Below are 144,179 nucleotides of genomic sequence, written 5' to 3'. Positions count from 1 at the left end.
TAGTTGGTTGCTGAGGAGTTCAATCTGCGCGTTTAAGGTTGGAGGATGGTTTGGACATGAGTTAGACCTGTTGGACCGCATGAATAGGCAACGGCTTGGCCTCGAATCTCGTTTATAGTACAAGTCGATGCCCTGCCATCGGCTCTCTGTACCGCGACTTCGTTCGACGATCGGCAAAGTTGACAAGAAAGCAGAATTAGTTGGGGAATATTTTCTTCATTAATAGTGGGATTTCTTACAAAGAAAGAGCCGAATGCTCAGGGAAGAAAGAACAAAAGCCGACTACTAGTACTAGTCCCTAATCTAAGGGCTGTTGCTGCCCTCGTCGTCGTCATCGCTGCCGCCGGCGCAGCTGCTGATAGGCTCCTCATCATTGCTCCCATAGCCTTCTACGGGATCCTCGTCTTCCTCATCGTCGTCATCGCTGTCATCGTCCCACCAGGCGCGGAGGCGCTTCGCCGGTGGGTAACCTTCGAGGGAGTCGTCGTCGTCCTCCTCCGCCTCTTCCTCGGAGGAGGTGAAATCGTCCCAGGAGAAGCGGTCGTCCTCGCTCTCCGCCTCCTCCTCCCCGTCAACGAGGAATTGAAGGTCGCCCTCTCCGTCGGTCAAGGATTTGTCATCCTCGGACCAGATAGAGGAATCGTGTTCCTCCTTGTCCCACGTCGTTGGGGCGAGGATGTCGTGCGCCGCCAACGAGCCCCACTCTGGCGTCGGCTCACAGAAGGGGGATGATACATAGGAGAGGTTCGAGGAGGCAGGAGAGGAGGAGGAGGAAGACGACATTGCTGCAGGGGAAGAGGGTTTTTTAGGTGCCGATAGCCGGAACAGAGCAAGGGGATGAAGTGGCGAACCATTCGGCGCAGTTAAATAAAGGAGATATAGTGGAGACTCAATGCCACAGCAGTTTCCGAGGAGGTGGTGCCCAAAGAAAAAAAAACTGCCAAGTCACGCGGAGAAGTTGAGAAGGCAAGGCATCATGATGAAGGATACTGCGACGGTTCTGCCACGACATGACCCGACGAAGAAAAGGCAGAGTGATTTTGGAATTGTCAATTCCAAAACCAGGGGGGCATGTGTTATCACCAGAATTTGACCGAGTCAGAGGTGGGCCGCGATCAAGATGGGCTTGAAGAATATACATGGAAGAATATACGTGAATCGGCCTTATATGCAAAGTTTGGGCTAGTTTGCCCGTGTATCTGTAATATAGTAGGATACGTATCGATTAGTTAGAGTTTGGCTCGTGCCCAGTTGGGATTATTCCCACGTTAGAAAGTCTACGGACTATAAATATGTATATAGGGTTTATGAAATAAACAACAATCACGTTCACCACAAACCAATCTAGGCGCATCGCCAACTCCCTTGTCTCGAGGGTTTCTTCCGGGTAAGCATCATGCTGCCTAGATCGCATCTTGCGATCTAGGCAGTACAAGTTTATTCGATGTTCATGCGTTGCTCGTACTGAAGCCTTTTTGATGGCGAGCAACGTAGTTATCTTAGATGTGTTAGGGTTAGCATTGTTCTTCGTATCATATGCTGTAGTTGTGCAACCCTGAGATGTCTAGCCGCCCTTACACCTATCTTAGGTGTAAGGGCGACACCCCGCTTGATCATTATTTAGTAGATCCGATCCGTTATGGTTGCTCCTTGTTCTTCAAGGATTAGTTTAATATCTGCATAGTTAGGTCTTACAAACGGGTTGAAGGATCCAGTGGCGTGTAGGGTGTAGTTTGCTAGCCCTAGACAGGATGTTCCGAGGATCAACCTCGTGTTGATTTGTAGGCCTTGTCTAGGGTCGGTTTACGATCACCGTGCGTGGCCGCCAGGCTCAATCACGAGTAGGATGTTCCGATTATGTGGTGAAAACCCTAAATCGTAGTAGATCGTTTTAGCTTTATTTCGATCAAGCAGGACCACCATATATTCGTACACCTCGTGCGAATCATGGGTGGATCGGCTCTTTGAGCCGATTCACAGGACAACCTGAGAGCCGATCGAGGCTCGTATTTAATGTTTACGTGTATGCCATGCATGAAACTAAGCGAGGCACATCACCTTCCTGACCAGGTATAGGTCAGGTGGCACGCCCATGCACCAGCATCGGACGTGCGTGCCGAGTCTTTGCGGGCCGTCGCTCGGAGGGACCAGGGCCAGCCGCAGTCCTGGGAGCCTCCCAGCTCTACTGTGTTGCCCGTCGCTGCTCGCCGGTGGGTTTCTGACCGCAACAACGCCACACAGCATCCACTTGACATCCTCTACCTTAGGATTGGTGACTTGGAGAGCTAAGTACTGCGACCGGGTATTCCGCAAAACGGACTCGCGGCTCGGCAAGGAAAAATGCTGAGTCAATAACCTCCTTTGGGGTCACCATGCGACTGGCCCATCGGGCCACGAAAGCGGCAAGCCACCTAACATCACATGTTCAATCGCCCTTCTCCTCTACCTTTGAAGTAGCGACTCGCACCCAACGACTACGTACTGCGATTGGGGACTTCGCGAAACGAAACCTCAGCTCGAATAGGAAAACAGTCACAACGAGAGGCTTCATCAAGGTCACCCAGCGACCGGCCCCTCGGGTCCCGGCGAGTAGGCACGCTAACAAACAACGACTAACACACGTCCAAAAACACCACAGTCACCTTCGACGATGAGAACCAGTCGACTGGGGCTTGTCCAAAATTCACAAGGTATAAAACTTCCATATTGATCATATTATTATCATTACTCAAAAGTTCCGTGAGTCGCCCCCATAGAGTCGCGGGCAAACATTGTTTTATTACAGGGAAAATGGGGGCATTCCCCCCTCACGAATGCAAGCTACCCTACTCGGAAGCACCAGACTTGGGATTTATCACTGGCTCCACACCGCTGTCACCGTAGGTAAACTTCGGCACATACTTCACAATGGGGTATGTCGTCAGCGTCTTATTGGCGGTAGCATGGAATAGCAGCTCACCAGGGAAATCCTGCGGCTTCTCCTCGGCCTGCTCCTTCTCGACGTCCTCCGGAGCAGTTTGGCTGGTGATGTGTGAGTCCAGGTCTGCCGTGGCCAGCACGCGGTCGGCATACGGCCGGACCAACTCCATCAGGCGCATTACCTATGCCACATCAAATTGGCTAGTCTCGGAGGGGAATCCCGCCGTTACCTCCTCCACGTCGAAGCCGTCGGAGTAGTGGGCGATAACCATGCTCAAGGCGATGGTAATACCCACCCGGCATGATGAGTGTCGCAGCCAATCCACCAAAGCGGGGATGTCGGCGACAACCTTGAACACCGATGCAGCGTCTTGCGGGATCCACTCCCATGGACTCAGGTACCGCAGCGCCGCCAGGATGTCTGGCGCGCACTGGATGATGCGCGTCGTGGCAGTCTCCAGACACTCACGTGGAGTCGCACGTCCCTACAAACAAAGAAGCAATGACCAAGTTAGCATTTGCAACACAACATCCCCGAACTCGCCATGCTCGGGGATTTCTCAAGCGCACTCGCCACCCGGGGGGTTCACCCAGTTTAAAATCATCAACAACGACAAAAAACAAGTGAAAAGGGGGAGGCACGAGCACTCACCAAGAAGCTTTCGCGACATCACCCGGACGAACGCCTCGAAGGTGCTCTTTTCCTTCTGCAGCACCACAATGGTCGAGGAGGAAGCTTCCTTCTCCGCGGCAAGCTCCTTGGCGTGCTTCTTCTTCCATGCGGCAAGCAGTTTCTGAGCCGCCGTGGTTGTCGTGCGCGCTGCGTCCCTCTCCTGCAGCACCACGGAGAGCTTTCTCTTATGATCAGCGATGACATCTTCAAGCTCCTTGCCCTTGTCGTTAAGGACTTGCGTAAGGTCAGCCACCTCCGACCTGGAGCGCTTCGCGGCGGTTTCAGCTGTAGTCGCCCGCCACATGGCCTCCCTGATGACCCACAAGTATAGGGGGTGTATCGTAGTATTTTCGATAAGTAAGAATGTCGATCCCAACGAGGAGCAGAAGGTGTTGACAAGCAGTTTCGATGAAGGATTCACTGTAAATGCTCACAGACAAGTATTCAGGGGGTTTTGATGTAACAGTTGAATAAAGTACGAGTAAGTAAAGTGCGAGAGTAACAATTGCAGCGAGTGGCCCAATCCTTTTTAGCACAAAGGACAAGCCGGTTTGTTTACTTATAATGACCAAACGTTCTCGAGGACACACGGGATTTTAGTCTAGTGCTTTCGCTACATACGGCTAATTAATCTTCATTGTTATGATAAGTGTTGTGTGGGTGAACCTATGCTAATGTACCGCCCTTCCTAGGACTAATACATACTTGTGATTATACCCCTTGCAAGCATCCGCAACTACAAGAAAGTAATTAAGAATAAATCTAACCACAGCCTTAAACTCTGAGATCCTGCGATCCCTCCTGCATCGATATACCAATGGGGGTTTAGGTTTCTGTCACTCCGACAACCCCGCAATTAGCAAACGAATACAAGATGCATTCCCCTAGGCCCATAAATGGTGAAGTGTCATGTAGTCGACGTTCACATGACACCACTAGAAGAATAACACCACAACTTAAGTATCATACCATTGAATATTACTCAACCATAGTTCACTACTAACATTTAGACTTCACCCATGTCCTCAAGAACTAAACGAACTACTCACGAGACATCATATGGAACATGATCAGAGGTGATATGATGATGAATAACAATCTGAACATAAACTTGGTTCAATGGTTTCACTCAATAGCATCAACAACAAGTATGAATAGATACCGGGAGAGTTTCCCCTATCAAACAATCAAGATCAAACCCAAATTGCTACGGCGGTGATGAGGTGCTGCGGAGGAGATGGCGGTGATGATGGTGGAGATGATGATGATGGTGATGGAGATGATGTCCAGCTCGATGACGGTGAGGATGGCGTCGATTTCCCCCTCCCGGAGGGAATTTCCCCGGCGGATTCCTGCCCGCCGGAGAGCTCTTTTCTCTCTGGTGTTCTCCGCCCCGCAGAGGCGGCTGTAACTCTTCGTGAGGAACCCTCTGTGGCTTAGGTCTTCGGGACGAAGGGTTTCACGAAGAAAAGGAGGCGAAAGGGGTCGTGGGCCCCCCAAACCACATGGCGGCGCGGCCAGGGCATGGGCCGCGCCGCCTTAGGGTGTGGGCCCACCCTGGGTCCTCCTGGCCCCTCCTTCTGGCTTCCTTCGTCATCTTGAAAAATAGGATTTTTGGTATAATTTCCTTCCACAGTTGATCTTCCGAAATATTGCGTTCTGACGGTGCTTTTTCCAGCAGAATCCTGGCTCCGGTGCTTGATCCTCCAATAATGATGAAACATGCAAAATAGATGAAATAACATAAGTATTGTGTCCCAATATGAAATATATCAATGAATAACAGCAAATTATGATATAAAATAGTGATGCAAATTGGACGTATCAACTCCCCCCAAGCTTAGACTTCGCTTGTCCCCAAGCGAAACTGAACTCAGTAAACATGACCACATGTTTATGGAGTGAAGGGTCGATAAATAAAATACGGACAAGAAGCATCATATTCATTCACACAAGACATTATAGTAAACAACTTCTTCATATAACTCAACTTGAAACAAGTATAAAGTAATCACAAATAAAGGTGCATAAGAAATCATAATTGGTGATGGCAAACTTCGTTCTTGGTCAGAGAACAATTGACAGATTATATTTATCTCATTGAGCAGCGCTCTCATGTTAAAGTTTATAAGGCACAACTTGCATACTCAATCATAATGGTCTCTTCATAATCATTGATAACGTGCAAAGCTATATTCATTCAGATAAAACTTGTACTAAACAAGGAAGAATAAAAACATGATGAAGTGAATCACAATATAATGGTTTGATCACAACAACTCAAATGCTTGCTCAAGATGGAGGGAAATAGGTTTACTGACTCAACATAAAGTAAAAGACAGGCCCGTCGCAGAGGGAAGCAGGGATTAAATCATGTGCTAGAGCTTTTTTTAGTTTTTAAATCATATAGAGATAATAAAAGTAACATTTTGAGAGGTGTTTGTTGTTGTCAACGACTGGTAGCGGGTACTCTAACCCCCTTGCCAAACAAACCTTCAAAGAGCGGCTCCCATATTATTTTCATTTTGTGTGGCACTCCTTCCAACCTTTCTTTCACAAACCATGGCTAACCGAATCCTCGGGTGCCTGCCAACAATCTCATACCATGAAGGAGTGCCTTTTTATTTTAGCTTTGTTATGATGATGACACTCCCCCCAACCTTTGCTTACACAAGCCATGGCTAACCGAATCCTTCGGGTGCCGTCCATCAATCACATACCATGGAGGAGTGTCTATTTAGTTTAATTAATTTGGGACTGGGAATCCCATTGCCAGCTCTTTTTGCAAAATTATTGGATAAGCGGATGAAGCCACTAGTCCATTGGTGAAAGTTGCCCAACAAGATTGAAAGATAAAACACCACATACTTCCTCATGAGCTATAAAACATTGACACAAATAAGAGATACTAAGTTTTGAATTGTTTAAAGGTAGCACATGAAGTATTTACTTGGAATGGCAGAAAATACCATGTAGTAGGTAGGTATGGTGGACACAAATGACATAGGTTTGGGTTAAGGTTTGGATGCACGAGAAGTATTCCCTCTCAGTACAGGTTTTTGGCTAGCAAGGTTAATTAGCAAGCATGAGAGTCGAGGGAAACAAACAAATATACATGTGATAGAAACAATCATGCATCTTCCTTGTAAGCACAAACAATTTTAACTTCAGAATAATAAGCTATGAGCTAACAAGAAAGAAAGACAATGAAGCAACTACATGTATTTCTCTTTTCTATTTAAACCTCAAAGTGTTGTTGCTATTGACCAATGCTAAGTTTGCCAAAACCAAATAGATTTATTCAATGCTCCCAAAGTGATACCAATACTATCAACAAGGTAAATCATATGATAGAGATTGCAAACTAAAATAAGATGTGCAATATGTAAATGATAAGACTTCTCATTAATATTCCATAACGATAACTCACACCAAGGGATACATAGATAACCAACTAAAGGAGAGATACTTCCACACTGCAACCCATCTTATATGATAACTTCCCTACTCATGATATGACACTACTTGACAATAAAAGTAAAAGGTAGTGATAATGTGATACCGCGGCACTCCCCCAAGCTTGGAACAAACCAAGGGGATGCCAATACCGATGATGAATTACTCCTGCGGTGGTGGTGGTGATGAATTCCTGACAAGCTTCTCAATAAGCTCCTGAAGCTCGTCGATCCTGTATATGAGATTGCGAATCATCTCTGAATTGTGCTCGACGCGGTTAAGGAGTCTGTCTGACGGCGAGTCCCAGCTCTTGGAGTTATTTCCCCACTCTTCAGCCTCAGGCTCCTTCTCTCCTGCAGTGTTAGAGCGATCTATATCCCACTGGCTAGGCAATGCTGCCTTGGGAGTCCCTTCAATTTGATTATTGAAAATTAGATTGTGGAAGGGGTGATGAGTGCCTGATAAGGATGACTTCGGAGCTAGGTAATGACGTGGAACCGCTCCTCCAGTGCGAATTTTTGCGCTCCTGTTTGCACTAAAAGGGTTGTCCACCACCTTGATGCTTGCGATAGTAGCACGCGGGTGTGCGCGCGAATCTTCCTCCACCTCTTCTTCATCCTCTTCCTTGACGTACTTGTCTTCTTCTTTCCACCCAAGATCTCGATCATCTTCATCCGGAAATTCCTTGCCCTTGTTCTTGGAGACCATGGCGCTTCTAAACTGAAAATAGATCCTGGCAGAAACAGCTCGAAACAAAACACGTCGAGAACTCGATATACGGACCTCCAGGGGTCCGGGGGATTATATAGCAAAAATTTTCGCGACAAACGGAAAGTACCAGATCGAACCAGAGTCGGAAAGGGGCGACGGGGCGGCCAAACCATAGGGCGGCGCGGGCCCAGGCTTGGCCGCGCCGGCCTATGGTGGCGCCCCCTCGTGCGTCCTTTCCACTCCGTTTCGAACTCGTAATTTTTCATATTTTCTAAAAACAGCAAAAATATTGTTCGGAAAGTAAATTGCGTACTTTTCGTTACCAGTACTGTTACCTATTCAAAGTCGAGTTCTGGCGGACTGTCAATTTGCCTTTTGATGAAAGTCTCCGGTGTTTCCACTTGAATAATATCAACATCAACATTATAGGAATCACCTGAGATATAATGCTTGAGTCTTTGTCCATTCACCACTTGCGTGGCATTGCCTTGGAGAGAGCTAATTTTGATTGCTCTTGAACGATACACCTCCTCGACAACATATGGTCCTTCCCATTTCGAGAGTAATTTCCCTGCAAAGAATCTGAGACGAGACTGATACAATATGACTTTATCCCCAATATTAAATTCTCTTTTGATAATCTTTCTATCATGCCATTTTTTAACTTTCTCTTTAAAAAGTTTAGCATTTTCATAAGCTTCACTTCTCCATTCATCTAGAGAACTCAATTGCAACAACCTCTTATCACCGGCAAGTTTAGGATCTTTATTTAACTCTCTAACTGCCCAATAAGCTTTGTGCTCTAGTTCTAAAGGTAAATGACAAGCTTTTCCATAAACCATTTTATAAGGTGACATTCCCATGGGATTTTTATAAGCAGTTCTATAAGCCCATAGTGCATCCTTCAATTTACTAGCCCAATTCTTTCTAGTTTTATTAACGGTCTTTCCTAAAATAGATTTAATCTCTCTATTTGATAATTCTACTTGACCACTAGTTTGAGGATGATAAGCGGAAGCAATTCTATGATTAATACCATACCTAGCAAGAGTTTTTCTAAAACCTCCATGAATAAAATGAGAACCTCCATCAGTCATAATATATCTAGGCACTCCAAATCTAGGAAAAATAATATCTAAAAGCATTCTTAAAGAGGTCTCACCATCAGCACTTTTTGTAGGTATGGCTTCCACCCATTTAGTAACATAATCAACAGCAACAAGTATATGAGTGTTACCTTCTGAAGACGGAAAAGGTCCCATGAAGTCAAATCCCCAACAATCAAATGGTTCAATAACAAGAGTATAATTCATAGGCATTTCATTACGTCTGGAGATATTACCAACCCTTTGGCATTCATCACAAGATAAAATAAACTTTCTCGCATCCTTGAAGAGAGTTGGCCAATAAAAAACCTGATTGTAGAACCTTTTGCGCGGTTCTTTCTCCGGCGTGATGTCCTCCATAAGCACTACCATGACATTTACTCAATATCTCTTGTTGTTCATATTCGGGAACACATCTTCGCATAATACCATCCACTCCTTCTTTATATAAGTGTGGGTCATCCCAGAAATAATGCCTCAAGTCATAAAAGAATTTCCTCCTTTGCTGAGCTGAAAAGGTTGGAGGCAAGTCCTTGGAAACAATAAAGTTAGCATAATCAACATACCAAGGACTGTCTCGCGAGCTCACCTTTATTACAACCAATTGTTCATTTGGACAACTATCATTAACAGGAACAGGATCATAAGCAATATTTTCCAATCTAGACAAATTATCAGCAACAGGATTATCAGCACCTTTCCTATCTACAATATGTAAATCAAATTCTTGCAAAAGAAGTACCCATCTAATAAGTCTCGGCTTAGCATCTTTCTTTGTCATAAGGTATCTAATTGCAGCATGATCAGTATGAATAGTAACTTTTGAATCAACAATATAAGATCTGAATTTATCACAAGCAAAGACTACAGCTAATAGTTCTTTTTCAGTTGTAGCATAATTTCTTTGAGCAGCATCAAGAGTTTTACTAGCATAATGAATAACATTCAGTTTTTTATCTACTCGCTGTCCAAGAACAGCGCCTACAGCAAAATCACTAGCATCACACATAATTTCAAATGGTAAATTCCAATCAGGAGGTTCAACTATAGGAGCAGTTGTTAAGGCTTTCTTAAGAGTTTCAAAAGCTTCCTTACAATCATCATCAAAAACAAAAGGTACATCTTTTTGAAGAAGATTAGTAAGAGGCTTTGAAATCTTGGAGAAATCTTTAATAAATCTCCTATAAAACCCAGCATGACCAAGAACACTACGAATACCTTTAACATCCCTCGGATAGGGCATCTTCTCAATTGCTTCAACTTTAGCTCTATCAACTTCAATACCTCTCTCAAAATTTTTATGTCCCAATACAATTCCTTCATTAACCATAAAGTGGCATTTCTCCCAATTAAGAACGAGGTTAGTTTCTTCACATCTCTGCAAAACTTTATCAAGGTTTCGCAAGCAACTATCAAAAGAATTCCCATAGACGGAAAAATCATCCATGAATACCTCTACAATACTTTCACAAAAACCATGAAAAATAGCAGACATGCATCTTTGAAAAGTAGCAGGAGCATTACATAAACCAAAAGGCATACGCCTATAAGCATAAGTTCCATAGGGACAAGTAAAAGTGGTTTTCTCTTGATCTTTAGCTTTAACAGCAATTTGTGAAAACCCAGAATAACCATCAAGAAAGCAAAAATGAGTATTTTTAGACAATCTTTCTAACATTTGATCAATAAATGGTAAAGGGTAATGATCTTTCTTAGTAACTTTATTAAATTTTTGAAAATCAATGCACATTCTATACCCTACAACTACTCTTTGAGGGATGAGCTCATCATTATCATTAGGCACAACAGTCATTCCTCCTTTCTTGGGAACGCAATGCACAGGACTAACCCATCTACTATCAGCAATAGGATATATAATACCAGCTTCAAGAAGTCTTAATACCTCATTCCTTACCACTTCCTTCATCTTCGGAATTAGACGACGCTGAGGTTCAACAACAGGCTTTGCATTATCCTCCATATTAATAGCATGTTGGCAAATAGACGGAGAAATCCCTTTCAAATCATCAAGAGTGTAGCCAATAGCGCCTCGGTGTTTCTTCAATATTCCCAATAACCTTTCTTCTTCAAACTCTGAAAGCTTAGAACTAATAATAACAGGATATATTTTCTTATCATCAATATGAGCATATTTAAGATTATCAGGTAAAGGCTTTAAATCAAAAACAGGATCTTCCTTTGGTGGCGGCGTTGTACCCAAATCTTCCACCGGTAAATCATGCTTGAGAATAGGTTGGCGAAGGAAAATTTCCTCAAGCTCATCTCTTTCCTTCCTAAAAACTTCACTCTCGCTATCCTCCAAATGTTGCTGCAAAAGATTGTTAGGAACAAGAACAATAGATGCACACTGCTCCATTTTAAAATCATCACTAGGCAAATCAGCTTTATAAGGAGTTTTAGTAAATTTAGAGAAGTTAAACTCATAAGATTCACCAGCAAATTTAGTCAAAATTTTCTCTTTCTTGCAATCTATAATAGCTCCACAAGTATTTAGAAAAGGTCTACCAAAAATAATAGGACAATAATCACTAGCAGCAGAACCAAGTACCAAAAAGTCAGCAGGATATTTAATCTTACCGCATAAAACTTCCACATCTCGAACAATACCAATTGGAGAAATAGTTTCTCTATTAGCCAGCTGAATAACCACATCAATATCTTCAAGTTCACAAGAATCAATTTCGTGCATAATCTCCGTGTAAAGCTCATAAGGAATAGCACTAACACTTGCACCAATATCACATAATCCATAATAGCAATGATCACCAATTTTAACAGATAACATAGGAACACTAGCTTGTTTGGGTTTATTAGGATGCGAAACAATATTAGAAGCATCTTCACGGAAAATAATATGACCATCCTCCACATTTTCAGTCACAAGATCTTTAACTATTGCAACAGCAGGTTCAACTTTTATTTGTTCTTCAGGTTCTATAGGTTTCTTTTCACTTTTATGAACTGCACTATTTATAACAGAGTACTCCTTCATTTTAGCAGGGAAAGGAGTTTTTTCAATATAAGCTTCAGGAATAACATGATCAGCAGTTTCAACTACAACGCATTTATTAATAGATGAATCAATTTTATCTTTATACGGTTCATGATACTTATCAAAATTCTTCTTAGGCAATTCATAATGAGAGGCAAAAGCTTTATAAAGATTTGCAGCAACTTGAGAATCGAGACCATATGTAGCACTCATATTACGAAATAAATCAGTATCCATAAAAGCTTCAATGCATTTATAATCATAAATTATACCTGATTCTCTATCCTTGTCGTTCTCCCAACCTTCAGTATTTTCTTGGATCCGATCAAGAAGGTCTCTTTTAAACTTTTCTTTGTTGCGTGTAAATGATCCAGAACAAGAAGTATCCAGCAAGGTCTTGTCTTGAAAAGAAAGTCTTGCATAGAAATTATCAATAATAACATTACCAGGAAGCTCATGAATGGGGCATTTGAGCATTAAAGACTTCAATCTCCCCCAAGCTTGGGCAATACTCTCTCCATCATGAGGCCAAAAATTATATATGCGATTCCGATCTTTGTGAATTTCATTTGGAGGATAGAACTTAGAATAAAACCGGGGCACAATATCATTCCATTCAAGAGAATCCCCATTATCCAGTAATTTATACCAATGCGCCGCCTTACCAGACAGCGATAAAGAGAATAGTTTCTTCCTCACTTCATCCATAGCAATACCTACACACTTGAATAAACCGCATAATTCATGCAAGAACAATAAATGATCTCCAGGGTGGACAGTTCCATCCCCTTCATAGCGGTTATCCATAACACGTTCAATAATTTTCATAGGTATTTTATATGGTATCACTTCCTCACCTGGCGCCTCATCCACTACCGTTGCAGTAGTAGTAGATTTCCCAAATAAAAATTGAATAGAAGATCTCTCCATAATGACTTATAGCAGCAGGCAGAAATAAAATCAGCGCAACAGTAAAAGTTTTCCTTACCAATTCCACTTACCAATAGCGCTTCACTCCCCGGCAACGGCGCCAGAAAATAGTCTTGATGACCCACAAGTATAGGGGGTGTATCTTAGTATTTTCGATAAGTAAGAATGTCGATCCCAACGAGGAGCAGAAGGTGTTGACAAGCAGTTTCGATGAAGGATTCACTGTAAATGCTCACAGACAAGTATTCAGGGGGTTTTGATGTAACAGTTGAATAAAGTACGAGTAAGTAAAGTGCGAGAGTAACAATTGCAGCGAGTGGCCCAATCCTTTTTAGCACAAAGGACAAGCCGGTTTGTTTACTTATAATGACCAAACGTTCTCGAGGACACACGGGATTTTAGTCTAGTGCTTTCGCTACATACGGCTAATTAATCTTCATTGTTATGATAAGTATTGTGTGGGTGAACCTATGCTAATGTACCGCCCTTCCTAGGACTAATACATACTTGTGATTATACCCCTTGCAAGCATCCGCAACTACAAGAAAGTAATTAAGAATAAATCTAACCACAGCCTTAAACTCTGAGATCCTGCGATCCCTCCTGCATCGATATACCAACGGGGGTTTAGGTTTCTGTCACTCCGGCAACCCCGCAATTAGCAAACGAATACAAGATGCATTCCCCTAGGCCCATAAATGGTGAAGTGTCATGTAGTCGACGTTCACATGACACCACTAGAAGAATAACACCACAACTTAAGTATCATACCATTGAATATTACTCAACCATAGTTCACTACTAACATTTAGACTTCACCCATGTCCTCAAGAACTAAACGAACTACTCACGAGACATCATATGGAACATGATCAGAGGTGATATGATGATGAATAACAATCTGAACATAAACTTGGTTCAATGGTTTCACTCAATAGCATCAACAACAAGTATGAATAGATACCGGGAGAGTTTCCCCTATCAAACAATCAAGATCAAACCCAAATTGCTACGGCGGTGATGAGGTGCTGCGGAGGAGATGGCGGTGATGATGGTGGAGATGATGATGATGGTGATGGAGATGATGTCCAGCTCGATGACGGTGACGATGGCGTCGATTTCCCCCTCCCGGAGGGAATTTCCCCGGCGGATTCCTGCCCGCCGGAGAGCTCTTTTCTCTCTGGTGTTCTCCGCCCCGCAGAGGCGGCTGTAACTCTTCGTGAGGAACCCTCTGTGGCTTAGGTCTTCGGGACGAAGGGTTTCGCGAAGAAAAGGAGGCGAAAGGGGTCATGGGCCCCCCAAACCACATGGCGGCGCGGCCAGGGCATGGGCCGCGCCGCCCTAGGGTGTGGGCCCACCCTGGGTCCTCCTGGCCCCTCCTTCTGGCTTCCTTCGTCATCTTGAAAAATAGGATTTTTGGTATAATTTCCTTCCACAGTTGATCTTCCGAAATATTGCGTTCTGACGGTGCTTTTTCCAGCAGAATCCTGGCTCCGGTGCTTGATCCTCCAATAATGATGAAACATGCAAAATAGATGAAATAACATAAGTATTGTGTCCCAATATGAAATATATCAATGAATAACAGCAAATTATGATATAAAATAGTGATGCAAATTGGACGTATCACTCCCTCAGCAGCAATTCCTTCCCGTACCCAAATCGAGCATTGGCGAGCGCCTTTTCACGCGCCTCTGCTACAAAAACATCACATTAAGGAACACCCCACCCGACACGAGCAAACAAGGAAAGGAAAAGGACGGACAACTTACTACCAGTGGCGATGAGAGCGCGCTTCTTCCTCGCTGCGTCCTCCACCAGCACGGTCAGATGAATTACTGAGAGACTCGACTCGCTCCTTCAGCCCAAGTCGACCCTCGGGGACTGGGGGGAGCCGTACCACACAAACAAATTACTCACCACATGAAGATCACCGAGAGCCTTGTGCATCTCGGCAAATGACAATGAAACCAGAGGCAGCTGGTGATCGGTGCGCAGCTCTTCTCCCTCTTCCGGGCAGGGAACGTGCATCGCCGCCTCCGTCGACACCGTCTCCACCTCTGGTGTGAGAGGGTCCTCCGATCGAGCGACGTTTGGGTTCACGTCGTGCAACATCATCTCCACGTCACCGATGCCCCCCACCAAGGTGTCGTATACCTCCCTCGGGAGAGAGTCGTGTCCTGGCTGTGGCTGCATGAAGGGATGCTATGGCGGCTGCTGGTGTTGCTAATATTGGTGGGCCTGACCGTAGTCATCCCAGCCCTGGTGTTCCCACTGCTGGTCATCGTCCTCAACTTGATTATTTTTCTGCTCCCAAGCAGCGTCTCCTCCGGGGGCTAGCGCTTTTCCAGCTGCCACCCTCAAAATGTGGTACTCCTCTGGTGAGATCACCCAAGTGTTCTTTCCTGGAAGACCAAAAGCACCAGGAAATGGCAACAACTCTCGGAATACTTCACCGTTAGCATCAAAATAAAACTGATAGGCACGATGTAGATTGTTCTGCCTATACACACCCAAGAAGTTGGTAGTACTAGCCATATGGTTATCATCCAAATACTTACTTCCCATAATGACATTGCCTGGGGGCATCTCAATACCATGGACGTAAGCAATTTGTGTGACTAACCCACCACAACGGATATCACCTGAATTTCCTGACCTCTGTCTGCGGAAGTGCTGAATGAGAAGGGCACCAAGGTTCACCTTGTGCACCATGTTGGGTAGAGTGCACTGCAGATGATACACATCTCGGGGCTAGCCATGGCCCCGGTGTCTACCTTGCCAAAGATGGAATTCGCTAAGAAGGTGGCGAAGTAGCGGATGGCAGGGTTTTGGATGGCGGCGGTCTTCTTCCGCAGATAGTTTGACTTCCTGTGTACAAAAATACATTGACAGGCTTGTTTCACCTCCTGGACAACCTCCTCAGTAATATCGAGTCCTCCTTCAGTGGAGAACCCGAAGCAACCACAAAGTTCATCAAAATTAAGAACATGTGGTGCATCGTTCAACCGAAAGCTTAAAGTGGTATCTCGCACTAGGATGGTGAGGTCGTCATGCAAGTTTGCGAGAAACTCGAGTGTGGCACGCTTATAGATGTCATAGTTGAGTGATGCGAAGACCTCCAGACCAACATTGCTCACCAAAGAGGTAAAGTCGATGTCGAGGCGTTGATACGTTACAAACGTATCTATAATTTTTGATGCTCCATGCTTATTTTACACCAATTGCTATATGTTTTGTTTACACTTCGTGGCTTTTTTATGCATTTTCTAGAACTAACCTATTAACAAGATGCTACAATCCCAGTACCTGTTTTCTGCTGTTTTTGTATTACACAAAAGTTGTTCTGGAAATATTCTTGGAATTGGACGAAACAAAAGCCGAAGTTCCTATTTTTCTATCATGAAGATAGGGGCCAAAGGGGAGACGGAGAAGAGCCGGGAGGCGGCCACACCACCCCTAGGCGCGGGCCCCCTGGCTGCACCTAGGTATGGTGTGGGCTCTCCGGGTGTCCACCGACCTCACCCTTTCTCCTATAAATTGACATCCTCGGGAAAACTGTAGATACCGGAGCCTCCATCCACGAAAAGTTCCACGGCCGCCGCCTTCGTCGACCCTAGTTCCGGAGGGTTCTGAAGATCTTCCCGGCACCCTGTCGGAGAGGGAGATCATCACCGGAGGCCTTTTCATCACCATGCCCACCTCCGAAGTGATGCGTGAGTAGTTCATCTTTGGACTACTGGTCCATAGCAGTAGCTAGATGGTTGTCTTCTCCTCTTTATGCTTCATGTTTAGATCTTGTGAGCTGCCTACCATGATCAAGATCATCTTTATGTAATGCTACATGTTGTGTTTGCTGGGATCCAATGAATATTGAGTACTATGATTGAGTTGATTATGATCGGTTTTATATTTTATTTGTGATCTTGCATGCTTTCCGTTGCTAGTAGATGCTCTGGCCAAGTATGTGCTTGTGACTCCAAGAGGGAGTATTTATGCTTGATAGTGGGTTCATGCCTTTAGTAATCTGGGAGAGTGACAATAACTTCTAAGGTTGTAGATGTGTTGTTGCTACTAGGGAGAAAACAACAATGCTTTATCTAAGAATAATTCTATTGCTTACTTTATAGACTTTACTTAATGCAATAATCTATTGCTTGCAACTTAATACCCAAAGTTGTTCGGATGATATCTTGAGGGTGGATTATTAGTCATAGATGCAGTTGGATTATGGTCTTCATCAGCCCATAACATGGCTAGCTCCTCCTTCAATAGATAAAGGTACATATTGATATCGTTCCCTGGTTGTGTCGGTCCTTGAATTAGCATACTCTTGTGTATGTACTTTCTCTTGATGCACAACCACGGGGGAAAGTTGTACATCCATACAAACACGGACCAGGTGGTATGTGTGCTACTCTGATTTCCAAACGGATTCAATCCATCGGTTCTCACTCCCAGGATGATGTTTTTTTGGTTCTTTCCCAAATTATGTATATTCGATGTCTAATGCTTTCCACTGGCATGCATCTGCAGGGTGGGTGAGCACAATTTGTTTCCGACCTTTCACATCTTTAGTAGGTGCCTTCTTACTTTCTGTGTGCCAGCGCATGAACTTTGCTTCCTTACCATCCACAAAATACCACTGCAGACGTGGAGCGAGCGGAAAGTACCACACCACTTCTCGCGGACCTTTTGTATTTTCTTTTATCGATCGGCATTTCACTCTGGACATACTGTTTCGTCTGCATGCTTGTTTCGATAAATAACAAAATCATTGTTGCATGCGTGGTATCTAACATAGGGTAAATCCAAAGGGCAAATGATTTGTTTTGCTTCGTATACACTTGACGGAATCTTGTTCCCTTTGGGAAGAAGGTCCTGCAAGAATTTCAAATGTATGTTGAGTCGCTGCATAAGAATTTGGATTTCTGCTGCATAATATGGAGTGTTACTTTCAAACGTGAGTCCTCGGGCTCGCAACCTGCATACATTGGAGTAGTCGAGTCTTTTTCCAGTTGTGTAAGCTTTAGTTTCTCTCTAGCAGTAGCTCTAGTGGTCCTCGTCTCCTTCTGAAACAGTTCTTGAATATGAGAGTCCCGCATGGCAGAACAAAGTGTTGTTTGAGTGTCAGTGTCGTCTTCTCCATTTGATATACTAAACTCTTCTTCTCCATGTTCAGGCGGCTCTTGATCTTCATTATGTTTAGAAGCTTCTTTGCTCCATCGTCCATCTTTTCGCTACTCGTGATTGTAATTGTCTTGCCCATCGACCAGGTTCTCATGATCGACGTCCTCATCATCATCTTGATGTATCCACTCAGTGTATCCATACATGAAATCACTCATGAGTAGATGCATCTTCAAATGTACATCGAAGGTGTTGAGAAAGCATAGTTATTTGCATTTTCAACACATACATCTTATCTCTGGTTCTTTATTTTGAATCATGTTTTCCGTCGTGGATTTTAACCATCTGGTCATCATCCTTTCGCTCACTTGGATCATGATTTCCCTGCATGATGTAAGCAAGAGAGAACCGTCAGATTCACACAAAATTTCGGCATGACCGTTGCTAAAAATAGAACATATACGGAGTGCTAGAAAATTTGCCAAAACATAAATGAATCTACATTACGGGAAAACAATGGCAACTCATATGCATGCACAAATCACAATCTTCGATCAAAGCAAGCCTCGTACACATGCATTTAGTTTAATCACCTATTAAACAAATGATGGAGATCAAAGATAACCGGGACGACGCGTAGACCGGGAGAACTTGTGTTGAAGAGTGTGCCAATATAGACTTAACAAGTGCAGGAAAACCAAATCTTTTCGCTGGATCTAGGGGTAGGAGAGAGGACTGGATAGATTCATAAGGGAAAATATATTGTATTAGCTAAAATAAAATATCTATATGAAGAAAATAGGGAAAGGTGGAGGAAGGAGAGAGAAATTCGTGGGCAATGGGGAATGGGGAACAGACGAATGGCGGAAAGGAAAATCAATGATACTAGTAGCGTGTGGTGGCATGCCATGCGACCAAATTATGTGTACTTGCCGCGCGTGCCAAAGCCACATGTGACAAATAAGACGACACACGACTGGTACGATGATACATGTCGCGTGCCAACTTGGGCGTGCGCTGCGAGTAAGATTTGGACTTGGGTGCAGCCGGGGCCCAAATAGTAGTCGTGTGCCTTCCGTGTCAGCCCGCTTCCAGTAAGGGCTTATCACTCGTGTGCGCCCGTTCCACCCGCTTCTAAAAAGAGCAGTCACGTGCGCTAGTCTGCGCCCGCTTCCATTAGTCGTGCCCCTATAGCCATTTCCCTACTAGTGATAGTTCCGATGATTAAAATATTTGGTCACTACACTCGGGGACGTAGCCAGTTAGCCTGATGTGATGCCACAAATATTAACCTCTTGTGCATCCTACTTGGTCTCCCTAATGCCGTCCATGAATGTTAGTATGTGTTTCGACCAATAAAGTATGAGGCATGTTATTTAGTTCATACTACTTGGCTCGTATTTGAGTTCGCCATTAATTATTCGTTTACTTTGGTCTTTCTTCGAGATAGTGCTGGTGACTAAAATGTTTGGACACTGCACTTGGAGGTGGAGAAAGTGAGACTGGTGTGATGGCATAAATATCAATCTCTTATGCATCTTACTTGGCCTTGCTTACTCCATCTTTAAATGCTAATATGTTTTTCGACCAAGAAAAGTATGAGGCATGTTATTTGGTTGGTACTACTTGTCTCATATTTGAGTTGGCCCTTCTTTGTTTACTTTGGTCTTTCTTCGACATAGTGCCGATGATTAAAATGTTTGGTCACTACACACGGGAGCGGCGCCAGTGAGCCTGGTGTGATGCCATAAATATCAATCTCTTGTGCATCCTTGTTGGTCTCACTGACGTCATCCCTGAATGTTAATATGTGTTTTGATCAACATAGTATGAGACATGTTATTTAGTTCATACTACTTGACTCGTATTTGAGTTCTCCCTTAATTCTTTGTTTACTTTGGTATTTTTTCGAGATAGTGCCGATGATTAAAATATTTGTTCACTACACTTGGAGGTGGAGCAAGTGAGCCTGCTGTAATGGCACAAATATCAATATCTTGTGCATCCTACTTCGCCTCGCTTACTCCATCTCTTAATGCAAATATGTGCGTCGACCAAGAAAAGTATGAGGCATGTTATTTAGTTGGTACTACGTGGATCGTATTTGAGTTGCCCTTATTCGTTTACTTTGGTATTCCTTTGAGATAGTGCCGATGATTAAAATGTTTGGTCACTACACTCCATTCCTGAATGTTAATATATGTTTCAACCAACAAAGTATGAGTCATGTGATACGTCTCAAACGTATCTATAATTTTTTATGCCCCATGCTTGTTTTACACCAATTCCACTATGTTTTACTTACACTTCGTTGCACTTTTATACATTTTCCGGCACTAACCTATTGACAAGATGCCACAGTGCTATTTCCTTGTTTTCTGGTGTTTTTGGTTTTAGAAAAGTTGTACATGAAATATTCTCGGAGTTGGACGAAACAAAAGCCGAAGTCAATATTTTATCGTAACTAAGCCAGAGTCCGTAATAGAGTCGAAGAGGCGCAGCAGGTCGGCCAGACCGACCCTAGGCGCGACCCAAGCCCTGGTCGCGACTAGGAAAGGTGTGGGGCCCCTGGTCTCCACCGACCTCACCCTTCCGCCTATTTATTCACGATCTTGGGAAAACCCTGGATACCCGAGACTCCATCCACGAAAAGTTCCGTCGCGGCTGCCATTGCAGAACCCAGCTCGGGAGGGTTCTCAAGCACTTCTCGGCACCCTGCCGGAGGGGGAGATCATCACCGGAGACATCTACATCGCCATGCCCGCCTCCGAAGTGATGCGTGAGTAATTCATCCTAGGTTTATGGATCCATAGCAGTAGCTAGATGGTTGTCTTCTCCAATTTGTGCCTCATGTATAGATCTTGTGAGCTGCCTATCATGATCATGATTGTTTTTATGTAATGCTACATGTTGTGTTTGCTGGAATCCGATGAATATTGAATATTATGGTTGAGATCGATTATATTCATGTCATATGTTATTTGTGATCTTGCATGCTCTCCGTTGCTAGTAGATGCTTTGGCCAAGTATATGATTGTTACTCCAAGAGGGAGTATTTATGCTCGATAGTGGGTTCATGCATCTAGTTTTCTGGAAGAGTGACAATAACTTCTAAGATTGTAGATGTGTTGTTTCTACTAGGGAGAAAACAACAATGTTTTATCCAAGGGTAATTATAGTCTATGTATTATGTTGTAATGCCGAAACGAATCTCATAGTAATTATCTTGTCATGTATGGTCTCTATTCTGTCAATTGGCCAGCTATAATTTGTTCATCCAACATGCTATTTATCTTCATGGAGAGACACCTCTAGTGAACTGTGGACCCTGGTCCTTTCTTTTACACTGATACAATCACCATGTTCTATTTACTTACTGCAAGCACTGTTCTCATACTATTCCACTACAAACATCTCTTTCCTCACCATCCGATTAACTCTTTGTTCTCAGCAAAACTAGTGAGATTGACAACCTCACTTTGAGTTGGGACAAAGTATTGTGATTGTGTTGTGTGCAGATTCCACATTGTTGCTGATGTCGGTAGTGCGCTTTGCTAATAGTCAGCTAGAAACACATTCAGAAGTCACTCATTTCTCCTACTGGCCGATTAAACCTTGATTTCTTACTGAGGGAAAACTTGCTGTTTTGCTCATCATACCTTCCTCTTGGCATTTCCCAACTGCTTGTATCGAGCGCCATCAGCATGTTATTTAGGTGATACTACGTGGCTTCTATTTGAGTTATGCTTCTTCATATTTGAGTTGGTGGCCACATTTCTTGTGAATTTGGCTTGGTCTTCTACTTCTCACTTCAATTAATTGCATTGGCTGATGATTACACTTGACACCATATAATGAAAAAGGGTGTGCAAAAGACCATTTCATATGTCCATGCATGCAGTTCTGCGCATTTGATTTGGCCTTGTGCTTCACCTTTTGTTTTGTGTGTGTCTATATATGAGGCCGCGTTTGTATTTTGCACTTGCAAATGATTAGAATCTTTGGTCACTACTACACATGGTCCGGGGATGGTGCTAGTGTGAACCTGGTGTGATACACACAAATACAAATCTCTTGTGCAACCTAATAGGCTCACTAGTACTATCTCCAGTATGTGTCTAATAAAAGTATGAGGCATGTTATTTAGTTGATCTTACTTGTCTCGCATAAATTTGAGTTGGCACTTCGATTTGTCATGGAAATAATCATGCATGCATGCATTATTATTCTTTGCTTTGTGTATCATATTTATATGTTGCATATGTATCATCTATGAATTTGCTACTAACATTTTATTTCTCTTGTGCATAGAGATGTTGTCGTATGTTCTGTACAAGGGTAAAGTTCCCAGAGTCTACGACGACTGGGAGTAGTGTCGGAGACGGGTTCACCGTTTTAGCGGTAATAGATTTCTGTCCCGCTAGATTTCTTCGCGCGAGGTTCCACTATCGCGTTGTATTTAACAAGGTAGTCCACATGCGTTGATGGCACCACCTAGGCACATTATTCCAAGAAGAAAAATAAACTGTGTACCAAACGAAAAATAAACAGCGAAGCTCTAGCACACGGCAAAGACATTCTTTATGGTGTTCCGACATTCGGCAACGAATGAACACACGGCTAAACCCAGAAAATGCCCTGATAAAGATATACACATGGTAAAGGGGATTTTAGCCGAGTGCCAAATTTGGGTATTGGCGAAGGTTCCACGTGCCTATCCATGTGTTCTACCATATACACTATGCAAAGAAATGTTCTCTGAGCCAAAAGAACCGCCGAAAAAAGGGGGAGTTTTCCTGCCATATCTTTTTCATGTGTCCATGCTAGACACTCGGCAAAGACATTCTTTGCCTAGAGTTAGATGACACTCGGTAAAAGCACTGTTTGCCTAGTGTAAAATCTTGATACTAGACAAAGACTTGATGTTTGGTCCGATTGTGAAATACAAGACATCGGTTTGGAAACACGTTAAAACGTAGAGAGCACATATAAAATTACATTTTACGGGCATATAAGGATTTTCACAAAAAATCTGAAACAAACGAAAGTTGACCCTTAATTTAAAGGGAACGGACCTTTTTTTCGAGAGCACGCGCAAAGCGTGCCTTATCTTTATAGAAGAGAGCAACAACATTTACAAGACTCGGTGACCCGATGCGAACATCAGACCCGAGAACCCACTCACGCCCTAACTCCGCCTATGCCTACTCTCTCGCGACATCTAACCTCCTAGCTCTCTTCGCTCTCTCCCACAGATGGAACTCGTCTCCGATCTCCTGTAGCATTTGATCAACATCCTTCTGCCTCCTTTTGTCCCCGAAAGCCCTCGCGTTCCGCTGCTTCCAAAGCGTCCAAGCCGTGCAAATCACCATGGAGTCAAAGCGTTTCCTATCGATCCTCCTTACTCTCTTGCGGGCCTCCGTCGACCATCTTTGCAGGTTGCCTGTGGATCCCGGGTCCGTCAGCTGTAGGCTTGCACTGTGTAATACTCTGCACCACACCTGTCTCGCATAAGGGCAAAGGGTTAGAATATGATCCACATTGTCCTCCTCCTGCAGGCATGTGTAACAAGCATCTGGGTGCTCCTGGAGCCCATGTCCCGCCCTCTTGTCCAAGGTCCACAACCGATATCTCAGGGCCAGCCATGCAAACATCTTGCATTTCATGGGGGAGAAGGATCCCCACACTGGCTTACTCATGCTCCAACTCATGCTTCCTTGGCATAGCATACCATAGGTGCCTTTCGCCGTATACCTTCCGGCTTCCACCCCTTTCCAGGAGATGTGGTCCGGGCTCCCTTCCTTCCTCTGCACAGACTCCACTGCCTACCAAAGAGTCAGACATTCCCTCCAGATCTCCTCCGTCATCTCTCCTGACATATCGTCTATCCAACCATCGTCCGGAAGTGCCTCTCCCACAAGCCGCACATTCTTCCTCCTAGTTGGGACCCTCGCCACGACTTCTGGTGCCAACTCCTCCGCGGTAAACCCATTGATCCATCTATCCTTCCAGAAGTTTGTTGAGAGCCCATCTCCCACATGGAAGTGTGCGAGGCTCTGGAACACCTCCTCCGCCTCTAGGACCTTCAGCCCTGGCAGGCCCTGCCACGGTCTTGTCCTGTCCGTGCGTCGGAGCCAGAACCACCTCACTCGGAGCGCCAAGCCCTGCAACCTCAGATCCTTCACTCCTAGGCCGCCAAACTTCTTTGGCTTGCAAATGGTTTGCCACGCCACTAGGCACTGCCCTCCTTGGACCTCATCCTTGCCCGCCCAAAAAAACGCTCTCATCCATTTGTTAATTTCCTCCAACAACCAAACCGGGGCCTCTGCGACCACCATTTGGTGCACGGCCCTAGCCGCCACCATCGAGTTTACTAGCACCAGCCTCCCCTCTCTCCGAATGAGCCCTCTCTGCCACGAAGGCACGCAATTGGTAACTTGGTCCAGCATTGGCTGCCACTCCGCTTTAGTCAGGGGTCTGAGAGCTAACTGGAGCCCCAAATATCTGATCGGGAACCGCGCCAACTCACATCCTAGAACACGGGTGGTTCTCTCCTCATCTTCCTGCAATCCACGAATCAGGGTAGCTGACGTCTTTCTGTATTTGACCTGTAGGCCCGAGGCCTCGCCGAACAGACCTAGGATCTGTCTCACGGCCCATAGCTTCCTGCTCTCCGGTTTTAGAAATATGACCACGTCATCCGCATATATCGAAAGCCTCTGTAAGGGTGAGATAGCCGCCAGGTTCCCAAAGAGCCCGTACTTAGTCGCCTTCGTGATCATGGCAGACAAGGACTCCATCGCTGCTACAAATAGCATGGGTGTAGTTGGGTCACTCTGCCTCAAACCTCGTCCATGGTAGACTCTGTCTCCTGGCACTCCGTTCACCATGACCCTCGTGTTCGCCGTGTATAACAGGAGGGCGATCCATCTGAGAAACCTCTCGCCAAACCCCATTTTCCTCAGCACCTCAAACAAGAAACTCCAAGAGATAGAGTCGAACGCTCTCGCGAGGTCTAGCTTCAGAAGTACGCCAGTCTGTTTCCTCATGTTTATCTTTCTGGCCACTTGTCTGACTAGAACAAAATTGTCATGTAAACTCCGATGCTTGATGAATGCCGATTGATTCATGCTCACAATCTCCTCAAGCCTCGATCTGAGACGATTGGCAAGGAGTTTAGAGAACAGTTTCGCAAAGCTATGCACTAGAATGATGAGCCTGAAGTCCTTTGTCTCTATAGCCTCAGGTCTCTTGGGGATGAGCGTGATCAGAGCTCTATTTAACCTGGCAAAGCCTCTACCATCTCCCACTCCCAGTTTCATAATTCCTGCCAGAATATCATGTTTAATGGTCGGCCAGGCTCTCTGGTAGAACGCGCCGGTGAAGCCATCCGGCCCAGGTGCTCGGTCATTCGGCATCTCTCGGATAGTGTTCCAAACTTCCTCCTCCGTAAACATGTTGTCTAATTCAGCAAGGTCCGCTACCGGATTGTCAAGCGCATCGAGGTCGATGGTGTGAGCTCTGGTTTGAATGCTCCCCATGAGCCTCTCAAACTCCTCCGTGAATATCTCATTCTTTCTCTCCTGGGTGGTCGCAGTTTCATCTCCCACTCTCACAGCTGCGATGAAGTTTTTCGTTCTCCTCCCATTTGCCACGGCATGGAAAAGTTTAGTATTAGCGTCCCCCTCTTTGAGCCATCTTATTCTCGAACTCTGTCTCGCAATGGTACGCTCTAGGGAAGCCAGACACAACACCACGTGGTTTAGCGTTTTCCTCAACCATGCCTCCTCATGTGAAAGCGCTCTAGACTCTTGCGCAACATCAAATCTAAGGATCAATGTATTCGCCATCGCGATTTTGAGTTTGACGTTCCCCACTTTTTTCTCTCCCCACGCTTGGAAGAATTCCGCCGCATTGCGGAAAATGGCGTCAAGGCGTCTAAAGGGGTCTATAATGCTGGGGTCGTAAACCCAAGCCTCTCTCAGGGCGTCCTCAAAACCCTCCAGGTTTAGCCAAAAGGCCTCGAATTTGAACCTCCTCTTTGGCTTGAAAGCCGCGCTAAGGGAGAGGTGGATTGGAGCATGATCCGAAACCGAGGAGGAAAGGGCCTGCAGGAATGAATCCGGGTGCATGAGATCCCAGTCCACCACAACAAAGGCCCTGTCAATACGGGTAAGCGTGGGTACTTCCCTCTCACTACTCCAAGTAAACCTCCTACCATGAAGGTAGAGATCCTTGATCTCATGCTCCTGGACAAAATGTCTAAAAGTCTTCATCATGGTTCTGTCTAGGCGATCATTGTTTTTCTCATCCGCATAGAGAATCATGTTGAAGTCACCAAGAAGCAGCCATGGCCAGGTCAAAGGCTTCTCCTCTCCGTAAGCTCATGTAAGAAGCTCAACTTATCCTCATGGGTTTACAGCCCATACACAGTGGTTAACCACCACCTACTACTATCTCTGGGGATTACTTCCCCGGTTACCGCATAGGCGTCAAAGCTAAAATGTGCCAAGTCTACAACGGATTTGTTCCAAGCTAACAAAATCCCTCCTCTAGTCTCCACCGCAGGCAAGTAAACATACCCATCAAAAGATGGTCCCAGACATTGTATTACCAAGAAGTTATCAATTACGTCCAACCTCGTCTCCTGGAGGCACACAACGCTAACTTTAAGACTAGCAATGAACTCTCGCACCGCATCTCTCTTGGCTGGATCGTTCAAACCTCTGACGTACCAGCTAAGAATCTCGAAAGAGCCATCCATGGATCTAGGCTAAAACTCTCTCCAAGCTCCTGCGCCCTACTGCGCCGGCACTGCCACCCTGCAGTGCACCTCTCTCTCAAAGCTCGTGGGGAGCTCCTTGCCAAAGATGGCAGCCATCACTCTCAGGTGTGCGTCCTTGATCGGGGAGTTGAAAAACTCCTTGAAACGCCTAAGATCCTCCTCACCTACGGAGAGGTTCTCCGGACAAAGGCCCAACGCCTTGAGCAACGAGCTCTCCTCCGCGGAAGCCATCTTGCCTTGCGTGCCGGCTAGTGCTGCCGTCGATCTTCTCGTCACCCTTTTTGGAGTGAAAGGTTCCGCGTCCGCCCTGAGCCCCGTGGCCTTCTCATACTCATGTAGAAGCGGGGGAGCTAAGGTTTTGAGAAGGGAGGTGCAAAAGTTCTTGACACGAGCAAGCTCTAGTCTCTCCTTCTCCCTCTCAGCCGCCAGCCTGTCCCGATCCTCCTCATGCTGGCCCTCCATCGAACACTGCTCCTGCTCAAGTTGTTGGGCCAGCCCTCTAGGCACCATCTGCATCTGACTGTTTGGGCCCATATAGGATCTCTGGGCCTCACTATCAGCCAAGGGGCTGATCGATCCAGGCGACTCCAAGTGAACACCTCGTGACGAGCCCTGTTCCGACACACCGACTTTCAGCGTGAGACAGAGACCCCTCCTCTCCCACGCAAATTCCATCCAAACCAACACGCGTCTCTCCGTCCTCAGAAACCGCGTCGGTACCGTCCAAATCGGTGGAAAGGGGATGCTCTGAGGGCACCACTGACGAGCCAGCAGGGGACGCCTCCGATTGGTTCTGCGCCTCTGCCTGGCCCCCCATCTCCGCTGTATCAGGGACGGCATGCTCGGGATCAGCGCACGGCAGAGTATCCGGCGCATCCTCCCACTGCACCTAGTCGGCCGCGTGTCCCGTCTCCACGAGAGGCTCACGAACTGCCACGCGTTTCGCTCCCAACGGCTCCAACCCCACGACTAGACCAACCCACTTCTCTTTTCCTTCTCTCTGACCAAAAGTGGTCGCCTCTGCTGCTGCTGGCTCCGCAGCTTTGCCTGCCAAGGGCTGCCGCTGTTTTGGCTCGACGCCGCGCGTTTGAATAGTCAAGGGCGCCGGGCTGTTCACACCTGGCAGGACCTAATTCTAGCAAATATCGGCAGGAGATCCCTGAAAAATACCGAAAGTTCCCAAAAAATCAGCCCACGCAGCAGATATGTAAAGCGTAATGTGTAGGTGGTCTTCTATTTCTGTGATCCATAGTGCGAGTTCTTTGCCGACCAGCCACGGCAAAGTCTTTACCTAGTGTTTTGAAGCCGTTGAGTACTTTTAGTACACAACTAAGATCGTGTTTCTTGCAGTGACTGGATCCTTCACTAGTAGAAAAAACCCCCTTTAGTACCGATTTCAGAGGGTCTTTAGTACCGATTTTAGAACCGGTACTAAAGATCCGGTACTAAAGCCTCTCCCCTTTCGTACCGGTTCCTTACGAACCGGTACTAAAGGTGCCTCCACGTGGGCACGGAGGAGCCCGCGGGGCTGGAGACCTTTGGTACCGGTTCGTAACACGAACTCATACTAAAAGGTGCCGGTGCTATTTTTTATATCAAATTATTTTATCTATTTTTTCGCTCCCTCTTTTTATCTATTTTTTTGAAATATTTTCCACTCCCTCTTTTTATCTATTTTTTCAGAATTTCTAAAATTTTAGTCATTTGACAAGTTTAGTCTCTAACTACACTTATCTTTAGTAAAATTACTTACTCGTGGTTAAACTTCTCGCTCGGTCACCCATCCTGCCACTACTCCAACACTAGCACGCTTAGCTTCCGAGTTCCTTCCCATCTCATTTCCAAGTGCTTCGCACACATGTTACTGATAGTAGTATCGTATCAATCTTGTTAACATGTTGGCCACGATATCACACTTCTTTATTGTTTGAATTCCACATGATTATTTTAATAAACAAAAGTAAAGATGTTAAAATAATATTGAATAAATAAATAAACAATAAATTTTTAATTATTTTTATTTTTTAAATATATGTTAAATTTTAATTTATTTTTGCAAAATTTAAAACCTAAAAAATTGTAAATCTAAAAATTTAATAACCTTTATGGTTAAGTAATAGTAATCTTTATGCAGAAAAAAATTATTAATGTAAATTTTAAAAAATAAAAAAGAATTTCTAGCGAAAACTAAAATACTCCTGTTTCATATTTTCATTTGAAATATTGAGAATCTAAAAATTGGCTAACCAGGTAAACCCGGGTAGAATCGGATATAACTTTTTCCCATGAGCATTTTGATATATTATACGCTTTTTTCTATGTCGTAGGCAAAAGTTAATGCCATTTTACATTTTTCTAAACGTTTTACGCAAAAAAATCAAAATTAAAATTTGTTTATTTTTCCCTAATAGTAGGTTGCGTAACATACAGGAATCTCAAAAGATTTTATTTTTTGAATTTTTAATTATTTCCTTCTGTATTTTACAGAGCAAAAAAAGGCGATCCACGAGGGGGGTGGAGATGCGTGGGGAGCAGGAAAACCTTTAGTACCGGTTCGTGACGGCTGACGCCAACCCTTTAGCACCGGTTCGTGACACGAACCGGTACTAAAGGTCCCGCACGAACCGGTACTAAAAGTTGCTGGCGGCCTGAGCAGTGTAACCGGTACTAATGCACCTTTAGTACCGGTTCATAAAGAAACCGGTACTAAAGGCCTGGAAGGAAGCCCCTTTTTCTACTAGTGACTTTTAAACACAGACAATTTAGTGACAATGCCTATGATGCTATTATTTTTCTGAATTGTAACAGTTATCGATGATCTGATACAGCAAGCGTTATACAAACCCTTTAGTTAGGACCAATTAAGAGTACATAGTTTGACAATACCCTGTGTCCAAATTTGATGTAAATACTAGCAACTGTTAACACACATCGGCTGGTTCTATATCTATTTTACAGTACACCCACGGTTCTTACATCTTTTTTTAACTGTGCTACTTACGCCATTCATTTCCAAAGAACTTTATCAGAATAGATTTTATTACTTATCTACTCTGTGAAACAATTCATTTAATTTGCAGCATAAATCGAGTACATACTAAGACTGGCCAACCACCACTATGTTTTTTTTTTTAGAACTACTGGTTCTATTTCATTCAAACATCAACATCCAATTTTACAAGGTTCATTACAAAGCCTGGTAGAATACCATGCCAGGTTGCACTAAGTTTATTTCCACAGCCTTCCTTTGCTAAGCGATGCACTACTTGATTACATTATCGGTGCATGTGGATGACCAAAGAGTCTTCAAACTCTTCCAGCAACGCCTTGATTTCTACAACTAAAGGTCCAGCAACCACCACTATCTTATTATCTCTTACAAGTTACAATCCATTTCATGCTATAACGTACAACATAGACAATATAATTGAATATCATAGTTTCAGAATGAAGTAACTCATACTCCGTATATTAAAAGCCACCAATTATGCAACAAACGGAGTTTAATCCTCGAAATGTGTAACTCTGTCTTTAGCAACGTCTACGGCAGGTGTAGAAGAAGGTAGGATAAATACACTGTGGTGGGCAATACGGCGGGCAGTACGGTGGGTAGTACGGAGGAGGCGGTGGTGGAGGTGGAGGAGGCGGTGGTGGAGGTGGTGGTGGCGGTGGTGGAGGCGGTGGTGGAGGAGGTGGTGGTGGTGGCGGCGGCGGGGGGCAGCACCAGCAACAACAACAACAAAAGCAGCAGCAACAACCGACGACACCTCCGCCACCACCACCTCCAGCCCCGCCGCCACCACCTCCACCCCCACCGCCACCTCCACCCCCGCCACCACTTCCACCTCCTCCAGTGGCTGTAGCTGTAGCAGTTGCCGTAGCTGTAGCAGTGGCTGTCCCTGTAGCATTTCCAGAGTTGGATGAGGCCGAAGCTGATGCAGATGCAGAGGCGGAGGCAGTGACCGACGTGGTTGATGGCTTACTTTCACCACCACCTCCACCACCACCACCACCTCCACCACCACCACCACCTCCTCCTCCTCCTCCGCCGCCGCCTCCTCCTCCTCCACACCGACAACAGCAGCATCTACTGCCAGCGCCACACTGACAAATACAAGTGCAACACCCACGTTTCCCTTTGTTCTTCTCACGGTCAGTCAGCGGTGTGTATCGCTTGAGCTGTTCCGAAGTGAGCTGTGAGCACAGTGGATGCACGATGATGCTGCAACCTGGATGCGGGCAATAGTAGTGCATCCCCTTGGTAGGGTAGCGGCAGACGACGCAAACCGGCTTTGGACAACCAGTGGCTGGTTCCCGGATGCGCTTCAGTAGGTGATCACCACGGTGCACGGCGCTGGGTCGCAGCTCGTTCAGCGCCGCGCAGGCGATGTGTACTTTGAAGGCGCATGTCTTGCAATGGAATCTCAGCTCGCCAGGCAACCCGGCGACCTTGCAGGCGTCGCAGGTGAAGCCGGTGGCGACCTTATCGGCGAACAAAAAACCATGTGTAGCAGGATGGACGTGAGGAAGTTTCCATTTGGTGCCGTTGTAACCCTCGTACGCCATTGCGTGCTTGTTTGGTGCTTCTGCCTAAAGGATGCACGATGGCATTCCTATTTATATCTATATAGAGAGAGAGCACGGTTGAACCCAGGAGTAAGGAGCTCTCTCGGAGTAGTAGGTACGTAAATGATGGTGTCCGAGATACACCAGTCGATATGCGGAAATATAATACTCCATCCGTCTGAAACTTGTGGATTAATCAAAACTTAGATGTATCTAAATAGTATTTAGCATGTAGTTACATCTAAAATTAATCAAATCTTCCATAAATTTTATGAAACAAAAGGACGTACTGGTACCACCTCTATCCGCAGTAAGATATCTATAAACTTTGTCTAAATTTACATGTATTTACACACTAAAACTGATCTAGATACATACATATTTTGATAAAGTTGAGACATCTTTTTATGGACGGTGGAAGTAGTAGATACATACGCGCTTTCTAAACCGGTGGTTAAAAAATCTGAGAGGTACGACTGCTGAGAGAAATGGAAAGGTTGTTAGCTATTGTATATGACCCAGACCTTAAATCAGATTATATGCTTCTAATTGGGGCCGAACGAGAGGACACAAGGGGTGCCAATGAAGCGTATCTCCAAGCTCAAATGTGATGAGGCAAGTAAATGGCATTAGCACGCTATGCTGAAAAAATTCAATAGAATGGAAATTTAAACATTAATTTTTTTTTATTGAATCTTCAATAAGAAAGATTTTTTTTTTTGAGAACCCGCAGGAGATCTGCGTGTCATTGTATTAAGCATAAGAAGCGGACCAAGATGTCCCATACAAAGGAAAGAAAGCCACCACCCAAACCGGCCTACGAAAGCAGGCCAAACTAGTGTACATCTCTAATCAGCCTACCTCTACACTCACACCAGACCCTAGCCTCAAAGTAACATCCACTGGAGTGGTCTTCCCATCAAAAACCCTGGCATTTCGTTCAAGCCAAAGCATGCGCAAGGTAAGCATGATGAGCGAGTTGGCCTTCTTCCTCCCTGCCTGCGGGAACCGAAGGGCCGCCCGGAGCCACCAATCATTGATGCCCTCGACCCCCATAGGAACGATGTCTGGGAGACCAAGCCGAGCCACCAAGCCGGACCACACCCCATGGGCGTAGACGCAGTGAAGCGATAGGTGGTCGAGGGTTTCATCGACGACATTGCAAAGGGGGCATAGCGTGTGAGTGGGCAACCCGCGGCGCCGCCTTCGGTCCGCCGTCCAACAGCGACGCCTAAGGGCCAGCCACGCATGGAACTTGTATTGCAGTGGCGCGAAGGAGTTCCAAACTAACGTCGCCCCTGGCAGCCCGCACGTACCATGCCAGAGTACACGGTAAGCGGACTTAGAGGAGAACTGCCCGTCGCCGCGCCACTTCCAGCTGAACCGGTCCTCCTTAGCCCCACTCCGCGGCACCTGCGCGATAGCCGCCCAGAGTCGCAGGTATTGAATCACTGCCGCCACAGAAAGCTCACCGGTGATATCCGCAGTCCACGCGTTCCCCGCCAGGCCTTCCTGAACTGACCGACGCCGGCGAACGGACACCCTGACGAGACTGAGGAGATCCGGGGCGATGGTCGCGGCAGTGAGGCCACCGATCCAGGCATCCTCCCAGAACAGAATGGAGGCACCGCTCCCAACTTCGATCCTTACCGAAGCATCGAACAAAGCACGCGCCTCGCCGCTGACCCGGACGTCTAGGCCAAGCCACGGTTTGGTGCCATCAGAGCGTTGCAACCAAAGCCACCGTGTGCGGAGAGCAACATTCAGCCAACGAAGATTATGGAGGCCCAAACCGCCGAGGCTCTTAGGTTGACACACCAGGTGCCAAGCCACCGTGCAGCTACCTCCCCTAGCATCTTCCCTGCCGGCCCAGAAGAAGCCACGTCGAAGCTTGTCCACCGCCTTGATGAACCAAGGATCCATGTCCAAGGCGAGAAGGTGATAGACAACCGAGGCCGTCATGATGGCCTGGATGTACACCAACCGCCCCTCTCTCGTCATGAGTCTAGCCTTCCAGAACGGAAGCTTGGCCGCCAGCTTATCCAGTAGGGTCTGCAGCTCCGCTTTCCTCGGCTTCCTAATGGACAGCGGCAGTCCCAGGTAGGAACATGGAAGGAGCCCGAGAGGGCACGGTAGCGACGGCGCCACAACTGCCAGCAAGTCCTCAGAGCACTGTATCGGAGCCGCCGTGCTCTTGGCTGGGTTCGCCTTGAGCCCCGACGCCGCTCCAAAGCATCCAAGGACGGCCCAAACCACCTGAAGATCCGGAACCGTCGCCTTGGCAAAGATGACCACATCATCAGCGTAGAGGGAGACCCTGCTGCTCAAGCCAAGGGGAGTGAGGTCCGAAAGCACACCAGCGCGCTCGGCGGCACGGAGCATGGCCGAGAGGACGTCCATGACAATGACAAACAACAGAGGAGAGATGGGATCCCCTTGGCGGAGTCCACGGCCATGGCGAAAGGCTCCGCCAGCGCAACCGTTGATGAGGACACAGGTGCTTGCCGAGCGAAGAAGCAACGAGATCCACCGTATCCACCTAGGGCCAAAGCCACGATGCCTGAGGACCTCGAGGAGGAAGGGCCAAGAGATGCTATCGAACGCCTTAATCCACTTTAAGCAGGAAGGAGGGGATCCTCTTCGAATGCAGCAGCTTAGCCGAATTCCTGACCAGGAGGAAGTTGTCCTGAATGCAGCGACCGCGAATGAAGGCCGTCTGGTTCGAATCCACCAACTGAGGCATCCGAGGAGCAAGCCGACGTGCGAGAACCTTGGTGAGAAGGCGAGCGAAACTGTGCACAAGGCTAATCGGCCTGTAGTCCTGCATGTCCACCGCTCCTTCCTTCTTGGGAAGCAAGGTGATGAGGGCCTCATTCAGACCCTCGAAGCCTTGGTCCCTGCCAAACCAGACCTCCCGCAGAGCATCCATGACATCCACTTTGATGATGGGCCAGCAATGCCGATAGAACTCCCAGGAAAAACCATCCGGCCCCGGAGATTTGTTGGTGGGCATCGCGCCAATAGCCACCCAAACCTCAGCCTCAGAGAACTGGACCTCCAACGCTGACAAGTCCAAACGCTGGAGGCCAAGGGCATGGAGCGATAGACCAAAGTCCCGCGGCTGCGCCGTCCCGAGCAGCCCCATGTAATAGCCGGTGGCCAGATCCACCTTTGCCGACAAGTCCGTCACAAGCAGCCCTTCAGAACGCAGAGCAGCGATATTGTTGTGGCTCCTCCTTGCCGACGCCATAATGCGGAAAAACTTGGATGACGCATCACCCTCAGCGATACCTGCCACCCGGGCCCGTTGCCTACAAATAGTGCGCTCCATCGACGCGAGGCCCAAGACCTTGAGCTTCAGCAGCCGCCGGAGCCCACATTCACCCGCAAACAAAGGACGCCCCTCCTGTGCCACATCGAGGCGCGAAATGACCTCATTGGCGACAAGGATGAGGTCACGGATGGAGCCAACCTTGCGTTGACTCCAACTCTGCAGACCACGGCTAGTCCTCCGCAGCTTGAACTCCAGCCTACGCAGCGGGTCTGCCGGCACGGGGTCGCCGCCAGCAGTGTCCTCCCAAAGACCTTTCACCACATCCGCAAAGCCATCAAGTGTGAGCCAGAACCGCTCAAAGCGAAAACGCCGGCCAACGAACGACTGCACCACCGTGGTCATGAGGATAGGGCAATGATCTGAGAGGGACGAGGACACAGCCGAGAGCGACGCCTCGGGGTACAACTCGCTCCACTCCACAAAGGCAAACCACCGATCCAGCTTGACCAATGTGGGAGAGAGGCGTTCATTACTCCACGTGAACCTACGCCCAAGCAAAGGCACCTCCCGGAGCTCAAGATCATTGACGCAGCGGCGGAACATACCCATGGAGCGCCTATCGACCACGGGCGTGTTCTTGTCGCAAGCCGCCAATATCAAGTTGAAATCGCCCGCAATGGCCCAAGGTCCCGCTAGAGCGAGACGCAACTGCCGGAGCTCCTCCAGGAACAACGGCTTGAGATCCACCGCATTAGGCCCATAGACAGAGGTAAGCCACCAAGCGGAGCCACCGGGGCAGCAGAGCTGGACCGACACCGAGAACCTGTCGACGCGGCTATTGAGCACGCAAACAGATTGGGACGCCCAAGCAATCAGAACCCCTCCAGCAGAACCAACGGCAGGCAAGTAAGCGAACCCGTCGAAGCGGGAACCGAAACACTCGACTATATCAAAGGCGGTTACAGCATTTAGCTTGGTCTCAGAGATACAGACAACACTAGCCCTAGCTTCCGCCACCGCAACCTTGACGACTCCACGTCGCGCCGGGTTATTAAGACCCCGGGCATTCCACACAACTATATTAGAGCTTTGTTCTCCTTCCATTAGCAAGTTCTACCAAGGCAGCCAGGATAGGTGAGGCGATGCATTAAGCATCCCCGGCCACCTCCACCGTGACATCCGCCGCATCATTTGCCGTGTCAGGGGCGTTGAGCCCGAACAGCGCAGCAATAGCGCGAACCTGCTCCGGGCCCAGCGGCGAAGCAAAGATGGCAGCGTACTCCTGCAGCTGCCGCTGCGAGAGCCGCTCCTCCGCGGCGCTCAACCCAAGCTTCTTCATGAGGATTAGCTGAGCCCTCTTGATGGCAGGGGATGACACCCCGTTGCTACACTTGGCTGCCAAACGGCGGCTACGGCGCGCTGACGCGGAAGGGACGTGGAACAAGCGCCGTCGGACGACCTTAGGATCGGGTAGGCGCAGCAACGGGTCCTCGAGCCTTTGACGGAACTGCCGCAGCAACGCCGAGACGGTTATGGCCTCATCAGCCCCACTTTCTACAACAGGAACTAACGGCTCGATCTGAGCCGCTGCATGGGCAGCCAGCGGTGCAGCCTCTCCTGTTTGTGCATGCGTCGAAGGGGCCACTCCCTCCGTGTCAGCCGCGACCACAGGCGAGCAGCGCCGGCCCGGCCTAGGTGTGGCTGACAAGCCTCCTTCAGACACAAGCACGGACGAGGCCTGGCCCGCAGGCACGTGGCCTAGCCAGGGCGCCTCGGAATCGCAGCAAGGCAGGCCCGGAGACGCGGACGAAGGGTGAACAGGAGTTCTTTGCCCCGACAAGAAAGCCTCTGCCGCCGCCAGCGCTGCAGCGTCAGCATGCAGGCATGGGGAGCCAACTGGGGTTGCGCGACAGGAGGAAGCCTGGCGCGTGCGTTGACATGAGCAGCTCCCGTCCAAGGCGCTCCCATCCACCGACGAACAGGTCCGTGGGCTAGGCGCCAAAGCCATAGCAGGCAGCCCCGGGTCCTCGCGCGACGACCAGGACCCACGCCCGCATGCGGACGCGCACGCCACGAGGTCTGCGGCCGCGCCCATGCTGCCCAGGTCAGGAGGGCTGGCGTCAGCCCTAGGCACGGGCAAACTCGCCGCCGGGCTGTGGCCGGCGAGCCAACGGCCAGAAACATCGGCGGCTGGCGGCGGCACGTCTCCAGATGGCGCGGAGGGCCCAGGCATGGCGGCCAGGTCAGCAACGCCGTCATCCGCAGCAAGACGCGCCCGCCGCCTCCTGTGGGCACGGCGCCTTCTACGGCGCGCCGCACGGCCGGCCGGCGGTGCAGCATCGTCAACACCACGATCGCCAGGCTCCGAGCCAGAACCTCCCGGAGCAGCGCCTCCACCAGACTCGCCTGAGGACGGCACGTCGCCAATGAGCCACCACACCACCCAGAACCGAATCTTGTACCAAAGCATCTTGGGCGACGACGACCGCGGCCTGGACGAAGACACCTGGAGCGGCCGGCCAGCACCGGGCTCCGGGACCGCGAGCCAACGTACCGCGGGGATGGCGGCGACGTCGTGCGTCCAAACGGAGGCGCGGAAGCAAGACATATCCCGACGACTGGCCGTCTCCGGATCAACCTCATCGATCGTCCCGCAGCCATCCAACAGCGCCGTCACGGTCCTCTCCTCCCAAGCATGGACGGGAACGCCGTATATCTCCACATCAGCCAGGAATGGCGCCTCCCGGAGAACCGCACCGGCCTGCCTAGACCACGGCTCGAAATGCAGCGAAAACTGCGGGCATCCGACGGACTCAGCATGGATGAGCCAGTCCCGGACTTCCAACGACTCGCACAAGAGGAGGAAATCCGCAGCCTCAAATGCATGAATGGAGAACGCATTTGGCGGCAGGTTGAGCTGCGCACGGATCTCAGCCGCAGCCACGTCCGAAGAGACCTCCACCCTCGGGCCAACCACAGTGACCATCACCGCGCGGCCCAAGTCCGCCTCCAACTACACCATCCCGTGGGACGGTCGGAGGTAGCAGAGGTCGAGCCGCTCGGACGCGGGGCTTGCCGGCGCTGGCGGCGTCACGGATGGTGACTCCGGCGCGAACGGAGCCGAGAAGCCCACCGCAGAAGACGAGCCACCGCCAGCCGCAGCCAAGCCACTGCTAGAAGACACGACGTCTCGCCATGTTCGCACCCCCTCCGAAGCTTGCGCCGCGCCAGCCTGGCCATGCGGCTGAGCAGCATGGGCGCGCGGCTGGGCAGCACCACGTCACGGCTGCTCCTCCTGAGGGCGTGGCGGCGCCCGCGGCTGGACGGCCTGGGCGCGGGGATGAGCCGCACCGGTCGCATGACGAAGGGGCGGCGCCGGCCTGGGAGGGGACACCTCCGGCGAGCTCCGCGGCCTCTTGCAGTCGCGCGAGGTATGCTCCGTGCCGCCGCACCGGGCGCAGACCGTATCATTGGTGCACATCGCGGAGATGTGGCCGGGCCGGCCGCAATTGTAGCAGCAACCGTGCGGTGCCGCCGGGATCCTGCTGACGTTGCCGCCGGGCGGCCGATGCCGCCGGGTGAGGGCGATGCGCCTCGCGGTCGCGCTCCGCACCACGGCGAGCAACCCTTGTCCGCCGAGACTCGTAGACCTGCCACGGACGACCGCCGTCGCGCCCAGGCGCTGCCCCGCCCTGCTCACGACGGGGACGGCTCGGCCCGGCGCCCGCGTCCCACCCCCTCGACCCCAGCTGGTGACCCGCCGGCACGACGACCAGCGAGCGCAGGGGAGGTGGTGGAGCACGGGACGACACGGAGCCCGCGCTGAGGTCGGAGTCGGACAAAGCCACGCGGCTACCCATGGCGGCCAGAGGGGAAGGAGGAAGAGGCAGAAGCCGCCGCCGCCGCGCAGCGGGCGACGGACGCGCGGAGGGGCGCTCGGCGCTCCTCGCTCTCGCTCACTCGCTCTCGCTCACTCGCTGTTACCTTAATAAGAAAGATCTGACTTTAAAAGAAGAAGAGTATGAAATTACCTCAAAAAATAGAGCAAAACAAAAACGTCAGGATTAGATGAGTTTCTGGCGGAGTTTTATCGAAGAAATTTGGATATCATTAATTTAGGGCAAACTAACAATGTTTGTTCAGTTGTAAATAGGAGAATTACCTTTGTTCAAACTAAATTTTGGTGTGATATCCTTCAATCAAAAAAGGATGACGTAGTCCAAACCAAGTAGTATAGCCAGTTTGTCTTCTGAACATGATTATTTTTTTCAAACGGATTTTTGGATCGCATAACTGGGGAATGCAGATAAGTCCATTCACATGCGGTCTTCATGCTGCGACAACATATCTTGGAAAGGGCTGTCATAGTACATGAAATAATTCAGGAATTTTAGAGGAAGAAAATAGATGGTTAAGGTTCAAGATTGATTTTTTTTCCAGGCTACTGGATGGCGACATATTAATAGAATAGTAAATGGATAGGCTTTCTATGTGTTATATTTTTCTATGGTTGATTCATGTGTCGACCTTAGCTTTTCCCTGATTGTAATAATGGATTCTATGTAAACTGATTCTTCATTTAAATAAAACTAGCCATGTGCATCTGTTGATGCAAAGGCTAGGGCGATGCTCTCTCATATCTAAAAGAAAAAGGTTCAAGATTGATTCTCCTCTAGGTGCACTTCAATAATTTATCAGAATAGGAGTGATTGCAGTTATATGGTTGCTATGGCTAGGTAGAAATGACAAGATTTTTAACGATAAAAGTTCTTCTCTTATGAATGTTATATTTCGATGTACAGCTACACTCCGTTCATGGTCATCGCTTCGGCGTTTGGCAGACCGCGCAACCTATTTATAGAGGTGTCTACACGGTTGGACCAGGAAATTTATTTGCCAACATGGGTGGCTGCATAGTCGTCGGATCGAGGCTCCAATGATCTAGTGAGTTTTTCCTTTTAGCTTCTTTGACCTCTTGTTACGTAACTTGTACTTTGTTCAGATTTTAGTCTGGAATGTTGTGTGCATCGATAGTTATGTAGAGGCTCGGGTGTAATTATCGCGTGGTAAATGTGATAAGCTACTCTCATACAAATAAAAAAAGGCTCGGATGTAATTCTTAAACTTCTTAAATAATAAAGCGCCCTTTACCAAAAAATGTGCACTTCAATTGTCGGGCTCTTTGCCGTGAGATCTGGTCATTGCAAACAACAAATCCAAATACCCCAAACAACACCAAATTTTGTTAATTTTTGCAAGGACGGCCAAACATGTAATTTCCACCACAGTTTTGCTTTCAATTAGAACATATTCTCATGTTCCCCGTAAAAAAAAGTCAGGATTTTTTTTTTTGCTATTTGTTGCAAAAAAAAAATTGGAGCAGGAACATATATGCCTTGGTTAAAATGTGCAATTCCGCGTCCGCTACACTTCTTTTATTCAGTTTTGTCACTCCGTTTGTAGTATTTGGAAGGCTATCACTCTTTGGCTTCACATCCAAGAGGTTCAGCCTGCTCTTCTGGTCCGTCCCATACTCCCATACGTAGTGTTAAGGACTGCTGGTTTTCTGAATTCTTGCACCGTGGTCCGTGGCCTTCCCATGAAAGCCATGGCCTTAATTAGCAACCATTACATGGAAAGTTTGGAATTAGCGCAACTCTGCATATCTCGAACCTACAGGCAGCGTTCATTGGTGACATTAAACAGTAGTCTACCTGCGTTTTATGTTTGTTTCTTTGCATAGCCTCTTGATGCTTTGGAAAGAGATTGTGGAGATGGTCCATGTGGTGTTTTAAATCTTTCTCTTCTTACATGCTGAAAAAATGGCAACTTAATTGACTCGTTCCAAAGAATAATGATCGATTACATATATATACTTGAAACCATGCCCGCATTTTATTTCTTACAATCCATATGACCAATCAACATAAAAAGAGTTATTTAAAGGACACAATTCTAGGATGAAGTAATCAATACAAAGCTATCTCAACAAACATGGTTTCGTCTTCAATGAACTGCCTCTTACCTTAACACCGCCTACGACAGGAGTAAAAGCAGATAGGAATAACACAACGTGGTGGGCAATACGGACGAATAGGATAGACCCATGGCGGTGGACATGGTGGTGGTGGTGGACATGGTGGTGGTGGTGGGCAGACCGGAGGTGGGCAGACCGGAGGTGGAGGCGGGCAACAACAGCAGCAACAACAACAATAACAGCAGCAACAGCAACCGCTACCTCCTCCTCCACCACCACCACCACCTCCTCCTCCTCCTCCACCACCACCCCCACCACCACCACCGCCGCTAGAAGAACCGCCTCCACCACCTGCCGTAGCAGTAGCCGTAGCGGTGGCTGTAGCCGTAGCAGTGGCAGTCGCGGTAGCATTTTGAGCGTTTGACGAGGCTGACGCTGAGGCAGATGCGGAAGCTGATGCAGCCGTAGTCGATGGGGTGGTTGTCTTACCACCCCCTCCTCCTCCTCCCCCGCCACCTCCCCCTCCACCCCGGACACCTCCTCCTCCTCCTCCTCCTCCACACCGACAACAACAGCACCCACCGCCTGCAGCAATGCATCGACAAACACAAGAACAACGCCCACCTTTCCCCTTGTTGTTCTCGCGGTCGGTCAACGGTGTGTATCGCGAGATCTCCTCCCAACTGAGCTTTGAGCACAGTGGATGCACGACGATGTTGCAGCCTGGGCGTGAGCAACAGTACCGCATCCCCTTAGTAGGGTATTTACAGACGACGCAAACTGGCTTTGGGCAACCAGGCGCCGGTTCCAGGATGCGCTTCAGCGGGTGATCACCCCTGTGCACGGCGCTTGGCTGTTCCTCCTGCAGCGTCGCGCAGTCGATGTGCATCTGGACGCCACACGTCCTGCATCGGAACCTCAGATCGTCGGGCAGCCCGGCGACCTTGCACAGGTCGCAGGTGAAGCCGGTAGCGACCTTCTCCCAGTACAAAAGGCCGTGCGAAGCAGGATGGGCGTGGTAAAGCTCCCAACCTTTCCCTATGTAGCCGCTGTACGCCGTTGAGGAGTACGCCATTGCGGAGGTGTGTGTGTGTGTGCGCCTTCTGCCTAATGGATGTATAGGGGTATTTATAAATACAGAGGCACAGCACGAGTGTCTTACATGACCTCAGGAGAGAGGAGCTCTCTTAGACGCTACGCCAATATGGTCACCGTGTAACTCTTTTTTATTTTAACAAGATGGTCACCGTGTCTCGGCTTCCACTTATTGAGTAAGAAGGCACATGTGTGACGTGTGTAACCCCAAAATACAATATTCTCCCCTCAAAAAAAATTACAATATTCTGAATAAAGACTATACGAACCTACTAACAAAAATGATAATTTTGGTTGGATATAGAGACAAATTTGATAATAAATGTAATTTAACTACTCCTTCCGATCCATATTAGTTGCCACTAATATAGATGTATCTAGACACATTTTACTTCTAGATACATCCATACTAGTGGCAAGGAGTAGTATTTTCAAAATATATATATTACTCCCTCCGTCCGTAAAAGTTCGATAGATTTGATATAATACATGAAACTTTCATAGTTTTTTTTACCAAGAGTTAATGAAAGTTGATGAAGCTTGGTGATTTTTTTCTTTCAAACAATTAGTTTTCACTCTTTTTAAAACTTGGTTCCTCATAGTCATAAAAAAATGGCCATTATTGTATTTTTCAATTTGCAGACACAATGTTTTAAATCTAATTTTATCGAGTTTTATTGTGTATAATTATGTTTGCATGTGTTACGGAATTCAAATTTAAAATTTTGTCGAAATAAAATAACTTCTAAGCTTTTCTAAAAGATCTTGTTGAAAGAAATTCAAATATTTAAACGAATTTTCATTGTGATAAATATTTCAATAACTATGGCTCTTGTAATCCCGAGCTAGAAATTAAATTTTTATAATAATTGATGGGAGGGAGTACTAGTTTGGGCCATGGTGCATCCATGCATTCCCTATCTTAGAGCAAATCTCAAAATCTCACTCTCTCCTCCAGCTATGAGATAGAAACAACATAACTTTTTTTTTCTAAGCCATTATTTGAGTAAGGGCATTCGAGCAGCCCGATGCAAACCTGTCCGTTTATGCGTGTTTGAAAAATAGGTGTGCATCCCTTCAGCGGACCGACACAAAATGACCGGCATGTCTGCAGGGATGCATTTGCGGTGCAAATTTGTGTTGCGAATGCGTCTATGCGGTATCCATGCCCACCGGTTAGTGACTAAAATTATGAAAATTATATTTTATAAATATTTTTTGGCCAAAATCATCTTAGAGAGATGGTTAGATGAGTTTACCTAATATATGGCGGCCGCACCTGCTGGCCACCGGCATGCCCAGAAGGCCCGGCACCGTCGGAGCTCCTCCCACGGTGAGTCACCACACGGGCGGCGAAGGAAGGATGCCTCCTCCCGCCAGCGGCGTGCCTACCTAGGCCAGAGCCTAGTCCCAGTGGGCTCTAGCCACTGTGGCCGCTACTAAATCCGCCTCCACCGCAGCCGCAGCCTCCGCCGCCTTGATGGCCTCCTTGTCGGCCTTGTAGCAGGCCACGTACCTCGCCACCATGGACTCCGCCAGAAACACGTCCGAGGCAACCTCCTCCAGCTCATGGCTGTCGAGGTCCACCCGCATCTCACCATCAACACCTCCTCGTTTTCCACGCGGTGGACGCCTACTGGGGCGGAAATCTCGTACGCCCGCCTAATGGCGAGTGGTTGGGAGCGCTCCTGCTCCTCCACCGCAAGGGACTGGCGACAATCATCTTCCTACCGGACGGTCTCAAAAGATGTCAGCAATGCCCGTTGCTCGTTGAAAGCCTCCTGGTCACCAAGGTCGTCAAGGTCAGCATCGTCACCAAGGTAGACGATGCCCTCGGGCTCGGGGCACAGGGCGCGAAGGGCTTCCCGCGACTCTCGAAGGATCCCCTCGCCTCGGCGATCTCGGCATTGGCCACCTGGATTTTGGCCATGGTAGACGACGGGGGTGGGCGATGGTGCGACTTGAGGGACACCCGCTCGCCCTCCATGGCGACTGCCATGCGCGCCGACGCCTACGTCGCCTCTCCCATGCCCTCCCGGTAGGGGCTGTAGAGCGAGTACTTGCGAAGGTAGGTGGCATGTAGAAAAACAATTTGAAACTACCGGATGTCTTAAAGTTCTGGTGAAATTGTGTCATAAAAGAAGTCTATGCCTAGCCTGGAATTCAAAGTAGCTTTCTGTCAACGTTAACTTCTAGACTACCCAATATGACTTATGGTCATTTTTTGCATCTGTCTCATCAGATCCATATGACAAGGTTTGTTGGTGCATACGCCGATATTATCTTAGTAATTAGTTGGTGCACCACTAGGAGGATTATTTACACGGATTTAGAATGATTTTTTACCACTAATGAAGCACGTGTGAGAGTTAACTCTAGGCACTTGTTCACATGCTCACATGTTTCCGTTTACCCTTAGTTAGTAGTCATATTATTTCAAAGGAGGAGCAGGTGGTACGCGCCTCGACCGGGTCAGCAAAAGCCAATACTCAATGTTCTCCTTTTCCTGAGCGAGTGTCTAATGGTGACTTACATTTGTAACTAGATTATCCAAATTACATCACACTTGTCAGCTAATAATAAAGAAAATAGTTGGTGCAAACAATAATAATCTAGCAGTTGGAAGAAGAATAAAAAGTAGATTAACATTACTTTGGATATCCACCCTCCTACTTTAGTAAAGTAATTAGTGTGTATAATAATACTAGATGTGTGTAGTCAACTAATTAATGCTGTGTGTGAACTGGAAGAACCATATTGTATTGACCATATTATCTCATTATCTCAAATAAACCTGTTTTTTTACAGAAAATACAAAGTGAGCATACATTTTAATAGTTATGATAGGATAGAGGACAAAGTTAATATACGTGTCATACACTCATACACTAACAATTATTTATTCATAAAAGTTCTAGGAGAGCCAGATATTTTGTCTTGGTGCGTGAAACCATCATATGGATGGATGATTCACATGAAAAAACTATGACTCAACACAAATAATAACACTATCTAGTGCTATCAAATGCAGGAAATAATATGATTGTATCAACTATAGATGACTCACATGATTGCATAACCTAGATGTGTCACATGATTACATCATATAGACGGGTGTATATATATTTTAGGTTAATAATCGGACCATACATGGGCTAAACCACAAATGAAGCGGTTATTGCACATGATACGACTCCGGATGAAAATTGTCTAGTTATGTTTCACCGTTAAAAAGACTACCTAGTGTGCATGTATTATGGAGCGGTTGGGAGCGCGCCAGCTCCTCCGCCGCAAGGGACTAGCGAAGATCGGCGTCCTACGGGACGGTCTCAAAAGATGTCAGCAGCGCTCGTTGCTCGTCCGTCGCCCCGAAGGACTTCTCGTCATCGAGGTCGTCAAGGTCAGTGTCGTCGCCAAGGTTGACGACGCCCTCAGGCTCGAGGCACAGGTCACGGAGGGCTTCCCGTGACTCTGGGGGCATCCCCTCGCCTCGGCGAGCTCCGCATTGGCCGCCTGGATTTTGGTGGTGGTCGACGATGGAGGTTGGCGATGGAGTGACTCGAGGGACACCCGCTCGCACTCCATGGCAACTGCCATGCGCGCCAATGCCTATGTAGCTTCTCCCATGCCCTCTCTATAGGGGGTGTAGAGTGAATACTCACGAAGGTAGGCGGCCCTCTGCTCCCCATCGAACTGACACAGCGCGTCGAGATGCGCTGCGTACGGATCTTCCAGGTAGCAGGCGCGAGCCATGCATGGCGGTGATGCGCCTCCAGGTGCGTTCGTGGTCGTCCATGGCTTGTAGATAGCAATTGCCATAGCGACCGAGCGGCGGCTATTATAAAGGCACCATAGGGCGGGAAGCAGCCACCACGTGCAGGGAAACGGTGCTGCAGCGCGCCAAACGCTCGGACTCGCGGGAATTGGTAACCCTAATTGCGGGTGGCAGAACTCGGTTCGTAACGTTCGTTAATCGTCATTAAAAGAGCTTCATAGCAAAAACAAAGTTCCAAGGAATCTTATCTTCTTCTTTTATCTCCGTATATTCTTCTGACTTGCCGAACCTCTGACGTGCTGAAAGTAATCACGAATCACAGGAGAGAGAAGGGATAATGCAGTTTGACCATGTGCTTAGATCGCTACTAGGATAGTAGGCTGGTAGGATACTAATGTACCTACGTGTAAACATTTCTTCTTGTACTCTTGTTCGGTCAAACGATCACCGGCTATGAATGATATTGGGATGTGCGCCCTCCATCTCCCTGACCTTGGCCTCCAGCATCTCGACGGTGTGGCTGCAGTTCACAAGGTGCGCGTCGGTGTTGGCTACCTCCGACCTCAGGCTTTCCGCGAAGGCCTTCTTGCCCTGCAGCTGCTGCTCCAGCTCCACGATCCTCGTGTGGGCACGCTCCACCGCCGCCTCATTCTTGTCCCTGCAAGCCACGGACGTCGCCATCTCCTCCTCCGCTATCTCTTCCGTGACTGCCTCGACCATGACGCGCAGCTCCTCCTTCTCCGCCTCGAGCACTTGGACCCTTTGTTCCAGCCGAGTGATTCCACTGGCGTGCACCAGAGCCTGATCGAGATCAATCAACGAGATTAACTGGAGTCTGTAATCCAGAACTTAATTAATCCAAGTACACGGGTACCTACCAGGTGGATGTATGTGATGATGGTGCGGCTCATGTCCTCGACGGAAACACCGTGCAAGGAAGAGGTGATCCCGGAGTCCTCCACTTTTTTGGCCATGGCCAGCCCAAGGGACTTCTCCATCTTGGGCCAACCAGGATGCTGAGAGATGTCAACGAGGCTAGTTCTAGCTCTCTTCTGGCCGCCGTTTGACGTGAGAAGCATGGCCGCCCCGAGAAGCAGCACTGTGGCGGCGAAGATAAGGCCGGAGTAGTACGGGTTATTGCTAACCCAGATAATTTCCACCTTGCCTAATTTGCCCTCTTCTTCCTTTTCTTTGTTAGCTTGGTTTGTGAAATCCTCTCGCTCAGTCACCAGGACCGGGATCTCCAACGTCTCTGGGACGTTGTCTGGCTTTTTATCGTCTGGGATGGTCTCTTCAACAACCCCTCCTTCATCCTCCTGGGGAAGCTCCAGCATGGGTATCGGCTTGGCATTGGCTTCCATGGCCAAATTCACCAGCCTGCGGGCCCGATCGAGCTCTGCCGCCACCCCAGGGCAGATAGTCTCGTCCGTGCCCGCGTCATCCGGACGCAGGACGGACACCTCAGTGTCGTCAAACTGGATATCGTCGCCGTGGTCGGGGTCCCGGTACAGTCCGCCGACCGTCAGGAGGCGCTCCTCGTCCTCCGGGACCGTCAGGTACACGATGAAGCTCTTGTGCTCGCCGGGGTAGAGGTCGTGGATGTATATCGTGACGGACCCTCTGACGCCGGTGCCCACGCTCACCCGGTGGCCGCCAGAACCAAGCGCGGAAATCGCCACGCCTTCTTGCGCCTGCAGGTCGATCTGCACGCCCAGAGCGGCGTCGACCGACATGAAGCCGTGGGTGTGCGCATCCTTGATGTTGTCCACGTCCTGCTTGCCATACGAGTACACGCCGGAGGTTTTGCCAGCGCCGTAACTCAGGGCACTTAGGCTGTCGTCGGCTCCCAGACCGAAGGCCTCCGCTGACAGCTCCAGGTCAGGGCTGGTAAGGCTGTCTTGCTTCTGCCCAGGATCGGCGACATCTCCGTCGTCGTCGTCGCCGCCGTTTGACAGGAAGATGATTCGCCCGACACGGTTTGTATTCTCGTCTTCTCCACGCTGTGCTAGGATCTTCGCGGCTTCCTCCGTCGCGCCGGTCGTATTGACACCGCCTCCTCCCGCTGGCGCCGCTGTCAGTTTGTCAACCACTGCTCTCGCGACGGCCCTGTTTCCCTCCGACATCTGGCTGAGCTCCGTGCGGCGCTGAACCTGGTCGTCGAACGACACGACGGACAGGCGGTCGTCCGGGCCAAGGTTATCGATGACGAACACCATGGCCTGCTTCATGCGCTCCAGCCCCTCCTCCTCGCTCGTGCTCCCGCTGATGTCGAGCACGGCGACGAGGTCCACGCCATCGGCGCGCGCGCTGACTGCTCCAGGAGCTGCAGTCACACGCACCAGCACGGCGTACTCCTCGCGCCTCGTGGCCCGTGGAATCGACTTCGTGCTCGCCGTCGTTTCCAGCCTCACCTTGTCGCCGGCCTAATACACAACGGAGAGAAACACAATAGTAATCAACATATGACCAAGAGATTAATGCTCGGCAAAAGAAGGGCGTGCATACCTGCGTTGTCATGTTTGTTTTGCAGGTCAAGCAACGATCTGATCACTACAATATAATTCGAGAGTTTTTGGTGAGTGCAAACTCGAGAACTGTAATGTTCAAGCTTAGCTGCTCCAAGGCAATACGACTAACGTCGATAGATATATATGGGAGATCAGAACTCCAGAGTGGCCTCGGGAAATTGCCCACATTTCAAACGCTACGGAGGGCCCAATTTACTCAACAGCCCTCGAGGACACGTTCGGCAAGGGCCTAGGGGGTTTGTTGAAGTGTGAACATCCTACATCAACCATTTCAAAAAAAAAAAAAAAAAAAAAAAAAAAAAACAGCCTAGATCAACACTTCTCAAGTTTGTGGTCAAGCTCAAAATCCGTCGGATTAGTTTCTACACTCAGTCTCTCGGAGGTGCTCATAGGGTTTGGGTGTGCGTGCGTTTATAGAGAGTGAGTCTTTCCGGACTTCGCAACAGTGGTATAAAAATGGGGGCGGCAGCACATGTGAAGTTTGTAGTCTTACCTTTCAGGGTGAAAACCCAAGATTTTGCCTTAACTAGTTGTGCATGGTAATGTTCTTGTTGAAGGTATTGTTTTGATAGCGGAGACTATCTTTAGGGTGAAAATCTAAGATCTTTGATCGGACGACGGTTGCGCTGGTGCACTGTTCCATTCTTGGAGGCGTCGCTTTTGACGGGTATGAATTTTAGGTGTTGTCGTGGTGGTGGATGTATTGTTGTTGCTAGGGTTGGGATACTGTAGCGGGGCTTTTATTTCTTAGTTTTTTTTTCACTTTTTTGGATGTGTGCATCCGTAATGTTATTAAGGCATTGCGTTGTTGAAGACTGAGTGTAATTGATATCTTTTGATATTAATACATTCCCTTTATCAAAAAAATGTGTGAGCATCTATATATGTACTAGGTTTCTGTTATCACCAGAATTTGACCGGATCAGAGGTGGGCCGCGATTAAGATGGACTTGAAGAATATACATGGAAGATATACATGAATCGGCCTTGTATACAAAGTTTGGGCTAGTTTGCCCGTGTATCTGTAAATATAGTAGGATACGTGTCGGTTAGATAGAATTTGGCTCGTGCACGGTTGGAATTATTTCCACGTTAGAAAGTCTACGGACTATAAATATGTATCTAGGGTTATTGAGAAAAAAGGAACAATCACGTTCATCACAAACCAATCTAGGCGCATCGCCAACCCCTTGTTTCGAGGGTTTCTTCCGGGTAAGCATCATGCTGCCCTTGCGATCTAGGTAGTATACGTTTATTCGTTGTTCATGCGTTGCTCGTGCTGAAGCCTTGTTGATGGCGAGCAACGTAGTTATCATAGATGTGTGATGTCTACGGGAGCTTTTATTCTTGTAGACAGTGTTGGGCCTCCAAGAGCAGAGGTTTGTAGAACAGCAGCAAGTTTCCCTTAAGTGGATCACCCAAGGTTTATCGAACTCAGGGAGGAAGAGGTCAAAGATATCCCTCTCATGCAACCCTGCAACCACAAAGTAAGAAGTCTCTTGTGTCCCCAACACACCTAATAGGTGCATTAGTTCGGCGAAGAGATAGTGAAATACAGGTGGTATGAATAAGCAGTAGTAACGCAGCAGTAGTAACGCAGTAAAACAGTAAACAAGCAGCGATAGCAGTATTTAGGAACAAGACCTAGGGATTAGACTTTCACTAGTGGACACTCTCAACTTTGATCACATAACAGAATAGATAAATGCATACTCTACACTCTCTTGTTGGATGATGAACACCACTAATTGCGTAGGATTACAAGAACCCTCAATGCCGGAGTTAACAAGCTCCACAATATTCGATATTCATGTTTAAGTAACCTTAGAGTGCATAACAGATCAACACAACTAAACCAAGTACTAACATAGCATGCACACTGCCACCTTCACACTATGTAGGAGGAATAGATCATATCAATACCATCATAGCAATAGTTAACTTCATAATCTACAAGAGATCATAATCATAGCCTACGCCAAGTACTAACACGGATGCACATACTGTCACCATTACACCGTGCAGGAGGAATAAACTACTTTAATAACATCACTAGAGTAGCACATAGAATAGTAGTGATACAAAACTCATATGAATCTCAATCATGTAAAGCAGCTCATGAGATTATTGTATTGAGGTACATGGGAGAGAGATTAACCACATAGCTACAGCGGAGCCCTCAGCCTCGGGGGTGGATTACTCCCTCCTCATCGTGGAGGCAGCGATGGCGGTGAAGATGGCGGTGGAGACGGCGGTGGAGATGGCTCCGGGGGCAATTCCCCGTCCCGGCAGGGTGCCGGAACAGAGAGTTCTGTCCCCCGAATTGGAGTTTCGCGAAGGTGGCGGCGCCCCTGGAGTCTTTCTGGAGTTTCGTCAATTGGTACTGCATTTTTAGGTCGAAAGGGGTTTTATAGGCGAAGAGGCGGCGCAGGAGGGCTGACAGGGTGGCCTCACCCTAGGCCGGCGCGGACAGGGTCTGGCCCGCGCCGCCTTATGGTGTGGTGGCCCCCTGGCCCCTCTCCGACTCTTCTTCGGTGTTCTGGAGCCTTCCGGGAAAAATAGGAGGTTTGGCGTTGATTTCATCCAATTCCGAGAATATTGCCCGAACAGCCTTTCTGGGACCAAAAACAGCAGAAAACAGCAACTGGCCTTTCGGCATCTCGTCAATAGGTTAGTTCCGGAAAACACATAAATATGACATAAAGTGTGCATAAAACATGTAGATATCATCAATAATGTGGCATGGAACATAAGAAATTATCGATACGTCGGAGACGTATCAGCATCCCCAAGCTTAGTTCTGCTCGTCCCGAGCAGGTAAACGATAACAAAGATAATTTCTGGAGTGACATGCCATCATAACCTTGATCATACTATTGTAAGCATATGTAATGAATGCAGCGATCAAAACAATGGTAATGACATGAGTAAACAAATAAATCATAAAGCAAAGACTTTTCATGAATAGTACTTTCAAGACAAGCATCAATAAGTCTTGCATAAGAGTTAACTCATAAAGCAATAAATCATAGTAAAGGTATTGAAGCAACACAAAAGAAGATTAAGTTTCAGCGGTTGCTTTCAACTTATAACATGTATATCTCATGGATAATTGTCAACATAGAGTAATATAACAAATGCAATATGCAAATATGTAAGAATTAATGCACAGTTCACACAAGTGTTTGCTTCTTGAGATGGAGAGAAATAGGTGAACTGACTCAACAATATAAGTAAAAGAATGGTCCTTCAAAGAGGAAAGCATCGATTGCTATATTTGTGCTAGAGCTTTGATTTTGAAAACAAGAAACAATTTTGTCAACGGTAGTAATAAAGCATATGTATCATGTAAATTATATCTTACAAGTTGCAAGCCTCATGCATAGTATACTAATAGTGCCCGCACCTTGTCCTAATTAGCTTGGACTACCGGATCATCGCAATGCACATGTTTTAACCAAGTGTCACAATGGGGTACCTCTATGCCGCCTGTACAAAGGTCTAAGGAGAAAGCTCGCATTGGATTTCTCGCTATTGATTATTCTCAACTTAGACATCCATACCGGGACAACATAGATAACAGATAATGGACTCCTGTTTTATGCATAAGCATGTAGCAACAATTATTTTTCTCGTTTGAGATTGAGGATATATGTCCAAAACTGAAACTTCCACCATGGATCATGGCTTTAGTTAGCGGCCCAATGTTCTTCTCTAACAATATGCATGCTCCAACCATAAGGTGGTAGATCGCTCTTACTTCAGACAAGACGAACATGCATAGCAACTCACATGAAATTCAACAAAAGATAGTTGATGGCGTCCCCAGTGAACATGGTTATCGCACAACGAGCAACTTAATAAGAGATAAAGTGCATAAGTACATATTCAATACCACAATAGTTTTTAAGCTATTTGTCCCATGAGCTATATATTGTAAAGGTGAAGAATGGAAATTTAAAGGTAGCACTCAAGCATTTTACTTTGGAATGGCGGAGAAATACCATGTAGTAGGTAGGTATGGTGGACACAAATGGCATAGTGGTTGGCTCAAGGATTTTGGATGCATGAGAAGTATTCCCTCTCGATACAAGGTTTAGGCTAGCAAGGTTATTTGAAACAAACACAAGGATGAACCAGTGCAGCAAAACTCACATAAAAAACATATTGTAAACATTATAAGACTCTACACCGTCTTCCTTGTTGTTCAAAACTCAATACTAGAAATTATCTAGACCTTAGAGAGACCAATTATGCAAACCTAATTTTAGCAAGCTCTATGTATTTCTTCATTAATGGGTGCAAAGTTTATGATGCAAGAGCTTAAACATGAGCACAACAATTGCCAAGTATCAAATTATCCAAGACATTTTAATTACTACATGTAGCATTTTCCGTTTCCAACCATATAACAATTAATGAAGCAGTTTCAACCTTCGCCATGAAAAATAAAAGCTAAGAACACATGTGTTCATATGAACCAGCGGAGCGTGTCTCTCTCCCACACAAGCATTTATTCAAACAAGAAACACAAACAAAAGCACACAGATGCTCCAAGTAAAGTACATATGATGTGACCGAATAAAAATATAGTTTCAAGAGAAGGAACCTGATAATTTGTCGATGAAGAAGGGGATGCCTTGGGCATCCCCAAGCTTAGATGCTTGAGTCTTCTTGAAATATGCAGGGATGAACCATGGGGGCATCCCCAAGCTTAGACTCTTCACTCTTCTTGATCATAGTATATCATCCTCCTCTCTTGACCCTTGAAAACTTCCTCCACACCAAACTCGAAACAAACTCATTAGAGGGTTAGTGCATACACTACGGGAAAAAAGCTCAGTGCCGTGCACGGGTCTTTGCCGTGTGCTTGCAGCGCCCTTTGCCGTGCGGAAGTTCTTTGCCGTGCGCCTCGCGCACGGCAATGAATTCTTTGCCGTGTGGCTTCCGGGCGACGCACAGCAAACAAAAAGCGCACGGCAAAGAGCCAGTTCAGCGCTCGGCAAAGCAAGCAACGCACGGCAAACAAACCAAAAGCTCACGGCAGAGAAATCTGCACGGCAAAGAGAGAGCAAAGGCGCACGGCAAAGCAGCGGGCACGGCAATGATGCCTTTGCCGTGCGTGGCAACTCTTTGCCGTGCGTTTTTGCACGGCACAGAGGGCAGTTTCATTTCTTTTCGTTCTTTTGTAGTATTCATATTTATATTAATACTTATATTTGTTGTAAAATTAGTTTTTACTTTTTGTAGACTATTTGTTAGTGTTACTTAATACAATCTGTATACCGATAAAACAAGTAATCTACATCTTCATCGACCCCTCCCCCCAACATATCAGGGTTTCAGAGCAAATTAACGGGGGTTCGGTGTCTGCTAAGTGTTATCGCCCCCACATATTTGGTGCAATTTCTTACAGCTTTAAACCTTACACGACACTTCCAAACATATTCTTGGTCCACATGAAAGTTTGGCTGGGATTCAATGCTCCGGAGGTCTTCCCCCCCCCCCCAACACAGCGGTCTATATATGGGCCCCGGCGGTCTACCCCCCCTAGATTTTTCCGTGCGAGGTTCCACCAATGTACTTTTTCATAGGTTTAGTTTTGTTTAGTCCATATACACATGGAAAGCTAGGTTTGGCACACTTTGGCACATTATAGCCACTCGTTACCCGCAGCGGGACACTTCAGCCTACAAGTCGAGGAATCTTCCAAGTGTTATCGCCCGAAAGAGAGGAATGCCACACATGGGAGCTATGCCTTGCACCATTTGGTGAATCACACCTTCCAACACACTTTCACACATATCCTAGGTCCACTTGCAAGTTTTGGTGGCATTCCGGTGCCCGGCGGTCGTTCCCCCGATAACGGCGGTCTGAGTGCCGCGGGGGGTCTACCCCCCTAGATTTCTCCGCGCGAGGTTCCACCAACATACTTTTTGATAGGTTTAGTTTTGTTTAGGCCATATACACATGGAAAGCTAGGTTTGACACACTTTGGCACATTATAGCCACCGGTATACCCGCGGCGGAACACTTCAGCCTACAAGTCGAGGAATCTTCCAAGTGTTATCGCCCGAAAGAGAGGAATGCCACACATGGGAGCTATGCCTTGCACCATTTGGTGAATCACACCTTCCAACACACTTTCACACATATCCTAGGTCCACTTGCAAGTTTTGGTGGCATTCCGGTGCCCCGGCGGTCGTTCCCCCCCGATAACGGCGGTCTGCGTGCCTCGGGGGGTCTACCCCCCTAGATTTCTCCGCGCGAGGTTCCACCAACATACTTTTTGATAGGTTTAGTTTTGTTTAGGCCATATACACATGGAAAGCTAGGTTTGACACACTTTGGCACACTATAGCCACCGGTATACCCGCGGCGGAACACTTCAGCCTACAAGTCGAGGAATCTTCCAAGTGTTATCGCCCGAAAGAGAGGACTCTCACACATGGGAGCTATGCCTTGCACCATTTGGTGAATCACACCTTCCAACACACTTTCACACATATCCTAGGTCCACTTGCAAGTTTTGGTGGCATTCCGGTGCCCTGGCGGTCGTTCCCCCCCGATAACGGCGGTCTGCGTGCCTCGGGGGGTCTACCCACCTAGATTTCTCCGCGCGAGGTTCCACCAACATACTTTTTGATAGGTTTAGTTTTGTTTAGGCCATATACACATGGAAAGCTAGGTTTGACACACTTTGGCACACTATAGCCACCGGTATACCCACGGCGGGACACTTCAGCCTACAAGTCGAGGAATCTTCCAAGTGTTATCGCCCGAAAGAGAGGAATGCCACACATGGGAGCTATGCCTTGCACCATTTGGTGAATCACACCTTCCAACACACTTTCACACATATCCTAGGTCCACTTGCAAGTTTTGGTGGCATTCCGGTGCCCCGGCGGTCGTTCCCCCCCGATAACGGCGGTCTGCGTGCCTCGGGGGGTCTACCCCCCTAGATTTCTCCGCGCGAGGTTCCACCAACATACTTTTTGATAGGTTTAGTTTTGTTTAGGCCATATACACATGGAAAGCTAGGTTTGACACACTTTGGCACATTATAGCCACCGGTATACCCGCGGCGGGACACTTCAGCCTACAAGTCGAGGAATCTTCCAAGTGTTATCGCCCGAAAGAGAGGACTCTCACACATGGGAGCTATGCCTTGCACCATTTGGTGAATCACATCTTCCAACACACTTTCACACATATCCTAGGTCCACTTGCAAGTTTTGATGGCATTCCGGTGCCCCGGCGGTCGTTCCCCCCGATAACGGCAGTCTGCGTGCCTCGGGGGGTCTACCCCCCTAGATTTCTCCGCGCGAGGTTCCACCAACATACTTTTTGATAGGTTTAGTTTTGTTTCGGTCATATACACATGGAAAGCTAGGTTTGACACACTTTGGCACACTATAGCCACCGGTATACCCGCGGCGGGACACTTCAGCCTACAAGTCGAGGAATCTTCCAAGTGTTATCGCCCGAAAGAGAGGAATGCCACACATGGGAGCTATGCCTTGCACCATTTGGTGAATCACACCTTCCAACACACTTTCACACATATCCTAGGTCCACTTGCAAGTTTTGGTGGCATTCCGGTGCCCCGGCGGTCGTTCCCCCCCGATAACGGCGGTCTGCGTGCCTCGGGGGGTCTACCCCCCTAGATTTCTCCGCGCGAGGTTCCACCAACATACTTTTTGATAGGTTTAGTTTTGTTTAGGCCATATACACATGGAAAGCTAGGTTTGACACACTTTGGCACACTATAGCCACCGGTATACCCGCGGCGGGACACTTCAGCCTACAAGTCGAGGAATCTTCCAAGTGTTATCGCCCGAAAGAGAGGAATGCCACACATGGGAGCTATGCCTTGCAACATTTGGTGAATCACACCTTCCAACACACTTTCACACATATCCTAGGTCCACTTGCAAGTTTTGGTGGCATTCCGGTGCCCCGGCGGTCGTTCCCCCCCGATAACGGCGGTCTGCGTGCCTCGGGGGGTCTACCCCCCTAGATTTCTCCGCGCGAGGTTCCACCAACATACTTTTTGATAGGTTTAGTTTTTTTTAGGCCATATACACATGGAAAGCTAGGTTTGACACACTTTGGCACACTATAGCCACCGGTATACCCGCGGCGGGACACTTCAGCCTACAAGTCGAGGAATCTTCCAAGTGTTATCGCCCGAAAGAGAGGACTCTCACACATGGGAGCTATGCCTTGCACCATTTGGTGAATCACACCTTCCAACACACTTTCACACATATCCTAGGTCCACTTGCAAGTTTTGGTGGCATTCCGGTGCCCCGGCGGTCGTTCCCCCCGATAACGGCGGTCTGCGTGCCTCGGGGGGTCTACCCCCCTAGATTTCTCCGCGCGAGGTTCCACCAACATACTTTTTGATAGGTTTAGTTTTGTTTAGGCCATATACACATGGAAAGATAGGTTTGACACACTTTGGCACACTATAGCCACCGGTATACCCGCGGCGGGACACTTCAGCCTACAAGTCGAGGAATCTTCCAAGTGTTATCGCCCGAAAGAGAGGAATGCCACACATGGGAGCTATGCCTTGCACCATTTGGTGAATCACACCTTCCAACACACTTTCACACATATCCTAGGTCCACTTGCAAGTTTTGGTGGCATTCCGGTGCCCCGGCGGTCGTTCCCCCCATATAACGGCGGTCTGCGTGCCTCGGGGGGTCTACCCCCCTAGATTTCTCCGCGCGAGGTTCCACCAACATACTTTTTGATAGGTTTAGTTTTGTTTAGGCCATATACACATGGAAAGCTAGTTTTGACACACTTTGGCACACTATAGCCACCGGTATACCCGCGGCGGGACACTTCAACCTACAAGTCGAGGAATCTTCCAAGTGTTATGCCCGAAAGAGAGGAATGCCACACATGGGAGCTATGCCTTGCACCATTTGGTGAATCACACCTTCCAACACACTTTCACACATATCCTAGGTCCACTTGCAAGTTTTGGTGGCATTCCGGTGCCCCGGCGGTCGTTCCCCCCGATAACGGCGGTCTGCGTGCCTCGGGGGGTCTACCCCCCTAGATTTCTCCGCGAGGTTCCACCAACATACTTTTTGATAGGTTTAGTTTTGTTTAGGCCATATACACATGGAAAGCTAGGTTTGACACACTTTGGCACACTGTAGCCATCCTCATCCACACACGCGCACGCTCGACCCGTATACCCCCGATAACGGCGGTCTCGATCTACCCCTAGATCGATTTCTTCGATCGAGGCTCCATCCCGGTAGTTTTTAAATATCATGATAATTACATTATTAAACAATATACATGTTAAAAGACATGTTTAATATAATTTTGAAATAGATTTGAATTTTACCGAGTATTAAAATGGTGAAAAAACAATTTTACCGTGCCAAAGCGCACAGCAAAGACAGTATTGCACGGCAAAGAGTTGTTTGCCGTGCAGAGGCGCACGGCAAAGGCTCTGTTGCACGGCAAAGAATCCTTTGCCGTGCGGAAGTGCACGGCAAAGCCTCTAAGCGCACGGCAAAGCCCTTAGGCACACGGCAAAGAGGTGCCGCTCGGCAAAGCTGCCGAAACGTTATCCACGCGCGGCTCGGGCCGACCGGCCTCATCCACACATCGCCTCCACACACGCGCTCCTCACCAGCTGCCCGCGCCGCCGCCGCCAAGACCCTGCCCCCGCGTGCCGCCACCGCCAAGCGCGACCCGCCATCGCGCCGCGCCGCCGCGTCGCCTCATCGCCGCCTCGCCTGCCCCGCCGCCTCGCCCTGCCCCCGCCGCGGCCTCGCCTCGTCGCCGCCTCGCCTGCCCCGCGTGCCGCCGCCGCGCCAAGCTCTGCCCCGCCGCCGCCTCGCCTCGTCGCCGCCTCGCCTCCGCCACCACCGCACCAGGCCCCCCGCCCCCGCGCCAGGCCCCCCTCCGCCCCCGCGCAGGGCACCCGCCACGCAGGGCCCCCCCGCCCCCGCCAGGCCACCTCCTCCCGCGCCGGGCCCCCTCCTCCGCCGCGCCAGGCCAGCTCATCCCGCCTCCCGACGCCGCCAGGTCACCTCCTCCCGCCGCCAGGTCCCCTCCTCCCGCCGCGGCCACCATCCGCCCTGCCTCCAAGCCCCCTGCCAAGGTTAGTTAGGTTAGTGTAGGATTTAGTGTAGTTAATTAGTGTAGGATCTAGTGTAGGATTTAGTGTACGAATTTTAAAAATGAAATTTAGTGTAGGATTTTTTAAAATAGGTTAGAAATAGGCCAATATAGAAGAAAAAAATGTAATGTGCTGCGGTAAAAGTTGTGAAATGTGTGTGTGCCCCGGCCCTCCTCCGATTATAATGTGATAGTAATAGTTGTCAAATAAATTGTGTTCGCTTGCAATAATTAGTAATTCATTTTGTCGCTATGCAGGCGATGCTTCGAGGAGGACACGGGGGCAGCGTCGCGAGGGTCTCACGAGGGGCGTCCCGGATCTTCTTCGAGGTGGTCACGGGGGGCGGCGTCGCGGGGGTCTTTGAGGGGGCGTCCCGGATCTTCTTCGCCGATTCGCTCACGCGTCAAGGGTAAAAATCTCGCCCCTATGTACCTAGGTTTTTTTTTGGGTCTAGATCACCAAGTATGTCGCGTTACCTAGGCGTCTCTTCCCGACCGTAAGGGTTACGCGGATAAATATGCATTAGTGGTCTCGCATATTATGAAGCGTAACTCTTACGGCATTTATCGGGACAGTCGGTGGATGCGTAGTTGGGTACGTTCTTCCTGCTCTACCCCGATCCGAGTCAGGATTTCGGCAGCGCCTCCCCGTTGTTCTCCGGATGCACACCCCTCTCGGCTTTTTGGCGAGACGTGTATCGGGAGAGCAGCGGGGAGGTGCTGCCGAAATTCTGTTTCTGATCAGGGTAGAGCAGGGAGAACGTACTCAATCTACGGATCCGGCGGCTGCTAGGAGCCCACCTAGTAGAGATTCAGGTTGATGCATGCGTAAAAAAGGAAAAATTAAAATGCGGATCATGTTTGATATAAATTCTAAGTTCGTCTGTTTTGGTGCTGGTTAGAGGATGGATAACTGTGACTGGATGTACGATGGCAGAATCGGTCCGTGGAAATATACTGAGGAATGGGGAGAAAAGACCCAGCAGTTCGTGGACAGCGCGTTTGACATCCCTAGCAGACCCAGGACAGTTTTTTGCCCTTGTAGTAAGTGCAACAACCAAAAAACACAGGACAAGGAAACTATGAGTCTTCACCTGATCAAGTCTGGGTTCAAACCGTCCTACAAGATTTGGACTTTTCATGGAGAAAAGGCGAAGAAACGTGCTAGGAAGGAGGTGCGGCAGATTCAGCCTAGGAGAGAATATGATACTGGGTTTGATAGGTGCCTAGAGAACTTGGCTAATGGTAATGTGCCTGAAAGCCCTCATGTAGAGGCGGAGACATCTAGGGATGCGGAGACAAGTGAGGAGCTGGAGGAAAACACAAAGAAGTATTACGAGGCTTTGTTTGCTTCGCAGAAACCCCTACACGTAAATACAGATGTCACCCAACTAGATGCCATCGCTCGCCTTTTGGCCTTTAAGTGCCACAGGAATCTGTGCAGAGATGGGTTCGATGAACTTCTGGCCCTCGTTGGCAGCATTCTGCCGAAAGGGCACCTCTTGCCGCAAAACTTCTACTATTCGAAAAAATTGCTCAGTGACCTCAAGATGTCATCTCAGCAGATACACACTTGTCCAAAGGGATGCATGCTATTCAGAGAGGAGCATGCTAACACAAATTATTGCATCCATTGCAATAGCTCTAGGTACTTTGAGGTTGACACCAATGGTGATGGTCAGAAGAGGCAGACCACGGTTGCCAAGAATATCCTCCGCTATCTTCCAGTCCTACCGAGGATCCAGCGGCTCTTCATGACCGAGGATACCGCCCAGAGATGAGGTGGGCTGTAGAAGGGATCAGACCAGACAGTGGCAAGATGATACATCCGTCGGATGGTACTGCATGGAAGAACTTTGTCAAGAAATATCCCCTGAAAGCCGGTGACCCGAGGAGCGTAGCAATTGCGATATCAACCGATGGGTTCAATCCATATGGTATGTCGGCTGCGGTATACAGTTGTTGGCCAGTGTTTGTTATTCCCCTGAACCTACCCCCTGGCGTCTGCACGAGATCAGAGTACATGTTTGTGTCAATGATAATCCCAGGACCGAAATACCCGGGTAAGAACATGAACGTGTATCTGGAACCACTGATTGATGACTTGCTTCTTGGCTGGGAAGATCGCGGGATCCGAACTTATGACGCGGCAAAGAAGGAACACTTCGATATGTATGCAGTACCACACGTCTCTGCATGACTTGCCAGCACGTGCTTTGTTCTGCGGGTGGTGTACACATGGGAAGTGGCCTTGTCCGGAGTGCAGGCAAGCCGTGACTTTCTTCTGGCTAAACAAGGGTGGCAAGTATTCCTGCTTTGATGAAGCTCGACAGTTCCTTGAGCAGAATCATGAATACAGGAGTGATGTAAAGAGCTTCAAAAAAGGCCGTGTTTTCCATGCACCGAAGCCAATTCCGAAGACCGGACAGGAAACCAAGGCCGAGTTAGACGCTCTCCAGCCTAACCCTGATGGGAATGGTTTCTTGGGATATGGGGAGACACACCAATGGACCCACAAGCCGTGCTTCAGGAAGCTTCCTTACAGTGAGTTTCTGGAACTCCCGCATAACATTGATGTAATGCACACCGAGAAGAATATCAGTGAAGCCATTTGGAGCACCATAGTGGACACCGAGAAGACGAAGGATAACATAAAGGCTCGAATTGACCAAGAAAAGTTGTGCGATAGGCGAGTTGAACATGAAGCCACCTCATGGTGCCAAAAAAACTTGGACTAAGCCACACGCTCCGTTCTGCCTCACAAAGGCCCAAAAAAGGGAGGTCTTCCAATGGATGAAGGACTCCTTGTTTTTCCCTGATGGGTTCGCAGCCAACTGGATGAGGGGTCTTAACATTGAAACGTTGCGAGTACAAGGACTGAAGAGTCATGACTACCACGTATGGATTGAGCGGATAATGCCGGTGATGATTCGAGGCTATGTCCCTGAGAAGACTTGGCGAGTGCTAGCGAGGTTGAGTTATTTCTTCCGCCAGATTTGTGCTAGGGAGTTAGACACTAAAGTGATTGAGAAGCTGGATGAACAGGCACCCATGTTGCTTTGCGATCTAGAGAAGATCTTTCCTCCAGCGTTCTTTAATCCGATGCAACATATGATCCTCCACCTCGCGAAGGAATGCTTAAAGGGGGGGCCGAATTGGGGCCGTTGGCAGTTTGGTCCCGAGAGAGAAACACAAAAGCTTCGTCAGATGACTGGCAATAAATGCAAGATCGAAGCATCCATAGCCGAGGCAGTCCTGAACGTGGAGGTGGCAAACTTCACCACTAAGCACTATGATCCCAACATTCCCACAAAGCACAACCCGGTCCTCCGTTACAATGCCGCCAACAATGAAGATGTACCCAAGCTTAGCATCTTCATAGGGCTTGGCGGCAAGTCAAGTGGCTCGAAGCCGTACACAACGAATTTACATGAGCGGGAGTTGATCCACTCATATGTCTTGAACACCATGGTGGAAGTGAAGCCGTACATCAAGTAAGTGCTAACCATTTAGTTATTCGCAAACATTCATCGTATGTTCGTGGCTAACTCTTCCTCCGTTCACTGTTGTAGACAATTCACGACTAAATATTGGAGGTATACCCACAGGGATCCTACCTCGGAAGAATCCAAGGATATTTTCGATAAGGGCGGCGGTCACGGTTTCAGTAGCTGGTTCTGTGGTTTGGTACTATCCTATCCAAATTTGTTTGTACACTGTCGACATTTCGGCCGACATTTCTTGTTCTAAACTTGTCGTCCTAATCTTGTAGGCAAGAACTGACAAAGACATGAATCCCTTGCTACGAAAAATTGCTAGGGGCTTCAACCATTCCGTCGACTCGTTCAATTCTTATGACGTGAACGGGTATCGCTTCCAGACCCATCAATACACAACAAGCCGTCCAAACAAGAAGACAATAAATAGCGGGGTGGTATGTCAAGGTGATGATGGACTCCATTACTATGGAAGAGTCGAGGGTATATACGAGCTGAATTACGGGTTTGACAAAGGGCTAAATCCCGTCGTATTCAAATGCCATTGGTTCGACCCACGTCGCGTGAGACGGGATTCTGAAATTGGATTGGTCGAAGTTGAAAGAAGCTCTGTTTATAAGGGAGAGGACGTGGACATTTTGGCCACCCAAGCCTTCCAAGTATTCTATCTCCCGTACGCGTGCCGAAACCCGACCAAACGTCTACATGGATGGGATGTTGTGATGACGGTTCCTTCACGCATTAGGCCACCCCCGCCAAACAAGGACGATTACCGCCGCGTAGACCCCTCAACAAGGACTGTTGATTTTTATCAAGAAGAAGGGCTCCCCGGTCATTTCACTATCGACTTGTCGGCCGTTGTTGATAACATGGTCGTAGACGATGAGCAAGAAGAAGATGCGGTTATGGAGGAAGACAATGAAGAATATGAAGCTGAGGATGTGTGTGCCGTAGAAGACCTAAGTTTGCTCGAGGCGTTCAAAGCAGGCATTGACCTAGATCCAAATGGACCACCTCCAGGTTTCATCGATGATTATTGGTTCGCTGAGCCTGATGATGATGAAACATGTGGTCCGATTACGGATGTCGACATAGGCTACTGATCTATGTAGTTGTAATTGTGAGGCTATCCTATATATGTACTGAACTATGTGTTATTTGTAATAAACTATGATCTATGTAGTTGTAATTGTGAGGCTATCCTATGTACTGAACTATGTGCTATTTGTAATAAACTATGATCTATGTACTGAACTATGTGCTATTTATTGTTGATTTCACTAATATTCATCTGTTTACATTGCATACTAATAAACCACTCTTTTCATTGTGTTTGCAGGTGATTGAAACATGCCGCCAAGAAAAAGAAAGGGAGGTTTCAAAAAGAAGATCAAGGCCGTGGCTGAGCTTGTGGGACTTTCGAGTGGTTCGTCGTCGCAGACACGTCCTCCTAGTGCTCCTCCTAGCCCTCCACCACGGAGGAAGAATGCCCAGCCACGGCGACTTCGTACCCCTTCTCCTAGTCCTCCCCCAGCCGAGGATGATGACGAGGAGCAGTGGGGTGGGGAGGACAAGGAGGACGGTGAGGAGCACGGTGGGCAGGACGAGGAGGCCGGTGGGGAGGCCGGTGGGGAGGACGGTGGGGAGGACGGTGGGGAGGACCTCGAGGAGGATGAGGGGTTGGGGGGTTTGCCGCAGGAGCTAGACCCAGACCTAGCTTGGTATCCGCCCGAGGAGGAGGTGTACGTTGCAGCCGAGGAGAGGCTAGAACCATGGGACAAGAAGCCGTATAAGCGTGGGATTACGAAACTCCCCAAGCTAAAAACTTGGGCCTTCCGCGATGTTGTTCTCGTGCCCGCTGGAAAGAGGTACATGCTGATTTTGGCATTCCATTATTGAAATTTTTATCATTATACAATTTTTTATCACATGCATACTGATTTTGGCAATTCGTTGTGCAGCATGTTCAAGTATGGTGACCCGAGGAGGCTCCCGACACGTGAGTACTCGAACATCCTTGGAGGCCTAATTAGGAAGCATTTCCCTGGGATTGTCAATCTCCCTAGTGGTGGCCGCGATGTGGCTTGGACTTGGAAGCACTACAGCTACGCGGAAGATCCTAGCGGCAAGTGCGCCAACATGCAAGAGCGGGTTGTCCGCCACTTCTGGGTACGTGACTTTTGGCTTCTTAGCATTCAAACACTTCTTGACTACCAATAGTTGCTCTAATTCCTCTTGTTTTACCTATGTGCATGGTTGCAGAAATACTTCACGAGGGCTGAGGGCGAGGAAATTAAGTGCGACGTTATCTTACACGAGTTTTGCAGGGTGAGGGTGACTGGCATGCACTACGAGGCACGTGTCCAGTGCGTCCGCGACTGGCACGCCGAGCGCAAAGTTTGGATGAGTAAGGCTGATTGTCGGGATACGCTCATGGCACCGTGGCAGTACCTGCAGGTATTTGCATCGATGTGTTATTTATTTCCGCATTTTCATTGTAGTTTATGTTCTAATAATGGGTCTATCTTGTGTATGTAGAACCCTCCTCAGTACGTCGGGGAAGACAAGGCGTGCTTTCTTGCGATGGTCATATGGTGGACATCCCCCGAGTACGCCCGGAAGCACGAGGAGGGCAAGCAGAAGCGTTTAGAGATGGGAGGTGGATCACATGTCCTGGGCTGCAAGAACTTGGCCCTTACCTTGCAGCAAGAGGTGAGCAAATGGTTTCTTCATTCTTTCGTTTCATGTTATTGTTAGCCCCGCAAGGGTGTCCCTCTTCACTTACTTGCATGTACTCTTTTGCAGGAAGTGAAGATAGGTGTGACACCAAACTTGTTTGGCCTTTTCCAAAAGTCCAAGAGCAGGAGGGAGCCGCATCCTGAAACGGGGTCCGTGTGGGTCAATGGGCTAGCGGAGGCCCAGTGTGGCGCGTACCGCTCGACGTTCAAGGCCAAGCACGGCGAAGACGCCGACCCAACCACCGAAGACTTTGATGTTGAGGTTGCGGTACTTGCGGGACAAGGCAAGAAGGGTGGCCGCCTATGGATTGCTGACGGGTTAGTCGACCCAAAGACCATTCCATCTCTACGCCAGATCCGTCGTGGGCGTACGAGCGAGCAGCCTCGGGTAGAGACCCACCCACGGGCTTCGGACCTAGCTGTGGAGAAGTTACGGGTAAGTTCTTTGTCGATCCTCTACGCTTCATTACATGTTTTCCATTGCAATGTTACTGACATCGCGGCAACACAACGTAGGCGGAGATGGAAGAAAGGGAACGGAGGCACCAAGAGGAGCAGATGCAGATGCAGCAGCAGCTTAGGGAGAACATGCAGATGCAGCAGCAGATGTTGCAGCAGATGCAACAACAGCAGCAGATGTTCCAGCAGATGTTCATGAACCAGGCCGTGCTGACTTCCCCACCGGGGAGTAGTGCTCCTAGCACGTCGTGTCCTCCTATGTTCCCCAACTGGGTAAGTGGTTAACTTAATATCTCCGTCTCAATCTTGTTTGTTGTCTAACCGAACTTTGGATATTGCAGATCCCCGCGCCTGATCCGGCTGTGATGGCGCTCCTCCAGCAAGCGCCAAGTCAGAGCCCGCTGACACCTGGCTTGACTGTCAACAATACGGGCATCATCCGGAGCCTGCAGCAGTTTCTAGGTGAGTTCTCCTACACTTCTAATTCTTCCATACCATGTCACTTGTGAATTTTAGCCATTCAACCATGTCAATTTTAGCCATTATGTTCAATTCTAGCTATTCCATGTTAATTTTAGCCATTCCATGTCATCCTTAGCCATTATGTTGGATTTTAGCCATTTCATGTCAATTCTAGCGATTATGTTCAATTTTAGCCATTCCATGTCAATTCTAGTTCTTCCATGTCAATTCTAGTTCTTACATGTCAATTTTAGCCATTCCATGTCTATTCTAGCGATTATGTTCAATTTTAGCCATTCCATGTCAATTCTAGTTCTTCCATGTCAATTCTAGTTCTTACATGTCAATTTTAGCCATTCCATGCCACTTATGCATCTATGAACTTGTAGGAGGTGGAGAAGGACAAGGAAGTGGAGAAGGACAAGGAAGTGGCCAAGGTTGATGTTGCTTGTGTATGAACTTGTTGTGCGACTTGGAACATTCTATGTTGGAGACTTTGTTGTTGATGTTGCTTGTATGAACTAATTATGCGACTTGAACTATTGTATGGACTTTGTTGGACTACTCGTGTATGAACTATGTTGTTGATGATGCAAATACTCTATATATTGTGCTATATGTGTATCTGGACTGTTATTAGTATTTGTGAATTGCATATGCAGGGATTAATGGGGAAGCAGGGAAATTCTGTCAAATTTGCACAATCTTTGCCGTGCACATGCACACGGCAAAGGCCACAGCACACGGCAAAGGCACTCTTTGCCGTGCACATGCACACGGCAAAGGCTGCCCGCGCTGCCCACCTGGTGCTGCTGTACGTACCTTTGCCGTGCAGGGTGGAAGAGAAGCACACGGCAAAGCCAAGTCTTTGCCGTGCGGGTTGGAGAGGAAGCGCACGGCAAAGAAAGTCGCACGGCAAAGAGGCACAACGCACGGCAAAGGAACTCGCATGGCAAAGAGGCCACAGCGCACGGCAACGCTGCGTCGCTCGGCAAAGCCTTTGCCGTGCGATTTTCGCGCGACACACGGCAAAGACGCCTTTGCCGGGCGGATCGTTGCCGAGCAATCTTTGCCGTGCACGGCCGCACGGCAAAGGCTTTGCCGAGCCGATTTGCCCCTTTGCCGTGCGTTTGGGCTGCACGGCAAAGCCCTGTTTTGCCGTAGTGATAATCAAAAATTCACATGTTCAGAGGTGACACAATCATTCTTAACACTTCTGGACATTGCACAAAGCTACTGGACGTTAATGGAACAAAGAAATCCATCCAACACAGCAAAAGAGGCAATGCAAAATAAAAGGCAGAATCTGTCAAAACAGAACAGTCCGTAAAGACGAATTTTAAAATGGCACCAGACTTGCTCAGATGAAAATGCCCAAATTGAATGAAAGGTTCGTACATATCTGAGGATCACTCACGTAAATTGGCATAATTTTCTGAGTTACCTACAGAGAATTAGGCCCAGATTCGTGACAGCAAGAAATATGTTTCTGCGCAGTAATCCAAATCTAGTATGAACCTTACTATCAAAGACTTTACTTGGCACAACAATGCATAAAACTAAGATAAGGAGAGGTTGCTACAGTAGTAAACAACTTCCAAGACTCAAATACAAAATAAAAATACTGTAGCAAAATAAACACATGGGTTATCTCCCAAGAAGTTCTTTCTTTATAGCCATTAAGATGGGCTCAGCAGTTTTTATGATGTACTCGCAAGAAATAGTATTTGAAGCAAAAAGAGAGCATCAAGAAGAAAATTCAAAACACATTTAAGTCTACCCCACTTCCTATGCAAAGGAATCTTGTACACAAATGAATTCATGAAGAACAAAGTAACAAGCATAAGAGGATAAAACACGAGTAACTTCAAGATTCTCAACATAAAGAGGGGAAACTTAATATTATAAAGATGCATATAACCATGTTTCCCTCTCTCATAATAACTTTCAGTAGCATCATTAATGAAATCCACAATATACCCATCACTTAAAAAATTCTTATCATGGTTCATATGCATAGGAGTATCATTAATTTTGGCATAAGAAGAGTTCTTCTCATTATTAGTAATTGGAGCAAGATTATTATCAAGAATTTGAACATGGTAAACAAGTTGCATATTAAGGGAATTGTTTTTGGCAATCCAATCATAACTATGATAAGTTTCATAAGGATAGTTATAACCTATATCATAGCATTCTTTATAATAATCATTAAAGGTCGGAGGCACAGTGTCATCATAAGAAATAAAATAGTTATCTTTCACAGTCGGTTTATCTGCGACCATACCATCATTGTTATTAGAAGGAGATGTATCAAACACATAATGATTAGTAGCAAAAGGATTTTCAAACACCTCTTCCCCAAGCTTAGAGCTTTCTATATCATTATGGGAGGAAGCATGGATAGCACTGATACTATGGCAATTATTATCATCATCATTTTCAGAATTAGTTTCCCAGAGATTTGCAATATCAAAAGTAGTGTGCTCATTCAAATCATGATCACTAATGTATGTAAAGGGCATAGGAAGATCATCGTATTCAGATTCAATATCATAATAATCATTAGGAGCAACATACTTACGGTTACCTAGCGTTATCTCATTCACGCGGGGATATGCCGTTACCTCTTTCTCTTTATTCTCCTTCTTCTTCTTCTTCGTTCCCTTCTTCTTCTTCTTCTCCTCCTTCTCCTTGTTCCCTTCTTTAGGAGGAAGAGGCTTGAAGGGTGGCTTGTCCGCATAACCTGATTTACTTTCAGAAACAATAGAAGAAACTTGGGAGGATTCCTCCTTTTCATTAATAAGTTCAAAACACACAGCGGTCCTATCATATTTTGGCAAGGTGTCATCTTCTAAAATATTTTGTATGTAAGTATTTGTATGGCAATTATCAATGCAATAAGAAAAACACCCATGCATGACATCATCAACATCAAGATCATTAATATCTAACAAAGAAATTTTTCTTGATAACTCTTCACACCACAAAAATAAAGTAAGTTCATCATGCTGATTAGGAGTAATTTCATCATCACAATACAAATTTGCAGCGCTCATGGGGTTCAAATTATCATTGGAGGAGCATTGAAAATTAAAATGACCCACTCTATGGCAAAGTTCACAAATAAAAGGATAGAGGACACAAACTTTTTTACCAAGATCATCTAGCGCCCTAGACCACTTTCTAGTTTTTTCATTAGTATGATGGATACAATATTCATCTTCGATTTGATTAATTCCACAAGGTCTATGCATTCCACAAAAATTAACATGCTTATAGGAAATAGCATTCTTAGGAGTTTGAACATGTCTATTGCAATCATTAACAACAATTTCATCCTTCATACAAGCCTCTTTAAAAGGTTCATGATACTTATCAAAATTCTTCCTAGGCAATTCAAAATGAGAGGCAAAAGCTTTATAAAGATTTGCAGCAACTTGAGAGTCAAGACCATAGGTAGCACTCATATTTCGAAATTTACCAGTATCCATAAAAGTTTCAATGCATTCATAATCATAGTTTATACCTGATTCTTTACCTTTGTCGTTCTCCCAATCTTCAGTTGATGAGGTCTAAGACCCCGTGTGTGGCCCGATCTCGCGGATTGACTTCGAAACCAAGGGGGAAGATGGGAAAACGCGAGGAACACGAAGAACACGGCGATGAACACGAGGAACTCCGAGACTCACGCACACACACAACCCGATACACCCGATGCTTACCTCCGTGGCTCGATGGACCACGCCAATAGAATCTCCGAGGAAGAGACACGCGGTAGAATTCCCCGGGGAGAGATTGGGATTGGAGAAGAAGAGCTTGGTGAGGGAGAGAGAGTATCTTGTACTAGAATCTCACTCAACAAGTTCCAAATCAACAACCAAGGTGCCTTGATTACAGAGGGATGATACCCAAGGGAGACTAAGCTCAAAGTTAGGTTTGAGTTCAAAACAAGTCTAAAGAGCTAATGAGGGGTTCCAGCTACTTATATAGTCATACACAGCCAGCAAGGGCGAACAGGTACGCGAATGGATAAGTTAAGGCAGTTTGGGTGGGGCATTCTCGTCAGGTCCGGTTTGGGGCCAGTCGGACCGGGCCTGTGACCGGCTGTCCGGTTTGGGGCCGGTCTGACCGGGCCTGTGACCGGGCCGTCCGGTCATGGGTCCGGTCGACCGGGCGCAAACCGGGAAACTGCGAAGTTTCCGGTCCTGGGTCCGGTCGTCGTCCGGTACGAGGGAGCTGGCCCGGTTTGCGCCCGGTCGACCGGGCCTATGACCGGGGCGTCCGGTTGTAGGTCCGGTCTGACCGGGTCCTGGACCGGCCAGCGTCCGTCTCTTCCTTGGAGCGCTTCGTGCGACGTCGGCTTCGGCTTCATGATTATCTCCATGTCCAGTTGCTTCTCTCCTTCCTTTGACCATGGCGTATCCTCCTCTTGGTAACCTTGATGCTCCTTGTACCTAATGACACATAACACGTCGGCATGAGGTAGCAATCCATCCAAAGGTGTACCAAGATCAAGGGTGGTGAGGAGCGAGTTCACCTCATCATGGAGAGCCTTGACTCGGGCTCGTGTCATCGGTCCACTTGGGGGACTTGTTGGTCTTGGTGTGGAGGTGACCGAAGGCCACCCCGCATCATCTCCCCCCCCTTGGGAAAGAGTCGTCCTCGACTCTTGTTCCTCTCCATCTTCATGATATGGCGACAAGTCCGCAACGTTGAAGGTGTTGCTCACCAAGTACTTGGAGGTGGGAATGTCGATGACGTAAGCGTTGTTGTTGATGCGTTTGAGAACCTTGAAGGGGCCATCTCCTCTTGGCTTGAGCTTGGAGTTGCACTCACGAGGGAACCGTTCCTTCCGGAGGTGGATCCAAACGAGGTCTCCTTCTTGAAATATCCTTTCCTTCTTCTTGGCGTTGAGGCGGGTAGCTTGACGAAGCACATGTTCTTGTATGGTTGCCCTTGTCTCTTCATGTAGTTTCTTCACGTCGGCGGCGCGCTTGGCGAAGTCCATGTTCGTCCGCTCATGAAGGGGAAGTGGAAGTATGTCGAGTGGCGTGAGCGGCTCGAACCCGTAGACGACCATGAATGGACTCCTTGATGTAGTCGAGTGCTTGGCGCGGTTGTAGGCGAACTCCGCGTGTGGGATGCATTCCTCCCATGACTTCAAGTTTTTCTTCACGAGTATGCGTAGGAGGGTGGAGAGGCTTCGATTGACCACTTCCGTTTGGCCGTCCGTTTGCGGGTGCGATGATGATGAGAATAAGAGCTTCACTCCAAACTTTGCCATGAGCGTCTTCCAAAGATAACTCATGAACTTGACGTCTCGATCCGACACAATGCTTTGTGGTACTCCATGTAGGCGAACGATTTCCCTGAAAAACAATGAAGCAATGTGTGAAGCATCGTCGCTCTTATGGCAAGGTATGAAATGAGCCATCTTAGAGAATCTATCCACTACCACAAATATAGAGTCATGACCATGCTTAGTGCGAGGCAAGCCTAAAACGAAATCCATGCTAATATCGGTCCATGGTGCATGTGGAATAGGCAATGGGGTATAAAGACCATAGGGATTGGAGGTAGACTTAGCTTGTAAGCATGTGGTGCACCGGCGGCAAAGGCGTTCGACGTCGCGGTACATTCTTGGCCAATAGTAGTGGGTTGAGAGCATGGCATATGTCTTCTCTCGACCAAAGTGACCCATAAGACCTCCTCCATGAGACTCTTGCAAAAGCAATTTGCGAAGCGAAGACTCGGGAATGCAAATCTTGTTAGCTTTGAACAAATAGCCATCATGCAAATAGAAATCATCCACTCCTCGCTCAACGGAGCACTTCTCAAAAATGGGAGCAAAGAAAGAATCGGAAGGATAGAGTTCTTTGATCTCTTCAAGTCCCAAAACATGAAAATCCAAACGAGTTAGCAAAAGGGTGTTTTTGCGGGAAAGAGCATCCGCCACAACATTGTCCTTGCCCTTCTTGTATTTGATCACATATGGGAAGGACTCAATGAACTCAACCCATTTTGCATGTCGTTTTTTCAAGTTGTGTTGGCTTTTCAAATATTTCAAGGACTCATGGTCGGAATGAATGATAAACTCTTTTGGCCAAAGATAGTGTTGCCAAACTTCAAGAACACGAACCAAAGCGTAGAGTTCCTTGTCATATATAGGATAGTTGAGGCGTGCGCCATCTAACTTCTCGCTATAGTATGCCACGGGTTTGCCCTCTTGCATAAGGACGCCACCAATACCAAGCCCACTTGCATCACACTCAATCTCAAAAGTTTTGGCAAAATTTGGAAGAACAAGAAGTGGAGCTTCGGTAAGGCGTTTCTTCAACTCATCAAAATCATTTTGTTGGGCCTTGCCCCAAACAAACGGAACATTCTTTTTGGTAAGCTCATTCAAAGGGCAAGCAATGGTGCTAAAGTCTTTGACAAAGCGGCGGTAAAACCCGGCAAGTCCATGGAAGCTTCGGACTTGGCCAACATTTGTAGGGGTAGGCCAATTATGGATGGCCTCCACCTTGGAAGAATCAACTTCAATCCCATTAGCGGAAACCACAAAACCAAGGAAAACCAATTTGTTTTGAGCAAATGTGCACTTGGGGAGGTTAGCATAAAGCTTTTCATGGCGCAAGATGCACAAGACTTCTCTCACATGTTGCACATGGTCCTCGAGGTTTTTGCTATAGACAAGAATATCATCGAAGTAGACAACCACGCTCTTGCCAATGAGAGGACGCAAGATGTGATTCATGAGGCGCATGAAAGTAGAAGGAGCATTGGAAAGACCGAAAGGCATAACGAGCCATTCATAGAGACCAAGTTTGGTCTTGAATGCCGTTTTCCATTCATCACCAATAGCCATGCGGATTTGATGGTAACCACTACGCAAATCGATTTTAGAGAAAATTGTGGCACCACTAAGTTCATCAAGCATATCATCTAAACGCGGAATGGGATGGCGGTAACGGACGGTAATGGCATTGATGGGGCGACAATCCATACACATCCGTTGCGTCTCATCCGGTTTAGGCACAAGGATCACGGGAACCGCACAAGGGCTAAGGCTTTCTCGGACGTACCCTTTGGCGAGGAGATCTTGAATTTGGCGGTTGATCTCCTTTGTCTCTTCGGGGTTGGTGCGGTAGGCGGCACGGTTTGGGAGCGGAGCGCCGGGTATGAGGTCGATGCGGTGTTCTATGCCTCGGAGTGGTGGTAGTCCATGAGGGAGCTCGTCGGGGAAGATGTCTTGAAATTCCTGCAAAAGAGACAACAAAGACGGAGGAATTTTGGTTAAGTCGTTAGTCGCCGACGAGGGTCCCTTGCATATGAGCACATAGTGCAATATGGTGGATGGGTTCTCTTGGAGCTCTCTCCACTCACTCTTGGTGGCTAGAAGGACACTCTTGGACTCACTCATATATGGCTTGTGGCGCTCACTATCTTTGTGGTGGGTCGCTCCCTCTCCTCTCATCTCACTATGGGTGCGGAGTTGTGCCCTCGCTAAAGCCTTCGCATTATCCGCGATGATTTGGCTAGGAGTCATCGGGCGCAACTCGAACTTCTTGTCGGTGACCTTGAAGGTGTATGTGTTGGAGAGTCCATCATGTATAGCCTTCTTGTCATATTGCCAAGGGCGGCCAAGCAACATGTGGCACACCGTCATGGGTACCACGTCACACTCGATGGTGTCCTCATAAGGGCCGATCTTGAAGTTGACGGTGACGGTATGTTGTATCTTGACGTTGCCCTTATCACTCAACCATTGGATATGGTAAGGGTGAGGATGCTTGCGGAGAGTGAGGTGGAGCTTCTCACACAACTCGGTGCTCGCAAGGTTGTGGCAACTTCCACCATCGATGATGACCTTGATAGACTTGCCACCAATTCCGGCACGGGTTTGGAAGATGTTGCACCGTTGTTCTTCCATATCATGAGGTTGTGTGGTTAGCACCCTTGTGACCACAAGTGAGGGACTTGGGTCATGCTCACATAAGAGAGGATCTTCTCCACTTTCTTGCTCATAAGCTTCTTCACTTTCCACGGCGGCTTGCACAAGGGCTTCATATTCATCCTCATCAAGAGTCTCGATGTCACCATTCTCCATAGTGATCATGACCTTGGTGTTCTTGCACTCAAACGATTTGTGACCTTGGGTGCCACACTTGAAGCAAGTGACACTAGAGGGTCCCGTGGATGCCTTAGAGGAGGCGGTGGAGGAGACCGTTTGCTTCATTCGACTTTGGATAGTCGGCTTCTTGGAAGGTGTAGAGGATGCGTCGGCCTTGGCACTTGTAGCATAAGGAGTTGATGTAGTAGGAGGAGTCGATGTAGCGAGCTTGGAGGAGAAATAGGACTTGGCCTTGGAGTACTTGATGTCCTCAATCACTTGGCGCTCGGCCTTCGATGCTTGGTGGACTAACTCAACCATGTTGGAGTAGGGTTGGAACTCGACAATCCTCTTGATAGGATAAGTAAGGCCATTGAAGAAACGAGCAATGGTTTGTTCCTCGGACTCTTGGATGTTGGCTCGCATCATAGTGAGCTCCATCTCCTTGTAGAACTCCTCAACGGTCTTGGTGCCTTGCTTCAACTTTTGGAGCTTGTTGAAGAGGTCTTTCATGTAGTGCTTTGGGACAAAGCGAGCATGCATCTCCTTCTTCATATCTTCCCAAGTGTCAATAGGAGGTTCACCCTTTTCTTCGCGAAGAGTGAGGACTTGCTCCCACCAAGTGTTGGCGTAGTCTTCAAACTCGAGTGATGCCATAGCCACTTTCTTGGCACCGGAGTAGTTGTGGATGCGGAAGATCTTGTCCACCTTGAGTGCCCATGAGAGGTATGCTTCGGCGTCGTCTTCACCTTTGAACTTGGGCATGTTGAACTTGAGCTTGCCATACATGTTCTCTTCATCCTCCAAGTTTCTTCTACGAGGAGGGGCGCCGTCAACTCTTGCGGCTAGAGGTGGAATAGGAGGTCTTCTACGGCCAACCATAGCATTGGGTTGGCGTTGGAGTTGAACGCTTGCTTCACTTGGTTCACGGTGAGGATGTGGTTGAATATCTTGTCGCGGTTGAGGACGATGCTCAAGGTTGTTTCTCTCATCTTGATCATGGTGTAGCTCTCCTCGGCCACGTTGGTCATGGTGAGGGTGGCGACGAAGATCTCGCCGAGGTGGATCTTGAGGATCTTGGTCTTGGGGATGGCCATCACGCCCATGGTGGGCATGGCGATCCGCTTGGTGACGATCTTGTTGAAGGTCTTGAGCTTGTGGAGGACGCTCATGTGGACGAGCATGGCGATGTATTTCTCCACGCCTAGAGTTGGAGCGGGAGTCTTCATGACGAGCATGTGAGTGATGAGGTCGATGATGGTCTTCACGCCTTGAAGAAGAGCTTGGGGACGAAAGGCCACCATGAGAGTAATGGTCTTCATGCCTTGAGGAAGAGCTTGATGAAGAGGAAGTAGAGCGGTGTCGACGATGGCGACCCAAGTTGGTGATGGTGCGCTCGAGGCTATCCATGCGCCGCTCCATGTTGGCATCATTGGCCGCCATTTGGCCATTCAAGTTGTCCGTAGCTTCACGAAGAAGGGCCAAGTCGTGGTTCACGGTGGAGAAGTTGTGAGCCACTTCATCGTATTGCTCATCGATGCGCGTCTCGAAGAGGGAGAGTTGCTCCTTGAACTCTTGTCGTTGCGTCCATAGGTTGTGTTGAGTAGCCAACCTCTCGGTGTTGCGAAGGATCTCTTCATCCCTATTGGTATCTCCGTTCCTATCCATGATGGAAAGACAAGAACTATGTTGTGTATGTTAGTGGAAGGAGACTACCTCGCACTCTTACCAAGGTAAGATAGTATTGAGGCAATCGACCAAACCGAAAGCAAGATCAAGTGTATCGGGAACACACGCAAAACCACACGCAAAAGCTAGCAAATATGGTGTTAGGCGAGTGTTGTGGAAAGCCAAAAGACAAATCCAAGATCGAGTATGTTGTCAAAAGTGGGTGAGGTCCAAAAATCCAAATGTCAATGTGAAGATCACTATAAACACGGAAAAAGTTGTGGAACACACACACGAGATAAACGGGGTTAGTGCAACCAAAAGTGAGCGGAAAAGTGTATGTATAAGTGCTCGGTGTCACACTAACACAAGGAGAGCCAAAGCTTTGGTTGCAAAGGAAGAGACAACAAGATTCACACGCGGCCTCTCTTCTCCTATCTCTCTTTGCTTAAAAGCTTTTTCTCTTTTGTATATGGCGGCACTTGCACTCGTTTGTATCTTTGGTGGCACGTGGATACTTTGTATGTATGGGCGTATGGATGTATGGATGTATGGTGCTACTCGCACTCTTTTTGTGTTTTTGGGGCTTTTTGACGCACTATGTTAGCGTTAGCCTCGCTTTTGCTATCTTGCCACACGAGTGTTTGCTTGGGTGCCTTACTCAACGCGACACACACACCTCACAATGCGGGGCCACGTGCAATGTCTCGCAACACTAAACAAGCAATGCTCGATGGGATAGATCGCAAAAGGAAGAGGGGTTACAAGGTGACCTGCAAGTTATACCTGCGATGGTGGTGGTGGTGGTGGTGGTGGTGGAGATCGCCGGAAGACGAGGTCGAAGGAGTGGCGTTGCGTCGCCCGGTCGGAGGCCCGGTTGGACCGGGTTGTGGACCGGCTTGCCCGGTTTGCCGCCCGGTTGACCGGGTTCTGGGCCGGCTCGGCCGGTCGTGGGCCCGGTTGACCGGCTGCTCAACCGGATTTCGCGGGATGACGCTTTCTCTCTCCTGTTCTTCACGAAAACCAAGCCAAATCGACCAAATCGAGGGGAAACGATGGAATTGGAGGCTAAAAGTTGGGGAAATAGTAGATCAAGCACAACAACACCAGATCCACGGACCAAAACCACTCAAAACGCAACCAAATCGCAGATCGGTCAAGAGGCAATTTAGGGCTATTTTTGGGGATTGTTTGGAAAATTTTCTAGGGACGAAATCGGGTGGGTGGGAGGTCAAATCCGCGGTAACCAAGAGCTGCTGATACCATATGATGAGGTCTAAGACCCCGTGTGTGGCCCGATCTCGCGGATTGACTTCGAAACCAAGGGGGAAGATGGGAAAACGCGAGGAACACGAAGAACACGGCGATGAACACGAGGAACTCCGAGACTCACGCACACACACAACCCGATACACCCGATGCTTACCTCCGTGGCTCGATGGACCACGCCAATAGAATCTCCGAGGAAGAGACACGCGGTAGAATTCCCCGGGGAGAGATTGGGATTGGAGAAGAAGAGCTTGGTGAGGGAGAGAGAGTATCTTGTACTAGAATCTCACTCAACAAGTTCCAAATCAACAACCAAGGTGCCTTGATTACAGAGGGATGATACCCAAGGGAGACTAAGCTCAAAGTTAGGTTTGAGTTCAAAACAAGTCTAAAGAGCTAATGAGGGGTTCCAGCTACTTATATAGTCATACACAGCCATCAAGGGCGAACAGGTACGCGAATGGATAAGTTAAGGCAGTTTGGGTGGGGCATTCTCGTCAGGTCCGGTTTGGGGCCGGTCGGACCGGGCCTGTGACCGGCTGTCCGGTTTGGGGCCGGTCTGACCGGGCCTGTGACCGGGCCGTCCGGTCATGGGTCCGGTCGACCGGGCGCAAACCGGGAAACTGCGAAGTTTCCGGTCCTGGGTCCGGTCGTCGTCCGGTACGAGGGAGCTGGCCCGGTTTGCTCCCGGTCGACCGGGCCTATGACCGGGGCGTCCGGTTGTAGGTCCGGTCTGACCGGGTCCTGGACCGGCCAGCGTCCGTCTCTTCCTTGGAGCGCTTCGTGCGACGTCGGCTTCGGCTTCATGATTATCTCCATGTCCAGTTGCTTCTCTCCTTCCTTTGACCATGGCGTATCCTCCTCTTGGTAACCTTGATGCTCCTTGTACCTAATGACACATAACACGTCGGCATGAGGTAGCAATCCATCCAAAGGTGTACCAAGATCAAGGGTGGTGAGGAGCGAGTTCACCTCATCATGGAGAGCCTTGACTCGGGCTCGTGTCATCGGTCCACTTGGGGGACTTGTTGGTCTTGGTGTGGAGGTGACCGAAGGCCACCCCGCATCATCAGTGTTCTCCTGAATCCGATTAAGAAGGTCCCATTTAAACTCTTCTTTATTGCGCGTGAATGATCCAGAACAAGAAGTATCCAGCAAGGTCTTGTCTTGAAAAGAAAGCCTTGCATAGAAATTATCAATAATAACATTACCAGGAAGCTCACGATTGGGGCATTTGAGCATTAAAGACTTCAATCTCTCCCATGCTTGGGCAATACTTTCTCCATCATGAGGCCAGAAATTATATATTCGTTTCGGTCTTTGTGAATTTCACTTGGGGGATAGAATTTAGAATAAAATAGAGGCACAATATCCTTCCAATCAAGAGGATGCTCATCCTTCAGCAGTTTATACCAATGCGCCGCTTCACCAGACAACGACATAGAGAATAATTTCTTCTTCACTTCATCCATAGAGATACCTGCACACTTGAATAACCCGCATAATTCATGCAAAAACAGTAAATGATCTCCAGGATGGACAGTTCCATCCCCTTCATAGCGGTTATCCATAACACATTCAATAATTTTCATAGGTATTTTATATGGAATACTTTCAGTAGGTACATTTAAAATATCACAAGCATCATTAGAGTTATCGCATATGGGAGATAAAGTATTATCAGAGCAAATTTTCTCCCCTAAAGATGGGAAGCTAAAAAGATCACGAAAACTAGCTTCCCCAAGCTTAGACTTGTCCATAACATTAGCAGTAATTGCATTCATACTAATAACATCGCTACTAGCATGCAAATAAGGTTCCATAGGTTTTTTAATTTTCGCATCAAACAATTCTAAATCAGGAAAAAGATTAAAAAGCTCACCAAATTTTTTGTTGTTTTCCATTATGCCTAACTAGTGAAAATAAAAACAAGAAACAAAAAGATGCAATTGCAGAATCTAAAGGAGATAGCTTCGAGCACTCACACACCGGCAACAGTGCTAGGAAATAGCTTAGTAGTCGGAGGATGTGAATACCTTTTACCTTACCTCCCCGGCAACGGCGCCAGAAAATAGCTTGATGTCTACGGGAGCTTCTATTCTTGTAGACAGTGTTGGGCCTCCAAGAGCAGAGGTTTGTAGAACAGCAGCAAGTTTCCCTTAAGTGGATCACCCAAGGTTTATCGAACTCAGGGAGGAAGAGGTCAAAGATATCCCTCTCATGCAACCCTGCAACCACAAAGCAAGAAGTCTCTTGTGTCCCCAACACACCTAATAGGTGCACTAGTTCGGCGAAGAGATAGTGAAATACAGGTGGTATGAATAACCAGTAGTAACGCAGCAGTAGTAACGCAGTAAAACAGTAAACAAGCAGCGATAGCAGTATTTAGGAACAAGGCCTAGGGATTAGACTTTCACTAGTGGACACTCTCAACTTTGATCACATAACAGAATAGATAAATGCATACTCTACACTCTCTTATTGGATGATGAACACCACTAATTGCGTAGGATTACACGAACCCTCAATGCCGGAGTTAACAAGCTCCACAATATTCGATATTCATGTTTAAGTAACCTTAGAGTGCATAACAGATCAACACAACTAAACCAAGTACTAACATAGCATGCACACTGTCACCTTCACACTATGTAGGAGGAATAGATCACAACAATACCATCATAGCAATAGTTAACTTCATAATCTACAAGAGATCATAATCATAGCCTACGCCAAGTACTAACACGGATGCACATACTGTCACCATTACACCGTGCAGGAGGAATAAACTACATTAATAATATCACTAGAGTAGCACATAGAATAGTAGTGATACAAAACTCATATGAATCTCCATCATGTAAAGCAGCTCATGAGATTATTGTATTGAGGTATATGGGAGAGAGATTAACCACATAGCTACAGCGGAGCCCTCAGCCTCGGGGGTGGATTACTCCCTCCTCATCGTGGAGGCAGCGATGGCGGTGAAGATGGCGGTGGAGACGGCGGTGGAGATGGCTCCAGGGGCAATTCCCCGTCCCGGCAGGGTGCCGGAACAGAGAGTTCTATCCCCCGAATTGGAGTTTCGCGACGGTGGCGGCGCCCCTGGAGTCTTTCTGGAGTTTCGTCAATTGGTACTGCGTTTTTAGGTCGAAAGGGGTTTTATAGGCGAAGAGGCGGCGCAGGAGGGCTGACAGGGTGGCCTCACCCTAGGCCGGCGCGGCCAGGGTCTGGCCCGCGCCGCCTTATGGTGTGGTGGCCCCCTGGCCCCTCTCCGACTCTTCTTCGGTGTTCTGGAGCCTTCCGGGAAAAATAGGAGGTTTGGCGTTGATTTCGTCCAATTCCGAGAATATTGCCCGAACAGCCTTTCTGGGACCAAAAACAGCAGAAAACAGCAACTGGCCTTTCGGCATCTCGTCAATAGGTTAGTTCCGGAAAACATATAAATATGACATAAAGTGTGCATTAAACATGTAGATATCATCAATAATGTGGCATGGAACATAAGAAATTATCGATACGTCAGAGACGTATCAATGTGTTAGGGTTAGCATTGTTTGATCGTGTCACAAGGATCAACTTCATGTTGGTTTTTAGGCCTTGTGACGTGGGCATAACCCTTCGGGTACTCGACATTGCCATACCCGGTGCAAACTATGAAGCTGGACCAGCACAAGGACTCAGCAAGCTGGACCTGCACGCGCCTCAACTTGGACTACAAGGAAAGAAGACTCCAACACGGATCCTACTAGGACTCTTGTAAACCCTAGTTTGGTTGATATATAAAGCCAGGCAGGGGCACCCCTTAGAGACACGCATAATCAGAAACATAATTATAGAGGCGACACGCCTAGACATCGCAACCTGCGAACTAGAACTAGACTAGATCCAACAACTCCGCCTATGGCGGCCCCCCTGTATACATATATTCATATAGTGGATTGCTAGCAGGACGTAGCGACCCTCCACCGCGGTGGCGTGAACCTGGGTACGTCGTGTACCGCCTCGCTCCCGGAACTTCCGTCGTCGCCTTTCTTTAAAACCCAAGCCCCTCATGGTGGGCATTGCCGAGGAACCGCCTCGTCAATTGGCGCCGTATGTGGGAAGTGCGACGATTGGATTTTGTCATCTGGGCGGGATCATCATCAACAACATCGGCTAGATCGGATCCGGCTGATCCATCGGGAGCGCTCTCTACAATCTCCATCACCATCAGCAAACGGTCGCTTCGTCGACAGGCGTCTGGAAAAGAAATCCTACCCGATCAGGAATCATTATAGCTTGCGTAGCGCACATCTCAACTGGTGTTCTGCGATACAAGTTCGAGAGAAAAGAAAACAGTGGCTGCCGGATGGCGCTGAGGCTCGCTGATTCCGTGCGTGTCACGTAGAAGAAAGAAAAAAGAAGAGACAGGATCAAGCCTAGACTAGTACAAGATCAAAATCAGCAGCAGCCAAGCCATTGGACGACACCGCCAGATCATGTCCCGTTTTCTTCGGGTGCAGACATCGTTTGACCAAGTTCCAATGCGTTCGGGCGCAGACATCCTTCGGCCAAGTTCCAATGCTTTGAAGAGGAAGACAAGTAAATAAAAAAAGTCAGAATAGCACAGATCCGTTCCAAGGAAATTCAGGGATTGAGCTGATAGCCTACACATAAAGTTTGGTACGATCTAAGTAAATTAACGCAGATCAATCAAGCCTATCCGTGTAAAAAAAAAGGGAAGGAAGAATCATCCAAGTGCTTCACGTGAATAGAAAGAAAGAGAAAGGAACATCCACGCTAGGGAATTCAGAAGTCAAGTGCCAAGGCAATGTTTCGTACAAGCAAATCAAAAGAAAGCTGGAAGAAATGATTTCATGCCATGTGAAGCTACAAAGAATATCTGTTGACCTGGAGACGTGTTTGGCAAAAAATCCACAAAGCCCTGCATGACTACATCTGCAGCGTCAACCCTGTCGACAGCGTTAATTAAGAACCACACGACTCATCGTGTCGCGAACTCGCCGAATTCTCCACCCGAAATAAGGATCATCAGAACTTCATCGGCTGGGCTCCCCCACATCCGACATAAAGAATATCAGATCGGAACAAAGCTTCGACTACTCGGTTCGGTCGACCGCGCCTGCTGTTGCGCACTTGCCGTACTCAAGGGCTCGCCTGCCGTGGCGTTGCGGACTCGATATATTCGGGTGCTCACCAGTCGCGGGTCCGCTACATTGACTGCGTCCTCGTCATCGACCACGTTTGCCTCGCGCCCGCATGGATTATCTCGGATGGCGCAATTATTTCGGCTGCACCCGCCGCATGGACTATCTTTGGCCGTGCAACTATTCCGACATCGCCAGGTGCCGCGTGACTACATCAACTTCTTCCAGGCCAAACGCCCCTCCACTTCGTCAAAATTACCAGATCGGAACAAGCTTCGACTGCTTCACCGCGCATAGTCACCACGCTCGGGGCTCGCTCGTTGCATCACAGACTTGATATATTCGGGAGCTCGCCCGTCGACTGCCCTGCTCGGCTGACCGCGCCTGCCATCGCGCACTCTTCTTACTCGGGGGCTCACCTGCTGCGGACCCGACATTACGGACCCGATATATTCGAATGCTCACCCGTCGCGGATTGGCCACATCAACTGCGTCCTCTTCATCGGCCACGTCAGCCAAGGCGCTGCATGGGCTATTTTGGATAGCGCAATTACTTCAGATGCGCCCGCCGCACCGACTATCTTGGATGGCGCAATTACTTCAGCTGCGCTCGCCGCACCGACTATCTTGGATGGCGCAATTACTTCAGCTGCGCCCGCCGCACCGACTATCTTGGATGGCGCAATTACTTCAGCTATGCCCGTCGCATGGACTATCTTTGGCCCATCGGGAGCGCCGGTTCGCTGAAACCCAAGAAGACATGAAGACTATTACTCCCATCGGGAGCGCCGGTTCGCTGGAACCCAAGAAGACATGAAGACTATTACTCCCATCGGGAGCGCCGGGTCGCTGGAACCCAAGAAGACATGAAGACTATTACTCCCATCGGGAGCGCCGGTTCGCTGGAACCCAAGAAGATATGAAGACTATTACTCCCATCGGGAGCGCCGGGTCGCTGGAACCCAAGAAGACATAAAGACTTACTCCCATCGGGAGCGCCGGTTCGCTGGAACCCAAGAAGATATGAAGACTATTACTCCCATCGGGAGCGCCGGTTCGCTGGAACCCAAGAAGTTATGAAGACTCAAGTTTTGAAGAATTGCAGTAATTTGGGACACCCGAACTGCATCGTCAGGAACCTTGTTCGTATATTACAACGAACCTCGGGGCTCACAGGCCCTTGAAGATTCAACTCGGCTCACGGTCCCTTGAAGATTTTACTGTGCTCACAGTCCCTTGAAGATTTGACTGTGCTCACAGTCCCTTGAAGATTCGACAGTGCTCACAGTCCCTAGAAGATTCGACTGGGCTCACGGTCCCTTGAAGATTTGACTGTGCTCACAGTCCCTTGAAGATTTGACTGCGCTCACGGTCCCTTGAAGATTTGACTGTGCTCACAGTCCCTTGAATATTCGACTGGGCTCACGGTCCACTGAAGATTATTTCGGGGACCTTGCTATTTTCCTTTGCTACAGATGCCTCAAAGAGTGCCGCAAATAGCAAAGGATCATGAAGCAACGAAGACCGTGCTCTTTCCCTTTGCTATAGATGCCTCAAAGAGTGCCGCAAATAGCAAAGGATCATGAAGCAACGAAGACCTTGCTCTTTTCCTTTGCTATAGATGCCTCAAAGAGTTCCACAGATAGCAAGGATCATGAGAAAAACAAGGACATTAATCTTTCCCTCTGCTCCAGATGCCTCTACGAGTGCCGTACAAAGCAAGAGTTTGGAAAATATAAACACAACCCACGTTCGATATTTTACTTATGGAAATATCAAAGAACAACGGGCTCATTGGCAGAATCATTGCACCCGAAATATTCGGGAGTGACTGTCAAAACTTACAATCGGTTGAAAGCAAAGTTGCGCATACAACAGGTTTAGCAAAACCTGCAACACGAGCTGATCACTCATAATGATTTGCTGACCAACTAGTATACATACATCTAACGGGCAATTAAGATTTGCTCCTTCAAAATTTGCCAATGGCATTGACACGGTAAAAGTGCATATACATGTACCTACCAAAAAACTTACAAACAATGGCATCAACGATGCTCAAGGTGCGTTTTTCCCCTTGAAATAAACAACAATGTGTCAACGGCACCTGAAGAAAACTGTAAACATCGGGTTGCTCGACTTGAGTCTACTCACGGTTGCAAGCATCAGTGCCCAAACTCGGGGGCTACTTCCATCGGGAGCGCTGGATGCGCACCCGATAAAATCATCGGCTCCTCTGGGCCATCACCCCAATCATCGGCTCCTCTGGGCCATCACCCCAATCATCGGCTCCTCTGGGCCATCATCTAAATCATCGGCTCATCAGGGCCATCATCTAAATCATCGGCTCCTCAGGGCCATCATCTAAATCATCGGCTCCTCAGGGTCATCATCCGAATCATCGGCTCCTCTGGGCCATCATCCCAATCATCGTCTCCTCAGGGCCATCATCTCAATCATCGGCTCCTCTCGGATATCATCTGAATCATCAACTCCTCTATCTATGGCATCATCAGAGTCATTGGCATCAAGTTCTCGGAACTTGAAAAAGTCTACGGTGTTTGACTTAGCATTTTTTACACCCTATACATAACTATTTCATATTTATCTACAGGCTCGGGGGCTACTCCCATCGGGAGCGCTAGTCGCGCACCCGATAAAAAATATGGCAACCTCGCCAACAAAGAAGAATAAAGTTGAAGACATCGGCATCAACAATCAAGATCTTCGAGTAGTACAACTTGAGTCTATGTGTGGCTGCAAGCACCCGCCCATAGACTCGGGGGCTACTCCCATCGGGAGCGCTTCGCGCACCCGACAGAAAGCAATTCCGACTCTACATCAAGCACAAGATTCAACGGATGATCAAGACATTCGGCGAAGACAACTTTAGTCCCTGCCCGAAGCTTCACTTCGGCCAGACACTCGGGGGCTACTGACGTGGGCATAACCCTTCGGGTACTCGACATTGCCATACCCGGTGCAAACTATGAAGCTGGACCAGCACAAGGACTCAGCAAGCTGGACCTGCACGCGCCTCAACTTGGACTACAAGGAAAGAAGACTCCAACACGGATCCTACTAGGACTCTTGTAAACCCTAGTTTGGCTGATATATAAAGCCAGGCAGGGGCACCCCTTAGGGACACACATAATCAGAAACATAATTATAGAGGCGACACGCCTAGACATCGCAACCTGCGAACTAGAACTAGACTAGATCCAACAACTCCGCCTATGGTGGCCCCCTGTATACATATATTCATATAGTGGATTGCTAGCAGGACGTAGCGACCCTCCACCGCGGGGGCGTGAACCTGGGTACGTCGTGTACCGCCTCGCTCCCGGAACTTCCGTCGTCGCCTTTCTTTAAAACCCAAGCCCCTCATGGTGGGCATTGCCGAGGAACCGCCTCGTCACCTTGTCTAGGGTTGGTTTATTATCACCGTGCGTGGCTGCCAGGCTCAATCACGCGTAGGATGTTCCGATTATGTGGTGAAAACCCTAAATCGTCGTAGGTCGTTTTAGCTTTATATTGATCAAGCAGGACCACCATGTGATCGTAGACCTCATACGAATCATGGGTGGATCGGCTCCTTGAGCCGATTCACAGGACAACCTGAGAGCCGATCGAGGCTCGTATTTAATGTTTACGTGTATGCCATGCAGGAAACTAAGCGAAGCAAATCAATCACCTTCCTGACCAGGTATAGGTTAGGTGGCACGCCCTTGCACCAGCATCGGACGTGCGTGCCGAAGCTTTGCGGGCCGTCGCTCGAGGGACCAGGGCCAGCCGCAGTCCTGGGAGCCTCCCGGCTCTACTGTGTTGCCCGTCGTTGCTCGCCGGTGGGTTTCTGACCGCAACACATTCTGGCACGCCCAGTGGGACCCTCTTCGACATCAACTGCATCGCCATCTACATCTGAGATGGCGGAAGGTACTCAAGTCACGTACGAAGATCTGACTGAGGAGCTCAAGAAGAAGTATGACGAGGTCAAAGCTATCCTCTAAGCCGACCTCATCGGCTCTTTCCAGAGGACCCGCTCACACGGCATTAGGTGGAAAGGGTTCTCACCTGAAGGCGCGCTCGATGGAGTGGACCTGTCTACCCCTTCAGAAGAACGCACCAGGTCGCTGCGTCAGGAGATTAATTTCATGGTAGCTCATTCGCTGCACCTCCATTCTAAGAGCCTGGTGAACACTTTGGAGCGTGTTGCCCTTCGGGTGATCCAGGAAATCATGAGGCATCAATACTCTCCGTCAGGACCTGCTCTAGGGACTCACCAAGGAGAGATACCACTCCAGTCCCGACCACCGCTGCCGTTCGCGTTGGCAGCACCAGAAGTGCCGAGTTCACCGGCATTCGTCGTCTACAAGATCGGTGGTGACCCTAGTGATTACCAGTTCTTGTATGAGGCACCTAAGGAGATCCCTCACGGGTACACGTGCACATACGTGCCAGACTGCAGTAACTGGGCACTCACGAACCAGACTGCAACAGCAGGGACTTCTGGAACAGCAGGAGGAGTTTCTGGATCAGATCGTGAGAAGCAGACGTGGCTAGCTAAGTATGCCACTCCAACAAACCTCCAAAGCTCAACTCCTGCAGCTAGCTCAGAGCTTGAGAAGCAAGCGTGGCTGGCTAAGTACGCCACTCCAGCGAATCTTCAGAGCTCGACTCCTGCAGCCAGCACCGCGGATCAGATCAGTACAATCTTGAGAGACCAGTTCGGCATGGTGCCGAAAAGGAGGGCAATCGGCTATTCCAAGCCGTACCCCAACGAGTACGATTTGATCCCACTACCACCCAAATATCGGCTCCCTGAATTCTCCAAGTTTAGTGGGTCAGATGGCTCCAGTTCAATCGAGCATGTGAGCCGATATTTGGCGCAGCTGGGCACGATCTCAGCATCAGATGAACTACGTGTGAGGTTCTTCGCACAGTCCCTCACAGGATCGGCTTTCGGGTGGTACACATTGCTGCCACCAGACTCAATCCGGACTTGGAAGCAGTTGGAAGAACAGTTCCACATGCAGTATCACTCAGAGGCTTCCGAGGCTGGCATTGCCGATCTAGCACAGGTACGACAGAAGCGCGGAGAAACAGTATCAGAATACATCCAGCGCTTCAGGACCGTTAGGAACCGATGCTATTCGGCTCGTTTGACTGAAAAAGAAGCAGTCGAGTTGGCGGTGGTGGGTCTCGCATCGCCAATCAAGGATATGGCTTCCCAAGCAGACTACCCTTCACTGGCGCATATGGTTCAGAAGCTGTCATTATATGAACAGTGCCACCCAGAGTTGTACCAGGATAAGTTCAAGCGTGCGGTAGTCCTGGTTGAGGCAGATGAAGATGAAGGCTCTGCGGGAGATCAAGAGGTAGCAGTGGCTGAATGGACTCGGGGGGCAAGCCCCGTGTCCTGCAAGTGGGTTAAGCCACAAGGTCCTCCAAGAGGGTTTGACTTCGACGTAACCAAAGCTGAGCAAATTTTCGACCTCTTACTTAAGGAGAAGCAGCTAAAGGTACCCGAAGGCCACAAAATCCCCACGGCACAGGAGCTGAACGGAAACCCATACTGCAAGTGGCATAACACGTTCACCCATACCACCAACGACTGCAGGGTGTGGCATCAGCAGATCCAAATGGCGATAGAACAAGGGCGTCCAATTTTCAGCCAGTACGCCATGAAAGTCGACACACACCCTTTCCCCGCCGTTAACATGGTGGAGTGCACTTACCCTAGGAGGTGCCAGCCAGGTTTCTCGTTCAGCATCAACATGGTAGGACCTGGGCACCACTCTGGTAAGGACGGAGACGAGGGCAGCCGCTCTCATAACAAGGACAAAGAGGAAGCCGTTCCACGCGATCGGCTCCGGCACGATGGCAAGCGCTACATCACAGAGGGAGAAGTGAAGAATGTGTGATATCAGCGACCTCTCTCTGATCACCTCCTCAACAAATACGTGAGTCAATACGACCAACGCCGACGATGACGAAAGAGATCGTCTGGCTAGCAGGGACGCCAGGAGACATCGTCGGCATGATCGCGACGAGGAGAGATATGAGCGCCATGCCAAGGAAAAGTCAAGAGAGCAAGACGACGTGGATAGGCACTGGGACTGTCCCTTCTTCAGACACTGCTGGGATTCAGGAATGAGCCGATTGCCCACAATCGGCAACTGCCCAGAATGTAGACAGAAGAAGAAGGGTGCAGGAGACGTGTCAGTATTCATACGTCTAGGGCCTCTCCCATCTCGGAACAAGCACGCTGAGTCCTCTCGGGTGGAAGATCTCGAGGAGTTAGAAGACGACGATGAAGAAGAAGAAGAAGATAAGTACCACCGGCCAAGGTGGTGCCCTGATGGACTCAGCCGTTCCCAAAAGCGTAGGGTTCAGCGACTACGTGGTTTGGAGGAAGCCGAAAGGTTATACCTACACACGTTAAGGAAGACGCGGCCTGATCTGGCCGCGAAAATTCAGCGAACTCTGGACGAAGAAGGTCGACCACAAAAGAAAGAGTGGCGCCCCAAACAAAAGAAAGCCGATGATGAGACATCGGCTGGCACAAACATGGTGTTCATCCTTCCAGCGGAGTTTTGTGCTCCAGGATTAGACGAAGCACCTGTGGCACAACTTGACTGCGGCCCACGGCCAGTTATCTTTGAGAAGCCACGAGAAAGGAGCTACAGACACCTGAAGGCCCTGTACTTATGAGGTTATATCAATGGGCAGCCTGTCAACAAGATGCTGGTGGACACCGGTGCGGCAGTCAACATTATGCCATACTCCATGCTACGTCGGTTAGGACGCTCTAGCTCAGATCTGATCAAGACCAACGTTACACTGAGCGATTTCAACGGCCAAGCATCTGAAGCACAAGGTGTTCTGAACGTGGACCTAACCGTAGGCCGAAAGACGATCCCAACAACATTCTTCATCGTCGACAGCAAGAGTACCTACGCTGTTTTGCTAGGAAGGGATTGGATTCATGCCAACTGCTGCATTCCATCTACGATGCACCAATGTCTGATACAGTGGGATGGAGACGACGTAGAGGTCGTGCATGCAGATGACTCGATCGACGTCTCAATAGCCGGCATGAACATTTGGGACTCGGAAGACCAAGAGCCGCTCTTTGAAATCAGTTTGGACGGCTGTGATCGCATCGAGGTGACAAAAGAACGAGGTGAGGCTGGTCTTATCCACCGGCCTGATAGAGTAATAAGAGCAACATCCATCGACATACGTGGCAAGGCCGATCCCTGCGATCGGCCCCAAAAAATGAAAAGCAAGGATCTCACTGCACACATGTCACGTAGTCGTGGTAGGGAGGCTGCCTCCCGTAAGGGAGCACATACAAGTTGTAAACCTTCATTGAGCAATACAATCAGAATGGGGGCCGATTCCAGCAATCGGCCCATATTATCCTCGCCATACGTTTTGCCTGTGTTCAGTGTCGATCTAACAGGTGGCGGAAAGCTAGGGTCTGGGTTTATATCGGCTGATGAACTGGAAGAAGTCAACATTGGTCCTGACGGAGCCGATGTTCAAGTACAGTGCCTTGGCTAACTACAGAGCCGATATCTGCAGTTACCTGACAGATTCGGCTCGGGGGGCACCTAAACGGATAAGATACAAGGCTATGAAATATGTCCTTATAGGAGATGACATGTTCTACAGGACGTTGGAAGGGTTACTACTCAAATGCCTGGGACCAACTGAGTCTAATCGGCTCTTACATGAGGTGCATGAAGGCGCCTGTGGAACTCACCAATCGGCTCATAAGATGAAGTGGCTGATTAGGCGATCAGGGTTTTATTGGCCCACCATGCTTGAGGACTGCTTCAAGTACTACAAGGGATGCCAAGCATGTCAGATGTTCGGGAAGATTCAGATGGTACCCGCATCAGCGATGAACCCCATCATCAAGCCTTGGCCATTTCGAGGTTGGGGCATGAATATGATCGGCAAAATCCATCCTGCGTCGAGCAAAGGCCACGAGTGGATTCTGGCCATTACAGATTACTTCACCAAATGGGTGGAGGCCGTTCCTATGAACAAGGTAAAATCGGAAGATGTTATCAAATTTGTCAAAGAACACGTCATTCATAGGTTCGGGATTCCCTAAACCATCACGACCGATGGAGGTTCGGTCTTTATTTCTAAAGAATTCAGAAAGTTCTGCGATGACATGGGGATTAAGCTGATCCGATCATCTCCATACTATGCTCAAGCTAACGGGCAAGCTGAAGCGTCCAATCAAAGCCTGATTAAGCTGATTAAGAGGAAGATTGACGAGAACCCTAGGGTGTGGCATGAGACATTGTCAGAAGCTTTATGGGCCTATCGCATGTCATGCCATGGAGCTATAAAGACTTCCCCATACCAGCTTGTCTATGGGCAGGAAGCCATATTACCTTGGGAAATTACGGCTGGATCGAGACGTGTCACGTTTCAGAATGACTTGACAGCTGAAGAATATGCAGCCCTGATGAGTGACACTATTGAGAATGCAACGGAACTTAGACTTTGGTCGTTGGAGAAGATTAAAGAGAACAAAGCCAGGGTAGCTCGTGCATACAATAAGAAGGTGAGACCAAAGGAGTTTCAAGTTGGTGATCTAGTATGGGAAGACGTGTTGCCACTAGGAACCAAGGATAAAGCATATGGAAAATGGTCTCCTAATTGGCACGGTCCTTACAAAGTCGTCCAGGTTTTGATGCTGGAGTAGCTGGACGGCGCTAAGGTCCCAGCAGCTGTCAATGGTCAACATCTCAAGAAATATTTCCCAAGCATGTGGGATGACGAACAGTGAAATGTGGGGGCCGATTCATGAAATCGGCCAGTAAAAAAAATTTATACAAATCACAGCCGATGCGCAGACATCGACTTGAGAAATAAGTATACTAGTATAGCCGATGCACGGACATCGACTTCAGAATAATAAAAAAAGCCGATGCATTGCCATCGATTCTAGAGGAACAAGCTCAATTGAGCAGGTTAACAGATCGGTTTCAGGCCAGAGATCATGACATCTGAGATGAATCTCCCAGTGGATTTGCTGAGGAGTTTGGATCTGCGCGTTTGAGGTTGGAGGATGGTTTGGACATGGACTGGATCTGTTTGACCGTGTGAATAGGCAACTGTTTGGCCTCAAATCGTGTTTATAGTGTAGGCCGATGCCCTGCCATCGGCTCTTTGTGCAGCGACTTCATTTGACAATCGGCAAAATTGACAAGGAAGCAAAATTAATAGGGGAATATTTTCTTCATTAATAATAGGATTTCTTACAAAGAAAGGGCCGATTGCTCAAGGGAGGAAGAACAAAAGAAAGGTCTATTGACCAATCTGCTACTACTACTACTAGGCATGTACTAGTAGATCCTAGTCTACGGGCCGTCGCTGCCCTCGTCGTCGTCATCGGAGCTCTCGTCGGCGCTGCTGCCGGCGGGCTCCTCGTCGCTGCTCCAGTGGCCCTCATTGGGGGCCTCCTCATCTTCAGCATCGTCGTCGTCGTCGTCGTCGGACCCGGCGCGGAAGCGCTTCGCCGGCGGGTAATCCTCGAGGGAGTCGTCGTCGTCGTCTTCCTCCTCCTCTTCCTCGGAGGAGGTGTAATCGTCCCAGGAGAACGAGTCGTCCTCGCTCTCCGATTCCAGTTCCCTATCAGCGAGGAACTGGAGGTCTTCATCTCCGCTGGTCAAGGACTTGTCATCCTCGGACCAGACGGAGGAGGCGTGGTCCTCCTGGTCCCACTCCTCTGGGGCGCGCTCGTCGTGCGCCGCCATCAGAGCCGCCATCGGATCCCACTCTGGCGCGGGTTCGCGGGAGGAGGAGGAGGAGGAGAAGGACTGGGAGGAGAGATCCGACGAGGCGGAGGAGGAAGAGGAGGAAGACATTGCTCTGAGATTGGGGTTTCTTGGTGCCGATGGCCAGAACAGAGCAAGGGGATGAAGTGGCGAACTGTTTGGAGCGGTTAAATAAAAGGGGATATAGTGGAGATTCAATGCCACAGCAGTTTCCGAGGAAGTGGTGCCCAAAGAAAAAAAAAATTTGCCAGGTCACGCGGAGAAGTTGAGAAGGCAAGGTATCATGATGAAGGGTACAGCGACGGTTCTGCTCTGCCACGACATGACCCGACGAAGAAAAAGCAGAGTGATTTTGGAATTAACATTTCCAAAACCAGGAGGGCATGTGTTATCACCAGAATTTGACCGGATCAAAGGTGGGCCGCGATTAAGATGGGCTTGAAGAATATACACGGAAGATATACATGAATCGGCCTTGTATACAAAGTTTGGGCTAGTTTGCCCGTGTATCTGTAAATATAGTAGGATACGTGTCGGTTAGATAGAATTTGGCTCGTGCATGGTTGGGATTATTTCCACGTTAGAAAGTCTACGGACTATCGTTTATTCGTTGTTCATGCATTGCTCGTGCTGAAGTCTTGTTGATGGCGAGCAACGTAGTTATCATAGATGTGTTAGGGTTAGCATTGTTTCATCGTGTCACATGCTTTTGTCCATGCAACCCTTAGACGTCTAGCCGCCCTTACACCTACCTATCTTAGGTGTAAGGGCAGCACCTCGCTTGATCATTGTTTAGTAGATCCGATCTGTTATGATTGCTCCTTGTTCTTCAAGGATTAGTTTAATATCTGCATAGTTAGGTCTTGCAAACGGGTTGAAGGATCCAGTAGCACGTAGGGTGTAGTTTGCTGGCCCTAGATAAGATGTTCCGGGGATCAACTTCATGTTGGTTTTTAGGCCTTGTCTAGGGTTGGTTTATTATCACCGTGCGTGGCTGCCAGGCTCAATCACGCGTAGGATGTTCCGATTATGTGGTGAAAACCCTAAATCGTCGTAGGTTGTTTTAGCTTTATATTGATCAAGCAGGACCACCATGTGATCGTAGACCTCATACGAATCATGGGTGGATCTGCTCCTTGAGCCGATTCACAGGACAACCTGAGAGCCGATCGAGGCTCGTATTTAATGTTTACGTGTATGCCATGCAGGAAACTAAGCGAAGCAAATCCATCACCTTCCTGACCAGGTATAGGTCAGGTGGCACGCCCTTGCACCAGCATCGGACATGCGTGCCGAGACTTTGCGGGCCGTCGCTCGAGGGACCAGGACCAGCCGCAGTCCTGGGAGCCCCCCGGCTCTACTGTGTTGCCTGTCGTTGCTCGCCGGTGGGTTTCTGACCGCAACAGTTTCGCAAAAAAAAAAATTTGTGGACTAATTTGTGAATACGTTGTGCGAAATTCAGAAACTGCAAATGAAATCCGAACTCGAAGGAGCCTATTGTTTTCAGAACTTCAAGAATACACTTCCAAAAGGAAAACAGAAAAAGAATTATAGAGATAGTCAATGATATATTTCTAGTGTGTAAAATCTCGCTTTCAATTTTTGTATCTATTCTAGGCTAAAGAAAAATGACAAAAGATCCGATCCAAGTATAGAGAACAGTACAGAACTCAAAATTATTAGATTTGTCAGATTTTTTCATTTTTGTTTAGCCTAGAATGTAAAATTTCACTGTGATATTTTTCACACTTGTAATATAAAATTCTTGTATCCATAATTTTTTTCAAAAAAATTGAAACTATGAGTTTTTAAAATAATTTATAATAAAGGGCTCCATGCAGCTCGACAGCCATTTGTCTGCAGTCGGACGAAATCTCGCAACCCATGCTGAATGTAGATCACATGGGGACCTTCTTCTAAGTCTTACCTAGGTAAATTAAAAAAAAAATCTAAACGCCAGTTGTGATACTTAAATTGTGACATTCTCATTTTCTTATATGTTCCGGAAACAATGCAAATGGCCGTATAGTTATGCTATCTAACTAAAATTGCGTGTAAGTATGAACTCAATACAAGATTTTATTTCAAGTTATATAAAAAGCATACGAATATGAGGTTAGCGGGTCCTTACCCCACTTTATGTGATTAGAGCGGAAAGGGCCGGCCTTACCATTTTTAGGCCACTGTTACCATTTGCATTTCCGGAACCTAAAAAACCTTCTCTATCTCTGAAATTGTAAGTGTTTGATTGATGCTTTGTCCGAACAAGTTGATGACATGTTTCTAAACCATACTTAGTTAGAGCATCTCTAGTAGTAACCGAAAAAGTGGAAACCGAAAAAACTGCAATTCAGTCTCCCGAAAACGTGAGTTCGTTCGATTTTAGCAGTCGCGTAGAACAAAAACCGTAAAGTAGGAACTGAAAAAACCAAATTGAAATTCTCGCGGGAGGATTCATCGATGAACACATATAGACGATAGTTGTTGCTCCGATTGAGAAGCAAACTTACATAATTTGAACTAAAAACCTAAATTAACTAAAATCCGCTGCTACCCAAAATTTGGCCCCAGGGGCCTCAACATACGGCGGCGGAGGTGGTGGCGGAGGAAGACGCGTGGAGCCCCTACTCGGCGTCAAGCTCGACTATTTCGAGTTAGACGCGGGGGACGCGTGCCTCCCAGCACGTCGCCTCATATTCGCGGACCTGGCGGACGGCGTCCGCCTCCTCCCGGCGGAAGCGAGCGCGGGCCTCCGTGCTCGCTCATTGCCATGGTCTGCGCGAGGACAGCCTCCTCCTCGTCACTGCCGCGGATGTAGTCGCCGGCGGAGAAGGTGGGCGACCGCGCGGGAATGAGGTCCTCGTCGTCGCTGCTATCCGCACGCGGACCCGGAGTGCGGCTAGAGCCACCGGACGAGGAGCCCTCGCCGGTGTTGCCGTACCTGGCGAGCTTCCCTAGGGGCGTGAGCCCCCGGTTCATCCACCGGCGGGCGCTGCACTTGCGTGCGCCCTCCGACTTCTTCCATTTGCGCCGCTCCGCTTCGGTGCGGAACACGGCGGACGCGGCGGTGACTAGCCGCCGCCCAATCCGGCGCCACGGCCTAGGGAGCCGCCACGGGACGCCATTGTGCCGACGAGGAGGGTGGATCGGTGGCTGGGCGCTGCGGAATTGTACGCAGGAAAAGGGATAGGCGGCGGCGGAGGGAGTGGAACGGCGGAGGGGAGTAGGGTTTCGAAACCGAACTCCCCTCCGCGAACCCTTTTAATACGGGGCGACCGCTCGATTTCTCGGGGGGCCGAACTCGTTTTACGGCTAGGCCGCGAGGTTCGGGTTCCGTTTTGCCCCAGTTTCAGCCAAAACCCCTATTCTCGCAGAAATTATTTAGTTTCAGCCGCGAGTTCGGGCTCTGCTAGAGATGCTCTTAGTCATGATTGAACTCATGGGTGATGCACAACTTCTGTCATCTCTCCACGCTGACTGACTCGATGGACCGCTCCAACACAATCTGCTCCTCCAAGTCCTTCTCCATTCGACCAAATCATCCTACTCCTCCAAGTGCTCCTCCTTCGAGTTAGATCCCGTGAGGTTTATTATACTTTCCCAGCACCGTTGTGCTGTGAGGAATGCTCCTCCAACGCATCTCACGGCACAAGGTTGATGCAACCTAGAATGAACTGATAGGGAGGCATGGTGCAGAGGTGGGTATGCCGCCGGTGGGAATAGTGAGCAACGCTTTTTATAGGTGGGGAGGTAAATAGTGCAAAGATTTTGATTTCGCATTTCGAACGAAATTGGTGAACATAGCTGACACCGTTTGCGATACCTTCCTCCGCATGCAATTCTATTTGAACAAACCGTTTGCGACATTTCGTCGTGTACGTATTTGGCCGCTGTAGCATTGCCGACAATCTCCGCGCGCTCTACCATGTGCCACGTGGGTACTTAATAGGCTCGATTTGTACTAGTGGTGATTCGGTCGGGCTATGGTCATGTGTTACTTTAGCCGAATTGCTTAAGTTCATGCTCATCAAGTTCTTCTTTATCAATACATCTTATATCTATATCAAAATAAACTAACCTTTTTAAACTATCTTTACTACTCCCTCCTTCCATCAAAATCGTTTGAGATTTGTTAATAAGTAGATATATCTACGTACTAGATAGTGTCTAGATACATCTAGATTTTAACAATTCTAAAGGATATTAAAAGATGAAGACTACCTAAAGGATATATTCTAAGTTATATGAGCTATTTATGTACTTACCGTCTCAGCATATATCTAAAGATGACGAATGAGGTAGACGTTCTCGATGGTAGCATCTATATTGTCATCTTTGAATCCCATTATCAATTCTTTGTCTATTACTTCCCGGATTGTGTTACATTTCCTGGTCTTGTCTATGTTCCAGACAAGCAGGGCGTATGCGGTCTTTCCACGGGAGAACAAGGTCAACCCCAACTTGTGGGAGCTTTCCTCCATCCTCCTTTGCCGCTTCCTCCTTTGCCGCTTTGACAACTGCACGGATTGGTGCAAACACTAGTAGGAAAAAGGTCATCTCTGGCGCGCCAAATACCATATTCTGTGGTGTATGAGCAGTGCGTTACGGATTTCACGCTATAAAAATTAGAATTCTGTAGCGCACCAACCCATGCGCCACAGAATTAAGATATTTTGTGGCGCACTGTGGCTGGTGCGTCACAGAAATATGACATTTTGTGGCGCATGTGTTACAGTTGCGCCACAGAAATAGGTGCGCCACTGAATCAGTTTTAGGTGCGCCACAGAATGAGTTACACGTATACACGATTTTGTACTGCCTGATGTACACATATAGGTTTTATACAAACTTTATACAGGTATATATAGATATAATATAAACATCATGTAGATTAGACAGAATATAACAACATTATACATCATCATCACATTACTTAGAGCCCGATGGAGATACACATATAGTTCGAAGTGCCAAATTTGTACATACAACTCATAATCCATGCAAAGCTCATCATCTCGAGATATAAATGAAGTGACACTGGCCGCCGCCTACACTAGGATGGAATAGAGTACCGCCTCGACGATGGTGAGAAAGAGCGAGAGCGAGAGGAGAACGAAGGTCTTCATCTTGCTCTTGTTCGACTGGTGCTTCCTCGACTTGGCAACCGCCTCCTGTCTAGTCGCGTATCCTTTGTAGCAGTTGCCACTGAACTTGTGCACTTATTTCTTACAGTGCTCCCACTCCTCGTTGACTCATGGAACCCGCCCCTCGAACACGACGTAGTATGTCATCTCTCTGAACACAAGGTATATTAGTATATAATGCAATGAAAAGAATTAGAGGGTTATATATTCACAAAAATTAAAGCAAGATAATAATAAACCTAAAAGATATATAGCAAAGGTGTCACATAAGTAATTAAGTTCAACGACAAAGAGTACAATAGTAGTTAAAGTCCAATGATGATGACCGTTTCAAGGTAATTAAGCAAGTTTAGTTTATAACACATGATCGATTGAAAGTAATGGTAGGCACGCGAAATGAATCAACGAGACATCTTCTTTAGCGGCGCCAGGAACGGTTTATACATGTCCTTCGTCGTCCACGTCCTTCGATCACCTGCCTATGTAGGCGTTCTTCGATATCCTTCTTACTTAACCCTCTGAGTTGGTGTACGACGCCCCCTGGCGTTCTTCGATATCCTTCTTACTTAACCCAGCTTTACTTGGATGCAATGAAAGTCTTCTCTAAGTTCAGCATCGTTGATATCCCCCGCCATTTTATTGAACCAGGAGCGGATACTAGGTGGCAGATTCATCATCTCTGCATCCACGACAAACCCTTTAAGGTGATGGAGGGCATAGAAGGCCTCCTTCATGCTGTGAGCTGACTGCTTGATGCAAGGGAAGTTAGTAACGTGCTTGAACCCGAGCTTGCCAGTGTCCGACCTCATAAATTCCCCCTTCTTGTCGAAGGTGCCACCATTTTTGGAGTAGCCAAGGATAGCCTCATCGAGAACAATAACAAGGGATTAACTTATCAGTGTCTACAAATTGTAGACATATGGTTTCATAATAAGTAGAGGGCAAGTAGATCTCGAAGGTTCAGCCAAAAAGGTGCTCGACTCAAAACTTACGGTGGTGTTGTTGGCAAAAAGATTCGATCCCTTATTTCTCCTTCGGCTCCCCTTTTTATAGGAGGTGGAGCCGAGGCTTTTCGTGTCGTAAAAATTACAAACTATCCGAGGCGCATTAGGAATTTTCTATGTTGATACAAAATTCCTAATATACGGAGAACTCTGGGCTTCTGGGCCTCCAAAACTTCGGATCAAAAGGCTTGACGTTGTCTCAATACAACCTAGGTACTTTATTCGGCATGCCTGCTAGGCATACCTATGTCAGTATTCCCCGAGATTTTACTTGAATCGTAGAGTCGAGTAAAATCTCCATCGTAAAAACCAAAGTATGCGTTTATCGTGACAACTATTTTTCTCAATGTCTGTTTTGTACAAGGATATTGGTAAATGAGGTTGGTTAATTGCTCTCATGTCAAACGCGCATAAACCAACTTCAAGCTCGAGTCCCTGGACTCGAACCCGGTATACTGGCGTAATTCGACACGCGCCGCTTAAGGACTTATCGTTATCGAACTCCAGCTTTTATTTTGTCGAATACCCAACGCATTCGTCAGGATTTTTCTTCACATGTGTTGATGTGGATAAAGTGGGAGAGCGCATTCGGGTGTGATGCCACGCCACACAGGACGGATCCTAGGGTCTTTACCTTCGCACTCTTTTTTCGAGTAGCAGCATTCAGAATTTTAACCGTGGCGGACGCGTTCTGACAATATATTGTCGAGTGGGAATAACTCATTTGTTTGAATTGATATATTTATATTGAATAATATCTTGATCTCCCGATGGGAGTACATGACGAGTTATGTATAACTCGAAGATGTACGGAAAAATTTCTTCGACTTATCTCTTTATCTCTTTACCTGCCCTTCAAGACCCTACCGGAAAGCGAGTTGGGTTCAGTGAGGAGCCGCCAACATTTTCTACCAAGCATCACCTAGTTCAACAGCACCAAGTCTCGGAAACCCACCTGAAGATTTAGGGGCAGACAACCATTCCCGTGACCACCAATGCATTTTCTTTTTCACGTCTTCAAACCCCCACCAAAAGTCAGCAATTGACCGGCGCAAAGAGGTACATGTTGCTACTGGAATCTGGAAACAACTCATGGAAAAAGTGGGAAGAGCTTGAATAATAGATTTCAGAAAAACTTCCTTCCCTGCTCTTGACAAAGGGCGATCATCATCCGCTTCCACGATCTGTCAGTAAGAAAACGGAAACGACCAATTGGGGATCTGCCTACATCAGTCGGCTTTCCCAAGTAGGAATCCTGGAGCGCTTCATTATGAACCCCAATAATTCCCATGACACCATTATTCCTTGCAATTGGGCAGTGGTTACCAAAGTATATTGTAGATTTTTCATGGTTTATTTTCTGCCCGGAACCATCACAGTACAGCCTCAGAGTAGAAACCAGAGACTCCACACTGTGCTGATCACTTCTTGCAAAGAAAATACTATCATCCGCAAAGAGGAGGTGCGAGATCGGTGGCCCCTGTCGACCATTGCGGATACCTTGAATCTGTCCCAGCTCCTCGCTATCATGCAGTAAGGACGAGAGACCTTCAGTACATAGGAGGAACAAGTATGGACTAATGGGGTCCCCTTGGCGGATGCCCCTAGTTGGAATTACAGGTTCTGTCAGTTCTCCATTTACCCTGACTGCATATCGAACCCGAGTGACACAACGCATTACTGAATCAATCCACGGATCAGCAAAGCCAAGTTTGAGAAGACAACCATGAAGGTAACTCCATTCGACACAATCATAAGCCTTCATCATATCTATCTTCAGTGCAAAGAAGGGCTTCTTCGCACGTTGCTTTCGAATAGTATGCAGGCATTCTTGAGCGATCAACGCGTTATCCGTTATTAACCTGCCAGGTACAAAGGCACTTTGGTTTTCCGAGATAACATCAGTAAGATAATCTTCAGGCGGTTCACCAAAACTTTAGAAGCTATCTTGTAAAGTACATTACAGAGGCTAATTGGACGAAAATTCTTGAGATTATCCAGGTTATTTACCTTTGGAATCAAGACAATAACTGAATCACATAACCCCTCCGGGATAGCTTCTCCATTCAAAAAGCCTCGTAGAGTAGTACAAATTTCAGCTTTGATAAACTCCCAATGGGTCTGGTAAAAAAGGGCAGGGAAACCATCCGGCCCCGACGCTTTAGTCGGACCCATTTGAAAGAGAGCACACTTTATTTCTTCATCAGTATAGGGCTTACAGAGTTCAAGGTTCATATCATCAGTGACATTCCCTTTTACTGCATCAAGGACTAGATCGGTACCATCACAAGGTTTAGAGGAAAATAGCGCTTCATAGAATTTTTTCACTCTGTCCTTGATCTCTGTCAGTTCCAAGCACCGTGATCCATCTTCTCGGACCAGCGCTTTAATTTTATTTGTGCGCCGCCGAGCCGAGGGTCGTGCATGGAAGAAAGTCGTATTACGATCTCCCTCCTTTATCCACTCGACCCTGGAACGTTGGCGAGCCATAATCTCCTCCCCCTCGAACAGTTCACAGAGGTTTCACTCCACCACTTTGATCTCCTCGGATTGAGTGTTCCATGGCACCAAGCGGAGGTATTTCAAACGTTGTTCAAATTTTCGAATCTCCTTCCGAACCGCGCCAAAAGTATCCTTGCTCCACTGGGCCAGCGAGGTACTCACTAGCTGCAGCTTGGTCCAAGTGCTCTGCAAGGAAACCGACCCAACACTGTTTGACTCCCATGTTCGTTCCAACATTGGACGATAATCAGGTGACCTTAACAAGGCCGCCTCATATTTAAAGCCCATCTTCACGGGCTGAGGCACATTCAAATTCGAGTGTTTCTTCAGATCAATGAAGAGAGCATAATGGTCTGATGTCGTGGTAATGACATTCTCCACATAAAAATCATCATAGAGATGCATGAACTCACCATTGGCCACTGCACGATCCAACCGAACACGCACATTACAATCAGCCTCCTGTTTACTAGTCCAGGTGAACATGGGGCCGGAGAACCCCAGGTCGGACAAAGAGCGGTCCTCTAAAAACTCCTTAAATAGGTGTATTTGAGTGTCAGAACGACCACTAGAGCCAAAGTGCTCTTCTTGACAGAGAACCTCATTAAAATTCCCGCAACATATCCAAGGACATGACCATTGTGTGCTCAAAGAACGCATAAAGTCCCAGAGTTCTTGGCGTTTCTCTCACCGAGGTTCTCCATAAATAAAGGATACTCTCCATTGAACACCAGACTCGCCTGTGACGATCACATCAACACAGTGTGAGTTGCTGCCCCGTAGTGACACGGTGCATAGCTGCATCCAGTACAGGACAAGGCCACCGCTCTGGCCTTCACTACTTACACCCAAACTATTGGTATAGTTGATACGTCTCAAACGTATCTATAATTTCTTATGTTCCATGCTACTTTTATGATGATACTCACATGTTTTATACACATTATATGTCATATTTATGCATTTTCCGGCACTAACCTATTGACGAGATCCCGAAGAGCCAGTTGTTGTTTTCTGCTGTTTTTGGTTTCAGAAATCCTAGTAAGGAAATATTCTCGGAATTGGACGAAATCAACGCCCAGGGGCTTATTTTTCCACGAAGCTTCCAGAAGACCGAGGGACATACGAAGTGGGGCCACGGGGCGCCGCCACACTAGAGCGGCGCGGCCTAGGGGGGGCCGCGCGGCCCTAGCGTGTGGGGCCCCCGTGACTCCTCTGACTCCGCCCTTCCGCCTACTTAAAGCCTTCGTCGCGAATACCCCAGTACCGAGAGCCACGATACGGAAAACCTACCAGAGACGCCGCCACCGCCAATCCCATCTCGGGGGATTCAGGAGATCGCCTCCGGCACCCTGCCGGAGAGGGGAATCATCTCCCGGAGGTCTCTTCATCGCCATGATCGCCTCCGGATCGATGTGTGAGTAGTCCACCCCTGGACTATGGGTCCATAGCAGTAGCTAGATGGTTGTCTTCTCCTCATTGTGCTATCATGTTAGATCTTGTGAGCTGCCTATCATGATCAAGATCATCTATTTGTAATGCTACATGTTGTGTTTGTTGGGATTCGATGAATATTGAATACTATGTCAAGTTGATTATCAATCTATCATATATGTTGTTTATGTTCTTGCATTCTCTTCGTTGCTAGTAGAGGCTCTGGCCAAGTTGATACTTGTAACTCCAAGAGGGAGTATTTATGCTCGATAGTGGGTTCATGCCTCCATTGAATCTGGGGGAGTGACAGCAACCTCTAAGGTTGTGGATGTGTTGTTGCCACTAGGGATAAAACATCGATGCTTTGTCTAAGGATATTTGTGTTGATTACATTACGCACCATACTTAATGCAATTGTCTGTTGTTTGCAACTTAATACTGGAAGGGGTTCGGATGATAACCTGAAAGTGGACTTTTTAGGCATAGATGCATGCTGGATAGCGGTCTATGTACTTTGTCGTAATGCCCTGATTAAATCTCATAGTACTCATCATGATATATGTATGTGCATTGTTATGCCTTCTTTATTTGTCAATTGCCCAACTGTAATTTGTTCACCCAACATGCTATTTATCTTATGGGAGAGACACCACTAGTGAACTGTGGACCCTGGTCCATTCTTTACATCTGAAATACAATCTACTGCAATTGTTCTTTACTGTTCTTCGCAAACAAACATCATCATCCATACTATACATCTAATCCTTTGTTTACAGCAAGCCGGTGAGATTGATAACCTCACTGTTACGTTGGGGCAAAGTACTTTGATTATGTTGTGCAGGTTCCACGTTGGCGCCGGAATCCCTGGTGTTGCGCCGCACTACACTCCGTCACCAACGACCTTCACGTGATCCTTGACTCCTACTGGTTCGATAAACCTTGGTTTCTTACTGAGGGAAACTTGCTGCTATACGCATCACACCTTCCACTTGGGGTTCCCAACGGGCGTGCGCTTTACGCGTATCAAGCTAAACTTCTGGCGTCGTTGCCGAGGAGATCAAGACACGTTGCAAGGGGAGTCCACCACATCCAATCTCTTTACTTTGTTTTTGTCTTGCTTTACTTTATTTTATTTACTGCTTTGTTTGCTCTTTATATCAAAAACACACAAAAAATTAGTTGCTAGTTTTACTTTATTTACTGTCTTGTTCTCCATATCAAAAACACACAAAAAAATTAGTTACTTCTATTTACTTTATTTACCTTTTGTTTATTTCATCATGTTTCCTCCAAACTACACTAATAAAGTTAATTGTGAAGGGGAGATTAAGACAACAATACATTGTAAGCTCCTAGGAATGCATGAAGCTCTAGAAAATAACTATGGTTGGTTTGTTCCTGAAAATTTGTTTGATGAGAATAGCAAGCCTAAGAGTAATGAAAAAGGAGCCTCTGAAACATACATAGATAAGATACAATTCATAATTGAGAAAACTCCAAACCCCACTATTGATGCATCGTCTCTTGATAATACTTGATTCACACTTTCTGCGCCTAGCTGAAAGGCGTTAAAGAAAAGCGCTTATGGGAGACAACCCATTATTTTACTTCTGCACTTTTGTTTTATATTTGAGTCTTGGAAGTTGTTACTACTGTAGCAACCTCTCCTTATCCTTATTTTATTGCATTGTTGTGTGATGACCCACAAGTATAGGGGGTGTATCGTAGTATCTTCGATAAGTAAGAATGTCGATCCCAACGAGGAGCAGAAGGTGTTGACAAGCAGTTTCGATGAAGGATTCACTATAAATGCTCACAGACAAGTATTCAGGGGGTTTTGATGTAACAGTTGAATAAAGTACGAGTAAGTAAAATGCGAAAGTAACAATTGCAGCGAGTGGCCCAATCCTTTTTAGCACAAAGGACAAGCCGGTTTGTTTACTTATAATGACCAAACGTTCTTGAGGACACACGGGAATTTAGTCTAGTGCTTTCGCTTCATGTAGCTAAATAATCATCATTGTTTTGATAAGTGTTGTGTGGGTGAACCTATGCTAATGCACCGCCCTTCCTAGGACTAATACATACTTGTGATTATACCCCTTGCAAGCATCCGCAACTACAAGAAAGTAATTAAGATAAATCTAACCATAGCCTTAAACTCTAAGATCCTGCAATCCCTCCTGCATCGATATACCAACGGGGGCTCAGGTTTCTGTCACTCCGGCAACCCCGCAATTGGCAAACGAGTACAAGATGTATTCCCCTAGGCCCATAAATGGTGAAGTATCGTGTAGTCGACGTTCACACGACACCACTAGAAGAATGACACCACAACTTAAATATCATAACATTGAATATTACTCAACCATAATTCACTACTAACATTTAGACTTCACCCATGTCCTCAAGAACTAAACGAACTACTCACGAGACATCATATGGAACATGATCAGAGGTGATATGATGATCAATAACAATCTGAACATAAACCTTGGTTCAACAGTTTCACTCAATAGCATCAATAACAAGTAGAGTTTCCCCTATCAAACAATCAAGATCCAACCCAAATTGTTACAGCGGTGATGAGGTGCAACGGTGGAGATGGCGGTGATGATGATGATGATGATGACGGTGGTGATGGAGATGATGTCCAGCTCGATGACGATGACGATGGCGTCGATTTCCCCCTCCGGGAGGGAATTTCCCCGGCGGATTCCTGCCCGCCGGAGAGCTCTTTTCTCTCTGGTGTTCTCCGCCCCGCAGAGGCGGCTGTAACCCTTCGTGAGGAACCCTCTGTGGCTTAGGTCTTCGGGACGAAGGATTTCGCGAAGAAAAGGAGGCGAAAGGGGCCGTGGGGCCCCCACACCACAAGGTGGCGCGGCCAGGCCATGGGCCGCGCCGGCCTGTGGTCTGGCCCCACCTTGGGTCTTCTCGGCTTCCCCTTCTGGCTTTCTTCGTCATCTGGAAAAATAGGATTTTTGGTGTAATTTCCTTCCACAGTTGATCTTCTGAAATATTGCGTTCTGACGGTGCTTTTTCCAGCAGAATCCTGGCTCCGGTGCTTGATCCTCCAATGATGATGAAACATGCAAAATAGATGAAATAACATAAGTATTGTGTCCAAACATGAAATATATCAATGAATAACAGCAAATTATGATACAAAATAGTGATGCAAATTGGACGTATCAACTCCCCCCAAGCTTAGACTTCGCTTGTCCCCAAGCGAAACTGAACTCGGTAAACGGGACCACATGTTTTATGGAGTGAAGAGTCGATAAATAACATACGGACAAGAAGCATCATATTTATTCACACAAGACATTCTAGTAAACAACTTCCTCATATAATTCAACTTGAAACAAGTATAAGGTAATCACAAATAAAGGTGCATAAGAAATCATAGTTGGTGATGGCAAAACTTTGTTCTTGGTCAGAGAACAGTTAACAGATTATACTTATCTATTGAGCAGCGCTTTCATATTAAAGCTTATGGTAAACTTGCATACTCAATCATAATGGTCATTAATAACTTGCAAAGCCATATTCATTCAGATAAAACTTGTACTAAACAAGGAAAAGTAAAAGACATGATGAAGTAAATCACAATATAGTAGTTTGATCACAACTACTCAAATGCTTGCTTGAGATGGAGGTAAATAGGTTTACTGACTCAACATAAAGTAAAAAGACATGCCCTTCGCAGAGGGAAGCAGGGATTAAATCATGTGCTAGAGCTTTTCAAATTTTGAAATCATATAGAGAGCATAAAAGTAAAGTTTTGAGGGGTGTTTGTTGTTGTCAACGACTGGTAGCGGGTACTCTAACCCCCTTGCCAAACAGACCTCTAAAGAGCGGCTCCCATGAAGGACGTTATCTCTACCAGCAAGGTAGATCATCCCTCTTCTCTTTTGTTCACACATGTACTTTAGTTTATTTAAGGATGACACTCCCCCCAACCTTTGCTTACACAAGCCATGGCTAACCGAATCCTCGGGTGCCTCCCAACAATCTCATACGATGGAGGAGTGTCTATTGCAAAATTAAGTTGCTTACTGATGAATCAGGGCAAAACATGTGAAGAGAATTATTAATGAAAGTTGATTAATTGGGGCTGGGAACCCCGTTGCCAGCTCTTATTGCAAAATTATAGGATAAGTGGATGAAGCCACTAGTCCATTAGTGGAGGCTGCCTAACAAGACTGAAAGATAAAACACCACATACTTCCTCATGAGCTATAAAACATTGACACAAATAAGGAGTAATAAGTTTTGAATTGTTTAAAGGTAGCACATGAAATATTTACTTGGAATGGCAGGAAATACCATGCAGTAGGTAGATATGGTGGACACAAATGGCATAGGTTTGGGTTCAGGTTTGGACGCACGAGAAGCATTCCCTCTCAGTACAGGTCTTTGGCTAGCAAAGTTAATTAGCAAGCATAAGAGTTGAGGGAAACAAACAAATATACATGTGATAGAAACAATCATGCATCTTACTTGTAAGCACAAACAATCTTAACTTCAGAATATTAAGCTAAGAACTGATAAGAAAGATAATAACATCTTCTACATGTATTTCCTCTATTCTTCTTAAACTCAAAGTGTTGTTGCTATTGACCATTGCTAAGTTTGCCTAAACCAAATAGATTTACTTGATGCTCCCAAAATGATACCAATACTTAACAACAAGATCAATCATATAATAGAGATTGCAAACTAAAATAAGATGTGCAATATGTAAATGATAAGGCTTCTCATTAATATTCCATAACGATAACTCACACCAAGGGATACATAGACAACCAACTAAAGAGAGAGATACTTCCACACTGCAACCCATCTTATATGATAATTTCCCTACTCATGATATGACACTACTTGATAGTAAAAAGTAAAAGGTAGTGATGATGTGATACCGCGGCACTCCCCCAAGCTTGGAACAAACCAAGGGGATGCCAATACCGATGATGAATTACTCCTTTGGCGGTGGTGGTGATGAATTCCCATCTTCAGACTTCCAAGGAAGAGGCTCTCCATCAACAAACGACATCTTGGTCTCGGGAATCCTGAAACTAGCAGCATGACTTATGTGTTTAAACCTGTTTTCATACTCACAATTCTGATTCTGAACGTCATAGAGTTGAGCTTGGAGTTTGTTGGTGGTGTCGTGAAGTGAGAGGATGTCGCCCCATAGCTTCGCAGTTTCCTTCTCGTGTTCAGCAATGAGTTCAGACACCATCTTGTGGAAGATTTCCACCTCACGCTCAGCCATCTTCTTGTAGTTGAAGACCTCTTGTTCTAGCTTCTCCATCCTGTCTTCCAAGCTTCCTTCTCCTTTGGGACCCTGAACATCTTTGATCTGCAGCTCCCCATCAACGAGCAGCAACTCCTTGGGATGCATCCTCAGCTCGTCCATGTACAAGTTGCCAAAGTCCTTGCGGAGGCTGTCCTTCGGAGTTCCTGGCGAAGACATGACACCTCTAGATCCGAAGCGAATCCTGGCAGAAACAGCTCGAAACAAAACACGTCGAGAAAACGATATACGGACCTCCAGGGGTCCGGGGGATTATATAGCAGGAATTTTTATGACAAACGGAAAGTACCAGGTCGAACCAGAGTCAGAAAGGGGCGACGAGGCGGCCAGACCACAGGGCGGCGCGGGCCCAGGCCAGGCCACGCCGGCCTGTGGTGGCACGCCCTCGTGCGTCCTTTCCACTCCGTTTCGATCTCGTAATTTTTCATATTTTCCAAAAACAGCAAAAATATTGTTCGGAAAGTAAAACGCGGACTTTTCATTACCAGTACTATTACCTATTCAAAGTCGAGTTCTGGCGGACTGTCAATTTGACCTTTGATGAAGGCCTCCGGTGTTTCCACTTGAATAATATCAACATCAACATTATAAGAATCACCCGAGATATAGTGCTTGAGTCTTTGTCCATTCACCACTTGCGTGGCATTGCCTTGGAGAGAACTAATTTTAATTGCTCTGGAACGATACACCTCCTCAACAACACATGGTCCTTCCCATTTCGAGAGTAATTTCCCTGCAAAGAGTCTGAGACGAGACCGATACAATAGGACTTTATCCCCAATATTAAACTCTCTTTTGATAATCCTTCTATCATGCCATTTCTTAACTTTCTCTTTAAAGAGTTTAGCATTTTCATAAGCTTCACTTCTCCATTCATCTAGTGAACTTAATTGCAGCAACCTCTTATTACCGGCTAGTTTAGGATCTTTATTTAGTTCTCTAACAGCCCAATAAGCTTTGTGCTCTAGTTCTAAAGGTAAATGACAAGCTTTTCCATAAACCATTTTATAAGGTGACATTCCCATGGGGTTTTTATAAGCAGTTCTATAAGCCCATAGTGCATCCTTGATGGCGTGTAACTCACACGTTCGTTGGGAACCCCAAGAGGAAGGTATGATGCGCACAACAGCAAGTTTTCCCTCAGAAAGAAACCAAGGTTTATCGAACCAGGAGGAGCCAAGAAGCACGTTGAAGGTTGATGGCGGCGGGATGTAGTGCGGCGCAACACCAGAGATTCCGGCGCCAACGTGGAACCTGCACAACACAACCAAAGTACTTTGCCCCAACGAAACAGTGAGGTTGTCAATCTCACCGGCTTGCTGTAACAAAGGATTAACCGTATTGTGTGGAAGATGATTGTTTGCAAGAAAACAGTAAAGAACAAGTATTGCAGCAGATTTGTATTTCAGTATAAAAGAATGGACCGGGGTCCACAGTTCACTAGAGGTGTCTCTCCCATAAGATAAAAGCATGTTGGGTGAACAAATTACAGTCGGGCAATTGACAAATAGAGAGAGCATAAAAATGCACATACATGTCATGATAAGTATAGTGAGATTTAATTGGGCATTACGACAAAGTACATAGACCGCCATCCAACTGCATCTATGCCTAAAAAGTCCACCTTCAGGTTATCATCCGAACCCCTTCCAGTATTAAGTTGCAAAGCAACAGACAATTGCATTAAGTATGGTGCGTAATGTAATCAACAACTACATCCTTAGACATAGCATCAATGTTTTATCCCTAGTGGCAACAGCACAACACAACCTTAGAACTTTCTGTCACTGTCCCAGGTATCAATGGAGGCATGAACCCACTATCGAGCATAAATACTCCCTCTTGGAGTTAAGAGCAAAAACTTGGCCAGAGCCTCTACTAATAACGGAGAGCATGCAAGATCATAAACAACACATAGGTAATAACTTGATAATTAACATAACATAGTATTCTCTATCCATCGGATCCCGACAAACACAACATATAGCATTACAGATAGATGATCTTGATCATGTTAGGTAGCTCACAAGATCCAACAATGAAGCACAATGAGGAGAAGACAACCATCTAGCTACTGCTATGGACCCATAGTCCAGGGGTGAACTACTCACTCATCACTCCGGAGGCGACCATGGCGGTGAAGAGTCCTCCGGGAGATGAATCCCCTCTCCGGCAGGGTGCCGGAGGAGATCTCCAGAATCCCCCGAGATGGGATTGGCGGCGGCGGCGTCTCTGGAAGGTTTTCCGTATCGTGGCTCTCGGTACTGGGGTTTTCGCGACGGAGGCTTTAAGTAGGCGGAAGGGCAACGTGGGGGGCCACACGAGGGCCCCACACCATAGGTCAGCGTGGCCAGGGCCTGGGCCGCGCCGCCCTATGGTGGCGGCGCCTCGTGGCCCCACTTCGACTCCTCTTCGGTCTTCCGGAAGCTTCGTGGCAAAATAGGACCCTGGGCGTTGATTTCATCCAATTCCGAGAATATTTCGTTACTAGGATTTCTGAAACCAAAAACAGCGTAAAACAAGAATCGGCTCTTCGGCATCTTGTTAATAGGTTAGTTCCAGAAAATGCACGAATACGACATAAAGTGTGCATAAAACATGTAGATATCATCAATAATGTGGCATGGAACATAAGAAATTATCGATATGTCGGAGACGTATCAGCATCCCCAAGCTTAGTTCTGCTCGTCCCGAGCAGGTAAAACGATAACAAAGATAATTTCTGAAGTGACATGCCATCATAACCTTGATCATACTATTTGTAAACATATGTAATGAATGCAGCGATCAAAACAATGGTATGACATGAGTAAACAAGTGAATCATAAAGCAAAGACTTTTCATGAATAGTACTTCAAGACAAGCATCAATAAGTCTTGCATAAGAGTTAACTCATAAAGCAATAAATCAAAGTAAAGGTATTGAAGCAACACAAAGGAAGATTAAGTTTCAGCGGTTGCTTTCAACTTATAACATGTGTATCTCATGGATAATTGTCAACATAGAGTAATATAACAAGTGCAATATGCAAGTATGTAGGAATCAATGCACAGTTCACACAAGTGTTTGCTTCTTGAGGTGGAGAGAAATAGGTGAACTGACTCATCATAAAAGTAAGAAGAATGGTCCTTCAAAGAGGAAAGCATCAATTGCTATATTTGTGCTAGAGCTTTTATTTTGAAAACATGAAACAATTTTGTCAATGGTAGTAATAAAGCATATGAGTTATGAAAATTATATCTTACAAGTTGCAAGCCTCATGCATAGTATACTAATAGTGCCCGCACCTTGTCCTAATTAGCTTGGACTACCGGATCATGGCAATACATATGTTTTAACCAAGTGTCACAATGGGGTACCTCCATGCCGCCTGTACAAAGGTCTAAGGAGAAAGCTCGCATTTTGGATTTCTCGCTTTTGATTATTCTCAACTTAGACATCCATACCGGGACAACATGGACAACAGATAATGGACTCCTCTTTAATGCATAAGCATGTGGCAACATATGAGATTGAGGATATATGTCCAAAACTGAAACTTCCACCATGATTCATGGCTTTAGTTAGCGGCCCAATGTTCTTCTCTAACAATATGCATGCTCCAACCATTAAGGTGGTAGATCTCTCTTACTTCAGACAAGACGGACATGCATAGCAACTCACATGATATTCAACAAAGAGTAGTTGATGGCGTCCCCAGAAGCATGGTTATCGCACAACAAGCAACTTAATAAGAGATAAAGTGCATAAGTACATATTCAATACCACAATAGTTTTTAAGCTATTTGTCCCATGCTCTATATATTGCAAAGGTGAATGATGGAATTTTAAAGGTAACACTCAAGCAATTTACTTTGGAATGGCGGATAAATACCATGTAGTAGGTAGGTATGGTGGACACAAATGGCATAGTGATTGGCTCAAGGATTTTGGATGCATGAGAAGTATTCCCTCTCGATACAAGGTTTAGGCTAGCAAGGTTATTTGAAACAAACACAAGGATGAACGGTGCAGCAAAACTCACATAAAAGACATATTGTAAACATTATAAGACTCTACACCGTCTTCCTTGTTGTTCAAAACTCAATACTAGATATTATCTAGACTCTAGAGAAACCAAATATGCAAACCAAATTAGCAAGCTCTAAGTGTTTCTTCATTAATGGGTGCAAAGCATATGATGCAAGAGCTTAAACATGAGCACAACAATTGCCAAGTATCAAATTATCCAAGACATTTTAGAGTTACTACATGTAGTATTTTCCAATTCCAACCATATAACAATTTAACGAAGAAGAAACTTCGCCATGAATACTATGAGTAGAGCCTAAGGAAATACTTGTCCATATGCTACAGCGGAGCGTGTCTCTCTCCCACACAAGCATTTATGCAAACAAAAACAAAAACAAAAACAAACAGACGCTCCAAGTAAAGTACATAAGATGTGACCGAATAAAAATATAGTTTCATGGGAGGAACCTGATAATGTTGTCGATAAAGAAGGGGATGCCTTGGGCATCCCCAAGCTTAGACGCTTGAGTCTTCTTAGAATATGCAGGGGTGAACCACCGGGGCATCCCCAAGCTTAGAGCTTTCACTCTCCTTGATCATATTGTATCATACTCCTCTCTTGATCCTTGAAAACTTCCTCCACACCAAACTCGAAACAACTCATTAGAGGGTTAGTGCACAATAAAAATTAACATGTTCAGAGGTGACACAATCATTCTTAACACTTCTGGACATTGCATAAAGCTACTGGACATTAATGGATCAAAGAAATTCATCCAACATAGCAAAAGAGGCAATGTGAAATAAAAGGCAGAATCTGTCAAAACAGAACAGTCTGTAAAGATGGATTTTATTAGGGCACCAGACTTGCTCAAATGAAAATGCCCAAATTGAATGAAAGTTGCGTACATATCTGAGGATCACTCACGTAAATTTTCTTAATTTTCTGAGTTTCCTACAGAGAATTAGACCCAGATTCGTGACAGCAAAGAAATCTGTTTCTGCGCAGTAATCCAAATCTAGTATTTACTTTACTATCAAAGACTTTACTTGGCACAACAAAACATAAAACAAAGATAAGGAGAGGTTGCTACAGTAGTAAAAAACTTCCAAGACTCAAATTCAAAACAAAAATACTGTAGTAAAAACATGGGTTGTCTCCCATAAGCGCTTTTCTTTAACGCCTTTCAGCTAGGCGCAGAAAGTGTATATCAAGTAACATCAAGAGATGAAGCATCAACATCATAATTTGTTCTAATAATAGAATCAAAAGGTAACTTCATTCTCTTTCTAGAGAAGTGTTCCATACCTTTCTTGAGAGGAAATTGATATTTAATATTACCTTCCTTTATATCAATAGTAGCACCAACGGTTCGAAGAAAAGGTCTTCCCAATATAATGGGACAAGATGCATTGCATTCAATATCCAAGACAACAAAATCAACGGGGACAAGGTTATTGTTAACCATAATATGAACATTATCAACTTTCCCCAAAGGTTTCTTTTTAGCATTATCAGCGAGATTAACATCCAGATAATAGTTTTTCAATGGTGGCAAGTCAAGCATATCATAGACTTTCTTAGGCATAACAGAAATACTTGCACCAAGATCACATAAAGCATTACAATCAAAATCTTTGACCCTCATTTTAATGATGGGCTCCCAACCATCCTCTAGCTTTCTAGGAATAGAAGTTTCAAGTTTTAGTTTCTCTTCTCTAGCTTTTATGAGAGCATTTGTAATATGTTTTGTGAAAGCAAAGTTTACAGCGCTAGCATTGGGACTTTTAGCAAGTTTTTGTAAGAACTTTATAACTTCAGAGATGTGGTAATCATCAAAATCTAAATCATTACAATTTAAAGCAATGGGATTATCATCCCCAAGGTTGGAAAAAATTTCAGCAGTTTTATCACAGGCAGTTTCAGCAGTTTTAGCAGTTTCAGGTAATTTTGCGCGCTTTGCACTAGGAGTAGAAACATTGCCAACACCAATTATTTTATCATTAATAGTAGAAGGTGCAGCAACATGTGAATCATTAGCATTGTTAGTGGTGGTAATAGTCCAAACTTTAGCTACATTACTCTTTTTAGCTAGTTTTTCATTTTCTTCTCTATCCCACCTAGCACGCAGTTCAGCCATTAATCTTATATTCTCATTAATTCTAACTTGGATGGCATTTGCTGTAGTAACAATTTTATTTTCAATATCCCTATTAGGCATAACTTTAGATTTCAAAAGATCCACATCAGAGGCAAGACTATCAACCTTAGAAGCAAGAATATCAATTTTATTGAGCTTTTCCTCAACAGATTTGTTAAAGGCAGTTTGTGTACTAATAAATTCTTTAAGCATAGCTTCAAGTCCAGGGGGTGTATTCCTATTATTGTTGTAAGAATTCCCATAAGAATTAGCATCACCGTTACCATTATTATAAGGATATGGCCTATAGTTATTACTAGAATTGTTCCGATAAGCATTGTTGTTGAAATTATTATTTTTAATGAAGTTTACATCAACATGTTCTTCTTGGGCAACCAATGAAGCTAACGGAACATTATTAGGATCAACATTAGTCCTATCATTCACAAGCATAGACATAATAACATCAATCTTATCATTCAAGGAAGAGGATTCTTCAACAGAATTTACCTTCTTACCTTGTGGAGCTCTTTCCGTGTGCCATTCAGAGTAATTAATCATCATATTATCAAGAAGCTTTGTTGCTTCACCAAGAGTGATGGACATAAAGGTACCTCCAGCAGCTGAATCCAATAAATTCCGTGAAGAAAAATTTAGTCCTGCATAGAAGGTTTGGATGATCATCCAAGTAGTCAGTCCATGGGTTGGGCAATTTTTAACCAAAGATTTCATTCTTTTCCAAGCTTGAGCAACATGTTCATTATCCAATTGTTTAAAATTCATTATGCTACTCCTCAAAGATATAATTTTAGCAGGGGATAATATCTACCAATAAAAGCATCCTTGCATTTAGTCCAGGAATCAATACTATTCTTAGGCAGAGATAGCAACCAATCTTTAGCTCTTCCTCTTAATGAGAAAGGAAACAATTTTAATTTAATAATGTCACCATCTACATCTTTATACTTTTGCATTTCACATAGTTCAACAAAATTATTGAGATGGGCAGCAGCATCATCAGAACTAACACCAGAAAATTGCTCTCGCATAACAATATTCAGTAAAGCAGGTTTAATTTCAAAGAATTCTGCTGTAGTAGCAGGTGGAGCAATAGGTGTGCATAAGAAATCATTATTATTTGTGCTAGTGAAGTCACACAACTTAGTGTTTTCAGGGGTGGCCATTTTAGCAATAGTAAATAAAGCAAACTAGATAAAGTAAATGCAAGTAACTAATTTTTTTGTGTTTTTAATATAACGAACAAGATAGCAAATAAAGTAGTAAATAAAATAAAGCAAGACAAAAACAAAGTAAAGAGATTGAGAAGTGGAGACTCCCCTTGCAGCGTGTCTTGATCTCCCCGGCAACGGCGCTAGAAAAAGAGCTGTTGTCGTGGGAGTTGGAAATCCCTGGGGTGTAACTTTTCTTCAGATCCCCGGCAACGGCGCCAGAAAAAGAGCTTGATGGCGTGTAACTCACACGTTCGTTGGGAACCCGAAGAGGAAGGTATGATGCGCACAGCAGCAAGTTTTCCCTCAGAAAGAAACCAAGGTTTATCGAACCAGGAGGAGCCAAGAAGCACGTTGAAGGTTGATGGCGGCGGGATGTAGTGCGGCGCAACACCAGAGATTCCGGCGCCAACGTGGAACCTGCACAACACAACCAAAGTACTTTGCCCCAACGAAACAGTGAGGTTGTCAATCTCACCGGCTTGCTGTAACAAAGGATTAACCGTATTGTGTGGAAGATGATTGTTTGCAAGAAAACAGTAAAGAACAAGTATTGCAGCAGATTTGTATTTCAGTATAAAAGAATGGACCGGGGTCCACAGTTCACTAGAGGTGTCTCTCCCATAAGATAAAAGCATGTTGGGTGAACAAATTACAGTCGGGCAATTGACAAATAGAGAGAGCATAACAATGCACATACATGTCATGATAAGTATAGTGAGATTCAATTAGGCATTACGACAAAGTACATAGACCGCCATCCAACTGCATCTATGCCTAAAAAGTCCACCTTCAGGTTATCATCCGAACCCCTTCCAGTATTAAGTTGCAAAGCAACAGACAATTGCATTAAGTATGGTGCGTAATGTAATCAACAACTACATCCTTAGACATAGCATCAATGTTTTATCCCTAGTGGCAACAGCACAACACAACCTTAGAACTTTCTGTCACTGTCCCAGGTATCAATGGAGGCATGAACCCACTATCGAGCATAAATACTCCCTCTTGGAGTTAAGAGCAAAAACTTGGCCAGAGCCTCTACTAATAACGGAGAGCATGCAAGATCATAAACAACACATAGGTAATAACTTGATAATTAACATAACATAGTATTCTCTATCCATCGGATCCTGACAAACACAACATATAGCATTACAGATAGATGATCTTGATCATGTTAGGCAGCTCACAAGATCCAACAATGAAGCACAATGAGGAGGAGACAACCATCTAGCTACTGCTATGGACCCATAGTCCAGGGGTGAACTACTCACTCATCACTCCGGAGGCGACCATGGCGGTGAAGAGTCCTCCGGGAGATGAATCCCCTCTCCGGCAGGGTGCCGGAGGAGATCTCCAGAATCCCCCGAGATGGGATTGGCGGCGGCGGCGTCTCTGGAAGGTTTTCCGTATCGTGGCTCTCAGTACTGGGGTTTTCGCGACGGAGGCTTTAAGTAGGCGGAAGGGCAACGTGGGGGGCCACACGAGGGCCCCACACCATAGGTCGGTGCGGCCAGGGCCTGGGTCGCGCCGCCCTATGGTGGCGGCGCCTCGTGGCCCCACTTCGACTCCTCTTCGGTCTTCCGGAAGCTTCGTGGCAAAATAGGACCCTGGGCGTTGATTTCGTCCAATTCCGAGAATATTTCGTTACTAGGATTTCTGAAACCAAAAACAGCAGAAAACAGCAACTGGCTCTTCGGCATCTTGTTAATAGGTTAGTTCCAGAAAATGCACGAATATGACATAAAGTGTGCATAAAACATGTAGATATCATCAATAATGTGGCATGGAACATAAGAAATTATCGATACGTCGGAGACGTATCAATCCTTCAATTTACTAGCCCAATTCTTTCTAGTTTTATTAACAGTCTTTTGCAAGATAGATTTAATTTCTCTATTTGATAGTTCTACTTGCCCACTAGTTTGAGGATGATAAGCGGAAGCAATTCTATGATTAATACCATACTTAGCAAGAGTTTTTCTAAAACCTCCATGAATAAAATGAGAACCTCCATCAGTCATAATATATCTAGGTACTCCAAATCTAGGAAAAATAATATCTAAAAGCATTCTTAAAGAGGTCTCACCATCAGCACTTTTTGTAGGTATGGCTTCCACCCATTTAGTAACATAATCAACAGCAACAAGTATATGAGTGTTACCTTCTGAAGAGGGAAAAGGTCCCATAAAGTCAAATCCCCAACAATCGAACGGTTCAATAACAAGAGTATAATTCATAGGCATTTCATTACGTCTGGAGATATTACCAACCCTTTGGCATTCATCACAAGATAAAATAAACTTTCTCGCATCCTTGAAGAGAGTTGGCCAATAAAAACCTGATTGTAGAACCTTTTGCGCGGTTCTTTCTCCGGCGTGATGTCCTCCATAAGCACTACCATGATATTTACTCAATATCTCTTGTTGTTCATATTCGGGAACACACCTTCGCAGAATACCATCCACTACTTCTCTATATAAGTGTGGGTCATCCCAGAAATAATGCCTCAAGTCATAAAAGAATTTCCTCCTTTGCTGAGCTGAAAAGGTTGGAGGCAAGTACTTGGATACAATAAAGTTAGCATAATCAGCATACCAAGGGCTATCTGGCGAGTTCACCTTTATTACAGCCAATTGTTCATTTGGAAAACTATCATTAACAGGAACAGGATCATAAGCAATATTTTCCAATCTAGACAAATTATCAGCAACAGGATTATCAGCACCTTTCCTATCTACAATATGTAAATCAAATTCTTGCAAAAGAAGTACCCATCTAATAAGACTTGGCTTAGCATCTTTCTTTGTCATAAGGTATCTAATTGCAGCATGATCAGTATGAATCGTAACTTTTGAATCAACAATATAAGATCTAAACTTATCACAAGCAAAGACTACAGCTAACAATTCTTTTTCAGTAGTAGCATAATTTCTTTGAGCAGCATCAAGAGTTTTACTAGCATAATGAATAACATTCAATTTTTTGTTTACTCGCTATCCAAGAACAGTGCCTACAGCAAAATCACTAGCATCACACATAATTTCAAATGGTAAGTTCCAATCAGGAGGTTCAACTATAGGAGCAGTTGTTAAGGCTTTCTTTAGAGTTTCAAAGGCTTCCTTACAATCATCATCAAAAACAAATGGTACATCTTTTTGAAGAAGATTAGTAAGAGGCTTTGAAATCTTGGAGAAATCTTTAATAAACCTCCTATAAAACCCAGCATGACCAAGAACACTACGAATACCTTTAACATCCATCGGATAGGGCATCTTCTCAATTGCTTCAACTTTAGCTCTATCAACTTCAATACCTCTTTCGGAAATTTTATGTCCCAATACAATTCCTTCATTAACCATAAAGTGGCATTTCTCCCAATTAAGAACAAGGTTAGTTTCTTCACATCTCTGCAAAACTTTATCAAGGTTCCGCAAGCAATTATCGAAAGAATTACCATAGACAGAAAAATCATCCATGAATACCTCTACAATACTCTCGCAAAAGCCATGAAAAATAGCAGACATGCATCTTTGAAAAGTAGCAGGAGCATTACATAAACCAAAAGGCATACGTCTATAAGCATAAGTTCCATATGGACAAGTGAAAGTGGTTTTCTCTTGATCCTTAGTTTTAACAGCAATTTGTGAAAATCCAGAATAACCTTCAAGAAAACAGAAATGAGTATTTTTAGATAACCTTTCTAACATTTGATCAATAAAAGGCAAAGGGTAATGATCTTTTTTAGTAACCTTATTAACTTTTCGAAAATCAATGCACATTCTATACCCTACAACTACTCTTTGAGGGATGAGCTCATCATTATCATTAGGCACAACAGTCATTCCTCCTTTCTTAGGAACACAATGCACAGGACTAACCCATCTACTATCAGCAATAGGATATATAATACCAGCTTCAAGAAGTCGTAATACCTCATTTCTTACCACATCCTTCATCTTAGGAATTAGACGAAGCTGAGGTTCAACAACAGGCTTCGCATCATCTTCCATATTAATGGCGTGTTGGCAAATAGAGGGAGAAATCCCCTTCAAGTCATCAAGAGTGTAACCAATAGCACCTCGGTGTTTCTTCAGTATTTCCAATAACCTTTCTTCTTCAAACTCTGAAAGTTTAGAACTAATATTAACAGGATATATTTTCTTATCATCAATATGAGCATATTTAAGATTATCAGGCAAAGGCTTTAAATCAAAAACAGGATCTTCCTTCGGTGGCGGTGTTGTACCCAGATCTTCCACCGGTAAATCATGCTTGAGAATAGGTTGGCGAAGAAAAATTTCCTCAAGCTCATCTCTTTCTTTCCTAAAAACTTCACTCTCGCTATTCTCCAAGTGTTGCTGCAAAGGATTATTAGGAACAAGGACAATAGATGCACACTGTTCCATTTTAAAGTCATTACTAGGCAAATCAGCTTTATAAGGAGTTTTGGTAAATTTAGAGAAGTTAAACTCATAAGGTTCACCAGCAAATTTAGTCAAAATTTTCTCTTTCTTGCAATCTATAATAGCTCCGCAAGTATTTAGAAAAGGTCTACCAAAAATGATAGGACAATAATCACTAGCAGCAGAACCAAGTACCAAAAAGTCAGCAGGATATTTAATCTTACCACATAGAACTTCCACATCTCGAACAATACCAATTGGATAAATAGTTTCTCTATTAGCCAGCTGAATAACCACATCAATATCTTCAAGTTCACAAGAACCAATTTCGTGCATAATCTCCGTGTAAAGCTCATAAGGAATAGCACTAACACTTGCACCAATATCACATAAACCATAATAGCAATGATCACCAATTCTAACAGATAGCATAGGAACACTAACTTGTTTGGGTTTATTAGGATGTGAAACAATATTAGAAGCATCTTCACAGAAAATAATATGACCATCCTCCACATTTTCAGTCACAAGATCTTTAACTATTGCAACAGCAGGTTCAACTTTTATTTGTTCTTCGGGTTCTATAGGTTTCTTTTCACTTTTATGAACCGCACTATTTATAACAGAGTACTCCTTCATTTTAACAGGGAAAGGAGTTTTTTCAATATAAGCTTCAGGAATAACATGATCAACAGTTTCAACTACAACGCATTTATTAATAGATGAATCAATTTTATCTTTATACGGTTCATGATACTTATCAAAATTCTTCTTAGGCAATTCATAATGAGAGGCAAAAGCTTTATAAAGGTTTGCAGCAACTTGAGAATCAAGACCATATGTAGCACTCATATTACGAAATTTATCAGTATCCATAAAAGCTTCAATGCATTTATAATCATAAATTATACCTGATTCTCTATCCTTGTCGTTCTCCCAACCTTCAGTATTTTCTTGGATCCGATCAAGAAGGTCCCTTTTAAACTCTTCTTTGTTGCGGTTAAATGATCCAGAACAAGAAGTATCCAGCAAGGTCTTGTCTTGAAAAGAAAGTCTTGCATAGAAATTATCAATAATAACATTACCAGGAAGCTCATGAATGGGGCATTTGAGCATTAAAGACTTCAATCTCCCCCAAGCTTGGGCAATACTCTCTCCTTCATGAGGCCAGAAATTATATATGTGGTTCCGATCCTTGTGAATTTCACTTGGAGGATAGAACTTAGAATAAAATAAAGGCACAATGTCCTCCCATTCAAGAGAATCACCATTCTTCAGCAATTTATACCAATGCGCCGCTTTACCAGACAGCGATATAGAGAATAGTTTCTTTCTAACTTCATTCATAGCAATACCTGCACATTTTAATAACCCGCATAATTCATGTAAAAACAGTAAATGATCACCAGGATGGACAGTTCCATCCCCTACATAGCGGTTATCCATAACACGTTCAATAATTTTCATAGGTATTTTATATGGTATTACTTCCTCACCTGGCGCCTCATCCACTACCGTTGCAGTAGTAGTAGATTTCCCAAATAGAAATTGAAGAGAAGATCTCTCCATAATGACTTATAGCAGCAGGCAGAAATAAAATCAGCACAAATAGTAAAGGTTTTCCTTACCAATTCCACTTACCAATAGCGCTTCAATCCCCGGCAACGGTGCCAGAAAATAGTCTTGATGACCCACAAGTATAGGGGGTGTATCGTAGTATCTTCGATAAGTAAGAATGTCGATCCCAACGAGGAGCAGAAGGTGTTGACAAGCAGTTTCGATGAAGGATTCACTGTAAATGCTCACAGACAAGTATTCAGGGGGTTTTGATGTAACAGTTGAATAAAGTACGAGTAAGTAAAATGCGAAAGTAACAATTTCAGCGAGTGGCCCAATCCTTTTTAGCACAAAGGACAAGCCGGTTTGTTTACTTATAATGACCAAACGTTCTTGAGGACACACGGGAATTTAGTCTAGTGCTTTCGCTTCATGTAGCTAAATAATCTTCATTGTTTTGATAAGTGTTGTGTGGGTGAACCTATGCTAATGCACCGCCCTTCCTAGGACTAATACATACTTGTGATTATACCCCTTGCAAGCATCCGCAACTACAAGAAAATAATTAAGATAAATCTAACCACAGCCTTAAACTCTAAGATCCTGCAATCCCTCCTGCATCGATATACCAACGGGGGCTCAGGTTTCTGTCACTCCGGCAACCCCGCAATTGGCAAACGAGTACAAGATGTATTCCCCTAGGCCCATAAATGGTGAAGTATCGTGTAGTCGACGTTCACATGACACCACTAGAAGAATGACACCACAACTTAAATATCATAACATTGAATATTACTCAACCATAATTCACTACTAACATTTAGACTTCACCCATGTCCTCAAGAACTAAATGAACTACTCACGAGACATCATATGGAACATGATCGGAGGTGATATGATGATGAATAACAATCTGAACATAAACCTTGGTTCAACGGTTTCACTCAATAGCATCAATAACAAGTAGAAATCAATACCGGGAGAGTTTCCCCTATCAAACAATCAAGATCCAACCCAAATTGTTACAGCGGTGACGAGGTGCAGCGGTGGAGATGGCGGTGATGATGATGATGATGATGACGGTGGTGATGGAGATGATGTCCAGCTCGATGACGATGACGATGGCGTCGATTTCCCCCTCCGGGAGGGAATTTCCCCGGCGGATTCCTGCCCGCCGGAGAGCTCTTTTCTCTCTGGTGTTCTCCGCCCCGCAGAGGCGGCTGTAACCCTTCGTGAGGAACCCTCTGTGGCTTAGGTCTTCGGGACGAAGGATTTCGCGAAGAAAAGGAGGCGAAAGGGGCCGTGGGGCCCCCACACCACAAGGTGGCGCGGCCAGGCCATGGGCCGCGCCGGCCTGTGGTCTGGCCCCACCTTGGGTCTTCTCGGCTTCCCCTTCTGGCTTTCTCCGTCATCTGGAAAAATAGGATTTTTGGTGTAATTTCCTTCCACAGTTGATCTTCCGAAATATTGGGTTGTGACGGTGCTTTTTCCAGCAGAATCCTGGCTCCGGTGCTTGATCCTCCAATGATGATGAAACATGCAAAATAGATGAAATAACATAAGTATTGTGTCCAAACATGAAATATATCAATGAATAATAGCAAATTATGATACAAAATAGTGATGCAAATTGGATGTATCATTGTGCCAAGTAAAGTCTTTGATTGTAAAGTCAATACTAGATTTGGATTACTGCGCAGGAACAGATTTCTTGCTGTCACGAAATTGAGCCGCCCCGTCTGTAGAAAATTTAGAAAAATCTGCCAGTTTACGTGCGTGATCCTCAGATATGTACGCAACTTTCATTCAATTTGGGAATTTTCATCTGAGCAAGTCTGGTGCCTATAAAAAATTCGTCTTTACGGACTGTTCTGTTTTGATAGATTCTGCCTTTTATTTCGCATTGCCTGTTTTGCTATGTTTGATGGATTTCTTTGTTCCATTAACTTTCAGTAGCTTTGTGCAATGTCCAGAAGTGTTAAGAATGATTATGTCACCTCTGAATATATGAATTTTCGATTATGCACTAACCCTCTAATGAGATTGTTTTGAGTTTGGTGTGGAGGAAGTTTTCAAGGGTCAAGAGAGGAGGATGATACAATATGATCAAGAAGAGTGAAAATTCTAAGCTTGGGGATGCCCCTGTGGTCCATCCCTGCATATTTTAAGAAGACCCAAGCGTCTAAGCTTGGGGATGCCCAAGGCATCCCTTCTTCATCGACAACTTATCAGGTCACCTCTAGTGAAACTATATTTTTATTCCGTCACATCTTATGTGCTTTACTTGGAGCGTCTGTTTGTTTTTATTTTTGTTTTGTTTGAATAAAATCAGATCCAAGCATTCTTTGTTTGGGAGAGAGACACGCTCCGCTGTTTCGTATGAACATATATGTTCTTAGCTTTATCTTTAATGTTCATTGCGAAGGTTGGACTACTTCATTCATTACTATATGGTTGGAAACAGAAAATGCTGCATGTGGTAAATGGTATAATGTCTTGAATAATGTGATACTTGATAATTGTTGTGCTCATATAGATCATGTTTAAGCTCTTGCATCATGTACTTTGCACCCATTAATGAATAACTACATAGAGCTTGTTAAAATTTGGTTTGCATGATTGGTTTCTCTAGAGTCTAGATATTTTCTGGTTAAGGTGTTTGAACAACAAGGAGACAATATAAAGTCTTATAATACTTACGATATGTTCATATGTGAGCTTTGTTGCACCTTTTATACTTGAGTTTGCTTCAAACAACCTTGCTAGCCTAGCCTTGTATTGAGAGGAATTCTTCTCGTGCATCCAAATCCTTGAGCCAAAAACCATGCCATTTGTGTCCACCATACCTACCTACTACATGGTATTTCTCTGCCATTCCAAAGTAAATTACTTGAGTGCTACCTTTAAAATTCTATTCTTTGCCTTTACAATATATAGCTCATGGGAAAATAGCCTTAAAAACTATTGTGGTGAAGAATATGTACTTATGTGTCTTATTTCTTAATAAGTTGCTTGTTGAGCGGTAACCATGTTTCTGGGGATGCCATCAACTTTTACACCTTTGTTGAATATCATGTGAGTTGCTATACATGTTCGTCTTGTCTGAAGTAAGGGCGATTTTCATGATCAAATGGTTTGAGTATGCATATTGTTAGAGAAGAACATTGGGCCGCTAACTATAGCCATGATCCATGGTGGAAGTTTCAGTATGGACAATCAATCCTCAATCTCTTATGAGAATATTATCTATTGTTGAATGATTATAAAGAGGAGTCCATTATCTGTTGTCTATGTTGTCCCGGTATGGATGTCTAAGTTGAGAATAATCAAAAGCGAGAAATCCAATGCGAGCTTTCTCCTTAGACCTTTGTACAGGCGGCATAGAGGTACCCCTTTGTGACACTTGGTTGAAACATATGCTATGCAATGATAATCCATGTTAATCCAAGCTAATTAGGACAAGGTGCGAGCACTATTGGTAATCTATGCATGAGACTTGCAACTTATAAGATATCTTATACATAACACATATGCTTTATTACTACCGTTGATAAAATTGTTTCTATGTTTTCAAAATGAAAAGCTCTAGCACAAAAATAGTAATACATGCTTCCCTCTGCGAAGGGCCATTCTTCTACTTTATTGTTGAGTCAGTTTACCTATTCTTTCTATCTCAGAAACAAACACTTGTGTCAACTGTGTGGATTGATTCTTACATGTTTACTTATTGCACTTGTTATATTACTTTGTGTTGACAATTATCCATGAGATAAATATGTTGAAGTTGAAAGCAACCGCTGAAACTTATATCTTCCTTTGTGTTGTTTCAAAGCTTTCTACTAAGAATTTATTGCTTTATGAGTAACTCTTATGCAAGTCTTATTGATGCTTGTCTTGAAAGTATTATTCATGAAAAGTCTTTGCTATATGATTCATTTGTTTACTCATTATCTTCATCATTGCTTCGAATCGCTGCATTCATCTCATATGCTTTACAATAGTATTGATCAAGATTATGATAGCAAGTCACTTCAGAAATTATCTTTGTTATCGTTTACCTACTCGAGGGCGAGTAGGAACTAAGCTTGGGGATGCTTGATACGTGTCAAACGTATCTATAATTTCTTATGTTCCATGCTACTTTTATGATGATACTCACATGTTTTATACACATTATATGTCATATTTATGCATTTTCCGGCACTAACCTATTGACGAGATGCCGAAGAGCCAGTTGCTGTTTTCTGCTTTTTTTAGTTTCAGAAATCCTAGTAAGGAAATATTCTCGGAATTGGACGAAATCAACGCCCAGGGGCTTATTTTTCCACGAAGCTTCCAGAAGACCGAGGGACATACGAAATGGGGCCACGGGGCGCCGCCACACTAGGGCGGCGCGGCCTAGGGGGGCCCGCGCGGCCCTAGCGTGTGGGGCCCCCGTGACTCCTCCGACTCCGCCCTTCCGCCTACTTAAAGCCTTCGTCGCGAATACCCCAGTACCGAGAGCCACGATACGGAAAACCTACCAGAGATGCCGCCGCCAATCCCATCTCGGGGGATTCAGGAGATCGCCTCCGGCACCCTGCCGGAGAGGGGAATCATCTCCCGGAGGTCTCTTCATTGCCATGATCGCATCCGGATCGATGTGTGAGTAGTCCACCCCTGGACTATGTGTCCATAGCAGTAGCTAGATGGTTGTCTTCTCCTCATTGTGCTATCATGTTAGATCTTGTGAGCTGCCTATCATGATCAAGATCATCTATTTGTAATGCTACATGTTGTGTTTGTTGGGATCCGATGAATATTGAATACTATGTCAAGTTGATTATCAATCTATCATATATGTTGTTTATGTTCTTGCATGCTCTCCGTTGCTAGTAGAGGCTCTGGCCAAGTTGATACTTGTAACTCCAAGAGGGAGTATTTATGCTCGATAGTGGGTTCATGCCTCCATTGAATCTGGGGGAGTGACAGCAACCTCTAAGGTTGTGGATGTGCTGTTGCCACTAGTGATAAAACATCGATGCTTTATCTAAGGATATTTGTGTTGATTACATTACGCACCATACTTAATGCAATTGTCTGTTGTTTGCAACTTAATACTGGAAGGGGTTCGGATGATAACCTGAAAGTGGACTTTTTAGGCATAGATGCATGCTGGATAGCGGTCTATGTACTTTGTCGTAATGCGCTGATTAAATCTCATAGTACTCATCATGATATATGTATGTGCATTATTATGCCTTCTTTATTTGTCAATTGCCCAACTGTAATTTGTTCACCCAACATGCTATTTATCTTATGGGAGAGACACCACTAGTGAACTATGGACCCCGATCCATTCTTTACATCTGAAATACAATCTACTGCAATTGTTCTTTACTATTCTTCGCAAACAAATATCATCATCCATACTATACATATAATCCTTTGTTTACACCAAGCCGGTGAGATTGACAACCTCACTGTTACGTTGGGGCAAAGTACTTTGATTGTGTTGTGCAGGTTCCACGTTGGCACCGGAATCCCTGGTGTTGCGCCGCACTACACTCCGTCACCAACGACCTTCACGTGATCCTTGACTCCTACTGGTTCGATAAACCTTGGTTTCTTACTGAGGGAAACTTGCTGCTATACACATCACACCTTCCACTTGGGGTTCCCAACGGGCGTGTGCTTTACGCGTATCAATACCCCAGCGACCACATAAGCTGTTGGGCGCGTTTGTCCTTCATCTTCGTCTCCGAGAGAAAAAGGAACATAGGTATAAAAAATTTCACGAGCCAGCGTAGCTCGCCCACTGTCGAGTCCGACCCGAGTCCCCGACAGTTCCAGACTAACATACTCATTGCGTAGGGCGGGGCTGATCAACAGCCTCCGCCAGATCCGCGATTGGGTGCTTGTTCCATCACTATTCTTGCGCTTCTTGCTTGAATCATTACTGTTTCGGTCATCCTCCACCAGCAAGACAGTTGGAGCAAGATTGTTCCCCTCCCCCCAACTTCAGGACTGGTAGGGGAATTTGCGATAGCCAGGACATGTTGAGCTTTGGCTCTAATACTGTTTACGCTTCTGCACAATTGTGCTATCAACCAGATTATCACTTTTCTTATCCTTGGGAGGTGCTGGAGTTTTCCTACCCCGAGGTTTTTTGCCTTAGCCGGTGATGTCACCTCAGGTTGTCTCTTATCTGCACCACTTGGATGAGTACTAGAACTTTGGGCAGATCCCTGGCCCGAAAATGTACCGTTTTCTCTCCGCACCTCAGGAACATAACCCTGTCCCCATCCCAGGGAAGTTTCCCCATCTCATCCCGAGCAGCAGGAGTAGGGCAAGTCACTGATGAGTGCCCCACTAAATCACACGAGAAACAGAACAACGGGAGCTTCTCATACCTAACCTCATAATACAGCGTCCGCTTCAGGCTAGAGGACTCCACTGCCACACACCTCATGAGTGGCTCACTAATATCCACATCAATACGAACATGAAGGTATTCTCCCCATGCTCTTCCCTTCTCATCCACCTCAACTTTCACCACTTCCCCAATCATAGCAGCAAGTGGACCACCATTTTCCGAATTCATCAGACGAAAGGGGAGGCCATAAATCCTCACCGACAAGAGCAATCTATCAAAGACCATATCGGCTGGCATCACCATTGGATCAAATCTCTTCAGCAGAATGGCATGTTTCTTCCCCAAGGTCCACGGTGATCCATTAACGACACGCTGAAGCTCCTCTTGAGACTCAAATTCAACGAGGAACAAGTTTGGTCCAATTGAGCGCACCATCATACCCCTAGGATTTTCCCATGCAGACCGAACGAACGAGGTGATCGTATTCACATGCAGTGTATTTGGAGCCAGGACCTTACCCACCAACGCCCGCTCCGGGTAGTTTCCACCATCACCGACCGAGTCATCGATGACAAACTTCTTGGATTCCTTCGATGTAAGCTTTAGGCGACCCATCATATCCGTCACACCATCCGCAGCGCTAGCGCTAGCCTCCGGAACTGCAGCCTCGCCGATCGTCTTGCCCCTACCAGTCAAATCCGCCGCCGTCCTCCGGGACCCAGGATTGGATCCCGAGACCATCGTCTCCTTGCCCGCCATCATCGCGTTCCGATCTTCAGCCATCAGTGCACCACCACAGCCTAAAACCTCACACACCGCCAAGGGTGGCTAGCAAACTAGGTTTGCCCCGTAGTCACCACGAACGTGTATGAGGAGACAGGAGATTTGGGGCACCGAGGGGAGGAAGGAGACGCACGATCGATGACGGGGGTAAACCTGGGTGCGCCGCCGAGGAGATCTCAGCCGCACCAACGGAAGCCTCGAAACCCTAGAAGTCACCTATCGCCAGAGCGAGAGAACGAAACCCTAGGAAAACAGGCAAAAGTCCACTTGAAGTCGTCTACCATATCACATCGTTATGTAAGTTGCGGGATAAGAAGGACGTCAACTAGAACGTTACGTGGAGATAAAAACACACATAATTATTTTATATTTTCTTCATAGCATGTTTTGTTGCCATGATAATAAATATTGAACAATGTATTTCTCATTGCACGGGCAATTTTTCTAGTTACCTCTGATCTGAGGCTCAGGTATTGACCTAATTTGGAATTTCCAGTCATACACGCTTGAGGTGTCGACCGATGGTACGTGCGTTTGCTTCTCCTCTCGATTCTCTCAAAAGAATGAGAAAAATTACGATCTAAGAGCATCTCCAGTCGCGTCCCCCAAACCGTCCACCAAAGCACGCCGGATCGAGCGTTTGGGGGACGTGTTTTGTTCGTGCCGCGTTTGGGGGACATCGCTCCCCAGTCGCGTCCCCCAAACGGTGTCCCCAAATATGAATTTAAAAAGTTTGCATTCAAAAGAGATCGTTCCCGCCGTAGTGGTCGCGATCAGAGTAGCGGTGATCAAAGTACTGGGCGCGTGATCATATTACAGGCCGACGATAGAATTAAAAGAAGGGGTTGTCGTACGGCGATGCCGACGCCGACGGCGCATCCTGAGTCGACGTTGGCCCGTCGATCGCGATGAACTCGTCGTGATCTGCCAGGTGTACATGCTCCATCGTGACGTCGAGGCAGAGACCGACGCAGGTGTATTAGCGGATGCGTCTGCCAGCTCTTGCTCCGGGGTTGGTGCCGCTGCCGTTGATGCTGCAGCTGCCTGGGCTGCCGCCTCGGACTCCGCCTCGGCTGCCGCCATTTTGGCTTCGATGTCGTCGCGGATCTGTCCTTCGAAGTAGTTGTGCGACGCCCGCGTCCGGGGAGACATTCCTTCTGTCGACTGTCCCAGCAGGGACATGTCGTCCCTGCGTTTCTTCAGCTCCATCTTCTCCTCTTGCCTCTTGAGCAGCGCCGCCCACCTTTCCTCGTCCTTTTTGTCGCGGGAGAGCAAGGTCGAGGAGACCTCGACGAGGCACTGCGTGAGCGACGCCTGCATCTTCTCGGCCGATGCAGCGTCGGCCAAGGCGGCCTTGGCAGCCTTGTTGCCGATACGGCGCCCTGTCGATGTTGCCAGCAGCGCATCCAGATCAATGACGTCTTTCCCCTTCGACAGCGAAACGCGCGTCAACCTCCATTTGTGGTTCATCTTAGCGCGAATGACTTATGCCCATCCGAGTTCTTCCGGTACAAATCCATGGCCTTGTCAAACTAATCAAAGGAAGCGCAATCATTTCATCGAACACATTGTAGGTGCTACAGATTATGTAAGAAAGAGTCGTACCAGTTGGGCGACATCGCCGCCGCTGTCGCCTCTGGTCTCTAAGTCATGATGGAATCCATGGAACATGTTCACCGACGCCTGGATGATGGCCCATCGAGTCTACATTGCCTTTTGGCTCCTCTTCATTGTCACTTTGTTGTAGTCTTTGTTGATGAGCTTGCGCTCATCGAACTCGGCTTTGATCCTCACCTAATACTTCCCGTATTTTTGGTTGGCGCCGATGATGGAGTCATGGCTCACCGTCGTCCACGACTCGCACATACATTGATCCTCTAGAGGCGTCCACTTGGGCCTCGTGTGCCCGACGCCTTCTTCTTCTTCTTCTTCTTCTTCTTCTTCTTCTTCGTCACACCGTCCGCGTCAACCTCCATGAGATCATCAGCATCCTCACCAGTGCCCTCGTCGTCCTCTTCGTCGCCATCCTCTTCGTCCTCGTCGTCCTCAGAGTCCTCCACCCCCTCCTCCACCCCGTCCCCCGTCCCCCTCCTCCTCCACCACCTCCTCCTCCTCAGCACCGGCGCCGGCGAATTCAAGTGGGCCCCTTCGGCCATTGAAAGGGGCGCCCTCCGGACTGGGTCCTGGCTCGTACGTCGGGGAGTAGAACATAGTGTTGGGGTTGAAGCCACCATGAGGCAGCGCATCCTCGTACCGCGGCGACAAGTTTGGCGTCAAGCAGACGAGAGTGGTGGAGGGGCCGTCGTTGTAGAACCTGGATGTCGACGGGGACAACACTCCGGGAATGTACGGCGGCATATTTGTACTCCATGGGCTCGCGTTCGTGGCAGCGATGCACCCGGCCATATTATGCTGGTGCGCGCGCGTCGCCGACGCCTTCTTGTCCAACTGCGCCGTCCTCCACCCTTTTCGCTCCGCCGTCGATAACTTCCGGCGCAGACAGTCTTGATGCCAGTAATCATCGGTCCAGCCTTCCGGCTTCTTCTTCGGAGCCGGCGCCTTCCGCGGTTTCGCGAAGGGCGCCTTCGCCCCTTTCGTCCTATTGCCCGGCAGCTTCTTGGGCTGTTATGAATCAGCATATGACACATAAATTAATGCTTGGCAAAACACGAGCGTGCGTACCTGCGTTGTCATGTTGTTTTGCAGGTCAGGCAACGATCTGATCACTAGAATATAATGTCAGACTCGAGACCTGTAATGTTCCAAGGCAATACAACGGACGGTATATATGGGAGTTCAGAACTCCGGAGTGGTCTTAGGAAATTGCCCACATGTCACACGGTCCAAAGGGCGCAATTTACTCAAGTTCCCTTGAGGACAAGTTCGGCTAGGGCCTAGGGGTTTTATCGAAGTGTGAACAACCCATATCAACTAAATTATATATCTCCCATTCAAAAATAAAACTAGATTATATCTTTTTTAAGAAATCCTAGATCAACACTTCTCAAGTTTGTGGAATAATTCTTGAATAAGGTGTGCAAAATTCAGAAACTGCAAATCATCCTATCTTTACCTACTAATAAAGGAAGTAAGGTTTTTCCCCTTTTTTCGTCCGTTTTAAAAGTGCCTCTGCTTGTCAATCAAAATTACAGTCGCTGCCACCGCTTAGTTGGACAAGGTTTCGATGGTTCCTGTAAAAAAACAGATGCGCGCACATCATGGTTTCCTTCGTCCTCAGTCCCGCAGTCGAAACAGGATCAAATCAAATCAGATCCAGTGGATTTCTGTTCAAATTTCTTGCCCCCTTTCCACGCAAATCCGACTATATATAGACCAACTCCTTTGGGTGCGATTCCCACAGATACCATCCCTAATTGCTCGAAATCGTCAAAGAGAAACAATAGGCAGCGCCCAGGTCCTTCAGATCGAAGGGGCCGAGGAGGGAGCACTTCTTCTTACGGCATGCCTGCCTCGCCCAGGGCTCGATCTGCTTACGACCATACCAAGATCGGAGGAAAATGTGGGGATACGATCAGGCGATATGTGGAGGGAATCAAAATTGGTACCAAGGTCTGAGAGCATGTTTAACAGGCACCGTATTTTTTCGCCCCTTAAAACGCGAGTACAGGGCCCTGTATTCACTTTTCGTCGGCCAAAAACTCGGACGAGCTAGCAGACCCCGTATGTCTAAACTGTAAAGAAGAATATTCCCAGAATATGCCAAATTTTTTTTCTTCTCTTCTTCCTTCTCTCTTTCTTCCTCCTCGTGCGTGCATCACAGCTCCTGGCCTCCTGCCCCACCCTACCCCGGCCGCCCCTGCTCTGCCCCTTCCCCGGCCGTCCCTGCCCTGCCCCGGCACCCCGCCGCCAGCCCTGCTCCGCCCCGGCCGCCCCCCGTCCCCCGCCCCGGCCATGGCCGCGCACCGCTCCGGCCGCCGCCCGCTCCAGCTCCGGCCGCCGCCCGCTCCAGCTCAGCCCCGGCCGCCCCGTCCGCCACGGCCAGCCGCGCCCGCTCCCGCACCGGCCGCGCGCCCGCAGCCGCTGCGCCCGCTCCCGCCCCGGCCGCCCCGCCCGCCACGGCCGCGTCCGCACCGGCTGCGCCTGCTCCTGCCCTAGCCGCCGCCGCTCTGGCCGCGCCCGCTCCGTGCGTCCCCACGCCGGCCGCGCCCGCTCCCGCTCCGGACGCCCGCCATGGCCGCCGCCCGCTACAGTGCGCAGAAGTCAGTTGCTAGCTGAAAGTTCAGCCCGCCAAAGGTGAGGGGTTGGCCCTGTATTCCCCCTCCCGCCCCGCACAAGTAAGGGGCGACGACCCGCCCCGTACTCGAAAACAGCAAAAAACGATGCGGGGACCGTTTTTACGGGGCGTGCTAGACGGTCGGGTAGAGCCGAAACCCTCAAATCGGCGGTTATTATACGGGTTTGCCCCTTTTACGGGGTCTGTTAGACCTGCTCTGAGGGGTCGAGGAGGGGGCACTTGATGCTTACGGCTTGCTTAGCTCGCCCAGGGATAGAGCTGATGTAGACCATGGAGAAAATAGAGGAAGATCGGATCAGAGGAAAGAGCATCCGACCACGGGAAGGGGCCCCGGTTGCTCGCGAGAAAAATCAATCGGGAGCTTGTTGGAAAATTAACTACTTGCATCGACAGCAGAAATTTGAGAAGGTGCGGCAAAGAGAGAGGGGCGAGGAACGGCCAAGCCAGCCAACAGCAGGAGGAGGCGCTACAGGGGAGAAAGAAAGGAGGTGTTGTGAAAGGGAATCAGGAGAATGATCGCATCGTTTTGCTGAACTATTGTAAACTAAATTTCGACTTGTGTTACGATCTAGCTTGTAAAGAGATATTTTCACTATGATTTTGTTGGTTACCATTGTATTGATTTGTAGCTTTGTAATAGATTTCTTTCTTTGTAGCTTTGTAATAGATTTCTTTCTTTAAAAAGACTGACCTACCTCTAACAAATAACTCAATGGCAGCCTGAATTCGTAATGATAACATCTGACGGCGCTAGATTAAAATATTAACCGTAGCAACGCACAGATTTTTGTGCTAGTATAAATAAAAAATTCCTACTGACTAATCTATTTCTTTTGATATGCGCAGTTATACCACCTCATCAAACCTCCCACCTGAACAAACAAAAGTTATTAACTCCTCGCAGGCGTTTTCTTTTCTTCCTGTATTCTGTTTTATTCTTCGCGTTCATTCTGTTTATTCTTTTGCTAACCAGTGGTACAGCAGCAGCCCACTAACGTAGTCTAGAAGCAGTCCACTAATCAAGCCCATTTGCAGCCTATTAGCATAGCTTTTTATCGCCCTTCCATTAGTTAGCCACCAAACAGGCGAACTGCCAACGACAGTTCATGCTTCCTCTCTTTCATTAATCTGTACGGCGGGCGCAATCTCCCACACAAATCCGCGAGAAATAACAGCTCATCGATAGTTTTTTTTCTTTTTAAACTCCAAGACATCGCCCTTTTAGCCTTCCACCGTGTGTTGTCAATCACTCCATAAACCTTCCTCAATTTTCTCCTTGCTCCTTCCGCACGCCCCTTCTCCGGTCACCCACCTTCTTTGGCAACCATCGGCATCTCATTTTTAATGCTAGCTGCTCCTTCATTCGACTCCTTTGCTCGTCAGGCCGAGTTCTATTTCTCCACCTACCGATACATCAGCGACCAATCATCACATGAATGTATGAACGCAATCTATGTTTTAAACACTGCTTTGATGTGTTCCCTATTTTGTATTGCAGGTTGTATCAATTGTTACGTACGTTCTAGCATCAGCGGGCTCGACGGATTCTATCTTCAAGTTAACTGCCTTGCACGTACAATATATAAACTAGATAATACCCCGCGCGTTGCGGCGGAATTCATGGTGACAATATTTAGGAATGCTACATATATGAGAAATATTCTAAGTTTATATTGACAAATAACATAATATGGTAAAGACCTCCTGACCACATTCCCCCACATTTAGCAACAAAAGAATCATAGACTTACTCGCAATAATATAAATTGTCTGACACTTGGTTCAATGGTGGACCTTTAATATATTCACGTGTTAGGTAATGTTAGAAACATTCTGTAAAGAAAACTGAAGATATTTTTAAGATGCATCCAATTACGCTACCATCTTAGTATATAAGATCTAATTGCAAGTTCATAGCAAGACGGTTTATGATTTGAGCAAAATTTTGAAAGTGCACCTCGTAGCTAGATCGAACTAATTATCTCCCTTCTGAAGTAACGTGGTTAATCTTTCACTTGGTGTGAGTTATGCACTAACTAAAATATCTTGCTTGAACTGACTATGTTTTTTTTTGAACTGACTATGTGCTTGCAAAAAAGAAATGACGGACATTGATCTTTAATTATGTGAGTAGCAATACAACCGCAATTCTTGCTTGACGCCAGTGATTGAGGTTTGCAGCATTTCTGGGCTTCGACACCCAAAAGTTTCAGCGAACACAAAATCAGTAAGGGAAATAACCAATAAATAGGTATCAGGTAGGAGTAACTATTGTTTTACATGAAAATTTGATGAGAGAACAGAAGCAGAGCAGGCCATCACATAATCAATTGAACTGAGTTGTTGTTTTCCACTATGAACTGGAAAAGCACCTTTGACCCATGATTGTCATCAGACAAAACATCATAAATTTTAGGCTACAAACAGAAAGTCAATCTTCAGTGCTAGATGACAATGTCCCACGTGGCGAGAGGTACTCCAGACTGTGAATTCAGATACAGTAACAGAAAAGGGAGATGTACTGATATAACACGGGAGGGAAGACCTATCTTCTCTTGCTTTATCACATGGGGATTCTGTCAAGCATCTGGCAATCAAATCTTCTTATTCTAGAAGAATATGTCAGCCAAAACAGGGGCAAATAAATGATAAATAAATTTTCTGTACAAAGCAGTAAACCTAAACCTGAAGACACAGTCCATCGTGAGCTGATGCTAGGCTGCACGGAACAACGGATGCAACCTGCAATACAAAATACGTAAAAAGATCAAAACAGTTTTAAAGGACAGAGAGATCATCTATCTAGAAGGGTCTTCGTTGATGTATCAGTGAGAGGAGAGCAGCAGAAGTACTGCAGAACCGAGGCTGCCCAGCCAGGCATCATAACAAGGAGCAGCTAGAATAGGAGATCATGCCCAGACGGTCATGGTGGCCGGAGAAAGCCGTGTAGAAAGGAGTCAGTCGCAGTGTAGGGAGGAGGGCAGTTTGTGGTGCCATTGCAAGGGGAAGGTGGCCGGTATGTATGGCGAATATGTGGGATTGGAGAAGGTTGACGTCGAAACAATGCAGCATATAGCAACCGTCGAGGGCTTTTATACGGGAGAAAGTCTGCAGTACCTTTTCGTATGCCTCATTCGGTTTCATCTGGTATTATCCCTCATGAAGATTGTGTGGGAGAGGAAAGGAGTGCGACATCCTAGAATTTAACGGCGAAGAGGAAGCTCAAACGATTGGTGACTGTTCGTGTGCGGGAGCTGTTAATAAAGAAACGCTCAGAAAACTTAATAGGATGCACTTGGGCTGGATTAGCGGGCTGTTTCTGGACTGCGGGTCATCATCAAGAAGCGAATATGTTGCACGCACCGGATGGAACGAAAATATACGAAGGGAAGACAACAGAAGAGTTAAACGATGACGTGGCTGCAGGATATTGCAGAGAATTCTTGTGGTGGGGGATTGCTATTTATAGATAAAAGATACTCACTATAGGAATGACACAATATGCCGAGGGCCTTTTAATTATACGCCGACGGCTAAAAGTCGGGGCCGTCGGCGTATGGCCCGGCCATGCCAGCCTGCCAAAACGATCCTCAATGTAGCGTTGTCTTCAACATAGTGAGGTCTACGCCGAGGACCTTTGGCCCTAGACGTAGACAGGGTTACGCCGACGGCCACCCTTCAAATTTTATCTAATTCTGTGTTGCCTACCAAAACCCACCGGCGAGCAGCGACGGGCAACACGGAGAGCCGGGAGGCTCCCAGGACTGCTGGTGGATCCTGGTCCCTCGGGCAACGGCCCGCAATGCTCCGGCACACGTCCCGGCTGATGCAAGGGCGTGCCACCTGACCTATACCTGGTCAGGAAGGTGATGGATTGCTTCGACTAGTTTCCTGCATGGCAAACACGTAAACATTAAATACGAGCCCCGATCGGCTCTTAGGTTGCCCTGTGGATCGGCTCAAAGAGCCGATTGCCCCATGGTTCACGTTGGATTTACGATGACATGGGGATCCTGCTTTATCAATATCGAGTTAAATCAATCTACGATAGTCTAGGGTTTTCACCGCATAACCGGAACGTCCTACGCGTAGTTGAGCCTAGCAGATACGTAAGATGATGGAAAACCAGTCCTAAAGAGGCCTAAAAACCAACACGAGGTCGATCCCGGAACAATCCCTCTAGGACTTAGTAAACCATACCTTACGCACTACCGGATCGTTCAACCCGTTTGCAAGGCATAACCATGCGGATATCAAATCAATCCTTGAAGTACAAGAAACAACTATAACGGATCAGATATACTAAATAAAGAACAAGCAAGATGCTGCCCTTACACCTAAGGGCAGCTGGATATTGAGGGGCAGCGTAGCTAAGCAAGCATGTCATGAAAGTATCGACGTCAGCCCCAAAACATCCAAGATAAGGGTGTTGCTCGCCATCAAAAAGGCTTCAGCACGAGCAACACCAATAACGAATAAACTGATACTGCCTAGATCACAAGATGCGATCTAGGCAGCATGTTGCTTACCCGGGAGAAAACCCTCGAAACAAGGGGTGGCGATGCGCCTAGATTGGTTTGTTGTGAACGTGATCGTCCTCCTTTCTCAATAACCCTAGGTACATATTTATAGTCCGTGGACTTTCTATCTTAGGAATAAACCTAGCTGTGTACGACTAAACTTTATCTCTTAATTCTAAATCTACCATAATATACAGATACACGGGCAATCTAGCCCAAACTCACGCACAAGGCCGGTTCAGAGACACTTCATATGCATGTCCTCTAAGCCCATCTTCGATCACGGCCCATCTCCCGCTCTGGCTAAATTCCGGTGATAACACATGCCCCCCTGGTTTTGGCAATGATAATTTCAAAACCACTCTGTTTTTTCTTCGTAGGGTCACGTCGTGGCAGAGCAGAACGTCACAGTATCCTTTCATCATGATGCCTTGCCTTCTCAGCTTCTCTGCACGATTTGACAGTTTTGGCACCACGTCCTCGAAAATTGCCGCAGTATTAAATCTCCACTATATCCCCTTTATTTAACCGCGTCGAGGAGTTCGCTCCTTCATCCCCTTGCTCCGTACTAGCCATCGAAAAGCCCTCCTCTGCTCCATGGACTCCTCCTCCTCCTCCTCTGCCTCCTCGGGTCTTTCTTCCCTATCCTCTTCCTCTCGCGAGCCGACGCCGGAGTGGGACTCGTTGGCGGCACACGATGTCCTCGCCCCAACGACGTGGGACAAGGAGGATCACGATTCCTCCGTCTGGTCCGAGGATGACAAGTCCTTGACCGACGGAGAAGACGACTTCCAGTTCCTCGTTGATGGGGAGCTGGAGGCAGAGAGCGAGGACGACCTCTTCTCGTGGGACGACTTCACCTCCTCCGACGAAGGGGAGGAAGAGGAGGATGACACCTCCTCCGACGAGTATCCGCCGGCGAAGCGCTTCCGCGCCGGGTCGGATGACGACGACGACGACGACGAGGAAGAAGCCCCTGCCGAGGGCTACGGCAGCAGCGACGAGGAGCTCGCCGGCAGCAGCGCCGACGGCAGCCACAACGGCGACGACGAGGGCAGCGACGGCCCTTAGAATAGGGACTACTAGTAGTAATCGGCTCTTCTTTTGTTCTTCCTTTCCTGAGCAATCGGCTCTTCTCTGTAAAAGCCCTCTTTATTAATGAAGAAAATGTTTCTATGTCGATTTTGCTTTCGTATTAATTTTGCCGATTGTCAAAGCAAGTCAACGCGCCAAGAGCCGATGGCAGCGCATCGGCCTTTACCATAAAACGCGAGTAAGGCCAAATCAGTTGCCTATTCAAACGGTAACCTGCAGCCCTTATCTGAAAGAGTAAACTCAGATCCCCAAATCGCCGCTCGAATAGATCCAACTCACGGCCACGCGAATCTCAGATCTCAATCGCGCAGATTCAACCCCGCAGCGAATCCAATGGCGGAATCATCCAACGCCAACGCTACGGTCTCTGGTCTGAAGGTAATCCTCAACCGCTCCTCGCTGTCCGAGCATAGTGCTAGAATTAACAGCAAACATCCAAATTAATGTCTCATTCCGTCATTAATTTCTAGGTATCAGACATTCTGCTGCCGCATCCTTCTCTTCCAAACTCTCTCTGTCTTGGCCCTCGTTCTACCGAGAGTCCTGCCCATTTGATTTCATGCGAGGCCAATAGAATTCCCTTCGTGAACCAGAATTTAGATCTAACTTCTTGGGCCGACTGCTTACGAGCCTGGCCTAATCCTCCTGAAGATTGGGTTTCATGGTACAATAGAATATCCAAAACTCACCAAGCCACCTGGGAAACCGCAGGAATAGCCGATGCTTTAGCTTTATCACTGTCTCCCCTTGAGAAACATGAAAACCTTATGAAAACCATCGGCTACTTTTGGTCTGATGCTTTGAATTGCTTCATGTTTGGTCATGGCCCCATGACACCAACCCTACTAGACGTGGCCATGATCACTGGTCTAGACATTGCATCCCCAAGCCCCTCTGCTTTTATGCTGCCAAAGGTCCCTTTCACACTTTCTTCCAAAACAGAGTGCACAAACTGGGGTGCTTATCTTCGACGCCACATAAAAAACAAAGGCCCTGTAACAGAGAAAGAACACACGGCCTTCCTGAATTTCTGGTTGGAACACTTCATATTCTGTGGCCCTTCACTTGCTCCCACCAAGAATTACCTTTCCTTGGCCTATGAACTTGCCAGAGGCACCCAGCTTGGCATCGGCAAACTGTTCCTTGGAGAGGTCTATCGATATCTCCAACTAATGTCTGTCAAACTGTTTTCCCAAAAGACAGTCAAAACAGGAGGTCCCTGGTGGTTTATTCAGCTATGGGCTCAGCTGTATTTCCAGAACCATGTCCCAAACTTTCCACCTTTGGCCACTTGCACCTTTCCGGATACTAACGGGAAGCCAATCCGGTGCACTAGCTACGGCCAAGCTCTATATAGCCTTCCAGGTAGTAAACTGACCCTCAAGGAAGCATTGGAGTGGTTCAGAATTTTCTACCAAGGCCTGGACAATCCTCTCTTCTTTCCTTATACGGAGTCCGAAAATTTTGAAAATCCAGTCTCCTTCAGACTAGACAGCTTTGCTGATGACGCCAGCACCCGGCAATTGTACTCCATCATGATCCGTCCCTGCTTCCTTCCAATTGGCATGAGCACCTCAAACAGGATCATCAAACCTGGTTATGAGTCTTATCAGCCGGTCGTAGCAGCCCAGCAATTTGGTCTTGGGCAGGTATCTCCCCATTTCTTCCTTCACCACTTGACAGAGAGCAGAGCTGAGCTGCCCGATATCCTCACCAGTCAGAGGTGTTACTCCTTCTTTGATACTCTAGCCCTCCCAATTCCTCACAACCTCTCTTTTACCTCATCAACCGATGGTTTTGAGACCTGGTGGTCAATGTAGAAGACTCATGCCTTCAGGAGAGCTCTGGGACCATTGCTGAAACAACTTGATGCTGAATATGATATCCCTGCAGAACAGGTACCACTACTTACGAATTATCTCGAAGTGGCTTACAATGATTTCTTTTCTTTTATAACCTTGCTCTGTCTCCTTGCAGCACCAAGACGGTCCAGAACCTGTACATGATGACGGCTTCCCCTTCAGATTCCTCCCACCAGCTCCGGTGGTCCTCTTCTGCAAAAACTCACCACCCTTGAAAAAGGTTGTGATGCAGAGCCAGCCGATGACGCCAAAATCGGCTTCCAAGAGCATAGTATCTTCTGGGCCAGCTGCCCCCCGAGCCTTAGTCAAGGCGAGAACAGCAGTGAGGAAAGTAGCTGCCAGGAAGACCTTGAAGCGCCAAAGCCCTACTCCAGCCCAAGAAAGTTTGCACGTAAGCTGATCCATGCCTTGGCTGATTTCATCTATCCTTCTAGGCTTCTGCATCATGCTTGTATTTATTTTACAGGCCTCTACTGAAGAAAACTCCAGTGAGGAGACACAGTCCAGTCGAAGGGACTCGAGCTCAGGCAACTCTGGGAAAACCACCACGCAGAGCCAGCCAGACTTGCCACCGTCGGCTTCCAACAAAAGGTCAGCTCCTGAACCTGCTGCTTCCCAAGCTCCCATCAAAGCAGGGCAGGGCGGTCTACGCACAAAGAGCCGATGCATCAAGAGAGCTCGCAAGGAACCGCAAACCTCTTCATTAAACCAGGAGATTTCGAATGTAATTACCCTCTATACTCTCCTTGGCTCATACTTCATGCTAACCCACTGTTGTTCTCATCGGCTAACCACTTCCTTTGCAGACTGATGATGACCCACAAGTATAGGGGATCGCAACAGTCTTCGCGGGAAGTAAAACCCAATTTATTGATTCGACACAAGGGGAGACAAAGAATACTTGAAAGCCTTAACAGCGGAGTTGTCAATTCAGCTGCACCTGGAAACAGACTTGCTCGCAAGAGTTTATCAGTAGTAACAGTTTTATAGCAGTAGCAGTAGCGAAATAACAGCAGCAGAGTAACAAAGGCAGCAGCAGTGATTATAGTAAACAGCAGAGTTAAAATACTGTAGGCACATGGACGGATGAACGGGCGTTGCATGGATGAGAGAAACTCATGTAACAGTCAAAGCAGGGGCATTTGCAGATAATAATAAAATGGTATCCAAGTACTAATCAATCAATAGGCATGTGTTGCATATATAGTCGTACGTGCTCGCAATGAGAAACTTGCACAAAATCTTTTGTCCTACCAGCCGGTGGCAGCCGGGCCTCTAGGGAAACTACTGGATATTAAGGTACTCCTTTTAATAGAGTACCGGAGCAAAGCATTAACACTCCGTGAACACATGTGATCCTCACATCACTACCATCCCCTCCGGTTGTCCCGATTTCTATCACTTCGGGGCCATTGGTTCCGGACAGCGACATGTGTATACAACTTGCAGGTAAGATCATAAACAACGAATATCTTCATGAATCAATAACATGTTCAGATCTGAGATCATGGCACTCGGGCCCTAGTGACAAGCATTAAGCATAACAAGTTGCAACAATATCATAAAAGTAACATCTACGGATACTAGGCACTATGCCCTAACAATCTTATGACTATTACATGACCAATCTCATCCAATCCCTACCATCCCCTTCAGCCTACAGCGGGGGAATTACTCACACATGGATGGGGGAAACATGGCTGGTCGATGGAGAGGCGTCGGTGGTGATGATGGCGATGATCTCCTCCAATTCCCCGTCCCGGCGGAGTGCCAGAACGGAGACTTCTGGTCCCTGAGACGGAGTTTCGCGATGTGGCGGCGTTCTGGAGGGTTTCTGGCGACTTCGACTTCTCTCCGTGCGTTTTTAGGTCGAGGGCGATAAGTAGTCCGAAGGAGGGCGTCGGAGGCCTGCCGAGGGGGCCACACGCTAGGGCCACGCGCCCCCCTCCTGGACCCCCCCCGCCCTAGGGTGTGGGGCCCTCGGGCCTCCACCTGACTTGCCCTTCTGGCTCCGTGAGTTTTCTGGGAAAATAGGGCCTTCTGTCAAAATCCCGAGGTTTTTCCTGAAAGTTGGATTTCTGCACAAAAACGAGACACCAGAACAGTTCTGCTTAAAACAGCGTTAGTCCGTGTTAGTTGCATCCAAAGTATACAAATTAGAGGCAAAACAACAGCAAAAGTGTTCGGGAAAGTAGATACGTTTTGGACGTATCAACTCCACCCAAGCTTAGCTTATTACTTGTCCTCAAGCAATTCAGTTAACAACTGAGCGATAAAAGAACTTTCACGAACACATTTGTTCATATGATGTAAATATTCTCATGCTATGGCTAACACTTAGGCAGTTCATAATAAGATACATGCAAATAAGATCATCTAATAGCTATATCAATCATGGAAAGGTACCAACAATTAATAATAAGCATCATGAATCATGTATATAAGCAGGATTGCAATGTTCATAAAAGAGTATGATAGAGTGGTATCTCGCTTGCCCATATTTGATCAGCAAAACATAAATGCTCAGGCACCTCTGAAGTTCATAGAAAGACTAGAAATAGTGATTGTCAAAGATAAAAGCATCAAAGTTATACAACAATCAATCATATTTTGAGACAAGCATATTACACTAAGAATGACAGTTGTGCTCTCAAGAAAGTGCTCAGAGAAAGGATGGAGACACAACATAAAAGTAAAAGATTGACCCTTCGCAGAGGGAAGCAGGGATTAACATGCGCTAGAGCTTTTCATTTGTAAAACAGGAGTAAAATTATTTTGAGAGGTGTTTGTTGTTGTCAACGAATGATAATGGGTACACCAACTACCTCGCCAACCGGACATTCAAGAGCGGCTCCCATGAAGGACGTTATCTCTACCAGCAAGGTAGATCATCCCTCTTCTCTTTTGTTTACACACGTATTTTAGTTTCATTATGGGTGACACTCCCCCCAACCTTTGCTTACACAAGCCATGGCTAACCGAATCCTCTGGTGCCTTCCATCAATCACATACCATGGAGGAGTGTCTATTTGCAAAATTAAGTTGCTTACTGATGAATCAGAGCAAAACATGTGAAGAGAATTATTAGTGAAAGTTGATTAATCGGGGCTGGGAACCCCATTGCCAGCTCTTTTTGCAAGATTATTGGATAAGCGGATGTGCCACTAGTCCATATGAAAGTCCGTCAAGAGTAAATGACAAGGTTGAAAGTTAAACACCACATACTTCCTCATGAGCTATGAAACATTAACACAAATTGAGAAGCATTTTTGAAGGTTTAAAGGTAGCGCATGAGAATTTACTTGGAATGGTTTGAAATGCCATGCATAGGTATTTATGGTGGACACTCTGGAATAACTTGGTTTTCATGTGTTTGGAGGCACGAGCAGCATTCCCGCTCAGTACAAGTGAAGGCTAGCAAAAGACTAGGGAGCGACAAATCAAGAGAGCAATAACTGTCATAATCATGCTTGAGGCAAAATAAATTAACTGAGGCATAAAAGTGATACAAGAACTCTGAACCAATGTAAATCATCGAGGCTTAATTGACTTTTATTCAGTCATATGCATGCGTGAGCATGTGCCAAGTTAATTCAAACGAATTATTCAGAGGAGGATACCACAATATCATACCTATCTATGAATAAAACAATGCAAGCAAACATCCATGACATGCTACTCATATTAATAAATTGGAGCTAACATGAGAGATCATGAACTACTAGACTTTCTTAAATGACATATACCTCACATGAACCAACTAAGCATGCTCACATGGATGAGTATATGTACAAAAATGAAAACAAATAGAGTTCATACCAGCCTCTCACCACAATCAGATTGTCGTAGATCGTCATTATTGCCTTTTCACTTGTGTAGCTTGGATAATATGAAATGAAAACCACGTTCCAGCCACCGAAGACCATTGAACTCATAAAGAACTTTACAAAACCAAAGAAGAACAGCAAATGTTTTTGGTGTTTTCGAATTTGAGAACAAGAACAAAAGGAAACAAGCAAACAAAGCAAAATCTTTTTGGGTTTTCTTATAGCAAACTAGCGATAGCAAATAAAGCGAAACAAATGCAAGAAACCAAGATAAATAAATGATGAAGAGAAACAACAGAAATATTTTTGGTCTTTTTGTGTTTTAGGAAAGAAACAAAGCAAAAACAAGAAAATGAAAACTAAAAGAAACACAGAAAAGCGAGATGGCAGAAATCTGCCAAAACCTGGCAGCAGTACATAAATTGATTTTTACAAAAATCTTACGTTGCTCAGCTCGAAAAGTGTTCAACTAATGAAAGTTAGATAACAACCTGGGGAACCTGCACAAAAATTAGAAGCTCAAAATAACGTTCTGGCTGTGCGCACGAATTTTTATAGTAACAGTCCAGAATCTGTTTTCAGGTAGCACTTCCCCAAATATCATCTCCCTCTCATTAGAAAACCACTCAAAGAGACTAAACAAGTATGTACAAGTATCCAGAAACCATAATATGCAAAGAATGAGTGATGCCGGTATACCTCCCCCCAAGCTTAGGCTTTTGGTCTAAGTGGAGTTCAATCCCATCGAGCCCATGAGGTAGTATCTCCGTAGTACGACGAAGATGGATCATATTCCGGGTATGTGCTAGAAGAAGCACCCGGATACGTGATGGTGTAGTCGTAGGAGGGCTCGGCGTCCTCGGAGTCATGCTGCTGGTGGAAGTCTTGTATCTTCATATGTTCCTCCACCTCCTCCTTAGTGTGCGACCATGGTTCCCTGTCAATACTGAACAAACCCGGCTGGGGAAGAGGGATTTCCTTCTCATCCCCGTCAGCAAACAACATTCTATAGACCATGTTATCTAAAGTGGAATCAGTGGTAACAAAATGATGGCTTTTCATAGCAGCAATATCAAGCCTCCTAGGGGTTAATGGCACATCATTAGGATCAAGAGGAAGTCTTAAATGTGTTAAAATGCGCAGTGCAATAGTTCCTCCAAAAATGGCCCCCTTGTTAGACAAGCGGCGAGCAACAAGAGAACCTAGATGATAAGATATCCGTCCAGTAAGTGCAATATTCAAGAAAGCAAGATGGTAACTAGAAATATTGCTAGTGTTCTCCCTACCAAGAATGCTAGTGGCAATGTAATACGCAAAATATTTAATGGCGGGGAGTTGGATGTTCCTTATCTTGCCACGCTGAATGGTGCGGCAATCATCATCGGTGATCCCTCGATAGAGCTCCAACAGGTCCCGGGGGTTGTCATCAATCCTCCTTGCTGTACCTACAGGGGCAATATCCAATGCACGACA

At 46.7% G+C, this 144,179-nt stretch overlaps 2 protein-coding genes across 3 annotated transcripts; one reads left to right on the top strand and one right to left on the bottom strand.

The window, feature by feature from the left end:
* Positions 1 to 45,632: 45,632 nt before the first annotated feature.
* Positions 45,633 to 129,885, bottom strand: LOC127345851 (uncharacterized). Of its 2 annotated transcripts, none has more exons than XM_051372383.1 (3): positions 129,830 to 129,885; positions 46,289 to 47,833; positions 45,633 to 46,211 (listed from the first exon to the last, which is right to left on the bottom strand). In XM_051372383.1, exons 1-3 carry the CDS (start codon positions 129,839 to 129,841, stop codon positions 45,855 to 45,857), a joined length of 1,914 nt encoding a protein of 637 aa, XP_051228343.1. In that variant the 5' UTR covers positions 129,842 to 129,885; the 3' UTR covers positions 45,633 to 45,854. The 2 variants fall into 2 exon arrangements, with proteins under 2 accessions (XP_051228343.1, XP_051228342.1); XM_051372382.2 differs by lacking the exon at positions 129,830 to 129,885 and adding an exon at positions 47,916 to 48,082.
* On the top strand, positions 64,615 to 65,296 carry LOC139838694 (uncharacterized). Its single transcript, XM_071828814.1, has 3 exons — positions 64,615 to 64,764; positions 64,845 to 65,060; positions 65,129 to 65,296. Exons 2-3 carry the CDS (start codon positions 64,851 to 64,853, stop codon positions 65,294 to 65,296), a joined length of 378 nt encoding a protein of 125 aa, XP_071684915.1. The 5' UTR covers positions 64,615 to 64,764; positions 64,845 to 64,850.
* Positions 129,886 to 144,179: the final 14,294 nt, after the last annotated feature.

This window comes from Lolium perenne, chromosome 3 (genome assembly GCF_019359855.2).
Source record: "Lolium perenne isolate Kyuss_39 chromosome 3, Kyuss_2.0, whole genome shotgun sequence".
NCBI lineage: Eukaryota > Viridiplantae > Streptophyta > Magnoliopsida > Poales > Poaceae > Lolium > Lolium perenne.
Note: the sequence above shows the minus strand (reverse complement) of the source record. Positions and strands in the feature narration are given on the sequence as shown.

What these genes read in the sequence shown, in the direction of transcription:
- LOC127345851 (XM_051372383.1), bottom strand. An exon ending in TCATCACATACATCCACCTG is followed by an intron (nt 46,212 to 46,288) that starts GTAGGTACCCGT and finishes GATCTCGATCAG; the next exon opens with GCTCTGGTGCACGCCAGTGG.
- LOC139838694 (XM_071828814.1), top strand. Translation starts at nt 64,851, where the DNA reads ATGGAAGAAAGGGAACGGAGGCACCAAGAGGAGCAGATGCAGATGCAG. An exon ending in CTCCTATGTTCCCCAACTGG is followed by an intron (nt 65,061 to 65,128) that starts GTAAGTGGTTAA and finishes TGGATATTGCAG; the next exon opens with ATCCCCGCGCCTGATCCGGC.